Below are 144,179 nucleotides of genomic sequence, written 5' to 3'. Positions count from 1 at the left end.
GTCAAGTACATTCGATAAAATATTGGACAGTTGGGAGATATTCTTCAGATGCATTTGTGTATACAACAAAGGGGTAAATCAATGGCAACCAAGTTACATAAGAGAACTTTCAGTTGACTAAAAGTCTAATCTGATTCTATGAACCACCTTTTCTGGATAAACACCTTACCTTTTATAAGGTCTGTCAGACGGCAGGTATGCTAACAAGTCTGGCTGCTTGTTTTCTGGAGCAGTTTGCTACTCTTAAGAATGTTTCCTCTTATCATTTGGTAATGAGTACAGAGCAGTTTTGGACAGCTACTTATTTTCTAGTTTGGGATTTAATTAGCCCTTTCTCAGTCACATATGGTTCCACTTTCAAATTCACAATACTGAAATATCGAATTTCAGTATCTTGAGATGAAAATAACAAAAGTTAAAATCCCTAAACACCAACATTTTCTCAGGGCAAGTAAACACTTGCTCATCATGGGGAGATATGCCCTTTTCCCTACTGTAGTGCAATCCTGGAGTTGGTATATATAGTTAGGGCCTAGGTGGGTTTCTGATGGTACTGTATGTACTTTGTAATTTTGGACAAGCGTTTACTTACCCTGTGAAAATGTTCATGTTCCAGGATTTTAACTTTCGTTATTTTCATCTCGAGATACTGAAATTTGATATTTCAGTATTTTGAGATTTGAAAGTGGAACCTCCCATACACATCTGCCATTTGCCATATGAAGCTTACTTTTGTCTCTATTATCTATAAATCATGCCTGTAAAGAGTCCACTGCAACTTGCACTTTGGATAAATGTGACAGCTAATCTCCTAAATAAATTGCCATGTCATTAAGGTATATTACTGAGTACCTGACATGAGTTTCACAGTTTTATCCTTAAGTCTTTGAAAAGTGGATGGAGCTTCATGAAGTCCAAAGGTTCAGACAATATATTTAATAAAGAATTAATTGCTGAAGAATGCTGTCTTCTCTTTAGCTACCAGGTATTCTGTCAGTGACCTTGGTTAAATTTAAGGTGGTCAAGCAGCTAGCTTTACCTAGTGTCTCTACGAGCTCATCAATTCTGGGCATTGAATAAGTGCAAAATATGGATATGGTCTTCAGATTTTGCTATTCTGGGGACCCTAGCAGTGTATACAGTTTTAAGTTTACCTTCTTCCTGACAAAAATACACTATGATGCTGTACTAAAATGTGCTTTGCCAGATAGCTCAGAATTCTTTATTTCAAAGTTAAAACATTTTACTTCTTAGCCTTAATCTATGTTTTGTCTATTTGAACTGAAGAGATACTATTTCCTGATCTCATGCTACTGGCATCTATGTCAGTTCAGAGGCAGATTGCAGAAACTCCAGTTTCCTTCCTTGACTTTAAGACATTATGCAATATATCTGCTTTGGTTTACCTTTTCCAGTTTATCTTATTTTGTACTTAATTTTATTGATTTTGTGTACTACTTTAAATGGTCCACATCATCTTGCTTGGATCTTATTTTCAACAGAAGTAACTAATATTACCAGTTTGTCCTGTTTCAAACTGTGAAGTCTGTCATTTTTATTATAAACTCTTTTGCCTGTCCTTTGTGAATTAAGTTCTTTAACTATTGGCATAGCAATTCAACCTGTCTTCTAAGTCTGTAAAGTGTGGTATCTCATTTCTAAATGTTTTTCCTCCTCCCAAGTTTCAACCTGGGAGATGAGCTGCAGAACGCCAGATAATCTAGCGCTAAGTCTGACTTAAGTTCATAGGTTAAGTACTAGGCCATCAATGTATAGGGCATTAGAAGTATAGCCCATAATCAATATTCAGAAGTTCCCTCCAGACTAGGGCAGTACAAGATAGAATGGCGGAGAATTTGAAGATACCCATTCAATTATCTAGATTTACCTTGAAGGTAGCAAGGGTGTTATTTTGCCTAACATGTAATAGAAGTTTGTTCTATAGGCTGGAGATACATTTGGATATGAAGCTGTCATGCCATTGTGCCTTATTTGTTGATGAAGATTTAGTTCTTTAAAACTGGCATTTCCAGGAATGATTTATGCTGTGAAGAAGGCCAGGGAAGTTCAGATCTTTCATGGCTTAAAAAACTAGACACATATTCCAAAAGAAGAGTCTGTAAGAAAAAGAGCATAGAGAGAGGGCTGCCAGTCTGTCCTGATAATAATGAATTTTGAGGTTACTGATCTTTTTACTTAAGAACATCTGAGGTCTTTCAAGTTGAGTGATATGTTTAGAGAAAAACATGCACAAAGCGACGTTATATTCAGCAGCAGGTTGGATGAGATACAAGTAAAGGCGAATTGGGACTTATTTGGATCTAGAAGTGATTGGAAATTAGATGAGCCATATAAAAAGGCTTTCCTAACTACTGCAATGACATGATGGTTAAAAGATAAGGAGTTATTAACAAGTGTACCTAGATCTCTTACAGCAGTATATGACTGAAGGGGTATGTCATCTATATGATATGAAAAAATGTTTTGTCTGCCAAAATTAACTATACTACATTTTTTGCATTCAGTTTGAAGTCATTCTCCGTGAACCAAATGTTAACATAGTCTAACCCCTGATGGAGCATTGCAAGTCAGTGAAAGAGTGAATGACAACTATCAATTTGCAGTCATCTGTGAACTTAGATAACCATAGGCTAGGAATGTTGGCCTGAAAAACAGAAAAATAGATGTCAAATAGGAGATTGACCAACACTGAGCAGCCCAGTAGTATGCCACTGGTAACTTCTTTGCTTTTGGAAGTGGCACCTGTGACTTTTACCACATGGGTTCTGTTAGATAGCCAGTTAGCTGTCCACCACATAACATGAGAATGTAATACTCAGATTTAGAAGTTTGCCAATAATACATGCATGGGGAGTAGTGAAAAGGGCCTTGGCCAGGTCAAGTTATGCTGTATGTACAGTGTAATCACTATCCACAGCTTTGGCAATTTTTACAAATAAATTAATGAGGTTGCTTTGTCAAAGCTGGACCGATCAGTGTCCAGGGTTAACAGATATTCAATGTCCACTTTAATGCAGTCTGAGTTAAGGCATTTCATAACATTACATATAATGCTACTGAGACTAATGGGACTTTAGTTACCATGGTCTGTTGATAGGCTACTCTTCTGCAATGGCATTAGAATGGTTGCTTTCTAGGCTTCAGGAGTGTATCCAGTAGACAGGCTTAGACTGAAGAAATTAAGTAGGCTATATTTGTCATTGATAATCAGGCAACCTGGTATTTTATCTGAGCCTATGGATTACATGTTCTTAACTTAGAAGCGATCTCTGCTTGACATACTAAGCCATGTCTGACCCAGCTCTGTTAGAAATGTTACATCTAAAGAAATCCCAATTCCTCCACACCACATGCTCCAGAGACCTCAACCTCATTACCACAATCAACAGAACATGCTGGAGGGAAAGGTTTATAACCCAGAGACTGCCCATGCTATGGAATAGACTTCCCATACATGTCAAACAGAGCACCTTACTGTCCTTCTTCAAGAGAAATCTTGATGAGTGCATGGGAAATAGAAAATTCACCCCAGGGATCACTCCAGTGGCTCTACTTGACAGAGGAACTGGAAACTAAGGTCGGGAGAAATGATCCTAGGATAATCCTATGGGCTAGGCTTGTAAAGGCTCCAGGGCCATTAGCCTTGTACACACCTATGAACCTATGAACTTTTGGGCAGGCTGACAGGACTTGTTCGATAGTAATTAAAGAAGATGACATTAACTGCTTAAGTTGTTGAATAGTGATAATTGTGGGTGGGGTATAATTTGCATTACATTTTTCAGTTATGATATCAGCTATTTCCTTTGGGTCAGAGTGGGCGGTATTCTTGTGGACCATCTCTGAATATTGTAGCATGTTAGTTCTTAATTAAAGAAAGATTTGCAGTTATTTTTGGCTTTAGTGGTCTTTGTAAGTTTATATTCAGCTTTGAGCATCTTAGTGACTCTCTTAAGCTCTTTATTAGTTTGCTTAAGTGTTTTCTTAAGGTACGAGGATTGAAACCTTTTTACAGTTAATAGGTAATTCCTTTCTTAGGTTATATAATTTATTTATATGGCATTCCATGACAGAGGATTGTTTTTAAATGTCTCATTACATTTGATGTGGATAGGGACTGTTTTATCAACACATTATCTTTAAGTGGGAGTAGAAGTCAGAGGCATAGGCAGCGGCTTTAGCAATGGTATCCTTCGGAGGAAGATTTCAGTGGAATTTATTTAGGTCATCAAGTAAATGAAGAAAGCTTGCCTTTTAGATGTTCTAAAACACTGAGGCATTTGTAGGAGAGGTACCATCAGTTTTAAAGGAAAAGATCACTGATTAATTGTCTGATTTAACAAGGGAAGATGATACATACTTTACTATGACATGTTCTCTGTTTCTGCATCAGATAATACCCCTATCTCACCATCACACAAACCAAATTACTAGGGGTCATTATTGATAATAATATGAAATTTGACAAACACATAGCTCATACAATAACCAAAATCAACAAAAAACTAGGTACTCTTTACAGATGTAAAAACTTCCTAACCAGCAACAGTAAAGTTACCCTAGCTCGTACCCATCTTCTCTCTACCTTACTGTATGCTTCTCCTGTCCTAATTAATCTAAACAAGAGCAATTTAAACAAGCTATCAGTATGCTACAACAAAATAGCAAAATTCGCCACAGACTCTTCCTACCGCATGCACCACTGTCAGGCCCTTAAACAGATTTCCTGGCTTGAACTCCTTAACACCTTAGCTCTAAACCAACTTCTTCTAGCTCACCAAATACTGTACCAACATGACAAAACTCCAGCCTTGCAAGACCTGATCACCGTCTACTCCAATAACCAAGAACTTAGATTCACTAACAAGGCACTAATCACAATCTCCAAAAGCCATTAAAGCTCTGGTGACTCCCTGTATTCTAGCAACATTGCCAAGACTTCGAACTCCATATCACTACAAATCAGGTTACAACCTAACAAAAGCATCTTCAAAAAACAGCTTATTTCCCACCTAAACAACTCCTGGACATGCAACAGCCTAACACCTGGCTGACATATTGTAACTCCTTTCCCCTACCCACTATCCAACCTCCTCTTTAAAACTCCCACAGATGCACCATATATTATCACATGTTACTTGGAACTGCCTAGCACCTGGCTGACATATTCTAACTCCTTTCCCCTACCCACTATCCAACCTCCTCTTTAAAACTCCCACAGATGCACTATATATTATCACACATTACTTGTAACTGCCTAGCACCTGGCTGACATATTCTAACTCCTTTCTCCTACCTACTATCCAACCTCCTCTTTAAAACTCCCACAGATGCACTATATATTATCACACATTAATTGTAACTGCCTAGCACCTGGCTGACATATTCTAACTCCTTTCCCCTACCCACTACCCAACCTCCTCTTTAAAACTCCCACAGATGCACTATATATTACCAAATGCTACTTGTAACTGTCTAGCACCTGGCTGACATATTCTAACTCCTTTCCCCTACCCACTATCCAACCTCCTCTTTAAAACTCCCACAGATGCACTATATATTATCACATGTTACTTGTAACTGCCTAGCACCTGGCTGACACATTCTAACTCCTTTCCCCTACCCACTACCCAACCTCCTCTTTAAAACTCCCATAGATGCACTATATATTATCACATGTTACTTGTAACTGCCTAGCACCTGGCTAACATATTCTAACTCCTTTCCCCTACCCACTATCCACCCTCCTCTTTAAAACTCCCATAGATGCACTATATATTATTACATGTTACTTGTAACTGCTTAGCACCTGGCTGACATATTCTAACTCCTTTCCCCTACCCACTATCTAACCTCCTCTTTAAAACTCCCACAGATGCACTATATATTATCACATGTTACTTACCATCTCACTGCCGCCTACTCCCCCATGCTACCTATGCCACATCTATACCCACTAACTCTCCCCTAGACCAAGTTGAAAAGCTTTTCCTTAAAATGTCATGCACCTCATATGAACTTGTCTATTTTCTCCTCCTTTTTTAGTTTTTCCTTTCTTGTCTCATCTTCAGTACATTTTCAAGATTATCTATACTAAACATACTGTATGAACAACCATCATATGTTACTACCTGCTATACTTTTAATTGCATGTCTAAACCACTATGCTTATGTTTATATAAATATATTATGCAATCACATGTTATTATCTGCTATATTTTTATAACTGAATGTGTAAACCAAAATGCTCCTGTAAATATTTTATGTATAGTATGTTAGCAATTGCTCTGGAGCTTTTCTCCTTGGGCCTCCACTGAAAATGGACAGGTCTGTCCTGGCAGACCTCCCCAGTAAACAAATATAAAATAATAAATGTAAAATAAATAAATATGGAGCTGTGCAAGAAGTGTCCAATTTGTGATGGCAAGATCAAGGGTATTGGGGCCCCACATAGGCTCATTAGCAAATTGTACCAAGGAGGTAGCATTTTTTTATGTCAAGAAGCACTGGGTATACTGGCCACTGGCTGTGTAGGTCATCCAATTTTTTGATGGATAGTTGCAGTCCTCCAGTAGAAAGGTGTTAGGTTTAAATTGCATTTCAGGTAAGGTGTTAAGGAGCTTCACCTGGGTTGAATTTACAGGTTGCCATCCAATCTTCTGGGTTTGTTTTAAAAAAGTTAAAGAGAGTTAGAGAGGTATTTTGTTTGATATAGAGATGGAGTTTATTCCACAGGTAGGGATTTTCTTCAGAGGTATATATCCTATCAGCAGCTTATGCTAATATTTTAATGTAGCTTTAGCTGTCTCAAGCAGCTGTTGGCGATGTTACCTGCTTAATGAATATATAAAAGCCTGAATAGAACAGAGTAATTTTCAACCTTTTAAGCTAAGCAGAGTTTACCACAAAAAGGTCTATAAGGGAGAAAGTTGAATGCTGGGCTTTAGGTGCTCTGCATAACTTGTTAGTTTCATACCTGAGATTTTCTTGGTGAGTAAGCATTGTACCTTTTAGCTAGCAGTATGCCTGCATAGATAAATTCCAAAGGAGCCATTATTTTGATTATATGCTGATAAGGGAGGAGTAAAAGAGACAATAACTTCCTTGGACCTAAAGGAATGGACCTAAAGGATAACACCTTTAGTAATTAACTGAAATAGGTAGAAGCGTTTTCAAATGGCAGTTGATACATGACAGCCAAATGAGATTTTGTTGTCCATGAATGTATTTGTCTCTAATGACAGCATCAGTTTTGAGGAAGATATAATTTATCAGGTAGATGCAGGGGTATTACTGATTCTGAAAGGAAAAAATACTGAATTTCTCAGCACTGAGAATAAGACTCTAGTTTTGGCAGTATAGATTTGTGTGAGTTGGCCCCTTTTGTAGGATGTGAAGGCCATCTGGTGAGCTGATAACAGCTTTGCATTTTCAGTCATCAGCAAACTTAGCCAGAAACCCTTGGGATTGGCTTGGACATTAGCAAAGTACATGCAAAGGAGAGTGACCTGAAAACAGAACTCTGTGGGATGCCATTAAAGACCTGCAATTTTTAAAGAGTGTGTGTTACCAGCCCTTTTCCTGTGGGTCCTGCCTTTGAGTCAGTTTGTTATCCAGTGGGTCTGTTTCTCTGTTAAATAAAATCAATAATTCAATACACAGGAGGTTCAGGATCAAAAAGTTTACTAGTGTACACCAGGAGGCAAAAAACGTACAAGTACAGAATTTTGTCTAACATGAAACAGGAAGCACACAATTTTATATTGGTTTAACATTTAAGCTGTGCCCACCTTACTGACGTGGTATATCACAGGGCATCTACATCACTTTAGCTTACAGTCCTCTATTCATAAAAACTGCTGATGCTGTATATTTAAAAAAAGTTTTCCTCTGGTAACAATATGGCCTTACGATCCACCTGGTCAGACATAATGTCTTTCTGTAAAGTTACTTCTTCAAGGCTTCATATCAGTTCAAATACAATGGTGGATTCAATCTTCTAATACACATCTTTGTTCACTGTAACACTTTCCCACCAGCTGCATGCTATCTTAGTAACACATATACATGGCCAAATCATCCCAGCAGGAAAGAGCAGAAGATTTCATTATTTCACACATTTAATTTCCTGACCCAGCAGATAATCACTTATGAAAAGCATAAACATTAAAACTTGCTAAGCTCGCATCTGCCAGGGCCAAAGGTCAGCTTGTTTCAAGCCACACTGCAGTTTCAAAACTACTTACATTTACACATGGATTAATCCTTTCTGTTATATGATTAATAGAATAAAATGCATTATATACTACTTTGCTTTTAAACTAGCATTTCTCATATATTCAAATACACATTTTTCCAACATTTTCCCCCCTATTAATACTTTTTATTCTATTTTGAAGTATGCATAGTGTCATTTCATCTCCTAACCTTTTCCACTTAGGATTTTCAGCTAGGTGAGTCATTCAATCTATACTTCAGAAAAAATGTCATCTGAGATCAATTTTTCAATCTCAATATCTTGATACAAAGTTTCAGTTACAGATACATCAATAAAATCTTTGATCAGTCTTTTCATGTAAGGAATTCCACAGCAAATACATGCTCCTATTAGGAGTATACCCACACAAATGGCAATCAGAATATTCATTAGGATGGAACCCCACCCCCAAATAGATTCTGGAAAAAGTCTGTCAGTGGGTTTGGGCATGGTTCAGCCATGGGTGATACTTGCTGAATTACCTCTAGGTGATTATTATTTTCATGCCTGTTGTCTGGTATGTACGCACAGCATTCTTCTTTGATAAGTGAGCACGTACCACCTCTCGCCGCTAGGGTGAAGTCAAGAGCCATTCGATTTTGTAGCACAACAGTTCTCATTGCATTCAGTTCATCAGTTACCAGTTCTAGGGCAGAAAAAGTTGCATTACTCATTACTTCGAGAAGTTTCGACAACTTCCTCAGCTCCCAGATCGATTTGACTGCTCCATAGGCTGGGAATATTCCTGCCCAAGATATAACACTGTCACTCAAGTCCATATGAGTCAATTTACTTTTGTCTTTTATGGCATTATGGTCTTTCCAGCCAGCTTCGATCCTTCTAACTGGATTTACAGGTTTTTCAACTGGACCTTCAGGTTTTTGGGCTGTTTCTCTCACATTTCGTATCTTACCCAAAGGTAATTCTGCAGTATGTCTTATTGCCGGAACCAAATAGCCCAAAAAACAACTGCCGGACCAATTCTCAGGTAACCATTTATATGTTTTTTTCCCACAAGTAAAATAACAGTTTTCTACTTTAGTACTAATACGCATTAGCCCTGCATGAAACATTTTCTGATCTGTAACTGACAATTGTTTAAACAAAACAGGATTCTTGCGAATGTCATTCATGGTTGTTTTCAATGAGTTCAAATATGAGTCATAATTAGTATTGCAAAAAGTATTGCCATTACTATTCTTAATATAACACCGATAAGATATGGTTATATTACAATTGCTCCAGCCCACCTGGAGAGTATCAGTTTTTGTAAAAACATACAATTCCTTTTTGTGTGACAGGTAAAAATAAAGCTATTTGTCCTGTGATCTCACAGTTCCTGTATCGAAGAGTAAATTCCCCCCAAGTCTCATTTATCCCCAAAGGGATAGTGGACATTATCAGTCCTCCATATGCTGTTGGTATAGCTGTACAAACCCAGCAATTTGAAATGTTCATAGTCTCTGCATATACACGCTTCATGGCTAGGTATGTGTTAAAATTTGGATGCCAGTCTATAGACGTTTTGTCACACCTTCCCACTTTCACTTGTGTGCTTGTGTGTAGGATAAACCACAACAAGAGGAAAATTGTCACAATTACAGTCAATAAGTGTATACTCAACAAAATGATTATGCAACATCTCTGGGGTTGATCTCAATTTCTATCCGCTTTGTTTTTGGCCATCTTGGTCTGGTTGTGTATCAGTCACAAAGTTTTTATCAAGTTGAAAGTTCTTTACCAGTTTGCAGTGTGTCAAATGAACCCAGGATGTCCTCTCAGCCACTCTGACTGCAGTAGGCGTTACCAACAGAACCTGGTATGGTCCCTCCCACTTTGGACTCGCCCAATTCTTCCTTTTAGTCACTTTCAGCCACACCCACATTCTGGGCTCCAAAACTGCTTCCACCGGTCTGGTCTGTTCCTTATCTGAAAAAGAGTTAAACTGCAAAACAGATTTATTTGTTAACAGTTTCCTCATATAACTAGCTAATGAACTGTCAGCCTCTTGCTCTGCAGGCATGAGAGCTTTCCACTGAGGCACATAATATGCTCTCCCAAAAATTATTTCAAAGGGAGTCAAACCCTTCACATTTGGAACTGTTCTCATACTCAGCAATGCCAAAGGCAAACAGTGTATCCAATTCTTTTGGGTCTCCTCAACTAACTTCCTCAGTTTATTCTTAAGGGTACCATTGTACCTTTCCACCAGTCCTGCTGACTGTGGGTGGTAGGCACAATGGTTCTTTAAGGAGATACCAAAAAATCTCCCAAGTTGCTGGATTGTCTGGTTCACAAAATGAGTGCCGTTGTCACTATAAATCCTTTCCGGAATGCCAAATCTAGGGATTACTAATTTTATCAGGGCTTTTGCCACTGTTGCTGCATCCATATTTTTGGTTGGAAAAGCTTCTACCCATTTGGAAAACATATCTACGATAACTAAACAAAACTTTTTCCATTCACACTTATTCAATTCTATGAAATCCATACAAATAGTATGGAACGGATATGGTGGTGTAGGAAAACTTCCTTGCTTGGTTTTAAATGCCCCTTGTGCATGGTGCTTGTTACAAGTATGACAAGCTGCACAAAATTTTTTTGTGTAGTTTGTGTATCCATATGTTTGGAATATTCGGTTTACTAACTGTACCATCCCCCCTGTTGAGACATGGCACTGCCCATGGCTCAACAAAGCTGCATATCTAAATAAATTAGACGGCAATATCGGTTTTCTCTTTGGAAATGTACAGTCCATTTTCAAGAATTGCACCTCGTTTTACCCATTTTTGCTTTTCTGCTTTTGTAGTAAGCGTCTGCATTGTTTTTAACATGTCTAAATCTAAAATCTCAGAGGGTTGTAATTCCTCATTCAAAAGTAAAGTTTCTGAGTCTGAGGCTGCTTGCTTTGCAGTTGCATCAGCTCGTGCATTGCCTTTTGAAATCTTATCCTGTTGTTTTGTATGAGCTACACATTTACAAATAGCTACTTTGGTAGGTAATTGAATAGATTCTAATAATTCCCAAATAAATTGTGCATGATTAATAGGTTTTCCACTAGATGTTATCATTCCTCTATTTTTCCATTGTTGTGCAAATACATGTACTGTAGAAAAAGCATACTGACTATCAGTATATATGTTTACACACTTGTTTTTTGCTAAAGTACATGCCCGTGTCAAAGCTATCAATTCTGCTGCTTGTGCAGATAAGTTATGTGGTAAGGATTGAGCTTCTAAAATTTCAGTGTCTGTAACTACTGCATACCCCACCAGATTCTTTCCTGTAGGACCCCTTCTGCATGAGCCGTCCACGTAATATGTCACCTCGGCATTATCCAAGGGCATATCTGTGAGATCTTGTCTAGGTAAAGCTAACTTTTCAATTTCCTGTAGGCGGCTGTGTGGTGTGCCATTCGCAGGAGTTGGAAGTAATGTTGATGGATTTAATGTCGTACATCATTCAATTGTCATATGAGGTTGGCTCAGCAGTATAGTCATACATGAAAGGTGTCTAGCAGGAGAAAGGTATGCCACTTTTTCTTGCAGTAAAATTATTGCAACTGCATGAGGCACTCTCAATGTGAGAGGGTGGAATAACACCACTGAGGCTGAAGCCTGTACTGCCATTGCAGCTGCAACTACTGCTTGTACACAGTGAGGCAAAGATCGCACCACTGGGTCTAACTGCGATGAATAATAGGCTATGGGGTGTTGCTTAATCCCATGTTGTTGCATCAATACTGATGTTATATATCCCTGCTTGCAATCTACGGTCTGAAATAACCGTTTGTGATCATTCGGAAGTCCTAAAACTAATGAAGAAGCTATCAACTGCTTCAACCTGCAGAAAGCCGTTTCTGCTTCAGGTGTCCATTGTAAAATATCTTGTGCTGCCATCGGTGTCTTATATATCAAGTCAGTCAGTGGAGCAGATTCCAAAGCATAATTTGGTATCCAGCTCCGACAGAAATTAGTTGTACCCAAGAAAGACATCATTTCCTTCTTGGTTGCTGGTTTGGGTGCTTGCAAGATTGCTGTTTTTCTTTCTTCATCTAATAATCTACCTTCATTGGATATTACATATCCTAAGTATCTAACTTGTTTTTTCCAAAGTTGTAACTTATTTTTGTTTACTTTGTGTCCTTGTGTTGCTAAAAATTTAAATAATTCTACAGTATCCTCCCTGCATTGTTGCTGGCTGGAGGCTGCTAGCAAGATGTCATCCACATAAAGTAGAATTTGACTACCTCCTGGTGGGGTAAACCCTGCCAGGTTGCTAGCCATTTCTTGTGCAAATATTGTTGGGCTCTCACAATATCCCTGTGATAATCGAGTATATGTATACCTTTTACCCTGAAATGTAAATGCAAACCAATATTGACTATCAGGATGTATAGGTATTGAAAAGAAAACATTGCTGATATCTACCACAGAGAAATACTTCTGTTGTGGTTTTAAATCGTTTAACAATGTATGTGGGTCTGGCACCGTAGGTGCTCTAGGTATTACTGCATTATTTACAGCTGGTAAATCTTGAACCATCCGCCATTCCCCGTTTGCTTTCTTAACAGGAAATAGGGGTGTATTACATGGTGAATCAGGAGATTCTACCAGTACTCCTTCTTTGAGTAGTGCTGCTATTATAGGCTTGATTCCTATTTCTGCATCCTTTCTCAAAGGGTATTGTCTTTTCTGTGGTCTAAATGCAGACTTCGGGGTAATTGTAACTGGCCCTGTTGTTCGAAAAAGTCCTACATCTGACTTGCCTGTTGACCAAAGGGTTGTCGGAATTTCACATAAGACCTTTTCTTCTTCTTCTAATAAAAATGCTAATCAGCTGTCCTCGCTAGATTGCAAGTGTACAGATGGATGTGTCTGTGTCAACCAATTCAGTTTTTGTTTTTTTATCCCTTGTTCTGATAGTTCTAAATCAGTCTGTTTCTCCCATCTTGTCACCTTTTCTCCTAAGTCTGCCCATTTTAAATTTTTGTTCTTTGTCAAGCTGACATGTGGTAATCGATTTGATCTATATAATGCAAGGAATTCTTGAGGTAATGAACAGCTAACTACACTGTTCCCCTCAGTATCCCAATACAAAGTACGCAATACTAGTCTAGTTGCACGATTTCTGAACAATTCTTGCTCATATTCTCTATCAGGTCCTGGTGTAGTACAGTAGTATAGAGTACAGTGTAACAAATGCTGTCGATCAGTGTCGAGGGAGGGGGCTTTACTGATGGCTACATTCATCAGTTCCTCAGTTACTGCCCCTGGACCAGTCATGACTAGGTCCTGGCTGTACCAGTAAAAAGTTTCACCCTCCGATCGCACTACAAAGGTATCCATTTGTCTCTGCGCCTCCATACCTTGTACAGTTGGAACTACTGCTATGCCAAATATCTGCATAAGGTCCCTGCCCAATAGGTTCACTGGACACTTTGCAGAAACAACAATTTTACTTCTCTGGGTCATACCTGAAACAGGGTCAGTTATTGCTATATCATGGGAAAGTGGTTCCCTGCATAGCTGTCTGTTTGCTGCTTTTACTAGTATATAATCAGGTGATTCAGAATGTTCTGGTAACTTGGAGGGATGTATCAAGGTCCGTGACGCTCCTGAGTCACACAGGAATTTGACTTCCCTTCCCTCCACCAGAAGTGTAACTTCCGGTTTCGTATCTGCTAAGTAGAGCTCTAAGCTCAATAATGCTAAGTCCAAAATTTCACTTTCTTCATCCTCCATATCTACTTGCACTTCCTCTATTCCTTCTATCACATTTACATTTGTTTTTTGTTTATTAACTTCTCCTGATGATTTCTGACTTTCGCATGATGTATCTTCACTATCATATAGTCAGTCCTCATCTCCCTTATCTTCTGAAATTGCCTTTTTGTTCTGCTTACAATCCCTTGCTAGATGTCCCTTTTTCCTGCACTTGAAGCATTCACCTCTCTTTTTCCTCTTTTCAAAATCTTCTGATCATTTGTCAGACTGTTTGTTTCCCTGGGCATTCTTCTTGCCCTTTTTACCTGACTGTAACACAAATACTTCAGCTCCGTCTTCAGCAGTGAAGACTTGCGCCTTCTTTTTCTTTTTACTATTAAAATGTCTTTCAGCATGTCTAGCGTATTCAAGTAAGGCTTGTAGCCTCCCTGTTCGATGGTCTATCATATGCTTCATAATGAAACTACTAATAGGTGCAATGCAACCTTTCAAAAATGCATTTTTCAATTGTTGTTCATACGGGGAATCATTTGTTTGGTTCTCAGGAACCGACATACCGCTATGATTATTAAAACATTCTAATAATCTAGCATAGCACCCATCTATTGTCTCATTTTCTTGTTGTATGCATTGATTAATGCAAGTCCAGTCTGCTCTATGTTTCCATTTCTCAGAGATTCGGTCTGTAAGACCTTTCACTCTGTTGTCTAATTCTGCGTCACTATGTGGGAGTGGTTTAAGCTCTGCATTACGAGGATTCCAGGTGCCACAAATCATGTGCCAATCTGGACCTATAATTTGTCTTACTACTTTTTCTACTTCTTCCCCATTCAAGTGGTAACTCAACCTCATGCCTTGTATATCTTCCAAAAACTTCGTAAAATTAACTTTCGGATGGGCGATTCCCTCAGTAGCTTTCCGAATATCCTCCGGTGTCCAAGGTCTATATACTAAGAGTGTTGGATTCTGCCCTTCCTGCCCTGCCTGAAGATTTGGGACCTCTATAAGTGGGCATATTTCTTCCTCACTCTCATCCTGTAGGTTTCTCTCTATTCGATATGATTCTGCGTCCCTATGTATTTTACGTGTTCGGGACCTAGTTTCAATAGGATCTCTAACAAATGGTTGTGGTCTTGCTGAAACTTCAGGATAACGCGGAGGCGGACCAGCCTGTCCACTCGCTTCATATCCTGAAAAGGGTAAGGGAGGGGGCAAGGGAGGAGGAGCTGTTGCTATTACCAAGTTATTATCTTCTTTGTCTAAAAACAATGTTTTTGAATTTTTAAGCTTCTGTTCTCTACGATTTGCTTCCTCAATCCACCTGTGTGCCTGAGGAATGCCTAATTGGCGTTGCTTTTTTGCCTGACCTCCCGCATCAGATTTAAGTTGCTTAAGGAGTTTAACTAGTGAGGTTTTATCTAGTTTACCATCAAATTCATATTTGTTAACCCATTTCGTATAATACCTAATGTTATCGGAACACTGTAATTGCATGTATTTTGCGTCTTCGGTTAGGGGCGGATCTTGCGATGTTTTAGTTCACTGATTTCCCATGGCAAAGAAAATGTTACGTAACCCTTTTTATCATGTGATATCAAGTTTTCAGTTCCTTTTCACAGTTTATCTAGAATAACTGCCTACCTTATTCTGTTACCCTGATCTATGACCAAATATACAGTACTTCCTCTTGTCCCTGATCTGCAAAACAAATCTTGACAACAGTATACTGTAACCTAGTCCCTGATCTAAAACAGAAAAAAGGCAAATCTTCCTACCTTAGCCTCCAGTATTGAGTCGTCCAGTATCCGCTCTTCGGCCACAGATCAGAAAGTGGCCAGCCTCTTTAAACGACAATTCAGTCGGTGGTCTTTTCACCCAAGAAGAACCATTTCGGTAACTTCTCCTGCGCAGTATTCGACCACTGGTAGACTCTGATCTGCAGCTGTCCGAGGGAATTCCGGCTAAGAAGGACCAAACTGTTAAATAAAATCAAGAATTCAATACACAGGAGGTTCAGGATCAAAAAGTTTACTAGTGTACACCAGGAGGCAAAAAACGTACAAGTACAGAATTTTGTCTAACATGAAACAGGAAGCACACAATTTTATATAGGTTTAACATTTAAGCTGTGCCCACCTTACTGACGTGGTATGTCACAGGGCATCTACATCACTTTAGCTTACAGTCCTCTATTCATAAAAACTGCTGATGCTGTATATTTTTAAAAAGTTTTCCTCTGGTAACAATACGGTCTTGCTATCCACCTGGTCAGACATAATGTCTTTCTGTAAAGTTACTTCTTCAAGGTTTCATATCAGTTCGAATACAATGGTGGATTCAATCTTCTAATACACATCTTTGTTCACTGTAACACTTTCCCACCAGCTGCATGCTATCTTAGTAACACATATACAAGGCCAAATCATCCCAGCAGGAAAGAGCAGAAGATTTCATTATTTCACACATTTAATTTCCTGACCCAGCAGATAATCACTTGTGAAAAGCATAAACATTAAAACTTGCTAAGCTAGCATCTGCCAGGGTCGAAGGTCAGCTTGCTTCAAGCCACACTGCAGTTTCAAAACTACTTACATTTACACATGGATTAATCCTTTCTGTTATATGATTAACAGAATAAAATGCATTATATACTACTTTGCTTTTAAGCTAGCATTTCTCATTTATTCAAATACACATTTTTCTAACATTTTCAATAATGCTGGAGTTTGGGATAGTATTAACAGACATGGCTAAATTCAGACAGGTAGTGTGCACCAAATTGCCATCATCCAGTGCTTAAGTGACTTTCTCAAAAAAAGACATCAACTGGATTTGGAGATTTGGTAGGTATGATGTACCTTCTAAAACTAAGTTGGTAGGTAAAGAGCACATAAGCTGCCAATATCATTGTTTATGAGCTCTGCAATATGTTCCATTGTTTTACACATGATGGCAGTAAGGATAATCATCTACAGCTCCCTGAGTTCGTGCTTGGGCCACCCCTGTTGAGGATTGCCAAAATAGCTCTCCTCCTGGCCTCGGGGAACATACTCAGTGGAGGTAAAAGTAAACAAGGATATTATCAAATTCAGCTTTGACCTAAATTGAATAAGTTGGTTTCAAACTTAACTACAAAACAGACCATTCCAAAGTGCACCTGGGAACCTACCCTTTGAATAAAGACACCATTGACATAGGAGTTCCACAAGGATCAGTCTTTGGTGCATTATTTTCTGTATTCATCAATGATATATCCATGGACCTGCCAGATCTCAACTGTTTTCTTTTTGTGGATGATATCCTAGCCTAGTGATAGCTTTTTCTACTGTAGAGATTTTAAAACAAGGTCTAATGGAAGCAGGGCTACCTTCCTAGCTGTCTCTTAAGTGTAATTGTACTTGAATAATTTAAGAGCACCTGGAACCTTCAACAGAAACTACAATCTAGATTTAAAGATTTATTTTATTGAATGAATAAAAATATGCCCCTTATCAATTCTCTGAAGTCTTTTATCATGATATTTGCCACCCTGCACAACCTCCCTAAATTCCCAAATCTAATTATTACTGATACATGCAGCAGCTCACTACTACTAGTAACAGAACAGAATGACCTTGGGATCACCTTGGACACTACTTTTTCACTGGCCACACATACTGATCATTTATTAGCAAAACATTCCACCAAATAAAACTATGCTATAGAATTTCACAGGTCTACTTTAGGACCTCAAATGTTTAATAGCTCAAATGCATATATACATCGAAATATTAAATAATCGAAGTCCAAAAATATATACACAAAAAAAAAAATTTAAACTAGTGTAGGCAGGGAGGCAAGCCCCCCTGCACCCCTCACACCCCCCGCTACTTAAATATGCCAACTCTGAGATTGCACTACATTGAAGTAAACATAAATCACCTACAGAGATTTCCATTTCCATTTTCGATGTTTTGCGCTTTTGTTGTACTCGTGTCGAGAATATCGTAGTCGATATTCTTGGACTTCGAGCACATAAAGTAGATGCGAATTTCACACCTTCTCACCCCTATAGCTCAAAATGCTTTGCTAAAAATGTGCTTACCTCTAAAATTAATTACAGGCTCCCTCTTATAACCTTACATTCCATCTCAAACACATATAAAATACAAGCTACTCTAAACAAGATCTGCAGATTCGTTCTTCTTGCAGAACCCCAAACTCACCACTTCCAATTTATGTTGTGGTATAAAGGACTATCTCTAAATGACAGAGCCACATTTCTTCTCATCTATCAAATCTACAAGCTGTTAAAAAATGGGTACACTGTCCCACCCTAAATACAATTACATTTAAGAGACAGCTAGGAAGGAAGCCCTGCTTCCATTAGACCTTGTTTTAAAATCTCTACAGTAGAAAAAGCTATCACTAGGCTAGGTTAGGATCATTTGTTTGGAATCAGCTACCTGTGATGAGACACTTCAGTTACTTAAAAATCAAACTAAAAGAACAACTGTTTAAGGACATCAATGTTCTTACTTACTGCTCATGCTATTGCTACAGCTTTCTTGTAAATATACATTTCAAACAAATGACCACATTAAATACTGTAAATAATATCATTTGCATTTAAAACTGTAAATAACACACAAATGTACTGTCTCTACTTTGCTACTGTACTATGCAAAACTCTATACACTCTTTAGTATATGTATAATTTTCTGTTTGTGTCTAGCACTATGGTGCCTAGGCTGTGGCTGAAAAGGGTGTGTTGACCAGTTACCCAGTTACCAAAGTGAAATAAAATAAAAAGAAAATGTCATCAGGACCCTCTTCCCACCGAAACTAATGCTACTATAGCTTGTAAGTACAATGAGCACTTTATAGCTATTAACTTTCACATCTGTCATTAGAATGTAGACATCCCCCACACCTCAAATTATTATACTAATCAGGCAAATATCATCATGTAAATCAGTCCCATTTACACAAAAAGGAAATACTTGCACAAACTAAAACCCAGTATATTAGCAGCAAATAATGCTCCTGCAGAATATCCTAAATTAGAAACAGATGGAATAAGCTACCAAGTCTCCATACTGGCTAATAGATCCTTACAAGTATAGCATGTTAAGACACTATTCAAAAGGTCACATTATACCAATACGTAAAAGAGGTACCTGCAAGAACTTTCAAATAATTTACCTATTGCCATACTCTCTCCTTTCTCTAAAGTATTAGAAAGTTGTATCCATCATTAAATCCTAAAATTTTTGTTAGAGAACCACTTCCTCTTCCCCACAATGTAACCTCTGTTTCTATCATAGCACTCAAACTGCCTTACTAGATTTCTCAGACACAGTCAACCAAAAAAACAAAAAATCATGGATAATTTTGATTTCAATTTATTTCAGCACCTCTCAAAGGTGTTTCATACTGTATCTTACCCTTTTCTTTTCAACAAGCGCTCACATCTAGGACTAAGCAGCATTACCATTGAATGGTTCTGTAAGTCATCCCAACAACAGTACGCAATCACTCAGATGGCAGGATTCTACTCTTCTCATCTGCCAGTACAAACATAAGTGCCACAGGGGTCAACACTAGGACCCCTCTTATTTAATGGAATCATAAATTATAAATATAAGGCAGCTAAACATACAACAGTCCTACATAGTGCTAATGACTCAACTGTCTCCCAACAAGAAACAGATCACCCAAAACTCCTTCAGCTTTATTGAGACCAGGCTAGAATGATTACATCTACTCCTGAATCCCCAAAAAACAAAAGTAATCATATTTACATACAACAACCTCCTACAGGCTAGCACTGCACTAAATATAGTCTCATCTGACAAAAGCAGAACAGAACCAATCACCCATGCTGAATTTCTGGCTGACATCTCAGATTACAGACTTAAATCTGACCACCACATCACTGTTCTTTTCCAAAAAGTTAACTGGAAATTAGAATTGCTATTCACAACCAGACCATATATCGTCCATCACAGCAGGAAACTTAATGTAACACCCTTCTTAATTCCAAGCATCTACAATTTTCATAAATCTTCAAACTGCACTAATGAACAACCTTGAACAGTGCTTAATAAAATAAGTAAATTTATATCCAGCCTCCAAAACCAAAGCCATCACTTCCTTCCCCTGCAAAACCTGAAATGACTATAAATACCTTACATTAGATATCATATATTCAACTTTTAATGGTAAATAAAATAGTGCACAATCCCACAAACACTCCAATCCTAAGTACTATAATAAAATGGTACAATTTAGAAAGGAACCTATAGTCAAGGGATCAACACTTAATAGGATCCCTAAAATCCAACAACTCAAATGGAGCTCCTTATGCTTAGCAAGCATAGCTAAACTGTGGAACAACATTCCCTTTACCACCAGACAAATTACCTCCTTGCTTTTAAAACCAAATTAAATCTACATCTAAATCACACTAGAATTTGCAACTGTTCAGAATTTCCAAGATAAAAATAATGAGATACTCAAGATTTCCTATTTTCGTTTACTAAAACATGTCTTTCCAACTGGCTTTTTATGTCTTGCTAAAGGTCATTTATCACACTCCTTCCATGAGAAATATATGTATTATTGTTCTGCTATCAGCTCACATATTATTGCAAATATAGATACATATTATATTACTTTAGCTCCCATATGTTTGATGCTCTCTACTACATACTATAGTAATGGTGCTACGTTTATACTATTTCCTGCTCCAGTGATGTTCTGCAACTAAATCTCTCAAATATCTATAATTTCACAGAATCTATGGATTTCTGCCTCATATCCTTGGTCATTTGCTCAAAAAATGTAGTTTCCTGTCAAATCATTGATGACTGCAGTCATTAAATAACGGCAGGCATTTGAGTTTCTTCAGAAAATTCCTTTGTTTTGTGAGATCTGTTCCTTCTTCAAATTGGTGTGATCATGGAGTTGGTTATGTGCATGTTCAGGGGGATGTGGGGGCTTATCCTCCCTGCAAAAAAAAACTTGAAGTTGATTTTTTTCACCTTCAGTGTTTTAGGTAATAATTTTTTGCATTTCAGTTTGGCAGCGCTCTGAAAGTCAGCATTTCATAGAACTGCACCAACATCACTCCTTAGAACTCAAAGCATTTATATCTATCTGCATGATAGTTCCTATTTATTCCATTTTAATAATTTTCACTATTTTGTACGATCCTTTCTATAGAGTTTGTCTAAACTTTGTTATATTGTACATCTACTATTTCTTGGAGCTTTCCTTCCTAGGGCTGCACTGGAAATGGGCAATGTAATCCAGTCTAGCTAGCAAATAAATAAATAAAGTGTCTGGTGATTGAGAAACAATTGGATGTACTTCCTTCTCTAAAGTGGTCAGTTCTTTAAGTACTGAAAAATGTTGTGACTTTGTCAGATATTACAGTGTATGTAACTCTCCATAACAATTCTGGTGCTGTGTTTTAACTTAAAATGGAGTGAACCACACAACAGGCACATGCAAGATTGTCTATTTGCCAGTTTAAGAGTCATAACAAAACACAAATGGAAGAAAGGAAAGAGAAACAGACATACAGATAAACTGATATTAAGAACAAAAGGAGTTACTGGCCAGAGTCTGGCATAGTTTAGCAATAAGTGAGCCAGAGGAAGATGGGTATATGCATTTGTGCAAATATATATAAAGGGCTAGACTGATCAGCAATGTGAATAAATGTGTTGCCCTTGATAATTACACTGTGGGACGGGTATCATAAGCACTTGCACATAATTTAAGATTTATGCACAATAAGACAACATTTGGCATCCACTGCCAGATGTAATTTAAGTGTGACAGAGAAAAACAATTGATATTTCAGATTTACAGATTTGCATGTAATTTAACACTCAAAAAAGACAAATTGAAAGCTGGCATTTATAATGTTGCTGTAGCCACTAAGCAAAATATTTAATTTGTGCAAATATAAATTCCAGATGTGATTTTGTCATTTTTTTCAATAACAAGAAAAATGTGTCTGCTTATGATTTGCCTTTGAGAGCACTACAAACACAATACCTTGCAAGATAAACAAAATCCATTATTTGCAGTTATCCACAATGTATCTAAGTATGGTCAGTAAACAGAGCATACTAAATGGTGTTTTTTGTTTTTAATTCTTATTTCATTGACTTGTTCATAGGGTAAAGTCACTAGGCATAAACACTTCTTAATAAGGGTGAGCTGGGAGTCCTGTCTGATTACAAGTCTTGTTCTGAGTCACAGTAGACAGAAGGAGATAGAAGGAATGAAACATAAGACAGACGGTCTGAATTCCTCTACCCAAAACTTTCAGTATAATAAATAATTCAATCTTATATTTTTACCATTTAAAACTACTAGGCACGAGTGTTATTTTTTTTCAGGGGAGACTTAGAAGCATTCTGTGATTAAGTGACTTACTCAAGAGTAAAACAGCAAGCAAATGAATACAGCAAGAACAATACTAAAAACTACAGGATGAAAACTATAAGAGGCCTTAATTCTGTGTACCAAACTACTCTTTTTTTGTAAGGCTGTACTACATACCATCTATGATTCCTTGATGCTTTAATATTGCATGCGGTCAAAGGGCCTATATTAAACTTCCAGTGAATGAGGATGAAATTTTACTGCATTTGATAATCATAATGTAATTATTAACACTTTAAAAGTCAGATCTGACTGCATATCTGCAAGTTGGCACAGATCTGAATCGGTCACAAATATGGTGGTGTTTATATTATTTAATGAATTACACCCATGTTTCATTGCAAATATCTGTGATGATAAAAGAAAGAAACGCTGAAATAATAGTAGAGATTATGTTTGATATTTAGATTTACTTCAGGATTCTACTGTGTTTTTTGGTGTACTGCAAATAAATTAAAGATACATATAACAGCTGAATTTGATCGGCATTATATTTTAATAATAATGTATACCAATCTCTTCTTCACTGTTAAAGTTAATATGTAATAGCTTTTACAATAATGTAGACAGTGAAAAGACAAATGAAGACATTAAAAATGTAATGCACTGACACACGCGCGCACACACACACACACACACACACACACACACACACACACACACACACACACACACACACACACGTATATACATCAGGGCAAACCTAAGGTGAAATGGAGTCTTACATCCAGGACTCAGTGGTGCCCCACATCTGTCAACTATCCCCCCCCAGTTCCTTCGCATTTTTTGTGAATTCTGGTCTTCACACCTTATCCATTCTCATTTCTTCTTATTTTGCCTTTCTCATCATCTTTTTCCTCAGTCATTTCATGACCCCCTGCACTTTAATAACCGTGGACAAATTAAATTAAGCCAGAAACTAAAACCCCAAAAGTCACGGGGTTCTACATTCTCTCATTTCTATTTAAAGTTTTCTTTCCCGTATTTTTGATTTGATGATGACCAGAATGAAAACATGGCTAAGGAAAGGTAATCTTTTCTCACACTTTGTTTTACTCTTCAGCTTTTTCCTTGAGCATTCCAGGACCCTTTAAGTAACCACTGCACTTTAATAATTGTGAAAAAATGATTATATCAAGCCTAGGGTCTGTGGGCTAATAGACCTCTAGAGGCCATGGGGTTCTAGATAGTCTGAGGTGATTTTCAGATTTCTTTTCTAGCCTTTTGGTCAAATGATGGCCAAAATGATAGAAATGTAAAAGAAAAGCAATTGTTTTCCATTAAGGAAGAAATAACTTATGTCCAAGGCTTAATATTCAAAGCTGATAACACTGTAGTTCCAATAAGTTGAGAGAACAAATACTAGTGAGGCTACATAAATCAATAACTCATATCTGGGAAGGGTGTCTGCCTCACCTTATCTGGGCCCCATGGTGTTAGATTAGGAAGAAAGTGAACAAGCAAATGACGACAGTCATTGATCAAGTTGCTGCTGCTGTTCATATACACAGCATGGCTCTTCATCCCTTCCTCCACAGGACAGTCAGCTTCTGTGAACCTCTCTACACCTCTGATGTCAGACTTGGATAAAGTGAAAGAACAAACAGAACACAGTAACGTATTGTGACGTGTTGCTGTCATACAAATATGCATAGCATGCCTCCTTACCTCACTCACAAAAGACCGCTACCTGTACACGTTGAGCATTTGAATCTGAGAAAAGTGAAAAAATAACTTTCATAATAATAATAATAATAATAATAATAATAATAATAATAATATATTCCAGCTTGTCACCATTAGACATTACACTGCCCCTAGACAAGCAAGCAATAGTGCTGGATACATTATGTACCTATGTCTGGGATTTGATTGTGAGGAATTTAAGGAAATAATAAACACATTTTCCCCAGCCTTTCAAAGGTTATAGTATCTTTGTAACTCCTCTGAGGTTTGAGTATAAGGGAAAATTAAAGAAATAATGACCACACTGAGACCAAGCACCACACTAGCTATAATAGCCTTCTGTACATACTTCTGAAATTTGATTGCAAGGAAACTTAAAGAAATAATAATCCCACTGTCCCCAGACCCAGCGCAAGCTATCCCAGCCTTCTGTGTACACCTCTGAGGTTACATTGTGAGAAAAACTCAAGAAATAATGACTTCATTATCTCTAGCCTCCAGTTCAAGCAATAGTACTGACAGCACAGCTCTGAGCAGGGTCGGGTTTATACTACGTGGTATCAAGTCCAGAAGCCCTTAATAAGCCCATGTCAAAATCTATTTATATAGCCAGGGATGTAAGGGCTGACAGACTCCCTCTAGAAGTTCTGTGGGTGTAGATTTATGTTATGCATTTTATACATTATTTTTTAAAATATAATGACCTGTTAGGCATTATTTTTTTTAATCCTACACAGTAGAGTTTTGTATATACATGTCAGTATTGTGTGTGCCACAGATAAAAATTTATTTATTTTTTCGCACACACACACACACACACACACACACACACACACACACACACACACACACATGCACACACACACACACACACACACACACACACACACACACACATGCACACATGCACACACACACGCACACACACACACACACACACACACACACACACACACACACACACATACACACACATACACACACATGCACACACATACACAGAGATAATGACGCTGGCCAATATATTTCTTTGAACAAGAACAAAACAGCTATGAAGAATAAACTGAATGGGCACTTTATTAAAATAATAGTAGTAACTGCTTTTGTCAACACTTATCATCAGACTAATCAAATAAAATACAAAACCAGTTAAATGCAAATTTAAAACTTCATCACTTAAAACAACCAGTAGAATTAATGCTTCATATTTTTATAAATTTAAAATACATTTATAATATACAACTCCTTTTAAACATATTAAAACATATGTATTTAGCAAAATATGCCTCTTCGATTTTTTAATTTCTGTTTCCTCATTGCCCCCTCTAATACCTAAATCAACATGGTCTAACACAAAAAAATAAAACTTCTTACATTTTTACATCACTGGTTAAACCTTTGCAAAGCATTATTAGTATCAGCCATTTTTATTGCACACTTGTGTTCATATATTCTGTTTTCAATAACATCATATTTTTTCCTACCTAAAAGCATGCACAGAAACTGTGTAAAGTAAACAATATATTTTGAATGGCAAGCAAAAACCTGGACTCAAAGTTGTCTTATGTGAACTTAAATAGAAAGAAAGAGCATCCATAATAAATCTACAGTAACTACAGTTATAGCATTTAGGTGTGCATTTCTTATTAAACACTATCTCCTTTCTATATTCTTTACTAAATAAATCTCTCAAATTTTGACACCTCTTATTAACAAATACAAGCTCTTTTCCAAACATTTTTATAATCTCTAGCTAGCCATAAAACATTTCCAGAATTCCTGGTCTTGTTTCATATGTTTCTTTGCAACAACACATGTATGAACACATTTCAGATATAAAAGTTCATCAAGATAACCACAGCCCTGTAACATGTGTAAGGAAAAATATATAATAAAAACTGTAACAACTGACCCATAACCTGTATATCAGATAACTGTAAATGATGCAAAGTGCAACCACAAGCCTGTAACATATTTAAGATGTGTCATGGTTATGTCCCTGTCACACCTGTCAGGACAACCATCACCATCATTCTCAACTATAACCATATCTAGATAATGATCTACTCAAAACTATCTGTCCTTCTATAACCACACTCTACCACCTTAATTTCTACCATCACTAGCAAATGAATAGTAATATTACCATACCTTTTTCTAAATAATATCTTTAATCTGCTAAACCGAGTTTAAGTAGAGTTTACCACTGGATATCTATATCTATATCTATATCTATATCTATATGTATATCTATATCTATATATCTATATATCTATATATCTTTATATCCTAAACTGATATTAACTTGTGCTTATAATTTCATATGTATTATGTTTTTCTCCCTCTCTCATTGATAAAACTCCATGTCTTGTTTGTTGTTTGATGCTATTACCAGTCAATTCATTGCATCACAGAGCTTTTCTCCCTGTACTCCTCTGACTATCCCAGTTAACACATGTAAATTAAATCAGGAATGAAATAAATAAGTGTATTAAAAACACAGGCACTTAAATATATCTAGGATATGTATATATAATAAAAACTGTAACCACATGCCTGTAACACTCTAAGATAAGCACTTATATAATAACAAACCCTGTAATCTCAGGCCTGTAACATATCTAAAATAATTCTTGTAACCACCTGTTTAATATATTATGTGACTCTGCATATATAGCAGTATATACGCATGCCAAACATAGTTTTTTTAATTTCAAATTAGCAGGTCTTTAATGACTTTTTATATATTTGAGGCCTGATGAACTGTAATCAAACTGTTAAAAACTCAAACCAGTAATGCTCAAAACATCGAACTTCAAAGCATGAAACAAAAGTACTGTCCCACAAAATGTTTTTGCAGAGTGGATGCGCTCTGCACCCCATCAGAGAGGGGGCTTCACTTCACATTCGTAATCTCTATCTGTACTAACTCTAAACTCCCACATTTTCAGACTGAAGAGAAATAAATATGTCATAGCCTCCTAACATTGCAGCCAGTATAAAGGAATAAAAACAGCACCTGTGACAAATCAGAGCTGAGGAAACCTGTTTGCTTAAACAGGAAAGAGTGAATCTTTCCTGTTTAAGCAAACAGGTTTCCTCAGCTCTGATTTGTCACAGGTGAGTCTCAACAAAATATGAGGCAATGGATCAATAGATTGTCCAGGCCTACAAATTGTGTACATTGATGGCTATATCCAAAGCCATTGCTGTGTGTGTAATTGCAGGTCTGCAGTTCTTGACAGACAAGTAATCCTAGCAGGTAAGCTCTGGTGTGGATAGAGCACAGGATGTGTCAGGAAAATTGAAGCAAAGCTAACAGTTTTGGGAGCCCAGAAATATTATCAGGCATAGAAGCCCCAAGCAGAATTAATAAGTCAGTGGAACCATCTACACATTTAACGAAACCAAAGTAAGCACATCAGGATTATAGGGTTTAAAGGAGTCAGGAGTTCAACATATAATTAATAAAGTAAATGGGGTCCTAGCAGGGTTAACTCACACTGGGGACTTAAAAATGTTTACAATGTCAGGAGACTCACAGCATATATAGAAATCATGAAGTTCCATTTCTTAAATGAATGACTTAGCTTAAACTGTATACTTTTAGTTAATTATTCTGTAACGTTAGTGATGATAGCATGCATTTAGAACAGATCCATGCAGTTAGTGCATCCTACATTGTTACCTACTGTCTTAAGTGCACCTTTTTATTGTTTAATAAACTTTTAGCAAAATAAACATATAACAAATATTGCAAATAACCTGCTCTGACCAGTAACCAAAGGGATCATTGGCTCACTAATGCTATAAGACAATCATTTTTTTTAATTCTAGAAATAATGGAGAGAAACTCTTACATACTGCATTTAAAAACCACTTTAAACATTTACTGGAAAAAAACAGTTGTGTTTTTTTTGTTTTAAAAATATATTTAACATTGCTTTAGTCTACTGAAAAAAAAATCCCTTAGATTTCAACCAGAAACATTTTTATTATTTTATAAAACAGATTCAGAGTAGTATAAGGATTGTGCAGATTCACACACACACACACACACACACACACACACACACACACACACACACACACACACATATGAATCAGCAAGAATTGCTTCATCTATTAGTGTGGGAAAAAGTCAAGCATGTCAACACAAAAGGTGTAGGAGGATAGTGATTCAGACTCCCAGACACTCTGGCAGTTAAACCGAAGCATTTACAATTATAATACATGATTTGTTTGGTCAGGTGGGGACATAAGGATTCCATTATTTTAAAAAAATGCATGCTGAATAGAGGAAATGAGTAATGAGTTACAAATAACTGCTTTTTACGTCTCCCCCGTCTCGCAAGTGATAGGTATTCTCAGACAGACAGAACATTCCTGAGACTTCTCGGCAGTTACAGTGTTACATTCCCACTTTCTCTTTAAGAATTCTGCTATAGTTTATTAAAATTTTGTGGGAAATATATCAATGTGAAAATATGTTTATTTTTTCACTGTTTTGTATTGTCGGATGCTAAGCACAGATATTTAATTTGGGTGGAAAAAACTACAAAAGCTTTTTTATCAGTTGTTGACTAGTGAAAGGACAGTAACAAGTTTGAATTACACTCTAGTCTTCTAGATATGATTGTGGATGCTACAAAGGAACAACTTGTGTTTCTGCCTTGAATTTAATAGCATACAAGACAATGGTATTATAAACCGAGAGCCCAATACAGAGACTTAAAACATAACAATGAATGCCGTATAACAGAATGTCAGAAATATTTTAATGTAAAACAGTTTGTTTAAAATAATAAAGCATGCAGTCCAATGCACAGAAAATTCTGAATACTGCAAAGATCAAATAGGGTGGCATGTTGCAAACAGAATACAAGGCAAGTCAGAACTTCAAAAAGGTAGATATTTCTAAGATGAAGCATGAAGATGCTAAAAGATTAATATAGAAGAAAGAAAAGGGAAGCTAGCAAGACATATTGTACATGTTTTTTTTTTGGGAGCAACTGGACCTCAGAAAGTGCTAGATTCCACTAACTGATACCCACCTCAATTCATGTTATGATTATTGTGAAATTTGCATTCCTTTTAAGTCATATTTACTGTCATTTCATAGGTGCAGAATGTACCTTTGTTTCTGCCTGCTATATTTGGACTGATAAGCCAATTAGGGGTATTGTAGCATGCTTCACTGCAGAAGCAAAAGAATCACTGAATGCTCAACACAATTACCTTTTAGCAATATGTAACACAGGATAAGCTAAATCAGTGTCCATGGACCAAGTCTCACTGTATAATGACCTCTCACCTTTAGTTGTTTAAATGTAGTTTTGTAAAATTTGTGGTGGTTGGCAGGAAATGTGCAGTTCTTAACTTATCAATATTTTTCATTTTCCACAGCTTTACATTTTTATATGCAATTCCTTTTTATTCCATTTTGGTGTTCAGGTTTGTTTCAAGAAAACCAAAATGCTAAGTATATAAACTAAGAGCTAATTAATATTGGGGGTGCACAGGTTGTATGAAATAGAAGAGCTGTTGCTTCCTATATGTGTTAGACTACAAAATTGCTCCAAATGGATATGGTTTATTTATGTTTTTCCTTCACTGTTCTTATTTAACGGGTCTATATTACGAGATTGAAAACCCGTTTCAGCACACACCACAACACTGACATGTATAGCGCGAACTACGACAATGGCAAACGTTCAAAACCGCGAAACACGAAATGTCGAAGTGTCATGGTTGGCCCATCTGCGGTATAGCTCCGTAAGGTAAGTGTGCAATAGTTGCTGACCTTAGGGTTAGAGTGTGGGTAAGTGCATAGATAGGTAATGTATGTAAGGTTTGTGTAAGGTTAGAAGTAGGGTTTTGTTAAGTGTATGTGTGTGGATTATTTGTTTTGTTTGGGTATATGACTGTAAGGTAAGTGTGCGATAGTTACGGACCTTAGGGTTAGGGTGCAGGTTAAGGTAAGTGCATAGATAGTAATGTATGTAAGGTTTAGTGTAGGGTTAGAAGTAGGGTTTGGTTAGTGTATGTATGTGTTTTATTTATTATGTTTGGGTATGTAGTATGTAGCGCGCGGTGGAGTTGGCCGACTACGACGATTCGAGATTTGAATTTTCACGGTTTAGGGGGTTCAGCATATTTGCGGTTTGGGCTATATGTGTCGGTGTTGTGGTGTTCACTGAAACGGGTTTTCGATTTCGCAATATAGACCCGATTTAACAGGTAGGCCAAATATGTGGTTTCTGCTTAAATTAGATGAGAACTACATTAATGCAAAGAAGCAAATGAAACTATGAAGACATCCATTTTACAACAAGAAATATTTTTATATGTTTTCCCCCTTAAATCTCACTAGCTGTATTCATGCTCACTCACCATAATAACCGAGCATTCAAAGAACAGCAGTACACCTGAGGGGCATGGAAATCAAAATGAACAGCTGATAAGCTGTTGTCTATATTACTTGTGTCAGTGGTTCAATAAATAACATATACAGACTTAATTACTAGCTTGTAGGTTCTATTCTCACACCAGGTGCATGAATTCCTTGTTTTTCAACTGACACTGTAGTACAGAATGGTCGGGACACTGTACCCCGAGGTACCTTGTTTTAGATGTATTATTAAACTGAGTTGCTGGTAGTGCATATAAATGTAAAAGAACCAGGGTACTAATTGCAAAGTGTAGAAGTGTTCTTTAGGACATCTTCTACAAATGCTTCTGGAATGCACAATCAATATTAGAAATAAAGAGCAGTCAGTTGCAACACTTTTGCCCTCCCTCTCCTTCCATCCAGATTATTCCATTTATTTGACATATTTCTTTCTTTGTATAGTCCCACAGTTTCATATATGGCATAGGGAACATTACAAGTGCTTGAGTCACAACCACTCAGTGATGAGTTCCTAAACGCCAGTGACTCGAGTCTCTCATAGCTATTGTAACAACTGCTAATGCTTGCACTCAAATATGAGTTCAGCCAAGCCACTAACAAACACAACAGCTTGTGTCCTAGGCAAGGACGTTCTCATGGGCTAGGTATGTTGGAAAGTGGTTGTGGACTTTTGCTTTATGAAGTAGATTTTAGACTTAGGGAGTGATTGGGACTTTAGGTTGGAAGTGAAGGGGATTTTAGGTTTAGAGAGTAATCAAAAGTATAGGATTGGAGGGAAGTGGATTTTAGGTTTAGGGAGCAATCGGGACTTTAGGTTTGGAGAGAAGTGGATTTTTGGTTTAAGGAGCAATCAGGACTTTAGGTTTGGAGGGAAGAGGATTTATTTTACGGACCAATCGGGACTTTAGGTTGGGATGGAAGGGGATTTTAGGTTTAGGGAGCAATCAGAACCTTAGGTTTGAGGATGGGAGGGGGATTTTATGTTTAGGGAGCAATCGTGACTTTAAGTTTGGAGATGGGAAGAGGATTTAGGCTTAGTGAGCAATCGGGACTTTAGGTTTGGAATGGGAAGTGGATTTTAGGTTTAGGGAGCAATTGGAGCTTTAGGATTAGGGATAGAAAGAGGATATTAGGTTTAGGGAGTAATCGGGACTTTAGGTTTGGGGATGCATAGAGGATTTTAGGTTTAGGGAACAATCCGGTCTTTAGGTTTGGAGAGAAGGGGATTTTAAGTTTAGGGAGCAATCAGGACTTTAGGTATGGAGGGAAGGGGATTCATTTTAGGGAGATATTGGGACTTTAGGTTTGGAGATCGGAAGGGGATTTTAGGTTTAAGGAGCAATTGGAATGTTAAGATTTGAGGAAGGGAATTTTAGGTTTAGGGAGCAATCACGACTTTAGGTTTGGAGGGAAGGGAATTTATTTTAGGGAGCAGTCGGGACTTTAGGTTTGGAGGGAAGTGGATTTTAGATTTAGGTAGCAATCAGGACTTTAGGTTTGGGGATGAGAAGATGTTAGGTTTAGGGAGGGGGAGGGGATTTTAGGTTTAGACACTTTAGGATTAGGGACTGGATGTGAGATTTTAGGGTTAGGATCAGAATCATGGTTGGGCTAGATAGTCTAGTGAAGTTGGGCATTGGGAGAAATGCTTAGTTAATGGAAATTGGGTTAGTGGGAATTGGAGCACTTACCAAAACAAGCAAGTGGCAGTGAAGAAGTGCGTCTTCAGCATATGGCACAAGACCTCTTGTAACAGACCTTACAGCAGTGTATCACATATTTTAATTCATAGTTTTCATATTATATAAATCATAATTTCATCATCTCCTCCTTCTCAGATTTTCATTCCTTTTGTAAACTCATAACAGATTATTTGCTCATTTATTTTATTCATTTATAAGCATAGTTTAACATCTAATGCCTTCCATTTTTGTGCTATTAAAATCCAAAAAAGTTCAACCATTTCTTTCTATACTCACAGGGCTTGTAATTGCAAAAACATTTACCAATACTTATTTATTTAATTTCAGTTCAGACACACACACACACACACACACACACACACACACACACACACACACACACACACACACACACACACCAAAAAGGACATTCTGATTATCTGATTACTGCTTCTACGTAATATTCTCTTTATAGATCTTTAATCTTTCCTCTAGTGAACCCCATCCTGCTTATGAACAGCACATTTACATTATCCCATACCCACCCAATTTTCTTTATAGCATCCCATTCATATATCATCCTCCTATACACTAGTCACTTACTTAACTCTGTCATTTCCCTTAAAGAACACTCATTCCACAGTGGTACAGAGTTTAGCACTGTCACCTCACAGCAAGAGGTTCTCCAGTTCGATTCTCAACTGTGGTGCCTTCTGTGCAGAGGCTGCACGTCCTCCCTGCATTCATGTGGGTTTCCTCTGGGTGCTCTGATTTCTTCCCACATTCCAAAGACACTTGTCTGGAGCATTTCTCCCTAGGCCTCCACTGAAAATGGCCTCTATCCCAGTCGGACTTTCCCAGTAAACACATTTAAATAAATAAACTGTATATCACATATTGCAAATATCCTTATATTTGTTTCTCACTAATTCCTCTAAACTACACTCTAAATAAAAAACCAAATTCACACGTAGCCACAAATAAAACAACTGGCAGAGAAACCAAAAAAATAATAAAATGAGCAAAGCTTCAAGAATAGCGTAACCACTGAATTTATCAGAATAGGAAAAATACTTAAAAATCCACATTTAAATACATATTAGCAAATTAAACACAATAACTGATTGGTTGAACAATTAAACAATTAAAAACCTTGTTAATGAAAAGTATTGAACAACTATTTTGTTTTTATGTAAAAAGCAGAAATGGATGTTTTATCCTTATCAATGTTAAACAAATCATTATTTAAAAAACATTTGATGTTAACTGAATCATTCAACCCAGGACTTTTATCAGCATGAAGTTTAATCTGCCAGATGGCTTCTCTCTGTTCAACTAACTTTTTAAAATCACCCCCTCTCAAGTCAGAATGAACTACCTCTAAAAAAAATTCAGACATTGAATGGAATGTCTAAAGAGAGCACTGTTATCTTATAAACATGTTCCGTATGTAGGCTCCTGGTAGTCATCCCTATATAAAATGCAGGACATGAACTACATAGACTTAAATAAACAACACCTTGTGTCTTACATGTTACGTATTCAGGAACAGAAAAAGAAAGGTCCATACTTTCTAACATAATCATAGGTCCTTTAGCTATAAATCTACATGTACTGCAATTATTGCAGGGAAACATACCCTTAACTATAGAAGAATAGGGTCCTACTTTAGAGGAGGGTTGTTCGAGTGCCTTTTTGATGTTGAAAGAATTTCTATATACAAAAAAAGGTTTGTTACCTACCACCTCATGTAAATCATGGTTACTGTGAATAATTCTCCAGTTTCTATTTAAAATATCACAAATCTGTTTGTTATTGATATTCATATCAAGAGAACACACCAAATTGTAATTGTTTCTAGTCCCTGAGTGCACAATGTTTGGACATACATTATTGTCTTCCATTAAGATAGCTCTATAGTGGGATTGTCTTTTCTCCATAACTTCACTTATAGTGGAATTTAATAAATCAGGATCATAGCCCCTAGAAAGAAACAAACCTTTTATAAAGTCAAATTCTATGACTAGATCTTGAGCTCTCGTAGTCATCCTACAAGCTCGAATAAACTGCCCTTTTGGGATGTTACATTTGACATGTGTAGGGTGGGCACTGGAAAAATGAACATAGCTGTTAGTGAAGGTTTCTTTCCTGTGTATCTTACTCTGGAACTTCCTCAAATGAACATCCCACCATAAATTCACATCCAAGAAGTTAATAGATGTGCCAAAACTGTTAAGGGTAAATTGTAAGAACCCTCCAGTGTTGTTTAACTTCTGTAAAATTGATTTCAATAATGAAAAGGAGATTAGAACAAAACACCAAAGTCCTTGGTGACTGTGCTTAAAACACTATCCTCCCACCATGACATCACCAAATTTGCATAAGGATGACCCCATAGCCACACCCCTTTTCTGTCTATAGAACGTATTTCCAAATAGAAAAAAGTTATTTTCTAATAATATTTCAATAAATCTACAAATAGTAGAGATCTGACCATTCTTTATGCACTCATTTTTTCCAAGAATGTGGCGAATAGCTTCCACTCCTTCATCGTGAGGAATACATGTGAAAAGTGAAATTACATCAAGTGTAAAAATGATGTGTTGATTTTGATCAAAATTCTCAAACATAGAACTCATCTTGATTTTCCTTAGAAAATGCCAAGAATCTTTTAAAAATGAGTCAGTAACAACTACCAAGGGGGATAAAATGGCATCAATAACCTTCGCTATCCCTTCAGTCACTGAGTTAGGAGCAGAAACAATGGGTCGAAAAGGTGGGTCTACTGGATTTTTATGAGTTTTAGGGATTCCAAATAGAACACCTATTCTAGGTTTGTCAATCAAGCAATAATCATAAACTTCTAAGGAAATTTCACCTGACATTAATGCATCGTATAGGAAAGAATGAATGAACCTTTCCCTTTTCTTAATTTCAAATAATTTAATGATTTCATACTCATCTTTATTTTCTAACAATTTCAACATCTTAACATTATATACCTCCTGAGACATAATCACAATGTTCCCACCTTTATCACTTCGCATAAAGCGGGTATTATGACTCATCTGTTTTAAATTATTAAAAGCCCTTCTTTCTTCTTTACTTAAATTGTGTTTCTGTCTCATGTTGTTACTAAAAAGAGAATGTATTTCTTGTAAACAGATATCTTCAAAAACTTTTAAAGTGTGTACTAGTGGGGGGTTAAAGTTGGAAGATTTAGTTAACTTTTTTTCTTTACATGGGACACCCTGTAAAATATAAGCTAGATTTAATCTTCGTGTATACTTTTTAATATCAATTGTAGTTTTACAAAGATCAGCTTTCTTGGTAGGTATAAAATTAAGCCCCAATTTGAGAATTTTCAACTCATTAGGTTCCAATACATAGTCAGTCAAATTAATGATGTCAAAATTACTCAGTTCAGCACTGTTGTAATTCATATCTCTTCCCCCGAAGAGTTTGAATTCAAAAATGTCCTGCTTCTTGTAAACACAGTTTTCTTGATGGCTGCTGGTTTTTTGGCTAAAAAAACTTTGTTACCTAAATTAGTTGCATTTACATCATTTACTACATTATCAACAGCAACATCATTGTCAGTCTCAGAGTCCAAGTCCACATTGTCAATTAACACACTTGGAACTTTTTCCAGTAATTGCTTGTTGCCACCAAAAGAGGTCACATTGTCAGATGGAATAGTGGCCCTTAGTTGATTAACTGTAGCCTCACTTGTCAAAAGCATAGTACTAGTCCGTTTTCCTACTGGAGCCTGTTTAGAAAAAACGGGTCTTCCAGACACATGAAAAGAGCCAACATTTTTTTCTTTGTTATGATTGGTGTTAATACCCGTTGGTTCCCTAATATTGGGCATAAACATAGAGTAAGCTAGATTGTTTTTATAAGCTGAAATGTCTCGCTCAAGTTTAACTATTTTCCTGTTGGTTACTTCACTTGAATGCCTCTCAACCGAATCAAAGAGAGGTATAAAAAAATCCACATTCTCAACGGCCGATAACTCGTGCTATTTCAGCTCTTAGTTCAGTTATTTTTAAAGTGTTATTTTTCATCAACAGCTTTAAGAAAGACATGCCACATTCATTAAAAAAAGAAACCAAATCCGATAAACACCCCATTTGGGCATTTAAAAAACCGGAGACCTTTAGGCATTATTTTTAATTCTAGACATCTTTCAAAATACTGGTTTTCAATAATCAATGAACGGTATCGTTTAACCAACCTTGTCAAGCTGTCCCGTTTTTTCAAAGTATCCCCTTCACAATTAAAGTCATGATATACATACTTCGCGAATGGGTTACCAGATACATCCAAAAGGTTTTTCACGTCTCGGCAATTCTGTTTAGAACCAAGTTGCTGCTTGAAACAAAAGTCAGACTGCTGTTTCCTTTAAAGGCTCCACCTCCACGACTGTATCTAGTTCCTTAAAGGAACCTAACGGACTAGAAGTTGTGTTAGCCTCCCCTTTCGATTCTTCTGCTTTTGACAACAGAACCTTGAGCGATTTCTGAATATCCACCAAAGTGGAAAGAAACAGTGAATTAATGTCTTTTTAGTGTAAAGAGTAAGTGCTGAGATTTAACAAGGCATCATATGGTAGAAAAAAGTCACTAAATAAAAACCAAATTCACACGTAGCCACAAATAAAACAACTGGCAGAGAAACCAAAAAATAAAATGAGTAAAACTTCAAGAATACCTGGGACTTCATCAGAATAGGAAAAATACTTAAAAATCCACATTTAAATACATATTAGCAAATTAAACACAATAACTGATTGGTTGAACAATTAAACAATTAAAAACCTTGTTAATGAAAAGTATTGAACAACTATTTTGAAAAGTTAAAAACACTAGTAAAGTTTTTATGTAAAAAAAGCAGAAATGGATGTTTTATCCTTATCAATGTTAAACAAATCATTATTTAAAAAACATTTGATGTTGACTGAATCATTCAACCCAGGACTTTTATCAGCATGAAGTTTAATCTGCCAGATGGCTTCTGACTTGAGAGGGGGTGATTTTAAAAAGTTAGTTGAACAGAGAGAAGCCATCTGGCAGATTAAACTTCATGCTGATAAAAGTCCTGGGTTGAATGATTCAGTTAACATCAAATGTTTTTTAAATAATGATTTGTTTAACATTGATAAGGATAAAACATCCATTTCTGCTTTTTTTACATAAAAACTTTACTAGTGTTTTTAACTTTTCAAAATAGTTGTTCAATACTTTTCATTAACAAGGTTTTTAATTGTTTAATTGTTCAACCAATCAGTTATTGTGTTTAATTTGCTAATATGTATTTAAATGTGGATTTTTAAGTATTTTTCCTATTCTGATGAAGTCCCAGGACGAAAGCGGATATTAAAATTCAGTGGTTACGCTATTCTTGAAACTACACTCTGTATTCCAAACAGTTAAGCAAAAGGTTTAACCAATCAGAAAACACAATACTAGGTATATGCCGCATAACTGGGGTAGGATGAAGGAAGCAACTCTCTTGCAAGGTGTTACGGATATCAGTTGGAAGATGCTGCTTGATCATTAATGCAGTGCTGGCATTCATTTCAGAATGCAGATATAGAAATGAATTTTGATACTGCTTTTCTGCAGTACTGAATTTATAGCAACTTTTTTCTCCTCAGCTGCATTGAGGTACAGTGCACAGAAATGGGACTAGTCTGAGTTCAAGAACCATCAGGCAGATCATGGATCTCTTTTTTGACACCTTATAGTTGAGGGGCACCAGATCAGGGAATAGCACAAGGCGCTAGATGAACCAGCTACAGCTCTGGTATGGCAGCTTAGATGGTATGGAGGGATAAAGCCCTGACTATGGCCTTGGTGACTAATAAAGCTGGTGAAGGAAATAAGTGTGTCTCTGTGGGGTAAATGACAAGGTATACCTGACCATTTACTGCATATGTTTCTTGGAGGTGTGGCTGAGATGCAAAGCTGAGGTCTGGGGCAGAGTTAGGCTTATCAAGACACTGGTGGGTAGCCTACAAACTGTGTGTGTGTGTGTGTGTGTGTGTGTGTGTGTGTGTGTGTGTGTGTGTGTGTGTGTGTGTGTGTGTGTGTGCACTCACAGGAGAAAACCATTGTGGGTCTCCAATGTGCCATAAATCAAAGATCCCCATCTCTAGGGGTAGGTTAGATTGGTACAAACACAATCATAACCAGAATACTGGAAAGGACACAAAGCACCTGCATGGCTGTCTAAATGTTGGTTCTTTCAGACTATTGATACCAGATTAAATCCCACTGTAAGAAAACAAATAAGTTGCATCTGATTAGGAGGCTAAAAGGCAGTCAGCAGGCATAGGAACAAACTGCAATTATAAAAGAAGCTGCTGGGTATTACCTCCATCCCCTTTTCAGCTTGTACACAATCCACATTTAACTGGTTTAGAAATGAATCTTGCACTACTCTAAAACATGCCTCCATTATGCTTTTGTCAAATACTTCCACTTTTCCTCACTTGTTTCAGTACTAAGTTTGCTCCCACTTTTCCCATTACCAATACTCTTTCCATCACTGACTGTAAATCTGTCTCTTTCTCCTCCCCCAAATCCTTTTCTTCATTTTATAAATGTTAACTTTATGCTTTACCAGAAAAATAATATTATTGGCATATGTCAGGATAAATGGTAGCTCCACATCTCCAGACACACTCCACTTTTCTCCTGTCTAAATGCACTTTTATCTTGTTCATACATGTGCTGCATGTCAACAAGGATAGTCTTTCTTAATGCTTGTTATAATATGCACTTTTCATCAACCCATCCAGTGACAGAAGGTCTTACTGCTGATCCCTTATTCACTTCACTTCACTCCTTAAACCCATATATATATTTCTGACATCTTCCTCATCCATTCACCTTAAATATTCCCTTGTACTCTGTTGAAATCCATGGCTTACACTAAATCCACTCTAACTGGATAATCTTCCTTTTTGTCTAATGTCTTCTGTTACTTCCTTTACCCCCTGCATCATGTTCCTAGTGCCTGTCTGTTTTCCTATTTGTCCATCTTTTTCCACCACCTCCATACCTTATTTTCCAACCTTCTCTGAGGATTTACTGCCATCAGTTTATAATCTGTCACTATTATTATTGTCTTAAAAAATCATACACAGTTTATATAACCTTCCCCTTCCTTTTCTTCTGTCAAATGGTAACTCATTAAAAATCTGTTGGTCTTTTCTGTTTTCTAGTCAATGTTTTGTAGAATTTATGTTGAAGCCATTGGTATCTGTCTTAGAATTCAATGCATTTCAGTGATATATCACAATGTCCATACTCTATTAGTCCACCTAATGAGGAAGAAGCATATTGTGCGTCCCAGTCATACCTTGACTACTGTCTTGCACTATTGTTTCTTTTGATAGATCTGAAAATGAGGTGTGTGCGGCTCACCATGGAGGGGTTAAAGCCATTCTCAGATGCACGCCCATGTCACACTACTTATTCACCAACTACAGCTGCAATAGATTGGTAATAGTGAGTATAAGGTTGGTCAAAATATTTGTCAGAAAGACACCCTCCTAAAGAAACTAGTAGATTCACTTGAATGGCATCAGACACTAGGCCACCAGATAGTCCAACACAATCTAGCAGGACCTACATGGGACCATTAGTTTATGATGCTTCTGTGGAATTATCCTTCTGGGCTACTCTAATGACACCCTCTGGCCAGCACCTGTCACTCTTTCATAACTTATGTGACTCCATTGCTAATGTGCCCCAACCCATACCATTTCAGTTTTTCAACCCTCCCTATCACAGTTTGTTCTTCCTTTGTATTCATGTATCCTACATGCTACCTTGTCTTTGTGTGTTCAAAGCCACCCTATCTGTCTATACCATTTAATTTGTGTTCGTTTGCCTCCACACCATCCTACATCCTCTTTCCATGTACATCTTCCTTTGTGTACTATACCTGCCCTCCCTTCTTTCTTCATATAAATAAACAGGGTGCTATCCCCCAAAATTGTACCCATATTACCACTGTCATTTCCTCTTTTGTGTGTTCCATTTTATATTCTTCTATACATAGCCTTTACTCCTTGCTACTTCTTGAAATTATAATAGTGGCTACATGATTTTCGCCCCTTCATGGATAATATCCCTGTTCCTATTCCTATTCTGCACCTCATAGGAGTGCCAAACTTTGTATTGTTTGTGACAAAAGATGCCACGAACTGGAATGAACTGTCATTTGTATCGCACACGTACTAGCTTTGTACCATCATGACAGTTCAGGACCTGCTGATTGCACAGGCATAGTCTGCATGTTTTCCTCACTCTGCCATGTACTGTGAGAGCTGCACAATTTACTGTTTGCAATACTTTAGTATTCCTGGTTATCACATAGGAGCTCAGTAGGACTAAATGCTTTGAAGCAATAGAGTCTCTCTATCCATGAGTAATGAATGTTTCTCATGCCATGCAATGGCACATTTACTGCTCAGGCTTTGAATGGCTGTGCAGCACATCTTTATGAATACCGGCCAAAAGCTTTTTAAGACAATAAATTCTGTGTAGTGTGCTTAATGCATGCCTCTGATTTCTGTTTTTACTGTGGATGGTATACTTCTGAATGCATAGTGGAAGCTTTCACATATCTTCCCCATGAAGATGTTGTCATAAGCAAAGCAACTAGGTACATATATTGTGTCCATGCTGTTGCAATTTTAACCTGAATTTTTGAATTTTGGGGAAAATGCGAATACAAGCTCTTAATAATAAACATACAATGGAGACATTCACACAAGGATCTGTTACATCCATCTGAGCTACTACCTGTTCAGGAAGTTGGAGCCTTAGAATAACACCTCATATGAAGGACGACAACTCAGGATGGGCCACCAACACTGATAGTGCTCCAGAGTCATTTAATGTGGCCTTAATAATGACCACATAATTAGCCTTTTTCAAAAAAACTTAAACAATAATGTATACATGCATACATACACTACAGCTATTTGGGAATTTCTTATTTCATCTTTGCTTCATCTTAACAGACCTACTTGTGCATTTCACAGTAGTTTAACAGTATGTAGAGGCTTGGTGAGCAACTCAGCTATTGACTGAGTGTTTGCAACGTAACTGTACCTGACTGTATTCTGCTACACTTTTGCCTTTTCTATTTATCATTGACAAAAGTTCATGTAAGCATCTTTTAGAGAAATTTGCAGTGATGGCTGTCAGCTGTGTTTGACTTTTCAAGTGAATCCAGAAAAATTATATACACCATTTATTGCCAGTTTCATGTACTGGTTCTCACTGTAGAAAGTAAAATAAATAAATATAAGCCATACTTTTTTAAATAAACACATAGTAAAATTACAGAATTGGAGCTTGTTCTGAAGCGATTCACTGTGTTTCTGTCTACAATGTTGTCCTTTATGTTGCTGGATTAACAGAGTGACTCTGGTTCAGTCAGGCTTTCATTATTAATGCTTTGCAATGTCATGCCTGGTAACACTACATATTGTTTACTATTTCACATTATATCCATGTTAATTCAGCTGTGTATTAGAATGATAGCAATGCTTCAACAAAGTTTTGACTACACTATACTCTACATGCTTACTTTGTTTGTTTGTTTGTGTCTTTCGGCTTTTCCCAGTTAGGGGTCGCCACAGCGGAACTCCGGTCCGCTAATGATTGGCAGTAGATTTTTACGTACTGGCTTGCCGGGCCTAACGCACAACCTTCAACTAAGCCTGCCATATTTGTTAGTTTTAGTATTTGTTGCATCATTTAATTATTACTAATTTGGCAACACTAGAGCTCAGTGGTAAAGGTCTATATCACAGCTCCAGAATCGAGGGTTCAATCCTGACTTCCAGCTACTATCAGTACACAGTGAGCATTTCCTTACTGTTTGTAACTCACTTTACTTTGGATTCCATCCAGCTCCAAAATAACATCTGATTGACTGACTACATTAAAGTTTTAATTTAGATGTTTTAAATTCACCCTTTTACTTGTAGCCCAAGTCATAGCTAATGAGGGTCTGAAAAGGTCCAGTTCACTTACCAAGTTAACAAGTGACTAAATAAAAATCAAATTCAATTAATAAAACAAGATAAACATAGATACCGTAGGCATTAAGAAATAGGTTTATAAATATATTTTCTATGTTATTATTTACTATCAAGATTTAATAGCATCAGAAATACTGTGAATGCAATTAAATATAAAAGAAAAAGAACAGTAAGGATAAACATATATAAATGTAGGAGAACTACTTTCATCTAAATATTCTGAACATGTGCAGTAAAACATGAGTTAGAAAAGATCTTTGTAAATGTCTTAGGACTCACTGTGATTTTCTTTACATAGTGCATAATATATGCCCTTAAGCCAGACGCAAATCAATAAATCATTTGAGGGTCTTGGCTGACGTCAATAACTGTGAGAACTAGGCTTGAGAAGATAATGATCAGTAACAACAGATCCCCTGAAGCAATTTACTGCCTTCAGTGCCTCTTTGTCTTTTCCCCCTTTCTCATTTCCTTACTTACTAATATTTTTCTCATGTATTTGACATACTTGATGTTAGTCCTTCTCAATTAATGCAATATCTTTTTGTTTTTTCCAAAATATCATTTGATGTCTACAAGCTGAGTTCTTGCATGATGAGCTATACATCTCTCTAAACATAGACTTGTGGTTGTACAAAAACACACTCCTACACAGACATAAAAATAACATCACTTTTTATCTTGATTTTACTGTAGGACTGTCCCATATCTAAAAGCGGATTTGATTTTACTGTATTTGGCATAATGCTCCTGGAAACTTTGCCCACAGCTTAAACTGCTTAAAAAGGAAGAGAGTGATATGTACTCAAAATACTGATAGATTTTGGTGACGAATGTTGCAAACATTTTTTTAGAGATGCAAGATTGTATAATCTTGTGCACGCTATAGTTTTTTTTACAAATACAGTCCCATTAACCATTTCATCAGCTAGGCATATTTCAGATGCTACTATATCCTTGTAGCAAAAAATAAATGAGCATTGGCTGTTTCAACAGTTAGAACATCATTAAGCAAATAATCATTATGTTAATGAACTAATTAATGCATTTGATGCAGAACATTTAGGCTATGTTAATGAGCTGTTTTCTGGGGTCGGGGGTCCTGGGGTCTAAGGTCTGATTCCCTCAGCCTCCTTTGCTTAACAGTGTGACTTAGAAAGTCACTTAACCAGACAGCAGTCCAGGGCTGGGTTTGAAAAAAAATGGCCCATGGAGATCAAGTTCTACTCTGGTAAACAAATATAAATATATCCACATCCTATAGTTGCCAACCGAAATAGAGGCTCAGAAAACATGAATATGCAATTTTCAAATGTCTCCATAGCCAGCTTGGTAGATATGGGCATCCTGAGACAAGGTTGCACTTATCTCATGTTCACAGACAACCATTTAAAACTTAAAGAAACAAACACAGTATGTAAGAGATGTACATACACAATTTCACTGAAGGCATAAATCTCACATACAAACAAGGATGTCAAGAATACAGTCACACTACATCCACCAAACACACAGATCAACTTATGCTGAAGCACTTAAAAGCAATCTTCCCAAACTTCAAATGTCTCCTAAGCCTATCAACAACACCTATCCTCTGCAATCTCTAAATCAATCACCAAAAGTAACATCAAACACCACACATACGCCTACACTCAGTACAGCCCCAAGAGCAAAGCCTATAAGGCCAGCAAACACATTAGTTATAGGACACTTCATTTTACAACACACAGATTCCCAGCTCATCAGACTGAACAAGGAAAAGATAATGGTTAGTTGTTTAATGGGGAGCCATGATCTACTTAGTTACACATGCTTTCAAATCACTACAGTGCAGGTACCAGTATGATTCCATCATAGTCCATGTTGGCGTTAATGACCTGAAACATGTCCATGGACTAAATGAAGATCAACATAATGATCTCTCTGAATATGTGTTTCAGGCAGGCATGTGGCTTGCATTGAGCAGCATTCTACCTTCACCAAGGATAATGCCATAGTATGAGCAAAAGATGATTGAATTCAATAATTGGCATAGTTCTTGGTGTCTTTCCAGGGGATTCAATATTTGTCAGCATGGGAGGACATGGTTAACAAACTGCAAAGGATGGTCTGTACCTGTCTCACCTATTCCTCCAAATATTGGCTAAAACTTTATCCACCCTGTTACAGCCTTTTTTAGGTAATGTCAAATTGACACACCTACTGACATAGCAAATGCAACCCAAAAAGACCTAAAAATGTTACTGCTCAATGTTAGAACCTAAATCGGAAGCTCGGCACCATACAAGCTGTCCTCACTCTGGAGAATATAGACACCTGTGCCGTTACCAAGGCATTGTTTAAATCAGCAGAAAGTACTCTGGCAAGGCTTCAGTGCTTTTCACACATTTAGAACATCAGCTGCACAGACAGGGACAGAAGGAGGAGCGGTCTCAATCTGTACTAGCGACAAGTATAACTTTAAATTGGTTAAACAGAATAATATCATGGAATTTATCCACCTGCAAATCACCACAGACAAAAAGCTATAGTCACCCTCTATGTCCCTAGAATTCCATAGCTTGTACCTAGACCTACTGGAGACACTCACCATTAAACCAAATATCCTATTCATGTGAGACTTTAACTACCCCTCTATAAACTGGGAAATATACACTACCTCAAACTCACAAGCACAATGATTTCTGGACTTCATTAACACAAGTACTCTTGACAAGACAGTGCACACACCTAATAGAGGTTCAAATATACTGAACCTAGTACTCATCAATATGAAAAAGTGCTGCTCCTCCCACTCCCAGTGCCACATCCTCACTAGTGATGTTGGACCACAAAGATGCCCATTTCAAAATAAAAATCAACTCTGTAACCACTGCAAATCATGTAACAGTTAGGAACTCTTCCAAAGCAGACTACATCTTATTAAGCAATAGTTTGTCAAAATTCAAAGTCCCTCTCAACCTCAAGTTCACCTATGCAAAATTGCTCACAGAGACTTGTACAAACATGTAAATAGCTGTATAGAGATTGCTGTACCTACTAGAAGTAAGCCCAAAACAAACCACACTGGCAAAATCGTAAACTTAATAGGGTGTTTAACAAAAGGAAAAAAACTCATGGTTAAAATCAGTAAGAGCAGCTCTCATAATGAGAGAAGATCTCTAAGTAGACTAAACAGGAAACTAACAGGACTAAGTCCAACAAGGCCAATTACAAAACCAAGATAGTCTCACAGGCTAAAGGCAACCACAAGGTCTAGAGTTATGTCCAAAATCTCAAAGACAGCACACATATCAGTGTCCAAACTGCTGGTCAGTGGTGTCACCTTCACTGAGGAGAGTAACATAACAAATTTGCTGGCTGACAAATTCATCTCAAACTTCAACCCTGACTCCCCCATGGCTCCCTCAATGAAATATTTACTAGCATACCCCTCCCCCTAACTATTAACAGGGAATAGTTCTTGGCGAAACTTACTAAGTCCAAAAGCACAGGCTCAATTGGCCTTGACAATATTCTGGATTTCCTCCAATATAGCTTAAAGCATCATCTATCAGAACCACTTGCATCACTTTTCAACTGCAGCCTCAAAACAGACTTAGTACCATGAGTATGGAGGACTGCAACATTTATCTCACTTCACAAGGATGGGCCATCAACCAACCCTGGGAACTACAGACCTATTAGTCTGCAAAGCCGTGGAACAAATTATCATGGAAATGATCCACAGACATAAGCAACCTTCAGACACTTGACCCAACCAGTTTGCCTTTGTCAAGGCAAGGTCATGCCTACTAAACCTGATAAATGTCTTTGAGAAGGTCACCAATGTAATATATAAGGGGAAAATGGTGCCTACCTGGACCTGGCTAAAGTATTAGATGCAATACTCTGCTCAGGTAGTTGACAAGCTCACCATACCGGACAATAGCAAAAAACCCTAAATAACTCACTGGACTGCCAGCTGGTTTACAGACAGGACCCAGGAAGGCAGGATTGGTTAGACAACCTCCACTAAGATACTGGTCACCAGTGGGGTACCTCAGGGCTGCATGCTGGGACAGCTCCTATTTGGCATTTAATTCTCTGGGATAAAGGCTAACTTCAAGGGCCTTTGACTGACCAAGTTCACAGATGACAACAAATTGAGAGCTATCATATATTCTCTCATGATGCAAACATGTTACAAGAGGGTCTAAAACAGACAAATGACTGGTGTCAAAGTCATAGATTCAAATAAAATGCCAAGGAATACATTATAGTGCCTTTTGGGAAAACTGCCACCCAGAATAATTACTCCATTGAAAGACACCCTTAAGAGCTGACCCATTAGTCAGGGATCTGTGAACATTTTGTACATGGTGATATGGCCTTTGACCAACATGTGGCCAAGGTAATAAAAAAATCACTATATGTCACCCAACTTATAAGTGAGGGCATGGCATCCTGATTCAAGGAAGCCATAGTCCCACTTTATTTTGCCTGAATCGTATCCATCTTTGTGTATAATGCCCTCTTCAGCATGAGCCTGACCAGACATATGCAGCAATTGGAACACCCAAAGAACATCCAAAAAGGTTCCTTACCAGGAAAATCCACATTATAAACACATTGTCCTATACAGTTCACCATAAAGCTCTATGCTCAGTCTCTTACAAGTTACTGAGAGGTGATCTATGCCTGGCATACAAGGCAACCTTGGATCAATCCCTGATGGGGCTTTTGGAGATCCACAAAATTAACAGCATCAGAACAAGTAGATCCAATTATTTGAATTTTTCTTGTCTCATAAATAACACATGTTGGTGACACAGATATGTGTCTCAGAGGATCCTCATGCTCTGGAACAGGCTACCCATACATGTGGAACAGAGTCCATCCCTGTCCTTGTTTAGGTGTAACCTTGACCAATGGATATGAAATTGGAAATCCATCCCAGATCTTTCCCCATGTCTCTGAGAGACAGAGACAGACAATAATGCCCAAACTAATATACCCACTACCATGTAACTTCTAAAAATGTCCTAACTAATGTACCTCCTCTTAATAAATGCACATGATACATAGAAACACAATTGGGTTGGATTGCACGGCTAAGCTTATAAAGGCCCTGGTGGTCATTAGCCTTGAATATACCTATGAACCATAAAGTAACATAAATAAATAAAACACTTGAAAAACAGACTTGAAACAAGCATATAGAAAATTAACTTTGCAAGGGTATTATATTCCCTTTTATATTTTATCCACATTATCACTGATTATTTTTCTCTACCAACTGAAGTATTTAAGGAAGATTTAACATGAAATAAAATTACACTGAATTAGGAATGCTAAAGTGAATATGGGAGTACCTGCTATATGCTGTGTCACTTCTGAGACATATGCTACACTTTGGTGCAAAGTATGTTCAATCACTAAAATGCTGTTTGAATGCAAAATAATATAGATCACAATAATTAAGCATTTGTTACAGCAGGGAATAAGGCAGGAAGTAAACTGATGTAAACATTGGAACATTCTATATAACCACTACAGAAATAAAAAAAAAAACATTGTGAACGTGTAATTTCAACACTAAAATGTAAGAATGCAGACAGCAAACACTGTAGAAATGAATGAATGAAAATTAATTACCGGTGGCAGTACTCATGCTAGAGACCTGGAAATTCTCACAGATGTAGTGGTGCCTAAGCATAAAATGTTATGAATAGAATGAGAGTATGTCTATAAGGCCCTGATAATTCTCATGGCTTATTTTCCCAATTCTACCCTTTGTCGAAAACAACAATCTCCATGTTGCTTTTCTCTCTCAGTTTTTCAGTCTGTCACTGCTATTCTATTCCATTTCACCCCCACCCACTGGCTTGCATTCACCCCATTGTCCTGCATTACTGCAAAGCTTTGTATTTTTGCTCTGACAACATTTCTGTTTAACTTAAATTAATAAACACAGTGATCAAGGCAGTTTCCAGTGTTGCACTCTGTACATCACCACAGGTTACAGTCAAACCTATTTCTGTTATATTCAGTACTACAGCACAGTTTCATATGCTACACACTCTGACGTCAAACTGCTAAAAGGAAAAAAACTTCTCCGAAACCACTGAGAAGCCAGTAAGAACCACTGTCCAACGAGTAAATATGAACCACTTATTTTATTTTAAAACTGAAGTGCGAATTATCACGTACACTTTTCGTCGGAGCTCCTGCCCCAACTTCATCAGACAAACACTAACCAACCATTACAAACTCATATATATATGCAATAAACCAATTATACAAAGTGATTAACCTATTAATTCTAAAGCTTTAAAGTGACAACGTACTTATATAAAAATTGTACATTAAAAATTGTTTGAAACCACTTTACAAGTTCTAGTACATCAAATGCTAACATTGTATATTTAAATTGCAATTTCAAATCCTAATAAATTACAAATCCTAATAAATTTCGAATAATTATCAAATAATTACTCCTTACAGACTAAATTAGTGACAGCCTAACAACCAGGTTAAAAAAGAGTACCATTTAATTTCCTTTATAAATAATGTGGAATTCATAGTCCTAATTTAAACAAAAATATATAAATATATAAAATCCTATAGTGTAAAAATATATCAAATATATATGATATTATTAAAATATATATAATGTTATATACAATCTAAAAAATTTATATAAATTCAATTAATCTTAAAATTTAATTTAATGTTTATTTTATTTTAAAATATATATAGTTGTATTATATAAATATATATTCCAATTTTACATCATATATAAATGAAAACATGTATATATTTATTAAATATTATCTTTAAATAATAAATATTGGATGTTATCTCTCTAGGTTTTTTAACCGTAAAATACATTTAAGGGAACACATTTCATTAATACCAGGTGTTCTACACGCATTTGTCTTGAGCTGCCATATGAGCTCTTTTCTTTCCAATTTTAATGTTTCATGTCCCCCTCTTCCATCAGATATCAACTGATCTATCACCCTAAACTTAAAACTATGCCCTGGAAAATCAAAAGCGTGTTTAGCCAAAGCGCTTTCTAGTTTCTTCCCATTTATACTGTAAATGTGTTCTTTTATCCTATCACATAGCTTTCTGTCGGTCTTTCCGATGTAAAATGCTAAACATTGAGTACATTTAGCTACATAAACCACCTGTCTACTATAACAATTATATTTTAACTCTGATCTATATGACTTACCATTTATAGTAAAAGTATTCCCTTCATCTATGTATTTACAACATCCACACATAGAACACTTATGCATGCCTGCATGAGGAGTAAAAGGGTTTCTTTTCTTCTGCAAAATTTCTTTAAGGTTGTATCCTTGTCTAAAAATTATATTTGGCTTATCTGGAAGAATTCCCCTAAGAAAACTATCATATCTTAGATAGTCCCAGTTCTTCTTCACTATATTCGAAATATAATAAGAATCCAAACTATATGTACAAATAAACTTAAAATCATGGATGATATCCGGCCTACCCCTTGTGTCCACTGCTTCAGGGTGAGTTCCTTGAATATTGCTTAAAATTGGAACATAATCACCTCTTACTTTCTTTTTTCTAACCTCTGTTAATATTTCCAAGAGGAAATCCAAAGGATAAACTCTTTGTGTAAAAAATCCTAGTATAGTGTCACATTCTTCATCAAATTCCTTTTCTATAGTGGTTATCCTCGCCGCCCTCACCAGTTGCCCTTTTACCACAGATTTCTTTTGGTATTTAGGGTGACTACTGGTGTAGTGAAGGTACATATTAGAGTACGTCTCCTTCCTATAAATTTTAGATACATATGCCTTCATTGCGTAATCTTTCCTTAAGGAGACATCCAAATATTCTATTCTATTTTTATCGAGATGCCAAGTAAAACTCAGGAAATTTGTTGACCTATTAAACCATGCTAAACAATCACCTAGTTGATCATCAGTTCCTTGGAATAAGATAAAAATATCATCCAAGAATCTTGTGTAAAATAACAGGTTCTCTTTAAACTCATTATTACTTAGGGCGAAAGACCTCTCCCAGAACGCCATTACCAAATTTGCAATAGATGCCCCACAGGGAGAACCCATGGCCACCCCAATCTTTTGGTGGTAAATATCATTGTTAAATTTCAAGTAATTATATGAAAGGACCATGTCGATCAATTCCTCCACCAATTTAATTTCATCAACTGGTGCTTTTAACAAATGTAACATGTTAGACACCCATTCAATTCCTACATTATGTGGGATACTAGAATACAAGTCTTTCACATCCACTGTTACAAAGTAAGATTCTGGAAAAAATGATAACGCATTCATTGATTTCAAAAAGGACCATGAGTCCTTAGATATTTGGTTTTCCATTAGAACATATTTCTGCAATATATTATCTAATAACTTTGCACAAGTGTATGTGATACTATTTCTCCCATCGACTAAAGGTCTCAACGGTGGGTCACTCAAATTTTTGTGAATTTTTGGTATCCCAAAAAAACATGGTGTCCTAGGAGCTAGTTGTTGCAAGTATATGTATACATTCTTATCAATTCTAGCTTCAATGTAAAGCTCTTCAATGAATGCTTTTACCTTCATGTGTGCTCCATTCATTTCGCTTACTGAAGCCTTAACATAAGTTTCACTTTCGAGTATAGTGTACATTCTAGAATTATAATCGTCAATAGACATTATAACCAGGCCACCACCCTTATCTGGTTTCATAATCCGTATGGGCGCCCGGCTCAAAAAATCTAGCAGGTCCCTTTCTTCTTTGCTTATATTATACTTGTGATTTACTCTACAAGGGTTTGACTTTGCTAAGTTCCTTAGATCTAATTCTGTAGCATTTTCAAATAATGTTAAAAGAGGGTGCAAAGGAGGGTTGTACACACTAGATACATACAAGTCTGGACTTTTGTATACACTTTTACCTATAAGTGCCATTAAGTTCAACTTCCTAGAAAACAATTTCACATCTATTAGTGTATTTGCTAAATCAAACGGGCGCGATGGAACAAAGGTATACCCCCTCGATAACAAGTCTACAATCTCCGAACAGATATCAATGTCAGAATAATTAAATATTTTGAAATCTCGGCTAGCATTGTACAGGGTTTTACAAGCTAGAGGTTCCATCAAATCAGTATCAGTCATTGTCACCATTTCTTTCTCTTTTTCCTCTGTACTCTATTGTTCCGTTTCACTTGTTGGAATGACCCCTTGTGAAAATTTTGGTGATGCTGGTTTTGATTTTGCTCAACACTTGCCCCCCTTGAATTGTTTGTGAAGGTGTTGTTCTTATTGTTACTATTGGCCTGAATAAGCCTCTCACTACGCCTCAAACCGTTTTCATAATTTTGGTCACATACACCATGGTTGTTGTTATTACTAACACTATGGGCTTCTTGGGCTTGTTGGTTCCCAGTAACCACCATATCAGTTCTATTAGCATGAAATTCTCCAGAAGCAGAAACAATTCCTTGTGTTTTAGGGGGCTTAGGATAGGCATTACCCTCTTTATATTCTCTAACATCACGAGCTATTTTCTTTAATTTTGTGCTATTAATTTTCCCAATATGCTCATCGATACTAGTAAAGCATCTATCGTAATCAAAGCGATATCTTAGAAAATTAATGTCATTTTTGATAGTCATGTCAAGTTCCTCAATTTCTAAGAGCAACATGTCCACCAACAATTGGTAGTGGACGCAAAACAACTCAAGCAACTCTAAACCATGTCTATCGAACAATTTTTATCAGTGCATCATGAAACGGAGATCCTTCTTTTAACCCTGTGGGGAACTGCCACTGCCTTAAGCCCTTTGGTACTATGTGGTAAAAGGGCAACTGGTGAGGGCAGCGAGGATGACTACTATAGAAAAGTAATTTGATGAAGAATGTGACACTATACTAGGATTTTTTACACAAAGAGGTTATCCTTTGGATTTCCTCTGGGAAATATTAACAGAGGTTAGAAAAAAGAAAGTAAGAGGTGATTATGTTCCAATTTTAAGCAATATTCAAGGAGCTCACCCTGAAGCAGTGGACACAAGGGGTAGGCCGGATATCACCCATGATTTTAAGTTTATTTGTACATATAGTTTGGATTCTTATTATATTTCGAATATAGTGAAGAAGAACTGGGACTATCTAAGATATGATAGTTTTCTTAGGGGAATTCTTCCAGATAAGCCAAATATAATTTTTAGACGAGGATACAACCTTAAAGAAATTTTGCAGAAGAAAAGAAACCCTTTTACTCCTCGTGCAGGCATGCATAAGTGTTCTATGTGTGGATGTTGTAAATACATAGATGAAGGGAATACTTTTACTATAAATGGTAAGTCATATAGATCAGAGTTAAAATATAATTGTTATAGTAGACAGGTGGTTTATGTAGCTAAATGTACTCAACATTTAGCATTTTACATCGGAAAGACCGACAGAAAGTTATGTGATATGATAAAAGAACACATTTACAGTATAAATGGGAAGAAACTAGAAAACGCTTTGGCTAAACATGCTTTTGATTTTCCAGGGCATAGTTTTAAGTTTAGGGTGATAGATCAGTTGATATCTGATGGAAGAGGGGGACATGAAACATTAAAATTGGAAAGAAAAGAGCTCATATGGCAGCTCAAGACAAATGCGTGTAGAACACCTGGTATTAATGAAATGTGTTCCCTTAAATGTATTTTACGGTTAAAAAACCTAGAGAGATAACATCCAATATTTATTATTTAAAGATAATATTTAATAAATATATACATGTTTTCATTTATATATGATGTAAAATTGGAATATATATTTATATAATACAACTATATATATTTTAAAATAAAATAAACATTAAATTAAATTTTAAGATTAATTGAATTTATATAAATTTTTTAGATTGTATATAACATTATATATATTTTTAATAATAGCATGTATATTTGATATATTTTTACACTATAGGATTTTATATATTTATATATTTTTGTTTAAATTAGGGCTATGAATTCCACGTTATTTATAAAGGAAATTAAATGGTACTCTTTTTTAACCTGGTTGTTAGGCTGTCACTAATTTAGTCTGTAAGGAGTAATTATTTGATAATTATTCGAAATTTATTAGGATTTGTAATTTATTAGGATTTGAAATTGCAATTTAAATATACAATGTTAGCATTTGATGTACTAGAACTTGTAAAGTGGTTTCAAACAATTTTTAATGTACAATTTTTATATAAGTACGTTGTCACTTTAAAGCTTTAGAATTAATAGGTTAATCACTTTGTATAATTGGTTTATTGCATATATATATGAGTTTGTAATGGTTGGTTAGTGTTTGTCTGATGAATTTGGGGCAGACACTCTCTGATGTCATCACTGCATTTCACTAGGATATCTCAGAACTTCAGGTTATATAGCTATACCATCAGCTTTCCATGAACTGTGGAGGTTCACTATTTTGTTGTACAGTGACAAAGCTGCCACTGATAGCATCCATTTTTCTATTTTTGTCATGCCCTACAACTGAGAATGACATATTTCATGTCACTTTAGAGCAAGAGCCATACAAGAAAGTATATAACTTTTGAGTACATGACAAGCTTAGCATGAAAGTTAAACAGAACAATCAAGGTAAGGGGAAATCTGTGCAAGGTGTACACAAGGTAACAGATCCAGAAAGGCTACATTTTTATCATTGCATGCCATACACAGGGAGTTAGAGTTAGGAGTAGGCCAAAATGAGCCCCCCACAATAGGAAGAATGGTGTTATACCATTATGCCTTTATTTCTTCTATTCCTTACAACAGAGAGTAAAGAAAGGCACCAGGATGTCATGGATGTTGGCTTGTGAGGAGGCACCAAAATTAGTTCTAGTGTTGTCATTTGCATTTTAATCCTTTTAATGCATCAGCCACCTTCCTTTTTGCTTATTCGCCAGTTATGTCTCTCAATATTTATCACATGCTGGGGAATGGAAGCTAGCATTTCCTGCAAACCTTTAGTCCTCTGCAGCACTTCTTAGTAGTATAGTAATAATATAACTAGTCAACTGATGACAAATGAGATGCTTAAGCTTTGTACCAATGGACTCCTGCCACACCAAGCAATGCTTCCACTCTGTCCATAAATACAAAAATACTCTTTATCAATTTCTGTTGTTAGAGATTATGTGCTATGATATCATTTTTATAAATCTTATTATGCTCTGATACCATGGGGGGTGCAATTTAAAATATGATGTCTGTATTTTTTTCTCTTTCTTCAGATGTTTTCCAGAGATTTAGCACTTTTTCCCATTTCAAAAACGTTTTCTGTTGTTTCTTCCTCCATAAAAATAAACACTCTTTTAACTTTCTTTTTATATTGCATATTCCCTTTTCCTCTCCTTTTACATTTTTCATTTATCTCATTATACTGTGTATCCTCATAGTTCATAGTTCATAGATTCATAGCTTGGTACTAGGCTATCGGCCCTAGGGCCTATACAAGTCTAGCCATAACATTCCCTGGCTATTTCTTCTCACACTATTTACTTCCCTGGACCCCTGTCTAGCAGGGCAACTGACATGATCCCCGGGGTGAATTTCCTTTCTCCCATTCAATCATCAAGGTGCCTTTTGAAGTGGAATATTTACTTCCCTGGACCCCTGTCTAGCAGGGCGACTGACGTGATCCCCGGGGTAAATTTCCTATCTCCCATCCAGTCATCAATGTTCCTTTTGAAGAGGGCCAAGGAGGCACTCTGCTTGACATGTATGGGCAGTCTATTCCAGAGTCTGGGGAGTCTCTGGGTCAGGAACCTATCCCTCCAGCATGTTTTGTTTATTGTGATGACAAGGTTTAGATCCCTGCAGTGTGTGGCTCTGAGGGATTGGGATTTCTTTAAGTGTAGCGTGTCCAACAGATCTGGGTTTGACATGGCCTTGTATGTTAAGCAGAGATAGCCTCTGAGTAGACGATATGCGACAGAGTATAGCTGGAGTTTTTTAAGGTGGTCAGCATAGGGCATCTGCTTTAGGCCTGTGATTCTTTTAGTGAGGTATTTCTGTGGCCTTTCCAGTTGTTGCAGATGTCTTGAGAGGTACATACCAAATGGGGCACTGTATTCTATAATGGGTCTAATAAGGGATGAGTACAGTGGGACAATGACCTCCTTTTTTCTGGATGAAAAGCCCTTAGTGATGAGGTGTGCCACATAGAAGGATTTCCTGACTGTTGTGGTGATGTGGTTATTGAAGGTGAGACCACTGTCCACCTGTGTCCCTAAGTCGCTTATCACACTTTCGGTGTTTAGTGTACTGCCACCTATGTGGTAATTCACGGGTACATGTTTTTTCCCAAAGGGGATAACTATACATTTCTTGGCATTGAGCTTGAGCCCATGGCTCTGGCACCAAGCATCTGTTTCTGTAAGGTCCTTTTGTAGAGTATCCACATCATTTGGGGATTCAATAATGGCTCCCAGTTTGCAGTCATCTGCAAACTTTGTTAGCCAGAGTCCCTTAGTGTTGGCCTGTACTTCAGAGAAGTAGATGCCAAACAAAAGTGGTCCCAGGAATGAACCCTGAGGTACTCCACTTGCCACTTGTCTGGAGCTGGATTTGGAGTCAGCTACTTTTACAGTGTGGGTTCTGTCAATAAGTTAGTTGGCAACCCATCAAGTGACATAGGGATTAATGCCCAGCTTAGTAAGTTTATCTATGATTCCAGAGTGGGGGATGGTGTCAAAGGCCTTGGTGAGGTCCAGATAGGCTGTGTGGACTGCCTTACCCTCATCCACGGCTCTAGAGACTGATTTGAAGAAGTCAATCAGGTTCAGGAGACAAGATCGGCCCTTCACGAACCCAAACAGGGTGGGGCCCAGTGTTTGAAGGTTGCCAATATCTTTGTTTATAAGTTTCATGATAATACGTTCCATGGCCTTGCAGATCAGGCTCATCAGACTGATGGGGCGGTAGTTCCCAGGATCCAAGGTGGATCCCCCCTTGTGGAGTGGGATAACTGTAACTTTGCGTCACTCAGTGGGCATGAAGCCTGAGGTGAGGGTATGATTAAACATGACACTTAGGTGTGGTGCCAGTTCATTTTGTAGTTCATGTTGTACACAGCCTGGGATGTCATCTGATCCCATGGATGCTGTATTCTTAACTTTGGAGTGTGTGTTTTTTACCTGTGTGGCCATTATTACTGGAATTTGGCAATCTTCTGGTATTGAGATGGGCCGTTTAGGGGGCGAGAGGGGGGTGAAGTTGGCACTGAATTGATTTGCCAGGATATTGGCAATATCGTTGGGATCAGTATATTTAATGCCATTCTGGTGTAGCTCAGAGGAGATCTGAGCATTGCCATTTAGATTCTTGACATAGTTATAGAATGCCTTGTGGTTGTCTTTGGAATCTTTGGCAATTTTATTTTCATAGCTAGCTTTGGAGGATTTTACAAGGGATCTCAGCTTCTTACTGAGGCTGGTAAGGGAATTTTTTTGCATCGTGGGATTTTCCTTTTTTCTGCAACAGTTTCTTCTTTTTGTTGTAAAGTTTGTTTATGGCAGAGGACCTTTGTTTTTTTGGAGGAGACCATCTTGGTTCTATTTGGGATGGCACGATTCATGCATGAGTGGATGTGCTCATACAGTGCCTTAGTGTAGGACTCAGCAGTCGAACTTTCAGTTCCCGTCTGCATGGGTGTCATGAAGTTTGTCACTTCTGACTTGAGTAGCATGAAGTTGTCTTTGGAGAAGTTTTTTATGGAGGTTTCCTTACTGGGGAGTGGGGGTGGGATGTGGATGTTAAAGGTGGTTAACTTATGGTCTTACCTGACCAATGAGGGGGCGACCATAGTTGTGGTGCATTGATTTCCCATGTTGCTAATTACGAGGTCTAGGATATTGGAGCCCCTGGTGGGACTATGGATTAGTTGATCCAGGGCGTTGGAATTTATGAATTCCAAGAACCGTTGGGCAAAGGTGTTGGTACATGAGTAGTTTTCCCAGTTAATGGCAGGGTAGTTGAAATCACCCAGTATTAGGGTGTTTGGTTCTATCTTAATATTTTTCAGTATGTTTAGAAAGGTATAGTGAGAATTGTGGGGCATGGTGGGGGATCTGTAGCAAGCTACAATTTGGATTGCAGCCTTACCTAGTGTTAGTTGCACTTGGAGAATTTCCGATGAATTGTTTTGGGCCTTTACTCCTTTGCTATTTTACACAAATATGCAGATGTCTCCTCCCTTCTCCCTTGTACATAATATCTCTGCCTAATTTCTTTTATATATTTCTTTTTCCATGTCATAATACTGTCTTGTATTATTCTCTAATTTCGCTAATATATTTTTAACAATTTCCCATACTTTGCTATCTCTTCCTTTCTTTTATCATTCTGGCACTGAAAAAATACTTTTTGTTTTTCTTTTCAAGTTCATTCTACAACTCAGACCAGTTTTATAGGCCCGTTTTATATGATCCTTCAATAATTGTAGTACTTCTCACTCACCAATTTCAACCCATAATTTCTAATTTATTCTTTTTATTCCCTTTCCTATTTTAATATACTCTATTTCTTCCTTCATCTCCATCCATATTTCTCAATGCTAGGAAAAAACTGTCACATTTCTATCACCATCTGCTACCCCAAGCATTCTGATAATAAAAATATAATCAATTTAAGGTCCACATTCCACCTTCTATAAGTCTATTGATTTTTTATTTACCACAGCTAATTTAGCACATTTTTCACTTCCTGTATTTTAACCAACTTTCCATTTCTTTTCACATCTTCCCCTTAAATCACAATTAAAGTCACCCGCAAGTACACTGTTCATGTTAACCACCACATAGTCTAATATTTGATTAAATAGATTCTCATTGGGCAGGATTCACGAAGGCTTGCATGGAGTCTAATAGTAGTGTAAGACTCCATGCAGCCTTCGCGATCCAGGAACCGCCCAAAGTCCATGTAAGAGACCAGCTAAAACGTCCCTTACATGGAGTGGGCATGGATAAGATAATCACCTCACTTGCAGCCAAATAGCATGCAAATGAGGTAGATTAGCGATCCAGGAAGCCCAAAGCAGCCCGTGTAAGAGCCGTTTTAGCTGCAGAAATGTACTCAGTTGACAACTTGAGTACGTTTCTGCAAAAACCACAATGGAGCCATGTCAGCTCCAAATAAAGGGTGCATATGTGTCAGGCAGCATGCCAATGGCCAAATATGTGGCCATTGGCAAGGTACCCTGATGCAAATAGGAGAAATAAATATTTTTTTTTTTTGGCGATCGCCGGTGTTTAAACGGAGCGCAGCCCCGTGCAAACGGGCTGCGCTATATAAAAACATAAAAATGAAGGTTATAAACCCACAAATGTGGGTTTTATGCAATACATGGATTTTCAATGCAGGGACCAGCAGACCAAAAACAACATGGCCACCTTGTAGTGGTCGCTCAGGGGGGAAGCTGAATCTAAGACATGTAACTAAGCATTAGTAGACAATCTGATGCAAATGAGTGTTAGGATACTGAATTCCACTGTCACATAGCAAATGAGCACATTCTGAGTAGTGTAAGAGTTACATAAGGGGGAGGAACAGAGTAGGAGATAGGTGACATCACAGGGAGGAATGGCAGAAAGAAATGCAGTTCATTGGAGGTCAGAGTTACATGACAGATGTCAGACACATATCATGGAAAGAGGAGTGCCACAACATAAGCATGAGAAAGTCAAGAAATAGAAGGTGTACACTGTTGCCTACACCAAAGTTTATTTCTGTGCGCACAATGAAGCACGAGTAAGACAGTGTGCTCACCATGAAGCGCGAGTAAGACAGTGTGCGCGTGTGCAAGACAGACTGAGCATGTGGGAGCGTGTTGCTAGATGTTTAACACTGTTTGCATGGGTGTGCGCGCGTGTAGGGCAGACTTAGCATGTAGAAGCCTGTTGGCAGACCTGTAACACTGTTTGAGCTGGTGTGCGCACATTTTAACCCAAATAAGCAGATTCTGAACCGTGTAAGCATGTGTGCACGAGTGTAAGCCACTGTGAGCGTGTTTCTGCTGGTATGCACTTTGCTCCCCCCTGAGGAAACAGAAAGGAAAAAGGAAACAACAGAATTAGTAGGAATCTAGCAGGGAATACTGCTGGAGCTAGTAGGTGAAAACAATTAGAAGCAGGCAATTATACAGGCAGAATAGTAGCTCAGCCCAACACTTAAAACTCTGCAAACAGCAGTGCAAGATGTTTCTCTCAAGAGACACTACAAGACAGGAGTAAGCTATTAGAAGTGAAAACTGAAAAAGCTGAACTCAGAGCAGAAATGTTAGGGGCTGCCATAGCTGTCATAATGAGACATAGGCGACTTGCTGAGGGTGGTGACAATGCAGATGGTGCCAGACAACCCACAGTGAGGAGACGGAGAAGAGTGTACAGGCCCAGGGTCACCTACCATGGGTTACATGAGCTGGAGATAGTAGAGCGCTATAGAGTGGACAGAGAGCTCCTGCAGCAAATAGTGGAGCTGTGCAGGCCATGCCTCACACACAGAACCAACAGAGGGGAACCCATCCCAGTAGAAACCAAGGTATGTGTTGGCCTAAGAATACTAGCAACTGGTATCTTCCAGAGACCAACTGGTGATATGATGGGGATATCACAGGCATCAGCCTCCAGGGTACTGCACCAGTTCCTGGATGCCATGTCAGCACATGTCGGTGATCATGTATATTTCACCAATGCCCGTGAGGTATTGGCCAGCAATATGCGTCTCTTCCAGCAAATAGCGGAATACCCTGAGGTAGTGGGTGCAATGGACTGCACGCACATACACATCAAAGCACCAGCCGGTGAGCGGGGTAGGGCCTACATTAACCACAAGGGCTTCCCCTCCATCAACTTCCAGGTCGTGTGTGATGCCCAGGGCATAATAATGAATGTGTGTGCTGGCTGCCCTGGGAGCTACCATGATTCCCACATCTGGCATTTGACGCAGCTGTACCAGACATTTGCCAATGGGGACATCCCACATGGACACCTAGTAGGGGATGCAGGTTATGCACTGGAGCTGTGGCTGATGACACCCATCAGAAACGCACACACACCTGAACAGGAACGCCACAATGAGGCACACGCACAAACACGTAATGTAATAGAGTGTGTGTTTGGGCTGCTGAAGTCACGGTTCCGGTGTCTGGACACATTTGGTGGAGCCTTGCAGTACACACCAACTACATGTGCCCAAATTGTCATGGTATGTGCTATGCTACATAATATGATCTTGCGAAAACAGCTGCAGCAGGACCAGCATAGGGCTGGGCCAAACAGCCCCCCACCATTGCCAAGGCCATCACAGGCAGAGCGTGACTCGGAGGAGGAACAACCTGAGCCTGCCCCAGTAGACCGAAGGAGGCGTGCCCAGTATGCCCTGGCCTTGGCAAAGAGGCAACGCATAGCAGATACACTGGCTCAGTAGGAACCCTGGGTATGATACCCCCTCTGACTCACTCAAATAATAACAGGGATGCCTAAAATGACATGACCTGCTCACAAACATGTACAGGGAGTGTAATATGTGCATCCGACAGAGGCAGCCCTGCAGCACCACCTGAGGCATGAATGCCATGTGTTAAGTAATGTAACACCATGTACTATATGCACACCTGAGGACCGTGACTAACATCCTACCCTCACCAAGCATCATGCCACAATATGACAATGAGATGATCAAGTGCAATAATTGGCTGAAGTATTGCAGTTAGTCAAAGGGGATCCAATGTGTGCCAGCCTGGGATGACATGCTGAGCATGACATGATGCTCCACCTGCTAGGACTGGCGTGCACCTATCAGTGCAGGCCGTATGGATACTGGCAAAGGCTGTTGTTACCCACAGCGTGCCCTGAATAGGTAAGGCTCAAAACACAAACCTACCTCCATAGGTATCAGAAGGGATAAGAACTTAGATGTAATGCTACCCAATGCCAGAAGTCTAAACAGCAAGATGCATGCAGTCTAAACTCACCCAGTATGGAGAATGTTGATATCTGTGCTGTAACAGAAAACTGGGTCAAGGCTCAAAACAGCACCCTAACACTACCAGGTTACACCTCATACTGTGCTGTACAGCCTCAAAACATGGAACAAGCTACAAAAGGAGGGTGACTAGCAATAATTGTCAAGAATAACCACACCCCCACGTTGGTACCACAACAAGAAGCAGCATGGACTAGCCATGGTCAAGTAACAGTGGCTACAACTGCCCCCCAGTTTATAGCCTGCTACAGACTACCATCCCAACACCAGGAACTGCACCTGGCCTATGTTGGAATACATGAATATATCAAGTCCTCCAAACCACATTATATTGGGTGACTGAAAATACCCAGACATAGACTGGGAGCATTATACTAGCTCCAACACTGTAGGACAAAAGTTCATAGAATCCATAAACCAAAATGCCCAGGAACAACGTACCACTCCCACAAGAGGGGTAAGCATACTGGATGTGATAATCAGCAACATGGGTACTGGATGGCAAGATGAGAAGTGTATTGCTCACTGGTAAGACCAGACCATAGAGTAATCACACTGGATATACACAACCTGACCACAGTCCCTGGCCAGAAAACCACAGTGAAAAACATGTGTAAAGCAAAATTTGCACTCCTCCAAACTAATGTGGAATCCATTAAAGGTCCTGTGCAGGTGCAAAATATGGGCCACACCTCAGAACCTGTTATACAGGCATTCCATGAACACTGCCAGGAATGCTTGGATTATGCAATCCTAAATTAAAACAAGACACAATGCCATACACGCAGGCATCTGGCATGGTGGACACCAGCCATAACCAAACCATGCAAGAGAATGAGGAAGCTACTACATGATAGAGCAAACATAAAAAGAAGTAATCACTGATCAGTAGTATGGCAATAAAATATGTCCACACATACAATCCACTAAGGCCAGCCTCAACAAGTTGAATCTGTGAATCTTGAGGCAATGTTACACCTGCCCCAAGTACACAGACAACCCCCAACACCCCCCAAGAAATACAAATATATGTGAGAGATGCAACCATCTATCCAAACTGGAGGCTGAGCTCCCTCAACTCAGTACTCCCAAAACTAGTCAGGAGGAGAAGGTAACCACACACACCACAAACCCAGTCCCACATAGACCTATCACAACTGCAAACCAAAGACATAAACACAGAAAACATTCCCGGAGGCCCAAATTACAAGCACACCACACCAACAGAGGCCTCCAAAGCAGACACCCAATCAAACAACCTCCAAACATAGCACATGCAACACATAGTACACAAAGCTTGTGTGCCAAACATTCACATGCCAGAAGGAGAAACAACATGCCTGATACAGTTGTAATAGGTGACTCCATAGAGAGACACACTGCTGTCCTGCACACCAGACTGAACAAGGGAAAGGGTTCAGTAAGCTGCCTGTAGGCTGCTACAATATGCCACATAACACAAGTATGCAGGTCACCCCAAAGCAAGTAGAAATATGATGCAGTCATAGTCCATGCTGGTGTGAATGACCTGAGATGTACCTCCCTGGACTACATGAAAAGAGACATAGATGAGCTCTCCAATTATGTAGTCCAGGCCGGTATGACATTGACTGTTTGCAGCATCCACCCTCACCAAGAATGATACCACAGTACAAACATGGAATGATCTGTTATAACAAGTGGCACAATTACTGGTGTCATTCCAAGGGGATCCAATGTCTGTCTGCTTGGGATGTCATGCTTGACAAGCCACGCAGCTGTTCCAGGGATGGCTTGCACCTGTTACCCCTGGGCGTCTGGATATTGGATAAGGCTTTTGCCACCTCCATAGAGCCTTTCGTAGGCAAGGCTGAAAAGACTAACCCACCACCCTACAAAACATAAGTGGAAAGAAACATAAGGGTAATGCTGACCAATGCCAGATGTGTAAACCTCAATATGCATGCTCCCGAGGCCATCCCCAGTATGGAGAACATTGATGTCTGTGCAGTGACAGAAACCTGCTGCAAGCCTCCTGACAGCATACCAGCACTACCAGGTTATACCACATATCATGCGTTATGGCCCCAAAACCTGGAACAAAACATAAAAGGAGGGTGAGTATCCATATTCAGCACAGACACCCATACGTCCAGGTAACTGACAATGCACAAGGCATCAGAGTCCACCCATGTGCAACTAACCATAGGCAAGACTGCTGTACATGCTACAGACCACACTCTCACACACAGGAACCCCACCCAGCCATCCTGAAGACACTGGACAGTATGAATGTCCCACCAAATACCAAACAAGGTACTCACAAATTACCACATAGGTGGTAAACCATTATGTATGGAAGGAGTAATCAGGGACCTAGGGACGCAAGTGGACAGCAACCTGTTATGTGACACTCACATTGCCAATGTGGCTAGGAAGACTGTCTATATTGGACACCGTATCATGAAAGGATTCACAGCTACGTCAACAGAGGTCATTGTGCCCCTATACTGTTCTCTTATCACACCCATAATCTAGTACATTGCCTCAATTGGGATGTACCTTACCTGACACTTGCAGCAGTTAGAAAGACCTCAACGGTACCTCACCAAGAGGATAAAGGGTCGCAAATATATGTCATATGCTGCCTGGCTGTAGACACCCCAGCTGAATGCAGTCACATACTGCCTACACAGAGGCATTGTATGTCTGTTGTACAAGGCCATGTCCAACACAGGAGTAATGGACATGCTCCACCCCAGAAAACTCAAAGCCATCAGAGCTGTGAGAGTGAGAGATGTCAACCTCAACACATAATGAAATAGGATGTGCTGGAGGGACAGATACATAACCCAGAGGCTCCCCACACCCTGGAACAGAATCCCTCTCCATGTTAGGCAGAGCCCCTCACTGACACTCTTCAACAGGAATCTTGCCAAGTGGATGGATGATCATAGAGTTACACTGGGGGTCTTCACTGTGTCACGTCCAGACAGAGGCACAGCAAAGCAAATCATAAATGGCTATAATATTCATATAGCAAGGGGTGGCGAAAGACACACACACTCTGGCTAGGCTTACAAATGCCCTAGGGTGGATAGCCTAGTATGAACCTATGAACCTATGAAGATACAAATTGTACAGGACACTAAGGATAATCCCAAGGCTTCCACAACTGATGGTAGGAACCGTGTTGGGAATTCACAGATATGCTCTGAATCACACAAATATTACAAACAACATACCAAACACACACACATATTGCCAACATACATCCTGACAGGTGCAGTGCAAACCCCCCCCCCCACAATGCAAAATATCTATTCCAGCAGACTGCTAGGCCCCTGACATTGCAGATGCTGAGGTAACAGCCAGCATCTACAAAGCAAAACACACAGCAGCAATGGTATGAGATGGTGTCCTGGGCTGAGTCCAACATGGACTCCAAGAAGAATGGAATGCCAAATCACACTTCTGCTCAATGTCAGCCTTACCACAGGATATGTACCCAAAGAGCAGTGTACAACAACAGTGGTCCTTCTCAACAAAGGTGCTGCCTGAATGGATACTGAAAACTACCACCCCAGAATCCTGAGAAGCTCGGTCTGCACAGCTATGGAAAGAATCAGCATGTACCGCAGACATAAAGATATTGGGGACCTGCTGACACTGGACCCTACCCAGTGTGGCTTTCTTAAGTGCAGATCCTGCCCCTAAACATGTTTGACTCATTTGAAACAGTCATTACGGTCATTGATGAGGGCAATGTGGTCCACACAGCATAGCTGGACCTTGCAAAGGCTTCTATATAATACCCTACGTGTTCATTATAGATATGCTCACCAGCTTAAATATAAACCCCTATGTCAGTAGAGGGGTTGCAAACCAGACCAAGGACAGAACTGACATGGTCAGACATGCTGCAGCCATGTCAGACTACAAACCAGATATAACTGGCATCCCACAAGGCTTGGTCCTGGGACCTCCCTCGTTTGGTATATATATGTCCCATAGGTACAGGCCAACATGGAAGGACTGTGTCTGAACATGTTTGCAGAAAACTACAAACTGCCCACCATATCTGACCCTCCAGCTGACACAAGCATCCCACAAAAGGGCCACATAGAAACAGACAACTGGTGCCATAGCCATGTCAGCAAACTAATTGCAGAAAAGTGTATAGTCAACCCCCGCGGATATACAGTAAGTGCCCACCAATTACCACATAGGTGTGAACCCATTACGTACTTAACATGTAATGAGAGACCTAGGGACACAAGGTGTAGATACCCTGCATTGGACAAATGTGGCTGTAGTGTTTACAGAAACATGCCATATACCCACCTAAACATGAAGGCTGTCAGATCTAGATAAGGGGAGGTCATTGTGGCTCTGCAGTCATCCTTCATCAGCATTACAATTGACTACAATAGCCCCTGTGGGATGTACCTCAGCAGACACCTCCATCAACTGTAAAGTCCCCAACAGTACCTCACCAGGAGTATCAAAGAGCTTGCACAGATGCCATGTGTTGCCTGATTAAACAAACTGCAGCTACACACACTGCCATACTGCCCACCCAGAGGCAAGCTGTGCCTGATGTATAAAGCCATGTCCAAGCTGGAATCAATAAACATGCTGCACCTTGTACAATCTGAATGGCAGTGAGCTATGCACATGACAGACCTGAACCCCAGCACTGACATACATAGGACAAGCTGTATTGCATGATCCATAACACAGAAGCCACCCCCACTCATGAGTAAACTCCCAGTACAGGTTATCCATAGAGTCACTCATTGATTCTCCTCAAGAGGAATCTTGATGAGTGGATGGGAGATGGTAGGTTTACCCTGGGTATCACTGTTATGTCACAGGTAGACAGAGGCACAGTATACTGACCATGATATATGTCATGGCAAACTCCACTTACAATGTGTGTCGAAGGACAAACACACTCTACGACTAGCATTAGAAATGGCCTAGGGCACATCGCTAGTGTTTGCAAATGTACACCTATGCTGTGGAATACACTACCAATGTTGGACAAGCCTGGTTTAAGTAGTTCATATCTGAACATAATGCAACATGGTCAGATGTGCACAACTGGCCCCTAACCAGGCTGTTGTGCTCGCTATGGAAATGTAAAGCAGTGATAGGACTAAAGCCCAGGATACTGTCCACCACAGTCAAAGTACTGAACCAGTACACTATAAGGTACTACAGTGTTAGGTCAGTATGAAAGGATGTTGACAACTGTATGCAAAGTATCCCATGCAAACCCTGCAGGCACAGTATAATCCCTGTTGTGTTCACACACAAAGCAGTCAGACAGTAACTACACAACATGACACACAACACACAACCATAAACGGGAGATATTTGTTGAAGTTCACACTCATCCACAAATGTGGTGGGCTGCAGAGTTCAACATATGGAAAGCTCACACTGGGCATGCTCACACACTTAGGCCAAATCTCAGTTTAGCAGTTGGCCACACATATCTAGTATTTGTACGTGTTATTCCAGGAACTAACCACATTACAGCAATCTGTCCAGTGCACACAGTTAATTGACTACAGAGCCATACGTGATATAGTGGATCCCTCCCATATGCAAACATCTTCTACAGATACACAAGTTGTCCATACAAACAGGGAATGCTATGGCAATAAAGACCTGCAAACAGTCTATCAGCAACAAATAATGTGCATTTGACAATTAAACATATGGGTGTAGAGGTTAACACTAGGCTGTTTGCCCTAGGGAATGACAGCTTAACCAGAGTGTGCTTGGCGTCTGCCTCCCCACAGGATGCACATTCCCCTTTCTAAGCACTGATGATGTCAGCACCCTATAAGTACAGCAGGAGAAGGGAAACCTCCCAGTAATGCGAATAGCGCGCTCCACTAATGCGTCCGTTTCGAGTGTCATAACATAGTTAGGTAGGGGTTTGAGTCCTGTAAATGCTCAGTATGTGTAGAGTGGGTCAGTGTGTGTGCAAGTCTGTATGAAAGAAATGTCCCTTTTGGCAAGTAGGAGAACACACTACAGGATGCACATTCCCCTTTCTAAACACTGATGATGTCAGCACCCTATAAGTACAGCAGGAGAAGGGAAACCTCCCAATAATGCAAATAGCGCACTCTGCTAATGCGTCCGTCTCGAGTGTCATAACATAATTAAGTAGGGGTTTGAATCCTGCAAATGCTCAGTATGTGTGGAAGGGGTCAGTGTGTGAAAGAAATCTCCCTTTTGGCAAGTAGGAGAACACACTACAGGATGCACATTCCCCTTTCTAAACACTGATGATGTCAGCACCCTATAAGTACAGCAGGAGAAGGGAAACCTCCCAATAATGCGAATAGCGCGCTCTGCAAATGCGTCCGTCTTGAGTGTCATAACATAGGTAGGGGTTTGAATCCTGCAAGTGTGTGTGTTTGGATGAGGGGGGTTAGTGTAGGTGCAATTTTGTGTGAGGGAAATGTCCCTTTTGGCAACTAGGAGAACACACTACAGGATGCACATTCCCCTTTCTAAACACTGATGATGTCAGCACCCTATAAGTACAGCAGGAGAAAGAAAACCTCCCAGTAATGCGAATAGCGCGCTCTGCTAATGCATCCGTCTTGAGTGTCATAACATAGTTAGGTAGGGGTTTAAATCCTGCAAATGGCAAGTGTGCGTGTTTGGATGAGGGGGTTTAATGTGTGTGCAATTTTGTGGAGGGAAATGTCCCTTATGGCAACTAGGAGAACACACTACAGGATGCACATTCCCCTTTCTAAACATTGATGATGTCAGCACCCTATAAGTACAGCAGGAGAAGGTATGTGGCATGAACAATGACTGAGTCATATGTGTCTATGCCTCTGACTGACCTGTATGCTTGTGTTATGTGGTGGACCATAGTGCCCCATGGGCATATCACTGTGACCTTCACCTTGTCCAGCCTGGTGAGCGTGACCTCACTGTACCGGACAATAAAGGTACCTAACACAACTGTGGCAGGTGTGTTCTCTAGCCGTACAGGCTGTGACTGTTTGGCACAGAGGATTTGTGTGCTATGTATTATGCGTGGTGTGTTCAGGCATAATGTATGCCTGTGTGCCAGCTGCAGAGGTGTCTGCCGCTCAGGCAGGATGCTATTCTTAGGCTCCACGAATGGCTCAGTGTGTTCACGTGCTTGTATTGCTGTCAGTGTAGGTCTACATCAGACTGGTATTGTAGTCACTGTAGTATTTCATGCCACCTGACAGGTTATGCCAGTACTGGGTTCAGAGTGCTTAGACCCAGTTTGGCTATGTGGTTCCATCTCATACATGTGTTGTACGTCCATGTGTAGGGGAGAGGGTTGACTGTGTACATGTGGCAGCTGTGACACTGCCACGACCCACATATTCCACAACTGTACCATAGAGGTGACTGACAACTGACCTTTGCACATGCTACCATAGTATTGTGATTGCCATGATGATTAACAGCACATAGGGCCAATGGGGAACAAGGTACATAGGTTCATAGGTTCATAGGTTCATATTAGGCTATCTGCCCTAGGGCATTTATGAACCTAGCCAGAATGTGTTTGGCTGTCGCCATCCATTGTAAATATATCCTGCCATGCCCTTTTCCGAGGTTAGTATACTGTGCCTCTGTCTAACAGTGACACAGAAGTGATACCCGGGGTAAACCTACAATGTCCCATCCACTCAGCAAGATTCCTCTTGAAGAGAGTCAATGAGGGACTCTGCCTAACCTGGACTGGGATTTTATTCCAGAGTGAAGTGAGCCTCTGGGTTATGAATCTGTCCCTCCAGCATGTCCTATTTATTCCAGTGCTGAGGTTCAAGTCTCTCAAACGTGTAGCCTGATGTGATTTGGATATTCTCAGGTGCAGCATGCCCATTAATTCTGGGTTTGACATGGCTTTATACATCAGGCACAGATCGCCTCTGAACAGGCGATATGCCACTGAGTAGAGCTGGGGTTTCTTTAACCGGTCAGCATATGGCATCTGTTTGAGCCCTTTGATCCTCTTGGTGAGGTACTTTTGGGGTCTTTCCAGTTGCTGCAGGTGTCTGGTAAGGTACATCCCAACAGGGGGATTGTACTCAATTATGGGCCTGATGAGGGATGAGTAAAGAGGCACAATGTCCTCCACTGATCTAGATGTGAATCCCTTCATGATGGGGTGGGCTATACTAAATGTCTTTCTAACCACTTTGGCCACGTGGTTGTCAAATGAGAGATTGCTATCAACTTGGGTCCCCAGGTCCCTAATTACTTCTTCTATACTTAATGGATAACTACCTATGTGGTACTTTGTGGGCACTTTGTTTTTGCCAAAGGGGATGACTATACACTTTTTTGCATTCAGCTTGAGGCCATGGCTCAGGCACATGTTGTCTGTTTCTATGAGGCCCTTTTGGAGGATGCTTGTGTCGGCTGGAGAGTCGATTATGGTGGCCAGTTTGCAGTCATCTGCATATTTGGTCATCCACAGTCCTTCCGTGTTGGCCTGTACCTCCGATAAATATATACCAAACAAGAGAGGTCCCAGGACTGAGCCTTGTGGGACACCACTTGTAACTGGTTTGGAGTCTGGCATGGCTCCAGCAATTCTAACCATGTGGGTTCTGTCGTTGAGCCAGTGTGCAATCCATCTAGTGACATAGGGGCTTATATTTAAGCTTGTGAGCTTCTCTAGAATGCCCGAGTGGGGTATTGTATCGAAGGCTTTTGCGAGGTCCAGGTAGGCTGTGTGGACCACCTTCCCCTCGTCAATGGCCTTGGTGACTGTTTCAAAGAAATCAACCAGGTTTGAGAGGCAGGATCTGCCCTTAACAAAGCCAAACTGAGTATGATCCAGTGTCTGCAGGTCCCCAATATCTTTATTTATGAGGTCCATGATGATCCTTTCCATAGCTCTGCAGACCGAGCTAGTGTGGCTTATGGGGCGATAGTGTCCAAGATCCATTGAGGCACCACCTTTCTGTAGAGGGACCACTGTTACTGTGCACCACTCTTTGGCCACATATCCTGTAGTAAGGCTGGGATTGAACAATAGTTTTATGTTTGGTTGTAGCTCTTCTTGGAGTTCATGTAGGACACAGCCTGGGACACTGTCTGGTCCCATTGATGCAGTGTGTATTGCTTTGGAGAGGGCGGCTCTTACCTGAGCATCTGAGATGTCAGGGGGGCAGCACTCTGCTGGGATACATATCTGCCCTTTCGGTGTGGAGGGGGGGGGGAGAAGTTTGCGCTGAACCTGTCAGCTAGAATGTTGGCAATGTCTGTGGGTTTGGTGTTTCTATTGACATTTTGGACTACCTCTGAGCATATCTGGAAATTACCACCCAGGTTCCTAACATAACTAAAGAAAGCCTTGTGATTATCCTTAGTGTCCTGTGCAATTTCTCTCGAAGCTGGCCTTAGACAATCTTATGAGTGCCTGTAGTTATTTGCTAATACTGATCAGTGATGCATTCCCTTTTTGGGATTCTGCTGTATCATTTAGTAGCTTCCTCCTTCTATTGTGTAGTCTGTTTATGGCTGGGGTCCACCAGACAGGACGTCTGCCTTTGGAGGATTGGGTCTTGGTCTTATTCGGGATCACATGATCCATGCATTCCTGAAGGTGTCCATAGAATGCGTTTATAGAGGAATGTGCGGTCTGGTCTGTAGTTTCCACAGGCCCGGGGGCTTTGAAGGTTTCACCTCAGTGTTGAAGAGTGTGAATTTGCTTTAGAGAAGTTGTTCACTGTGATGTTCTGGGCAGGGGGTGGGATCGGGATGTGAATATCCAGTGAGATTAGTTTATGGTCTGATCTTACCAGTGAGGGATACACTTCTGGTCTGGAGCATAGAGTCCCCATGTTGGTGATGATCAGGTCCAGTATGTTTCCCCTTTTGTGGGAGTGGTAACAAGTTGTTCCATAGCATTTGACCTCATATATTCTAGGAATCTTTGGCCTAGGGTGTTGGAGCTAGAGTCATGCTCCCAGTCTATGTTTGGGTAGTTGACGTCGCCCAATATAATGGTGTTTGGAGAGACCTTCATATTTTCCACTGTTCTCAGGAAGGCCGAGTGCAGTTCTTGGGTTTGGGAGGGTGGTCTGTAGCAGGCTATAACCTGGAATGCAGTTTCACCCATTGTTAGTTGCACATGGATAGTCTCTGATGCTTGGTGCATTGCCACCAACCTGGAGGTGTGGGTATCTTTGATGAATATCAATACTCCCCCTCCTTTTGTGGTTCATTCCAAGTTTTGGTGCTGAAAAGCATGGTATGAGGTATAACCTGGTAGTGCTGGGGTGCTCTCAGTAGCCCTGAACCAGGCATCTGTTACTGCACAGATATTGATGTTCTCCATGCTAAGGAGAGTTTCGAGTGCATGCATCTTGAGGTTTAGACTTCTGGCGTTGGGTAGCATTACTCTTAGTTTCTTATCCCTTGTGATACCTATGAAGGTGGGTTTGTCATTTGAGCCTTGCCTAACAAAGGCACTATGGGGGTAGCAAGAGCCTTTGCCAATATCCAAAAGCCCAGGGGTGACAGGTGCAAGCCATCCCTAGCGAAGCAGGTGGTTCAAGAGAAGATGAATATGTGAGGGTGTAGTGCCTGTGATTAGTTAGCAGTAGCATATATGACTGCTCACGTGGACAAATGCCAGGTAAGTCATATGCAATGTGTCACAGGCAACATACATGTGAACAGGACAAACAGTGACATTCTGTCAAGTGAGAAATGGACATACATATAGTAAGCTATGCAGATGTCACTAGGAGTCCACAGAAGCTCTGTAACTATGCATTGCAGGTGGGATCAGTATTCCAGGGTAATTGCAAGCAAACATGCATGCAAACAAAGCTACAGTAAGCAGGGCTGTATGCAGTCCATTGTACAACAGACAGGCTGTACCACTTCCAGTAGGTAACACTGCAAATATGCAGGCACTATGCACATATACATGGAAATACACAGGTCAGATGGTTAGGGTCCAGTCTCAGCGCACACAAGTGTACAGACCATGTACTGTCAGGATGTACAATAACTGGATGGAAACCCATGTGCTCATACCTGCAGTAATACACATGTCAAATAGCAGACACTGAGACTTCACTCAGTGGTTCCATACTTAGTAGGATGTATGCTACCTGGCCTGCCACCACAGTATCCCTGAAATGTATGGGGACTCTCCCTCCTGTGACAGTTAGTTTTGTGTGTTGGGGCTGTCTAGCATGGTATGAGATGTGAGCTTGCAGTGCTAGGGTGCTCCTGTGTGTCCTGTACCAGTCGTGTAGTACTGCACACATATCAACATCCTCAAACATCCGCATTGCAGAGTCCAGAGTGGGCAACATGCCACTTGCAGTTTACATGTCCATCATTGCATATTAATACTTTCATTACCTTATCCCCTGTGCTACCTATGTATGTAGCCTTCTGTTGACATTCTTATCACCAGTATGCCAACATGTGCAGAAGATACACTATGGTACTTACCATGGGTGTAGACAACAGTACATGACAATCATACCCTTACTGCATCAGGCTTGCTGTGATATACCCACAATTATTTCAGCACACAGTACTGTTAACAACATGATACTATTACTACACGTCTATGTAGTCACCCTGTGCATCAGCAACATGTTAACCTGTACCTGCACTGATGTTACAGATTGCAGGAGGTGGCAGAGTTTCATCATATGCACAGGGTGAACTTGGTATGCCTGAGTCAGCCATCGATACCACCGATTGACATGTATGTGTATGTGTGTTGGTGAGGAACAGCAGTACAAGGTGGGGCAATGTTGATGCAGTGTGTGCGTGTATGCGGTAGCCCTTGGTGTTGTCAATTCGCATGTGTGTATGGATGCACACAGTTCCACCTCATGGCTGCCATATACTGGTGTTTGTGGACAGCCACAGACTGTACCTGCCAGGTCATACAGATCAGTGTCTCTGGCCACGGACATGGTACCTGTACCTTGCAGGGGTGCTATGGACCATATCCGGTACCAACCCAGACTGGGTACTGTCATCAGTAGCAGGTGTTCATTGACTGGACAGAGATCCCTGTCGGGCCTGGCCAGAGCCACGTGCACGTGGTCTCCTGGGGCGGTCTGATGACAGCACAGACCCAGCATTGCTGGGGCTGCTGCTGGCACTATGGGGGCGGCCGCGGCAGTGTTGTCGTCCGCGACAACTGCCAGCTGCTGCTGTTGCTGGCATACGCCCACGTCGACACCTCAACCATCCACCATCGCCCTGGCTCATGGACATGTAGTTGTGGAACCGGTCTAATATGTCCCCACAACATCTGTCTATGACATCGGTGAAATTACGCATGGCAGCTGCAATGTCACGCATACTGTCAGTCATGGCTGTGCGACATGCTGTCAGCTCCCTCAGACCCTGTCTGGTGTACCATTCCATATGTGACTGTACCTGCATGACAGCCTGAAACATAGCTGAGGTTGTAAGACCTCGTTGGGCACGTCTGACAGGGGCAGTACACCCACGGATGCTCCCACGAGAACCCCTGGACATCTGTCTGTGTGGTACCATCTCAGGGCCATGCCCATGGCTGCTGTGTGGGGAGGCATGTGCCACAGATACCACATTACAATGGTCAATGCCCACTGTATGCTGTCCATCATCTAGGGACATTGGTGACAAAGGGTGTATTGGCAGGATAACTGTGCACATTGATGGGGTTGACAGCTGTGTACTGTCAATCGGCTGACCAATGATGGACCCTGGCATACCTTCCTGTGCCATTACACAGATGCCATCATTATCAGTACCCATGACACCTGATTCAGGTTCCCTGCTACATGACACCAGAGCAGCACCAGAACCTGTGGGAGGGAAACAGGAAACACAGTTTACAATGTCTACACATTACCAGTGATGCACACATCCACACATGCACAGGTCCAGACATGCACACATGCACACATGCGCACATGCACACATGCGCACATGCACAGGTGCACACATGCACACATGCACAGGTGCACACATGCGCACATGCACACGTGCACAAGTGCACACATGCACACATGCACACGTGCACACATGCACAGGTACACACATGCACACATGCACACATGCGCACATGCACACATGCACACATGCACAGGTGCATACATGCACATGTGCACACATGCACACATGCACACATGCACAGGTGCACACATGCGCACATGCACACATGCACACATGCACACATGCGCACATGCACACATGCACACATGCACACATGCACAGGTGCACACATGCACACATGCACACGTACACATGCACACAGTTGCACACAATTGTACACTACTCAGTATGCGTGATATCAACACACAGACACAGACACACCTGCATGCATACAAAGAGCACTACTAAGTGAGCCTAATAGTACTATTACTATCAAGACTATTACAGGTATTGTTAATACACACTCACCAGCATGGATAGACTGCATTGCTGTTACACCGGAGGGACCTGCAGAAGTGAGGAAACTAATGTCAGTGGGCACAACTGTGCCATTGTTACTGAGTATGATACATGTCAGTAGTACAACAGTCGCCTTTCACAGGTCAGCTGCTAATATTGAGGATATCACACTTGCACATTAAATACTATGATGACAGCTACAAACCAAGGACACACCTCACACATGCATTAACTACCAGTGTACACAACAGTCGACTATACATATGGCATATTACCTGCACGTTCATTGTCTTGCTGCTGCATGGCTCCAGCCTCCATCATAATGCATGTCTGCTGCTGTTGTTGTTGCTGGCGGACTGGAGCCACTACACTCATGAGTAGTCCCTCCAGTCTGGTGAGTGGGGGATGTATAGCCACCCCACCACCTGTGGCGACCTGTTGCCTGTGGATATCCGACGCACGCTGATGGACATTTCTGATAAAATCACTGCAGTGATGTCGTACCTGCTCATATGTCCTATTATGCGTGCCTATGTCATTTACCCGACGGACCAGGTCTTGCCACAGTGCAGCCCTCTCCTGCTGATTCTGGATGGTGCAGGAAAGGAGTATTGCATAATCCCGCACCAGGCTCTGGTGTATTTCCTCATCCTCAGCTGCGGAGTAAGGTGGATTTCGCGGGTGAGCCATGTATCTGAAAAAGAAAATAACCTGATATCAGCAATATATGCCAGCAGAATTTGACACACATACTACACATGCTACTCGACTGTTATGATACAACATATCTCACATATATAGCATCTGTCTGTCTATTGGTGGATACACATGTAAATGGCCAGGTATCAGTGCTCAGCCAGCAACTGTGCAACAGTACCTGGCACACTCCATACGACATACTACCAAAGCCCAGCAGTCAGAACACTGATTCAGGTCCAGAGCACCTCCTCACTCTGGGGGTTTGTATCTAGGTACTGTATGGCCTACATCATCAACTACTGTGAGCTGACCACAAAATAATTGCCCTGGATATACATATCCCACCTCCACCAACAGCACAAATGACTATAGTGAATAACATTGCAGATGCAAACTTTACACTTTGTAACAGTGACATGGTATCCTTTCAGCCCACTGGGCCAGTGGAAGACACAACCCACAATGCTGACCCCTACACAAATGCTTTCTACGGACATCTCCGAGAATGCATGGATCATGCAATCCCATATATGACCAAGACACTCTCCACAAAGGGACAGCATCCTGTCTGGTGGACCCCAGCCATAGACAGATTGTATTACAAAAGATGGAAGCTACTGCAAGACAGAGCATAATTCCATAAAGGGAAGGCATGTCTGAGCAGCACTAGTAAGGATCTATTTTCTCTCATTCAAACATCCATGGGCAACTTTGAGAGGGAAATCAAGAGGGACACTACATATAACCAGAAGGCCTTCTTCAGTTATGTTAGCAACCTGGTCAGAATCCCTCCTCTATGCTCATAGTTAGTACACAACAACAAATATTTCACTGAAACCACAAATATTGACAACATTGTGGCAGACAGGTTCAGTGCAGGTGTCATCCCTCCCTCTCCCCCAAAATAAGACATAGTTATCCCAGCTGACTGTAACCTCCCTGTCATTACAGATGTCCAGGTGAGAGCCGCCCTCAGGAAAGCAGAATACACAACATGACTGGGACCTGATGGTATCCCCGGTTGCATGCTACATGAACTCTGACAGGAGCTAAACACACATATAGAAGTGCTATGTAACACTAGCCTGACTACAGGATATGTACCTGTACACTGGCACACAGCAGCAGTGGTTCCACTCCACGAAGGAGGCACCTCAACATACCACTACAATACAACACAATACAATACATTACAATACAATACTATACAATATGCTATTGCCCCTGGGACTACAGCAGCATACTGTTCTGCTACCCTGACCATTGTGACACATGTGGTGTGATGGTACCTGCTGCTGTCACACAGTTACACAGGGTGACTCATATGGCATATTACCTATCTGACTAACATTCAGCAGGGGTATGTGTGACATGTACTCATGGGGAGTCTTGCTTCTTAACACTGTGTGGTTTACTGCAGGGTATGTCTTATCTGTGGGTAGGAACCTTTACCTCCCATGTGCTCTCTATTGCAGTGGCATGGACGACACACAGCAGTCATTTAGGTTGTGGATGGTGTGAGGTGTTACTATGGTTGTTGGACATCTGTCATGGGTGTGACTTATGTATGTAAATCCAGGAGTGGTAACCTCTATGTGGGTAGTATGTGTGTACTCTGTGGTGTTGTCAGTCACTGTGCATTGGTAATGTGTTTGAGTGAATTGTCACAGTGTTGTACATGTCACTGTATCCTTTTCCATATCTGTAGCTGTCATGTGAGGTACATACCATGGCATCTATTATGTGGTGTGGAGGGGTACACTGACCTACATGTCCATAGCTGACACACCATGTCTGCTGACACATACCATGTGCAGGTATTCCAGGAATAGTGTGCCACTGTGAATATCATTTGGGGGACTATTGTACACATTTATGACCCTGTTCACCCCTGACACATGCAGTGGTGGGCAGCCAATCACATATCTGGTGGTTACTAGTGTAGGTGATTTGAAATGGGGTATGGTACTCCAGTTTTGACACTGGTGTTAACTCCATGCCTTTGTCACCAGGCACATGTTGCAATACATCTGTACACATGTGCCTCACTCAGAATATATATACATCTCTCTCTCTCTCTCTCTCTATATATATATATATATATATATATATATATATATATATATATATATATATATATATATATATATATATATATATATATATATATATATATATATATATATATATGTCTGTATACATATACACATATATATATATTGATGTACATATATTGCTATAGATATGGAGAGGGGGGACACACAGAGGGGGTGAGAGTGACAGAGGGGGTGGGACAGGGGATGTTGAGGTCATCATATACAGTCATACCTGTAGATAGTCAGATCAGTCTGTCTATGCATATGTATCTACATATATCTATATCTGTATGTGTGTATTACATATATATGTTTGTACATATTCTATCTATCTACATCTGTCTATGTATTCCTACATCTCTCTCTATGTATGTATACATATATGCATATTATATATATATATATATATATATATATATATATATATATATATATATATATATATACATACATACATATTTTGACATACATACGTATCCATATGATAGACAGGTATATCAACATGTTTGTCTACCATACTGTATACACACACTAACATACTGCTAAACATACATAACTGTGAAACCTACTTTGTACATTGCACTACAACCTACAGTCAACCTACATTGATATGTGCACATAGATGCTCTCACATACAAATGTTTGCACAGCCTTCACTGAAAGTTGCTGTATGTCCCCTGCCCTTTGCACATCTTCATATACATATGGATACAGACCAATGACACATATGGAGGGTTCACAGTATGTAGACCTTTATAGTATTACTTTACATTACCTGTGTTTGTCACAGCTGCTTGTGTTGCCATCTGGTTTTGTGTCCTGCTGCTCCACTTGTCAGTTGTCAGCTTTCAGGTGGCTGTTGCTGAACAGTTTTGTTAGTGTCTGTTTAATTTCGTTTTTCTCTGTCTCTGTCTCTCTCTCTCTCTCTCTCTCTCTCTAACTTCCTCCTCAGGGTGCAATGAAAGTATTGCATGTGTGGACTGGGAGTACAGCATACTTTTGTAGGTATCTGCATATGTCCATGTGATGGCCTCTGCACCAATTGTTAGCCAGCATTTGCTATTTGCATGCAGCCAGTTGTGTACTGATTGCAGTTCTCACTGTGATTTCAGAACAGTGCTATAAAAAGGTATGTGAGATAGGCGTAGCCCTTTTAGATTTTAAGGGCAGGGACCATGCTGGTATGCTGTGGACAATGTTCTGTGAGTGTAAAGGTTGGTATCTCTCTCATATTTCCAGCTCTGTTGTAGATTAACATTCCTCCATTCATTTCTCCAGTTTCCTGTACTAACTGTGGATGTACACTGACACCTACGTCTACTACTACTGTTAATGTGTGTGTGTGTGTGTGTGTGTGTGTGCTTTCCTTGCACTTTTGCTTGCACTTTGTTGCTATGGCTTCGATATTTGCCCTTTACAGTCACTACTTGTATGCCTGCTAGGTGTCCTGACTGTAGTGTGCTGCTGTGGCTTTCCTATTTTCCATGTACATTCACACATTGGAATGCTTGCTATATCTGCTAGGGTGTTACAGCATGCAGTGTGGTCTGGCCATGGTGTGGGCCTTGACATCTATTAGGGTATTTGAGTATGCTGCTGAGCAGGCCCCAGAGACTCTCAGGTGCATCTGTTATCTGCCTCATGGAATGGTACATATCAGTGGGGTACACCCATTAAATTGTCTGGTATGCTGCAGTTGTGACTGTGGGATAGCATGAGCATATGTATTACTACACTTTTTCTGCCATGCAAGTGGTGCATACTTTCAGGACTCCATAGTTACCATTGCATGTGTTGTAACACCTTTCTGCCTACTGTTTGTACATTTCACATGGAGTCTGTGGGACATCCCTGTAACTCATTCACTGTTGCTATGTCGAGGCTATTAACTATTCAAATATGGTGGTGTCAGACTTCTCATGTGTACAAATATTTGCAGGTTGTCCACATTTCTGCCTCATATTTTGGTCAATATCTCATGCACAGCTTTTTCTTGCAAATCACTCTGGGCTCAAGTCAGAATATAGTGACAAACATTCAAGTTTCAGCCTTCATACCCTTCCAAACATCCCACAAAATGCAGAACCTGTTACTCTCTGAACTAAGTTTGTTGTAACATTATTTGTAATGTGTCCCTGGTTTTGACCCTTTGCTCCACATATTTTATTACTTGGTCCGGATGTGTTCCTGTAAGAGGTTGTGGGGTATGGGCAGTGATTATCCTGCTGTGAGTATGTGTGTGGCTTGCAAGGTGCTACAGTGACATTATTATCTACTAGCTACCAACTAGCATGGCTGTTTCTGTTCACACACTACTATTATGGAAATCCACTAGTTTTGACAGTAATTCTAAATGACATGCTTTGTGTACTACACATCCTATATTCCCTTTACATTCATTCCTACTATTACATGATATATTTATTTTAGCACAATGCTCTTATGTAACAGTCATGGCTTAGTGGTAAGTCATGCAGACTGCTGTTTCCAAGGTCCTGGGTTCGGGACTGACAGTGGGATTTTATTTTGCTTTTGAACTGACTACAGGACCTGTCAATCAGAGTGCCTAAGGCACTTTTAAGCAGTTGTAACTGGGTTAGCGCTGGTTTGCGCGGAGCTCACGCATGTGCACTGGCGTTCAGCTCCACGCACACCCGCTTACAACCGCTTAAACGTGCTTACTCTTGCGCACATCCGCGCTATTTTCTTTGAAAGAAATGAAAATGGGGAGACAGGAAAGTGGTGAAAAAGGGGTCACAAAGAGGGTAAGACAGTAGGGAAACAAGCTTGGGTTTTGTAGAAGGGATGTAGGTAAGGCACATAGCAGCCCATTTCTTCATCAGCAATAGCTGTGCATATGTTTGTAATTTGGTGTGACATTTGATACCTTCCACCCCTGAGAGAGGTGTAAGGACAACAATAATACTTGTTGTACAGCCAATTGTAATTGATAGTTTCCATGTCTGGCAGACATATGTGTGGAATGGGCAGCTATGTATGGGGTGTAATTTTTTTGTGGGTACAGAGTGCCCTTTTTTTTTTTTTTTCAGGTGAGAGTGGTATGTCAGGTGAAGGAAGTCAGTATAGCTGGGGAGGTAGGTTGGGTAGGTCAACAGACAAGACAAACAAGACGCATACAGGGGCGGTGTATGACACGTGTGAGGGGGTTACACAATTGACGGGGACGGAGGTTTGGATATCCAGAGCCCATGAGCCCACAGATGGCAACAGTGGAACTGATATCCCCACCCATGGGCAGTTGCCACTGTTCCTTCACTGCCCAGGACGGGGCTGTGCTGGGGGCTGTGTAGGCCGGGCAACAGGCATGCCTGTAAGTTGTGCCACCTGTGCCTCAAGCTGGTGTGGGGGCCCAAGAACAGAGTCCTGGATCTCCCTATGCACCACAGTCCGGATGCTACGGAGGGTGAGTGGTGGTTCTCCTCTGGCCACGCTTGCAGAGGGGGGACAGGCCCCATCCCCTGCAGCGCTTCCACCTGCAGGTGGCACTGGGCCACCGGAGGAGGGTCCAGACTGGGCACTAGTGCCAGGTGCACTCGCCAGCTGAGGTGGGAGAGGTGGGTCTGCTGGAACCCGCCTTCCCTGTCATTCTATGTTTTGCATTATGTCATGACAGTTTGGGTTAGTAACATACAATACCATTCACAATTAGTTGTAACAGCATGCATTAGTATTCCCATTAACCAAACACCCAGATATTCACACCATTGAACAGCGAACATAACACATGCATAATTTGAACAGCAATACACAGTCCAACAACATGCAGGGTTGATTGATGGCAACAGGCCATCAGGTTTGGATGTATGAACAGGGCAGATGCATCAACGGACATGCAAATATTTATGACCCATCAGGACAAATGTCCAGGGGTGTTAATTGTGATTGCACATACCAATTTCACATGGAATGGATTATATGTGGTTATAGGGTGGGGTGAAGAAAACATTATTAACACCTTCGAATACCAATACATATGCTGTACATTTCTAATAGCTACAGATATATACACACTACTGTTCTAACTACAGTTTCCTATATGATAACTACTTCACTTTGGTGATAGGACTGTTACTGCTACATCAATATACATTTTATTGTTATTCATACACGTTCATATCTGGCTTTGTTCAGCTACATCATCCTGCTACATTTGCTTTATATAGCTATAGACAACTGTGGATGTTTGATATTTCAGACAATCATACTATCTGCATATTGCAGACTGAGAGCAACATATCCAGATTTTGGGATACACATTCCAGCTGCAACAACACTTTGGACACATTTCACAGTTTGGTTCTACTTGTCACATTCATTTCATTCTGTACTGACTGCAGTATACTTTATTCAGGGGTTATTACTACTTTATTTGTGGATTCATAGCTCTTTCTCACACCCTCTCACTTGTTTTCATTTTACTATTCAGGATGGTACTTACTTCTAGGCTTTATTGACATGTTTTAACTGTAGTTATTACAATCCTTTCCAGCAGTCTCACTTCTGTAATGTTTCAGTATTTCAACAGGGATATATTTCACACATGTGATTTGCTCATCTTCTGCAGCTGTACTTTTCAGCCTGCCGCAGGTTGTGCACTATTATATTACAGGTGGGGCATCTTTATTTCAGACTTTATTTCAGACATTTTCATTTTTCTGTTTGGATTACAGACTGCAACACACTTTTGTAATCAAGCAATACTTGCAAACACTTTTACACTGTTACTTGCACATTTTATTACTTAGTGACTACACTGCACTCTTTTGCTAACTGTCATACTTTGATATTTCTTTACAGTTACTGGGAGTGGATTACTGACCTGCCTGGTGGCGCAACCGCACCAGCCTATCGCCATAGGCTCTGCGGTTCGCAGAACGGACACCTACAGCTGTAATATAAATGAAGTAATATTGGAATACACATCTCCATAATATCAGCTAATTTCATTTCTTACATACATAATTAAATGTAACTTACTCAGTAGTGGGGCGTTGGGCATTTGCCGGGCCTCCTGTATCCAAAGGTTCAATTAGTCCTGCTTGCGTCTCTTCAGGTCCGCATGGTGGTGACGGACCTGCTCACCAGTCCTTGGAATCCCTGTGGCACTGGTGAGATCATGAGCCAACCGGTCCCATGCCTCAGCCCTATATGCTCCCCACAGGACCTGGCCCTGCATGAGTTGGGCCTCATGATTGTGGACTAGGAGCCAGACCATGTATCTGGACTCCTCAATGCCCCACCTCTGTGCTCGAAAGCAACTACCCTCACTTACACCTGACATTCTGGCTGCAAGTCAGTTCTACAATCGTTTATGCTGTGTATTCCCGCCTATGGGGCTTATATATGCCGTTTTTCCCGCACTTATCTGTGATTAGCCATTTTGGAATTGTATCCACTTCACAAAACCTGCTTTGTCATGCTCTACTTTCTATTCATTCCTATATATTTGCTATTACTGCATTGCTGAGTACAGCTATCGTAGCTTAGTGGTTCAGTACCTTGACTATGGTGCATGGTATCCTGGGTTCGAACCTGGCCACTGCTTTTTATATTTTATGACTGTCTAGACAGGCTATGGGGTGTGTCTGTGTAAAGGCAGTTTTGTTACAGCTTGCTCAACGTTGCCCGTCGCTTAGCTTGGCACGGTGCACAGCTCTGCGCAAACGGGGTGCGCTGGCTTATGCCTCATTTGGCTGTCAGCACGCATATTAATCTCAGCTCAGCTAGGGTCACACAGTTTCAGTGTGTGAAACCACTGCTCAGCTACGGGCACTCATTTTGCACCTGTTAAACCACTGCTCAGCTACGGGCAGATGCACTCACTTTGTTAAACTGTAGCTCAGCTATAGGCACATCTGGCATTTTTTATTATTTTTTTACCTCACATTTCTTCAAAATAAATGGACTATTTCATTACATTTTACATAAAATGTGATTTTATATGTGTACATGTTTGTCAGGGACTTGTTTCGTGCTTATTTTGCTAAAAATAAAAATTGGTGTTGTGGGGACTCGAACCATGAATGCCTGCTCTTCAGCTGACGTCTCTACTGCTACGCTATTGCTTCCTGGCTTACTTTGCATATTTAGTTCTTATATGCTTTCTCACTGACTGCTAACTGTGGCTGCGCAACGGGCACGCCCGCGCAAACGAACGCACTCATGGGCAAACATCTTTACGATTTAAAAAATATATATAACATGTTCATTTATATATTTTCTGTTCATAGTCTGTGGGGGCATGTGTTGTATTGTGTTTATTCACATTTCCATGGACTCTGTCGTGGGTGTTTACTTTGGGCACTTTTACTCTTCTGGGGGCATGTCCGCTTGCAGGGCTCGGCCTACGGACACGCCCCCTACTGTCTTACATGGACCATGTTAGCCTTAGGTCTAATTCAGCATGCTCTCATGAATATGCAGAGCATGCTGACATCACTCCATTTAACTGCAGCCTCCGTGTAAGAGTTATAACTCTTACACGGAGGCTTTGTGAATCCTGCCCAATTTGTCTTTGCTAGTTATATATGCATATAGGGCTATAATTCGATAAATATGTTCTCTCCACCTCTCATCCAGAAATAATCTTTCCATCCCTACCAAAATTACATCTAGTATTTTCTCTGTTTATTTATACAACACAGCCACTCCAGAAAAATTTTCACTTTCTAAGTTCCATATTGTATTTCCACCCAAAAAATGTTCTGTTCTGTTTGTAGTTTTTCTTCACTTGTCAGGAATCATTTATCCTCTAACAGAGTAACATCCACATCAAATTTAGCACACCATTGCAGTATCCCTATCCTTTTTATAGAGTTAATAATACTATTCACATTTACTGAAAGTATTCTATAATTATTAAAAACAAAAAGGCAGTTGCTGATAACCAAGCAGTCAAGTTTAAATATAGCAATAACTCAACAAGCTAAAATATAATTAGTCTCCTGAAATTAGCCTCCAGAAAATACACGATCCACTGTTTGTAAGCTGCTAAGCACTTTTGTTCCATTTATTCAAACTTCATCAGAGCTAATACAAATAGTTTAAAACCAGTATTTATATAAAAAATCACACAATTAAACAATTAACTAATTAGTCATGTGGCTTCATTATTTAATTGCCACACTATTTTAAAGAAACCAATATATTCAAAAACAATATTTTGTACTTATAATAAATTATATGCGTACAGACTTTAATAAACATTTGTTTATAAATTTATTCAAGCCAGGGCTCCTATTTGCCTGCAGCATTATTTGCCAATCTACTTCCTTGACTTCTAACTTGTTATTTAAATCTCATCCTTACAAACTGGTCTAAAACAAAAAAAAAACTTATGAAACCCTTGGCAATTAATAGCATGTTTACCTAATGTATTTGTTAAATCTCTGTGTTTACTGCCAAAACATGCTTAAATTCTGTTTGATAACTTTCTAGTGGTCTTTTCTATGTAAAAGCTGTTTGAGGACTCACAGGTAACAAGACAGACCGCCATATTTGAATTATAGTGAAACCTCCCTCTTCCCTAGATCTGTTTTTGTGAATATTTCAAGATATTATTAGACCCCTCATTTACATATCTGTAATGCTTCAAGTTTTGACACTTAGCCATACATATTTGTTTGCGTTAAATTGAGCTGATGATCTTTCAAATAAACTCTTAAAATTACAACTTTTGTTGTAAGTAAATGTGGGCTCAAAACCTATGACAGAAGTTAAGTCCTTATTGCCTAATATGATTTTCCAGTTATTACTTACAAATTGTTTAATGTTAAGGGTATCTAAAGAAATGAGAAGTGGAAAAGCCTTGAAATTAGCCTGATCTTTTTGTTTGATGTATTGTTTATTGATCCCTGTTGTAATAATGGGAGAAAACTTAGTATCTATAAAACTAACAGCTTCAGAAACTATTTTTCTAACTCTAACTTTTTAAGAATGGCCACTTCACTTTTAAAAGTGACATCATTACTAGTAAGATGACTCAAAAGCACAAACTGCCCCCTTATAGCATTTCTCTTCATAAAGTATGGATGTTGGCTGTTAGAACATAAATAATTGTTGACAAAAATGGTTTTCAGTAAATAGTACTACTAAATGTCTATTTAATAAAATCTATTTCAGTCTCCATATCCAAAAAAGCCACTGTTTTACTCTGCTTTCCTTTAGTAAGTTTGTACTGTTGTTTAAATCAGTGAAAAGAACTTCCAGTTCTGTTGAGCTACCTTTCCATATAAAGAATAAATTGTCAATATAACATTTATAAAAAGTTATTTTATTGAATAAGTTGTGTATAATTAAGACTGTTTCCTCCCACCACCTCATTATAATATTTGCAAAACAGAGGGCCATCATTCATGCTGACTTCCATACCAAACCTCTAGGAGTTACAATTGATGACCAACTGAACTTTAACCATCACACCCAATAATCCAGCAAAAAGACCAATCAAAAACTTGGTTTACTGTAGAGACACAAAAAATTCGTATCCACTTCCTCAAGGACCTCACTTGCTTAAGCCTATCTCCTACCCTGCCTACTCTAGTCTTCACCTATTTTTACACCAAGCAAACCTTTTAACCAAGCTTGAACAAACTTACAACCAGATAGCCAGATTTGCCTGTAGTCTCCCTTAGAAATCCTATCACTGCCTCACCCTTAAACAACTACAGTGGCTTGAATTCCCTCAGCTACTCCAACTTTCAAAGTGACACACTGCAGATTCTCTACTTTACAAAACTGCAGACTGTCCCTCCCTGTCCACCCACAATGCCAAACCTATCTGATCTGTCTGCAGTGCTGCCAATTGCTACTTAATGCCTACAGGCCTAAGAAAACTGTTGGCAGATTACTTTATGCTCCATATTGCAAACTTGGAACAAACTCCCAACTAACATACGATCTATCCAATATTGACTCTTTTTCAAAAAAGAATTGAAAAACTATGTTGCTAACTCTCCGTACTGCACCTGTCACCAGCCTACTTAACGTTTTCTCCCAAATTGACAGACTATAACATTTCCCTCCGTACTCGTATGCAACTTTATAATCACTAGTCGTCTGAAACCTTAGCAACACCACTGAGCATTTCTTTACTTAAACTCTTCCTTTGCATCTCCTAAGTAGTTTTAGTTCCCCCCCTTTCTCTTTTCATAACTATTTTCTTGCCACTGTCCTTACTGTCCTCCACACTCCTTCGCTCCCCTCCATTTTAACCCTTCTATGTAATACTTTTTCTTCCTCTCTATCTACATAGTATAGAAATTAATGTTATTTTTAGGTCCTTAATGTTAATCTCTTTCATTCCTTATACCCCATTTGTAAATCCTATTTTTTGTTTCCAAGTTCTGCCTCTATTAGTTCATAATTGTACTTTTTGCTGAATGTTATACTCTATTAATTTCCAAAAAGGCATAAATGTTTTGTTCCTATGTATGTTTGTATGCATTTTACTTGTAATGTAATTTTGTCATTATTATCATCTGTTTTGGAGCTTTTCTCTTTGGGTCTGTACTGAAAATGGCCCCCCAGCCCAGTGGACTAACCAAGTTAACAAATGACAAATAAATAAATAAATAAATAAATAATAAAATAAAATTAATGGTTTGTGATTTTAAAGGGCTTTAGGAAACTATTTAAAGAACTCAATCCTGTCTGAATGAATATGACCCAAGTGGTAATAAGGTTGCAGAGCTGTAGTAATTATATGAATAACAGACAAATAATTTTTTGAGAGAAGGAGAGATTCACATATGTAAAGTGGGGAAGTAGAATTTAATAGAACAGCTTCTCAAATGGTATACGGTTTTAATAGATGAAAGGAGGTGAGGTAAATCATAGCGTTATTAAGTAACACACAGGACCTAGGAAGTTAACTGGGGAATCCACCTCTACAAATATGCCAGTCATATGTGGAGTCCCTAAGGGATCAGTCCTGAGACCACTCCTTTTAGTAATTTACTTCTCTGAAATCGAGGCCACTGTCAATGATTGCAAATTAGGAGCAGTGATAAAATGCCCCACCAACACAAATGTTCTCAGAGTGTCAGAGTCATGGACTTGAACTAAATGCCAAGAAATGCATAATAGCATCTTTAAGGAAGCTATCCACCCATGGTAACTATCCATCACATGTTTACAGTAGTCATGAAATAATTCTGTTATGCAACTTAGAGCAAAGTTATGACATCTAGGTCCAAAGAGTTCATTTTCCATTGTGTTCTACATTCATCAGACCTAAAATGGAGTACAATGCCCCCATTTGGTATGTACCTAACCAGGCACATCCAACAGTTGGAATGTCCACAGAGGTTCCTCACCAAAAGGATACAGGGTATAAGTAACATGTCCTGTGCAGACTGCCTCAAGGCCCTATCCCTGTAATCTGTCTCCTACAGGCTGCTGAGGGGAGATCTATGCCTGGCATACAAGTCATTGTCAGATCCCACCCTGATGGACCTCCTACATATCCACAAAACAAACAGCATTGAAATTACACATTCTAAAGACTTAAACTTTGCCTGTGATATAAACATGACCTGCTGGAGCGACAGGTATATATCCCAGAGACTACCCCTTCTCTGGAACAGGGCCCCCATCCCTGTGAAGCAGAGTTCCTCCCTGACTGAAAGAAGTGTAATTTGGACAATTGGATGGGGAACAGGAAATTCATCCCTAGTTTGGCACCTATGTCTCTAATGGACACAGGTAGCCTCTACATGTTTCATCTCTCAAGCCCTTGCTTACACTTATCAAGGGTACAAGAACTGTCAGAGATTTGGGAAACATGGCTAGGCTTAAAAAGGTCCTTTAGGTCATTAGCCTAGTAAACACCTATGAACCTATGAACACTTGAATTATTGTGTAAAGGGTGGAAGATGGTGGCTATCTGTTCTAGGTCTAAGATTTTCATTAAATTTTGAAAGCAGTCAATGTGGGTTCAGGTCCTAGGCAGCATGACATTTTTCTGTGGTACATTTGACTGGGGACACATGGCTGAAGTGACATTCAGCTGCAGAGAAATATGGCTGTTTGCAAATTCCCTGTGGGCAAAGAGAAGAATGTGTTGCCATGCCCGCAACTTCAATAAACAAATTCACAGGGGGAAAACAATGTCAATGGTCACCAAGGGAACATGAGACACCAGGCAGTATGGCAGGCATCAGCAGCAGGCTGACCAGTGGGGGCATGTCACTGACACTGGCAGTAAGAATGCAATGCACAATGGGTAGTGCCTTTATAATTGGTGTGTGTGTGTGTGTGTGTGTGTGTGTGTGTGTGTGTGTGTGTGTGTGTGTGTGTGTGTGTGTGTGTGTGTGTGTGTATGTGTGTGGACCACAACCCCCTTCACAGTGTGTGGGGAACATTACCTAAAATGCATACTGCAGCATAAATGTGAGTACAGTAGCCTGCAGGATTTCCTCCATGCTGTAGCACACATCTACATGTTGCAGTTACATAAGTATGCACTGTACACTGAACATGACATTCATTGCTTCTGCTGCCGCCATGCATTTGGTTATTAAAGCTGTAAGCATGGCAGTGTGTGCTTCTCTTTGCCCACAGGGAATTTGCAAACAGTCATATTTCTCTGCAGCTGAATGTCACTTCAGCCATATGTCCGCAGCCAAATGTGCCACATGGAAATGTCTCGCTGCCTAGGTGCCTGAACCCGGTCAATGTGCTGTATTAAAATTGTATCCATTTTATAATTTCTTCATACTGTTTGCCTTTGAAACAGTTTGGTAAGGGTTTTACAGCTGTAATACTTAATACATTTAGAACATATACGTAACCAAGTTGGGCCCAAGAAGAGAGATATTAATATGTATAGTTCATAAAATGCTTAAAGGGATAGAATGCATGGGAGATGCAAGAAACAAAGAGATGTGTGGGAAAATGTTCATTTTCAAAATGGCATAGATGCAAGGAAAAAAGAGAAGTCTGAGAAAAATGTTCATTTTGACCATAACAATCTTGGATAGGAAATAGGAGTAGAATGATTGCCATCTTTTTATGTCAGAAATTATATTTTTCCAGGTTTTAAAGGAAGTTGAGATAGGGATCAGATGAAAAGTTTATTCTCAAATATTTCATTGTCTGTTTTAGACCAATGCCTTCTGGTTTGATATGTCAATACTGCAATTTATTTTTGAAAGGAGAGTGAATAAAGAAGAATTTTGGAGGTTTACATTGTAATTTGTGAAACTGGAGAAATTTTTTAATAATGTTATAGATTCTTGGTATTTCAATATTGGGGCATGAGAGTTATATAGTTACATCATTAACAAAAGCATAAAAGAGAATAGCAAAGTTATATGGATAGGAAGTTAGTAAACGTTTTGAATGAATTATAGAGAGAAAGAGGACTTCAATATACAGATTAAACAGAAATGGGGAAAACAGATAACCTTGTCAAACACAAAGGGTTGTGGATGGATGAATGGCTTAGATAGATTCATATTAATTACAATATTGGTAGGAGTGTCAAAAAATATTGTGATACATTTTATGACGTTTGAAGGTATGCCAAATCTGAGAAGAACAGTGAAAAGAAATTGGATGTTTATTTTATCAAAAGCTTTGTATGTGCCAATAGTTACAACATATTTATTGGTAGCATAGTTAGTGTTGAGTAACTGAAGTGTTTTAAAAGTTGCAGTCTGTTCAGAAGTTTGTCAGTGTTCTAGAAAGCCTAATTGGAAGGTGGAAATTATGTTTTAATCTGTTTGTGTACATCATTGTATGGATCTTTATATCCAAATTGATCAGTGCAATTGGTCTGTAATTTGTGGCTTGTAATTTGTTAGATAAACATTTATGAACTAAAATAGTTTTGGCTTTTTTCGCTCGTTCATCTCTAATACATATAACAAGAAGGCTTGCAGTTTTGTTCAGGTGCTTTAATACACACAAACACATCAGGATGGATAGCAGCATTTTTAAATATGAACGAACTAGCTAACAGACAGCTTATAAACATGCGTGTTTACATCTCAACAGCTAACTACAAAATGGCAGTCAGGTTCGCAGATGCTCAGTATTTATACACTTGTGCAAGCCCTTGGATAGCTTCCTAAAGGTATATACACACACAGGGTTTATATTACGTGATTGAAAATTCAGATGTTCAAACACGTAATGAACGACCCCAGTTGAGCAAAATGGCAGAATGTTGAACACGTAAACAGAAATCACCGTAAGGGGAGATTTCTGTTTACTGCAATGGAGTGCAGTCTCAGAGTTGGTATATTTAAGTAGCGGGAGGTGTGGGGGCACATCCCCCCATGTGGGGGGTGCAGGGGGGCTTGCCCCCCTCCATAAAGCAATCTAATAGTTTGTTTGGGTTTTTGTTATTTTTTTTTCCTGCCGTTCGACATTTTGCCGGTTCGCTCTATTGGGGTCAATCATTATGTGTTCGAACATCTGAATTTTTGATCACGTAATATAGATCCACACACACATTGGTCTACATCCTCCATCTTAAAAATATTGCCTTTTATACAAAACAATGTTAGAAATAGACTTGTATTACTATATACATTGGAAACAAAACACAATGTTCATGTCCAAGTTGCTTCATATCTGCTACAAGGTTTAGAGATTTGACCATATCTCGTAACATAACAGTTGGGACCAAATTTAGCAACAGGGACAGTCTGTTGTGCACAACCCATATCAGGAACTTATGGATACAGCATAGGAACAGGAATGTACTCTGGAAATTCCTCTGGAATTGGAACACCGGACAGCTCACTCTGAGAAAAAGAGTCTTTCTCACAGGCTATCTGCTGTGGTATAGGCTCGGACACCAGTCTGAAATGTTTCCAATTCTGCCTAAAAATTGCTCCTTCTGATTCTATAATGTACGATCTTGGCTCAGGACCAGTATTCTTCACGACACCAATCCGATCATAACCTCTAGACATTTGCATCTTTACCACTTCTCCCTCTTGTAATGGATTGAGTGGTTCACTAGGCTTAACTCATTACATCCAAGTGATACCTCCAGGTACATCTACAGTTAACTCCTATTGACTCCTCTAGGTATCAAATCTTGCTTGTTCATATTCGCATCAATAATTCCAAAACCATGCTATGTACAAGGTTACAAGATATCATCTTAAGGCTTACACAACAGCAAACTCAACTGCATTAATATTTGACCTCTATCTAGTGCAGCAAAATATATATTAATTGGTGTTTTTATGATATTAAATTTATATAGATATAACTTTCGCATTTTTTCTAAATATCTCCACAATCAAGTAACACAGGCAGAACCCCTTAGCCTCATATGAAAGCTCACAGCTAGATGAATAAAATGCTGCTGACAGTATGTGTGCAACTTGAGTGGTTGCTGAGATATTGTAAGTTGTTTACGAAATATTATTTGTGCTGAAGAGTTTGTCATTCATACTCCTTTCATAATCCCTGTGGTTCCAGAGATAGGAACATTTGTTTGAAACAGGAGGACATCATTTTATTCTGTCAAAAGGCTGAGGCTCCGCCCATTGGAAGTCACAGTGCAAACTTCCTGAGCTCCACTGGAGTGAAAGAGTTAATGTAGTAAGAATTCTGGGATAGGATCTTCTTCAACAGATTGGCTTTTACTGATCTGTTGTTCTTGACACATGGAACTAAAATGTGGATGGACGCAGTGGTGCAGCGGCAGCATTGTTGCCTCACAGCAAGAGGTTCTCCGGTTCATTTCTCTGCTAGGGTGCCTTCTGTGTGGACTCTGCATGTCCTCCTTGCATTCATGTGGGTTTTCTCCGGGTACATTTGTTTCCTCCCACGTCACAAAGACATACATCTGGAGCATTTCTCCCCGGGCCTCCCCTGAAAATTGGCTTTGTTACAAGTTGGACTTTCCTGGCAAACAAATGTTAAATAAAAATAAAATATTTGACTACTGATTGGTATTGTGGTTCTGGTTTGTCTCAACAGAACTCTCTGACCAGGTGAACCAAGATGTTTATCACAAGGAACATTTCTGAGGTTCAAGAGATTCAGGAAAACATCACTATTATCTCATTTTGACATCTCAAGTAACTGTTTTGCAGTTTGAACTACACGTTCTGCCAAACTATTTGACTGTGGGTACTCTGGACTACTTGTAACCTGAGTAAAGTCCCATTCTTCAGCAAATCGTTTGAACTGTTGGCTTGTAGACTGCATGCTATTGTCTGAAATCATCTTGTGTGGACTACCATGCACAGCAAAATGATGCTTCATCTTAGTAATAACTGTACCGGATGCTAGGTTATGAAGTAAGTCAATCTCAAGCCAATTGGAGTAAGAGTCTACTAACACCAAATAATGTTGACCATTCTGTTCGAAGATATCAGTGGCTACTGTCGACCAAGGTAGTTCTGGAATCTGGTTTAGCTGAAGCGGTTCCTGCTATTGATGTGGCTTTTTACTATTATACACTGAACAAGATAAAAGTGCTCTCTCAATGTCTTGTGACATAGAAGGCCAAAATACTAGCCTTCTCGCCCTTCTTTTTGTAGATTTGCTTCCTGGTCAACCATGATGCAAGATAGTAATGTATTCTGATTTCAAGGACTTTGGAACAATTACTTTTGGATCTTTCATAATGATACATTTGTAAGACAAAATCTCATCTCTGTATAGAAAATAAGGTCGCACTTCTTGAGGTAAACTAGATTGTTTTGATGGTCATCCTTGATTAATAAAGTGGTTGAGCCTCTGTAAAACTGGATCTGTAGCTGTGTGATCTATTAGCTTATCAAGACATGCGGAAGAAAAATTTCTCAATCCCATGACTTCAAAATCAAGGTTTTCATTCTCATGCTGTTCTGTGGTGTTTCTGGGCAATCTGGATAAAGTATCAGTAAGATAAAAAAGTTTGCCTTTCTTGAAGACAAGATTGAAATTGTACTTTTGCAATCTCAGCATCATACATTCTCAGAAATCTGTACCTGCCAAACAGAGTACTAAAAGTGGTGAGCAATGATGATTTTTTTTTGTCAAGCTGTATTTGCCAAAATGAACTCTTTGCATCTAAAACAGACAAAATAGTGGTATTTGGCACCAGGGCTCCGACTTCTTCGACTTTGCACATTGGATGATTAGGTCTTTTTAGTGCTTTGTTCAAATCTTGTGGGTCAATGCATATTCCGATGTCGTCTGAGCTTTTCTTATGAGCTACCATCATGAAAGATACCCATTCAGCTGGAGATTCTACTGGACAAATCACACCTTGTTGTGGCATTTTATCTAACTTGGTTTTGACTCTGTCCTACATGGCTATTGTAACTTTACATGCTGGCCTGATAACTGGACTGACATCTGGGTCTAACTTTATGGAGTACACAACTGGAAGTTTGCCTAGTTTGTCTTGGAAAAGATCAGCAGAGGTAGAAACAAAATGTGCTGGGCAAAATCAGAGTAGTGGTCTTTTAAGCTAACCTGGTGAACTTCCTTATTAAATGAAAGCCGTCCCATTTTCAAACTGTCTCTCAGCCCTAATAATGACTGGACTTGCCTCTTGACCACATAAAATAATAAGTTGTATCTTCTTCCAGCAGAGTAACATGAAAGCACTACTGAGCCTTCGATCTGAATTTCTTCACCTCCATAAGCAACATGTGTTACACACCCTGCCAAATCAAGCCTTTCACCTTTACACACTCTAGCAAATGTTTCTGCAGACATAACATTGCACTTAGAACCTGTGTCAACTTTGAGCTCTATGGGTTTGCCATTTATCCAAACAGTACAGAATACTTCATTCTTTGCCCTTAAATCTAGTGCCTTGACCATTTCATGAAGCACTGGCACAATATCAACATAAAGAGTAGAACTTCCACAGTCTAACTGATCAAATTGTTTCTTAAAATGTTCCCTTTTAATTAATTTTAATTTCTGACTAATATAAAAATAGAGCTGTAGATCAATGTGTGTATATACCTTTAAGAAGTTATTTATATATTAGTCAGAAATTCCATGTGCACTTATAAAATTGAATATCTGAAGCAAAATATTTAACATTTGGTCCTTAAAAGTTTTGTAAAATTCAGACAAAAAGTAATCAGGCCCAGGTTTGCCCCCTTTTAGTCTAGTTATAGCAGTGCTAATTTCCTGTAATTTGATAGAGTTGATAGGGCTGTCTGTTGACTAGAATTTAACTGTGGAAATGTAATAAGGTCAACATAATTTTTGAGTTATGTTTGATTGGGTCTACTTTGTTTCGTTGAATCTCATTTCACTGAATTTCATTTCACCCCGACCACATTGCTGAAAACACAAATTACTGAAAACTCATTTCACTGAACTGAACTTAGTAAGTATGGCACTGTGTAGCCACACCCAAGACAACCTCCCATGTTGTTGTTGTCTTTCAGCTTTTCCCAGTTAGGGGTTGCCACAGCGGACCTCCAGTCCACTAATGATTGGCAGTAGATTCTGATGAATGCCAAGGTGCCAGCTTGACGTTCAACCATGCCTATTTACGCATGTCTTTCGAATGCCCACCCAACCGCGGGGAGGACATGCAGACTCCACACAGAAGGCACTCCCCATGCTCCAGCCGAGAATCGAACGGGAGAACCTCTCACTGTGAGACAACAATGCTACCGCTGCACCACCATGTCCGTACTGATAAAAGAGAAGTGAGAATGCATCATGCCTTGATTGATGATGCAGTTACAGTTAAGACTGATGTTGTCAGCCTTTCAGTTGCTCCCCACTCAAGAGCAAGATTGCCTGATGTTGTTTACATGTTTGAAAGGTAAATTTTACGTTGACCACCATGCTATCCCTGTGGACTGCACAGCCACCTATGAGAGGATTAGCATGGTGCTTCACTTGTGCTGGCACAGGTGAGCACCTCACTAAAGGGCAGGGCACTACCTGGGTAATATTTTCTCTTGGTTTGTGAGGGGCAGTAGGAAGCTACAGAATGAGCTCAGTGTCTTACTGGACTGTCTACAAAGCTAGGGATGCCTTTAGCAGCACAGAAGCAGGAGGGGTTAGCTAAAGTATTATTCTTGGTTTGTCTGTAGTGGATGTAAACACAATATTTTTTCAGTTTCCTAAACATAATTTGATAAAGCTCATGACCTAAAACAGTATGCATATGTTTCTGAGGGTTTAGGCATGGCACATATTTTAAATGGTTTATGGTGCACTGATCATGTTGTTGGTCAGTTAAGATGAGAAGGACATTACCCTTCGGGAACTGATGCCAATTTGCGCCACTACAGTAGTATTGTAGGAGGAAGTATGCAATAGGAAGTTGTGATTCTCTCCTATAATGAAGCGGTGGTACAGGTGCTGTTGCGGAAATCAGCTGGGTCACATGCTGCTCAGGCATTGTCTCAGGATAGTTTTATACCAGGTAGGATGACTGCATTAGATGATAATCTGTTTTCAGTTCCACAGAATGGGCTTTGGCACCTGAAGCAAGGGGCTATCCATCAGCTGTCCAAAGGAGGTCTGTAACATTAACAGTTTGTGACTGAATGATTAGTGCACCAGTCTCAGGCTGTGGTGTCAAAGAGGGCATATAGTGCAGATATACTGTGTCTTTCAACTTATGTGGAAGGTTTGCCTTTACAGGATAGGATTTTGTCAGTGAGGCTAGTGGCTGGGTATGTTGTGCACAGATGAAAGCTAAGTGAGACTATGAGAAAAATACAGGTCCATGTGGCATTTGGCAGCTTTGATTGCTGTGGCTAGGTTATCTGGATTTCCAGATGTTGAAAAGCACTGTTTGATTCTGAGCATTTTAAATGGTAGGAAAAAAATTAGAGTTTGTCAGTGACTAGAAAACCTCTTTTGGGTAAGCATGACTTCTCTGCCAGTTATGATTTGTGTGTTTTGTGGGCTACTATATATGCTTTTCTTTGTGAGGCAACATTTTATGTTAGTGAATTGTTAAGGAGTCTCAAGTGGTCAGAGTTACATATAACAGAGGAAGCTATTTTGATCTGGATAAGTAAATCCAGAACTCACCAATTAGGTAAGGCTGAACAGGTGTTGTTAAGAAGGAATTTGATGGTATTATTCTGTCCAGTGGCTTGAGTGATAACTGGAGGAGTGTTTTCTTAGTTAACAGTGTAATATTTTTTGTTTCAATTTCAGAATGGGAAACAGACTAATGCTAGGCATTTTAACATTATATTGAGGTGGTCATTGAGGTGTCAAGGTATTTCTGGGGAAAAAAGTATTCTGCTCATTCTTTTTGCATAGGTAGAATCACTGATTTAGCTTGGGGGGGTAAGTTGAGCGGGGTATAAAAAGGATGGGTAGGTGGCCATAAGACACTTTTCTTTCATATATTAGCTGGCTAGAGTAATGGGGCTTAATCAGGTTTGTTGGTAGTTTGTTCAGTTATTGTCATTTTCTTTAGCAGGGCGCAAGGAAGTGTTGATCTGTGCGTGCTCTTTTGTATTTTGGGCAATGAAGAGAGTAGAAGTTAGGTCAAGAGAAGCATACATGGGCCTTGGCCTGATTGGTGGGATGAGGTTTGGCTAGAGTGCAAAGGTATGCACTGAAGTAAACGTATCCCAGTAGTGGAAGAAAAACAGGCAGCTGTTGGTAACCCATGTATTGGTACCCAACAACCTTACAAACACACTACACAGGCAGCATCTAAGATGCACAGTGTCTCAGATCAAAAGCCTATAAGGCAACCCCTCACACAATCAAACATCCTAGTCTTAGGTGACTCCATAGTGAGACACACTGAAGCACCACTCACCAGGAAGAGCAAGGAGGTAATCACAGTCAGTTGCTTGTCACATGACAGGAAACATCTCACATGCACTCAAGTTCTTTCACCAAAAGTACTCATAAAACACAGTCATGGTATGCCTGAGAGTAAATGACTTGAGATGTACTTCCCTGGACTACAAGAAGAGAGGCATGATGGAGCACTCAGAATATGTTTCAGAGGCAGGACTGAACCTAGCCTTGATCAGCATTTTGCCATCACAGAAAATGATACCACAATATGAACAAAAGAGTATTAATTTTCATAACTCACTTAGCTTCCAGTTTATTCTAAGAGGTCTAATATATTTTACCCTGTTGGATATGGCTGACAGCTGTAGATACTTGGCCAGGGATGGCCTGCAACTATCTCCCCAAGGCTTTCATATGTTAGCAAAATCCTTGACCACCTCCATAGTGCCTTTTGTTAGGCAAAGTCAGTCTTCAAAACTATTCAGTGTAGCAAAACTGAACCCAGATAACCTAAAGGTTTTGTTAGTCAATGCTGGAGCCTTAACCAAAAAAAAAAAAAAAGACCACTCCCTACAAGCATGCCTTATCCTAGAATGCATTAATGTTTGGATTATTATGTACACCTGGTTCAAGTCAACTGAGAACACCATGTCAATCGAGGGCTTCAGTACTTACCACGTATTCAATCCCAGTGCTTTAGATGAAAACACTAAAGGTGATAGTGTCTCCATATCTGTTAAATCGTGTCACCCCCAGACTCATTAAACAATATAATGAGCTGGAACTCTTTCACATCCAACTTACTTTTAATAAAACCCCTTATCATTTCATAGCTAACTATAGGAAGTTCTCTATCTACCCCTTGGTCCCATCCCTCCTACCTGACTAGTATGGAGCCCCAAAGCTAAACACCATTGTCTTAGGGGACTTAGCAACTTTTCCATTAATTGGGAGGTTTATACATCCCCTAACATGTATGCCCTGTGATTTCTGGGCTACATAAATATAAGCTCTTTGGAACAGCTGTCCATACCTCTACAAGGGTTGTCAAAACCCTGGACTTGGTCCTTACTGATATTGGCCTATTGTGCTCCTTAACAACTGCAACCACTTCCCTGGTCAAATCTGGCCCTAAATCAGTCACATTCACCATAAGACTGAAGATGGAAGCATCTTATAATACCTTGGTAATCAGCAAATATGCTACGAATGATTGATTACCTCACTAAATTCTATGTCTCCTCCAAACCCGATAACCCTATGTATGCAAAATCCTGTTCTGCTGAATAGCTGCTAAGAAACCACCACATTTATTCTCTGCAGTGAACACTATGTCAAATTTAAAAATAAATCACTGAGGTGGATCCCAAATATAAATAGGCTGTGGAACAAAAGAAAAAACTCATGCCATGAAGAAATAAAAGCCACTCCTAATACAGCAAAAACACTCTTGACAAACTTAACAGGGTACTGGTGTCCCGGATTAAAGCAACCAAAGCAGGATAAGAGGAAAAATAGCCACCAAGGCAAAAGGCAACCACAAGGCCTTCTTTAACATTGCTCTAGAAACCTCAGAAGCATTCCTCTGCAGTGCATAGTGAGAATAACAAATAATATCATCTAACCAGACCCAAAGGATGTAGCCAGTCTTCTAAAGGATAAATTTAGCTTAGATTTCTGAAATCATATACTCTCATTTACACCTATTACACCTACTAAATATCTCAAAAACAAGTCCTAAAGATGCTATCCAAAACCAAGAACTTTGCTTCTGTGGGGATGCATAATATTCCACAATGCCTACTGGTCAGCCTGAAACAGGACCTGTCACATCTCCCACTGAGACTATGCAATATCAACCTCAAACAGGTTATGTGCCAGACAAATTTAAGACAGCAACAGCCATCTACTTGCACAAAGGTGGGGCATCAACTGACCCAGGTAGTTACAGACCTTTAAGCCTTATCAGTAAGGCTATGGAAAGGATCATTACAGAATTAAAAAAAACAATGACATAGGTAACCAATAAAGCCATGACCCAAGCCAGTTTGGTTTTGTCAAGGGCAGATCTTACTTTTTTACCCTTGTTGACGTCTTTGCGAAGGTGACCAAGATAATGGATGAGGGAAAGTCGGTACACACCACATATCTGGACCTCACCAAGACCTTGGGCATCATCTCACACTTCAGTATCATTGATAAACTCTCCCAGCTAAATGCTCTATGTTAATCAACATGTAACTCATTGGATAGTAAACTGGCGCACAAATAAAAACATGAAATTAGGATGGGTGGTTCCACCTCTACCAAAAGACTTGTCATGAGCAATGTCAACCAAGCCTATGTCTCCTCCTCTTTGGCCTTTATTTCTTTGAGGTCAAAGCTAATGTTGATGGCTTATGGCTGACCAAATTTGCTAATGATTGTAAACTATGCACCATTTTAACATTCTCCAAAGGACACCAAGATCCTATTGGAAGGCCTTTCCTAAACAAATAGCTGGTGTCAAAACCATGGACTAAAAACTAAATGCCAAAAAATGTATAATAGTATATTTTGGCAACCACAACCTCCCATGTAATTATCACATCGATGACATACCCCCTCAAAATGGATCCAGTAGTTATGGATCTGTAAACCTATGTAGACAATAAATTATCCTTTGATCACAATGTAGCTAATGTTGTAAGCAAGTCCTTTGTCATTGCACATCTTTTTAGCAAGGATATAGTGTCTAAGTCCAGGAATGTGATCATTCCACTGTATGCAGCACTTATTAAACCAATCACTGAGTATAATGCCCCTTTAGGCATGTACCCATCAAAACACTTGGTACAACTCAAATGCTGACAATGTTTTCTCATCGAGAAAATCAGTATCTTAAATCATAAAAACAGCAGTGATAATTTCAAAGCTTTGTCCATCTTCTTGGTATCATACACGCTACCGAGGGTGAGCTTTGCCTTGTGTACAGTGCCTCCAGAGATCCTATCCTCACAGACTTAGCTCACATCTACAAATCAAACTGTAGCATAAATACCCACTTAAGACACCTTAATCTCCTTTGCAACACATAAACAAATTTTAGAGATGTGTGTGTGTGTGTGTGTGTGTGTGTGTGTGTGTGTGTGTGTGTGTGTGTGTGTGTGTGTGTGTATATATATATATATATATATATATATATATATATATATATATATATATATATATATAGATATATAGAGTTTCTTTGGCATTATCTTTCTAGTCACACAAAAGAAAGTACTTCCCTTACTCTATTCAAATGCAGTTTGGACAAGTGGATGGGAAACCACAAATCTGTTCTAGGTTTTGCAGCCTTATCCCTTATAGAAAGTGGTAACATGTAAATGTTTTCATGGGCCTGGGTACTCATATTTAAATACAAAAGCAAAAAAAAACTTTATGGGAATAGATTGTTAGGCTTCCAAAGATTTTCAAGGGTCAGTAGCCTAGCAAGTATCTATGAACCTACCTACCTACTTAAATTTATTTAGGGCATAGTTATTAATGTTTGGCTCTTAAGCATAGCTTTTTGCTTAAATAGTTAGTATCCTGATATTACTGCAAGAGATATTTCTGGGGATAATGATAGTTAAATTGTCAGTTATTATTGGGCTGGTGTGGAAAGGGGCAGTGAGTCTGACTGCTAGGAAATATATAAATCACAGAGTTGCTATAGCTGCTTCATACTTGGGTTTGCTGTTGCTTGACTATTGGGTCTTTGCAGACAGAGACCCTAGATGATTTAGGTTTGATGGAGTGGACTTAAGTGAAACAGGCCTTGATTTGTTTAATGTTCAGCTTGTGCTGCTATTGAAGGATTTAGTGGTTTATTTTAAGAATTTGAAGGTTTCTCACTAGTGGTGATATGTTGGCTGGCTTGGGAAGGTGCAGCCAGGAAAAAAAAGTAGGGAAGAAGGAGGCCATATTAACCACAGATTCTGGGCTAGATTTCCTTCTTTAAGGAGATACCCCCTTCCTTTCCTTGCCAATTTGTTTAACCCTTAACAGTGAGCAGTGGAGCATGCTGCTCCTGGTAGGTATTACATTGTAAGTGATTAGACTGAGCAGTCTACACTGCTGTTATGGACAGTAATGTTTTTTTTTTTTTGGTGTGAGGTCTGAATAGACTGTCCAGTATGGATTTCTTATATGGTTTTATGCAGTTAACTACAGTTACAGTTTACTAGATTATGAGTGCTGCTATAGTCCATAATTTATGTGATTTTCTTGTTAATAATCATATTAATGTTGGTAATGGTTTAAACAGATTTTGCTGCATATCATCTGATGCAATTATTGTGTGTGATGGGCAGGCATCCACAGATAAATGCTGTTTGCCAGGCAGAAATTTTGTCCATGGGCACATGTCTGGAGGCATCCACAGATAAATGCTGTTTGCCAGGCAGAAATTTTGTCCATGGGCACATGTCTGGAGGGTGGTGAATATGCAGATATGAGTGCATGCAAATGGTGAGGGGTTTAGAGGCATTAGGTACAGAAAGTGAGTTAACAGAGGAGGATAGATGTCAGATTAAGCAAGAAGTGGGGTAAGCAGTAAGGGGGGGGTTGTATATAGTTACTATTCAGTGGAGTTTCAGCTTCTTTATTGAGGACTATTTGAGCTAGCCCTCCCACCCTTCATTTCTACTTTTGGTGAATGCTAAAGTTTTTTGGGGGGGAGGTCTATAGAGGTTCTATTTTGGGCAGACATTTTGGACTAGATCCCCCACTTTCCTGTCTTAGGCTGAGTTTATTGTTTAACCCTTGGGAGTGACCAGTAGATGGTGCTGTTCCTGCAAGGTGTAGTATTGTTAGTGGAAAGACTGAGCCGTTTTCAATACTTCTGTGGATAGTATAGTTTGCTCTGGTATGAGTGGTCTGTGCATTGCAAAGCATGGCTTTCTTATATGGTTTTGTGAAGTTAATTGTCTTAATAAATATTACTGTTTGGTATTATATAAGTTGCTGTAATCCTTAGTTTATGTGATTTTCTTGAAAATAATCAAATTCGTGTTGGTTCAGGTTTAATTAAAGTTGGGTGCATGTCATTTGGAGTTTTGTTATGTGTAGTGGACAGGAGCCCATGTATAAATGTTATTGACTAGGCAGACATTTTTGTCCATTGGCAGATGTCCATTGAGCTGTTGATAAACCAAAATGAGCGCAGCTAAGTGGTGAGGGATGCAGAGGGATTAGGAGAGGAAATGAGTTAAGGGAGAGGGATAGAAGTAAGGGTAAACAAGAAGTGTGGTAGATAGTAAAGGGGGGCATGGCATTTAGTTGCTGGTCATTGTGGTCAGGGCTTCTTCAGTTTGGGTAATGTGGTGCAAGTCCTCCCACCCTCCATTTCTGCTTTTGGTGAATAATGAAGTTGTTTTGGGTGGTCTGTTCTAGTTTTACTTAGGGCAGATATTCTGGACTAGATCCCCTTCTTTAAGGAGGGAATCCTCACTTTCCTTTCCTATGCTGAGTTCATTGATTAAACCTTGGAAGTGAGTGGTGGAGTACAGTGCTCCTGAAAGGTGTAGTATTGTGGGTGGTTAGAGTGAGCAATCCCAAGCACTTCTATGGACATTTTTGTTTGTTCCATTGTGAGTGGTTGTCCAGCATGGCTTTGTTATATGGTTTTATGATGTTAGTTATTTTGATAAAAAAATACAGTTTGCTATGATAAATGATAGCGTAATTTGTAATTAATGCGATTTAATTGGAAAGAGTATTATTAATGCTTGTTCTGGTTTAAATAAAGTTAGTTGCGGTGGTGGTGCTGCGGTAGCTTTGTCGCCTTACAGTAAGACATTGTCCTGTTCGATTCTCAGCTAGAGCGTCTTCTGTGTGGAGACATGCGTGAATGGGCGTACCTTCGTTGAAGGCTGTGCATCAGGGGTGGAAACCCGGCACGTAAAAATCTGCTGCCAATAATTAGCAGACCAGAGTTCCACTGTGGCGACCCCTAACTGGGAAAAGCCAAAAGACACAACAACAACTTGTCATTAGATGGGTTTATTGTGTGTGATGGGTAGTAGTCAATGGACAGACAACAATCCCTGTTTGTCATTATCCCCTGTCTCCTCTTTATAAAGGAAAGAAACAGAATTTATTACTTGTTAGTCATCCTCTTTTCTCCATTGTTTGGTTTTCTGGACCTTTTTTAGATTGCAAAGACTATAAGTATATTATTATCCCTGAGATCTGCCATCCAGCTTATCAGAAGAGACTATATGCATTATGAATCTTTAATATTTCAATAGTTTTACACCCTACTTGTCTTGCTTCCTTGATCTCTGGATTACCACTGGAGAATGTGAACACTTGATCCTCATTTTGACTGCTTGTTGCTTAACCTACTGACTTGTTATCAGATGGTGCAGGGCAGGCAAAAGACAATAATTTCTTCCGGATTTCTACTGATGTTTCTAAAAAACTGCTTGTGGATCTGAATTGCTGCTTGCTTCAGTTGCATTTTGCCTTGTTTGTGCATTTCAATCTACATTTCAAAATGTGATTGCCTTTCTCCAGTGTAAGGCTTAGCTATAAAGCAGGTTTAGACTGAAGTAAGGTAATTAAAAAGTAACAATCAAAAAATAAACTCCAATATTTCAAGAATAACAACAAAAAGCAGGATCCAAGACTCGTTTATTGGATAGTCTCTCTAGCGCCTCGGCTTTCGCCTTCTAGGAGAATACTATCTGATTTATTCAAACACATATTTATACCATTCAATTAAACTTATTCAATTAAACAATTAATCAATTAATTATAAAAAAAACTTTCCAGTTGCATTCTAAATGAATGCCTCTAGGTGTCATAGTATCAAATTTAAGTATAAAAACTGTTTCTTTATACAGCAATTTCCTTTTAACTATTTCATCTCTTTTATTCATGACTATATGTTCCAAAATAGTAGCAGATCACTATTATGGTGATCTCTAAAATGTATTGCAAGCGGGCTTTCTATTTTTTTATTTTTAATATCTCTTAAATGCTCCTGCAACCTTGTTTTAAAAGCACGTTTACTTTCCCCTTTATAAAACAGTCCACATGGACATCTCAATGCATATACAACTACTTCCGTGTTACATGAAAAATACCCTAAAGGATAAAAACTCTTCCCATTAATACAGTCAAATGTTCTACATACATACTGACAAGATATACTGGACTAAGGATATGTATTGGTTTACAGCAGATGTTAAAAGCTTATATACTAGCATAAAATATAGAAATGGATTAAAAGCATTAGAAAAACTGTTGGGGGATAGCTCTCTGTCATTTTATATTGTGGAATTAGTAGAATTCTGCCTTAAGAATAACTATTTCTACTTTGATGGCCAGTTATTTCATCAGTTAAAAGGCACTGCAATGGGGGCAGCTTTTGCCACCATGTATGCGAATATAATAATTAATTTTTTTGAGATGGAATTTTTATATAGGATGGAATTTTTTAGGACAAATGTAGTGAAATATTATCGCTACATTGATGATTTGATTTTTATTTGTAAAGGAGGAAAGCAGGAAATACATAGTTTTATGGAAGGCCTACAAGAAAATGAGTTTGATTTAAAATTTGATGGCTTTCAGGTGGGAAATAAAGTTAATTTTTTGGATGTCACCTTAGAGGGAAGTGATAATGGTAAAATTGTTACTAAAGTGTTTCGTAAATTTGAAAATGATTTACATCTACTGGATGGATGTAGTGGTCATCCACCGCATCTTATGAAATCTTTGCCATATGGTGAATTTATAAGAATCAAGAGATTATATAACAACATGGATGAAGTGGACATAGAATTAGAAAAAATATCACAGTTATATGTTAGAAGGGGCTATGATGCACAGGAAGTATTATTGTCTTTAAATAAGGTTAAAAAAAGTAATGTAGGGAAGGTTAAAAAGAAATTTCATAATGATTCTTATGGAAATCAAAAAGTGAAAGATTTAGAAAAAATATATATGGTAATGATTTATGATTTGTTATCAGAAAAAAATAGTCAGGTAATTAAGTTCTATTGGAATTCATTATTTAAGTATAAGGATTTAATGGAAATTTTTCCAAAAAATATTACTTTTTCTTATAAAAGAGGGAGAAACCTTAAAGACATGTTAGTCCGTGCTGGATTTTTCACCCCTAAAATAAATTTGGATATAAATATGAGGCTAATGAGAACTTATCCATGTGGCAAATGTATATCTTGTCAGTATGTATGTAGAACATTTGACTGTATTAATGGGAAGAGTTTTTATCCTTTAGGGTATTTTTCATGTAACACGGAAGTAGTTGTATATGCATTGAGATGTCCATGTGGACTGTTTTATATAGGGGAAAGTAAACGTGCTTTTAAAACAAGGTTGCAGGAGCATTTAAGAGATATTAAAAATAAAAAAATAGAAAGCCCGCTTGCAATACATTTTAGAGATCACCATAATAGTGATCCAAAGGGTATATCTGCTACTATTTTGGAACATATAGTCATGAATAAAAGAGATGAAATAGTTAAAAGGAAATTGCTGTATAAAGAAACAGTTTTTATACTTAAATTTGATACTATGACACCTAGAGGCATTAATTTAGAATGCAACTGGAAAGTTTTTTTTATAATTAATTGATTAATTGTTTAATTGAATAAGTTTAATTGAATGGTATAAATATGTGTTTGAATGAATCAGATAGTATTCTCCTAGAAGGCGAAAGCCGAGGCGCTAGAGAGACTATCCAATAAACGAGTGTTGGATCCTGCGTTTTGTTGTTTTTCTTGAAGTAAGGTAATTACTTACAATCAGGATGGGCTTACACCAGAATAAGTTACATGCATCAAGAGCAAATCTTCTGGACTTGGATCCTTAGTTTTGAGAATGTAGGTCTGAATTTGTATTCTGACTAGGGACTTGCATCAAGCCAGGGACTGCTTTGTATTAGATGCCTTAGGATTTTGTTACTACTGTTTTAAACTGAGGATTAACTGTGGAATTTGGGTTGTTGCTACTGTGCTTATTGATGACGGGCAGACAAAATTTCAAACTCTTCAAGTTCTTTCAAACTCTTCAAGCTCTATCAAAACTTTACTTTACCGGGTGTCCTGGAGGAGTATCATGCTCGCCAGTCTGCCCTTAAGTGGAAAAATTCCTGCAGCAACCCTCATGAAAACACTCATGTCGAGTAGAATAAGGAATTGAGTACCTCTTCCCTTGCCTGGCTTGAAAGGTTTCAACACTATACTTAAAAGGAAATTTCAGTTGATTCTGCCTTTAAGGGGAAAAATTCCTGAAGCAACTCTCATGAAAACACTCCTATCAAGCAGAACAAAAAGAGTGCCTCTTCTGTTGATTTGATTGCAAAGTTCCAACACCATTTATAAAAAGAAAATTTAAGTTGATGTAGGTTACTAGCCTTTGGTCTTTGTATTTTCCATAGTGGCCGATAGAGATGTCTATTAAAGTAATTACACTCTTCTTTTGTTCCTCTGGTGACCCTCTTCAGTAAACACTTTCTCCCCTCCTGTTTCTTTTCATCCCCAATAGTCACTACTGATAAACAGCAAATCTGAACACTACTTTTAACAAAGACAATAACCTTAGTAAATGGTATTAATCCTCACAATTGAAAAAGAGGCGTCTAGTCAAGCCCATTGCCAGCCCACTTAACCTAACCTCATGTTGGCAATCCTGTTTCTCCCACTGATGTAGCTTTTTTCTTTCTGTATTTTTACCCACATTCTCATCCTTTCTGACCTATTTCAGGTGTGCAATCTAACTATATATTCTTTTGCTACAAAGTTGAAAAGCTGTGTTCTGCCAAATATCCTTCCTACCTTGGTGGACCAGTGTGACTGATAGTTTTTTGACCCACATTCCCTCTAGAGGTTCAGCTCTACCTGCTCCATTTGCCCTTGCTTCACTTTGGCTCACTCTGCTCCACTACCCTACCCCCCATTCCTACCCACTTCCAAATTCATTACATTTATAACTAACCAAGACTCTCCCACCATCCTCATACTACCTCCTTCTCCTCCCTCCACCTCCAGCCTATCACTAACTGCCCACACCCAGACCTGCTTTACATATACTATTCTGCCTGTCACCAGCTCCCTACTTCTACTCCAACTTTACACATCATATCAACTGCTCCTCTACCTAAACAACCAATCCACTTGTCACTTTTCAGTCTTCCCCTCACTGCTCCTGCATTCCCTCCTCTCAAAATATATTTCTATTCCTCTCCTTTCTACCTACATATATGTCTTTCCAACTTTATTCTACCTTCTTCACTAACTCTGACTCTTAGTAACATTTATTCATTTTCTCTAGCACTACTGCCCTATTCTGTCTTACCCCATCACTCATTCTCTTTAATGCTACTTCCTCCTCTTAAATTATTTCACCCCTCATCACTCAGAACTCTCCAAATGCTACCTCAACTATTACCCTCTCTCAAATTCTCTCATCCTTCATCATTCAGAACTATCAACACACTACCCCAACTAAACCTACTTCAATTTTCTCTCACCCCCATCACTAAGAACTCTCAACACACTACCTCATCAAAACCTACTTCAGCTCTTCACTTTCACCCATATTCATCCATTACTTTCATCATCCTTGCCACTTTTCCTCATTACATCCTTTTCGCCCCCACTATGTATCAAACTATCCTCACTGCTCCACCTCTTCTTTTTCTTCTATCCTTTCTCACCTCATATCACATCCCTTTAAATCCCTCCCTTATTTCCCCTAGCTCCACTTGCCACATTCTGTACTCCCAAACCTTCGACTTTTTTATCATATCATCATCAATACTTACTACTGTCAACCCAGTCTTTCCTAAAATCTAAATTTACCCCACCCCCTATTCACCCCAAAGTCAAAACTAAATACCACTACTTCAAATTTCCTTCAATATTCCACTTCTTTAAATCTACAATACTTTCAGGAGACAGCTACTCTAACTCAGGCCCCATCCACAACAACACTTCTACCTGCCACTCTACTCAACCTACCTCCCACCAGCCCCCCCCCCCCCGCACCTAAACTTTCTCTCTCTTAGCATCCAGAGTCTGTTAAACAAAATTAGTACATTCCATGCATTAATTGACAAATATGGTCCTGATATCATAGCTCTCATGGAAACCTGGCTCAAACCTTACATCCTAGATAAAGAATTTCTTTTCCTTGGATGCATCATCTTTTGACTTGACAGACCTAAAAAGAAAGCAGAGGTGTCACCCTAATTTACTCCCAACACCTCAACCTCTAATCTGTAGAGAACACACCCCCTCAGTTTCATTCAGTTGAACTCATAACTGTGAACTGTAAATTAACTGATTTTAAACCACTAACTCTAGCTTCTATATGCATTCCCTTGGCGACAATATCCCAGTACTAAAAGACATACTCTCCTGGCTCATACACAATGTAACTAACAAAACTATCATGTTAGGAGATATCAATATCAAATGGTTATCACTTACATCTAACTCCCCTAGCTCTAGCATCAACCTTCATAACTTCTCACAGCTTGTCACCTCCCCCGCTCACTTCAATAAACCCAATAATACCTTCTCCATTATAGACTGGATACTCATATCTAACCCAGTCCCATTCCATCACCCTACAACTCTACCTGATTCAATTAGTGACCACCCTCCAATCCTCCTCCAAAGATTCACTCCACACCTACCAAGCCCACACAAATTAAAATGCTGCCATAGCCTATCAAATTTCTGCCCTGACACTCTAAATAGCACACTCACTGCTATAAACTGGGCCTCGTATCATATTTACCACTTAATGATGCAGTGCAAAAATTTAGCAACATTTTCTTAACCATACTAAACTCTCTTACTCATTTCAGGAAAAAAAAGAGTTAAATTCTTACTCTTGCTCTGACTATCCCAATATACTCATGCTCGTATGCAAAAAAAAGGCTCTGCCTGGAAACTCTGGAGTAAGACAAAATCACCCTCTATCTTCATACCTACAAAGAACTATGTAACCTCACCAAAAAATAAATTGCTCTTGACAAGAGAAAATTTTATCTCAACCCCCAAACACCCTGTATAATAACCCCCCAAAGTTCTGTAACTCTATAAATCAAATCCTGCACCCTGATAACCCTCCACCACCTAATCCTTGTCCAAATAACACCCCCACCGAAACCAATACCATATTCAACTCCCATTTCATTGACTTTATCAGTAAACTCATACAATTTCCCAGCCCTACAAACCCTATATATTCCTCCACTCCATCTAAGCAGACACCAAACTCCCACTTTCATTTAGTCCCCTCCTCTCCTACAAATAACATTGACTCTTTTCTTTGCAACTGGTCTCTGCTAGCTATATAAAACACCCCCTGAGTTCTGAAGCTCAAGCCTTGGTCTCCTTCTGTGGACAACCTTCCTCCTTTCTTCCTCAAACTACCAGCTAACTCCTTAACCTACTCCATCTCTGTTCTTATAAACCAATCTAGTAGTGAATTCACCATTCCCTTGATCTGCAAACAATTCTATAACATACCTCTCCATAAGGATCGCAACTCCACAGAACTATCTAACTTCCGACCTATACCAATGCTGCCCCCCTCTCCAAAATATTCAAAAAAATGTGTACATAGGCAACTCATGGGCTACTTACTCAATGAAAACCTAATTACAAGCACACAACACAGATTCTGACCCTACCACAGCAGTACTACTGCACTTATCTCCTTCACAAACTCAATCTCCCTTGCCAGAGACAATAACAAACTTACTTTGTGTCTATTTTTTTGCTTTATCCAAGGCATTCAATACCGTGTCTCATCCTATATTACTCTCCAAACTCTTTGACCTCAACTTATCCAGTACCACTATTTCCTGGTTCTTAAGCTATCTCACTAATAGACAGCAATCAATCAAATGGCTTTCCTCAATGTCTCCCTTTCTCGCTATCAAAAGAGGTGTTCCTCAACAAATTTCTCACAAAAGACACTAGACTTACTCTTACCCATGCCTTCTTTCTTTCTAGCCTTCTCTACAGCTCTCAAATATTAACTAACCTACAAGCCTCTCTCTTTTCAAAACTGGAATCCACCTATAACAAAGTTGCAAGATTTGCTGCTAACTAACCATACCTCAAAGACACACCACTAACAAACAGAAAAAAGGCCAGCACCAAGGAAGGTCCAAAAGTAGTTTAATAAAACTGAAACTAGACCGGTTTCAGCAGCAAGGCTTTCATCAGTAGTATAGTCAGCAAAAAGCACTTAGTCATCATCTTATATAATGTTCTTTAAGGCATCTATATGACATCACTTCCTGATAAGTCAAAAATGCAAACAAGGCAAAAGTAATTGAAAAATACAATCAAGTCAAAAGTAATGGAAAATACATAGTTCAGTAAACAAAAAAGTTTGCCTGAGTTGCATGCATATCTCCAGATTATAATGAAAAAATCCAAAGAGACACAGTATACTGGTATATCAATGATAATAAACAAACTTAATAAAAACATACAATAAAGGGTAAATGCCCAAAAATAAACCCGAAACAAAAGTCAGGTTATAAGAATTCTGGTGTTGAATACCAGCCACAGTATCCTAAAATGAGCTGAAATGCAAAACCTAAGCAATGCAACCTGATAAGAAATAAGTACATATCGTAATGCAAGTGTTGGTTAATTACAAATTATAATTTATCATTTAATCCAGGAGGAAAAGCCCCCAAGTTTAATGATCCACCTTTTTCTTTGGTATTTAGGATATCATGCCAACCTGTTTTAAAAGATCGATTCCCTATGATATGATCAATGATGGTGAATGTAAATTTGGCAGTGGGATGTTTGATAACATGTCTATATAGTGCATTAGTTAATCTTCTGTTTCTAATGTCACCAAGGTGTTCAGAGATCCTGACACGAAACTGTCTAGACGTTTGGCCAATATAAAATGCATGACATGTACATGTGGCAAGATAAATAATCCAGTCTGAACTGCAGTTACCAAAAAACTGTATGTCGTATATTTGTCCAGTGTTCCTACTAGTGAAAGAAGTAGTTTTGAAAATATAGTTACAAAAACTGCAATGTCCACATGGATAAATTCATGGATAAATTCACCATCATTGATCATATCATAGGGAATCGATCTTTTAAAACAGGTTGGCATGATATCCTAAATACCAAAGAAAAAAGGTGGATCATTAAACTTGGGGGGCTTTTCCCTCCTGGATTAAATGATAAATTATAATTTGTAATTAACCAACACTTGCATTACGTATATGTACTTATTTCTTATCAGGTTGCATTGCTTAGGTTTTTGCATTTCAGCTCATTTTAGGATACTGTGGCTGGTATTCAACACCAGAATTCTTATAACCTGACTTTTGTTTCGGGTTTATTTTTGGGCATTTACCCTTTATTGTATGTTTTTTATTAAGTTTGTTTATTATCATTGATATACCAGTATACTGTGTCTCTTTGGATTTTTTCATTATAATCTGGAGATATGCATGCAACTCAGGCAAACTTTTTTGTTTACTGAACTATGTATTTTCCATTACTTTTGACTTGATTGTATTTTTCAATTACTTTTGCCTTGTTTGCATTTTTGACTTATCAGGAAGTGATGTCATATAGATGCCTTAAAGAACATTATATAAGATGATGACTAAGTGCTTTTTGCTGACTATACTACTGATGAAAGCTTTGCTGCTGAAACCAGTCTAGTTTCAGTTTTATTAAACTACTTTTGAACCTTCCTTGGTGCTGGCCTTTTTTCTGATTTTGGGTCTAACAAGTGCTCTTGCCGTGCACCAGCCTAACTTGCTAGCTCCTATACACTACATTGATTTTCGTTTGTGCTGGCTGTTGGCGTTTGGGAGTTCTACCATTCAGGTAGTCATCTTTTTTGTGGATTGCTTAGGATTTTTCATCCTGGACATCGTTATTTTCGGATGCATGGCATCTACATCGCTTTTAAAGGATTGACTTTTGGTCATCCTTTTTTGGTTTTGTTGGATTATCATGTTTATCTAAGTTAACAAGTGAGTATATTGGATGCATTAACGCTGTTGAGTTTATCGTTTGCGTTTACATGTGGTTGCAAGTGTTTTTCCACCATCTTTCGGATTGGGATTTGTTTTTCAAGGTCGTTGTGGTTTCCATACTGTTTTTGGACATATCAGGACTTCGAGGATCGATTTGGCCTTTTGGGACATTGTTTGGAACAACTTTTTAAAGGTCCTAATACATTTCAAACTTCATCTTTCCAGGTACTGTTCTTGACATCTATTTTTGGATTAATTTTCATTGGTAATTGTTTTACCATAATGAAGAATTTTTCTGTGACAATCATTTAACTGTCTGGATGGTGTTGTTAAGTCGTTTTTTCTTGAATACTGGACTTTAGAGAACTGTTGTAGCACAATATAACAGTGCCATTTTTTCAGGACTTTTCATGTATGTGTTCTTAGTTTATAACACGTGTATATTTCATATTATTTTGCCTAGTCGTTTCTTTTTATACTGGATTTCTGAGTACTGTTGTAGCACAATACAACATTGCTATTTTTCAAGGACATTTCATGTATGGGTGCTCAGTTTGTAATATGTGCATAATTTTATTTTATTTCATTTGATTATGATGAACTAGCCATTGTTATATACACTAGGTTGATACAATATTATTGCTTATATCTGTTCATTCCTATGTTCCTACTGATTCATGTTTTGTTTCACATTTGAGTCAATATTGGTCACATATTCTGAGGGCTTTTGTTTTGTTTGCCCAGTGTTGCACTCAGGTCTTCTTTTAGAATAATTGCTGGGTATACAGTGCTGACAATAATCATCTGTACATTTATACCTTTGATAACAATTTCATCTGAGGACTGTATTGAACAATTATTGATTTCTTAATATTGTTATCTGATTTAAATAAGGTGCATAAGTGTGTCTGGCTTAAATTCATTACATATTGGTATACTCCATATGGATTTAGCCACCTCTGAACAACTGTAGGTTGTGCATTACTCAGAACATTGCATTTTAGACATTACAGGCCTTTGACTTTTGGTCTGTATAGCATTTTGCCTAGGTGCTAGGGTTAATTATTCCCCTATATATAGGGTTACATTTGCCATTTATTCTGGCTTCAACTTCTTTGTGACTCTGATTGTGATTTTCTATTTTGGACTTATTCGTGATTTGCCAATTCAACCCTTAAGAATAAAAGAATCTTTTCAGGGTTCATTTTATTTTTATTTTTATATCTTCTTCCTCCGGTTCATTGCAACTTATTGTCATGGATCTCAGTAAATTGTTATCTGGTTTATGCTCCGACAAGGATGACTTAAAAATTTTTGGCATAGGAACTGAACATACAGAAAAGGTGGATTTGGTAATCATGGATCCAGTTGACGGTTGAAAACTTATTCTTTCAATTAGGTAAACAAATTAAGATGCTTAGAACAAACATTTGGCACAGTAAATTGTTTAAAGCTTACCAAATACAGAATATATCCCCTAGAGGATTGAGATGTAAAATCCAACCACTAGTGGGCACACCGGATGAAACTCTGTTGAAAGATTGGCAACAAGCACAACAGGAGGCTGCCATGATTAGAGTTAATATTTTGGCCTCTTTCTATGAGAGAACAATACAGAGTAATATTATTGAAGTAGAAAAAACATGTAACAACCTGAAACGGTTTGAACATGAGGCTAGTTTTCAGGGTTGTCTTGGCAAATTATCTAAAGAAATCTCTATTTTGGAAAATAACCTTAAGAAAAAGAAATTGCATAAATTTGCCCGGGATAAGGAAGATTATGATAGGGGCAAACAATTTGATTCACAAAGGGGGGTGAGGTTTGCTCATGGTACCAAGAATGCTTCATTTATAAAAAGACCAAGGTCTATTTTAAAAAAGACTGGGCCTAGCTTTATTACCTCTGGTGAGGATTCTTCGACTACTGATACTGAGACACCTAATATTGGTGATTCTCCAAATGCTAAAAGGGGTTGAAGGACTGAGGTCCCTTTAGGGGGAAAAAACACAGGGCAGGAAGGAAACACAGAGGTCAAAAACTTAGAAGAGCTCTTCATGTCGATAGTGAAGTAAATCATTCATGTACTAATGTTTTAAATATTTCAAGTCATATTCTGACTGATGATCAATATTCCCTTCTTAATAAAGGCCTTGGTTTCATACCTGGTTTTCACTGATGAAAGTATTTTGGTTTCTGATACAATGGATTTTTGTAGGAAAATTAACTTGAAATTATTTTTCAACAACAAGATCAAACTGACAATGCTCAAAGATCATCTGATTTCAGATTTCACAAATCTACATTTAACCCTCCCATGGATAAACATGTTGCTGTTTTCCAGCAGGCGGTTATAAAGGATATACACTTCAATTTGGGTTCTGTTGACACTATAAAGCATAACATGTCTAGGAAGGAACAAATAGCACTCACACAACTCAGAAATAATACGGATATTGTTATTATTTCTGCCGACAATGCGGTGGTGGTGATGGATACTGAGTATTATGTGAATGAAGGTCTTAGACAACTTTCCAACCATCATCATTACATGAAGATGGAGATTGATCCTACTCCAGGTTTTGCCTTGGAAATTAATGAATTTTTGGAAAAGGCTGTAGAATCTGGAATTATCTCTGATAAAACCAAAACTCATTTGACGGTTAAGGATCCTACGAAACAACAACTTTATCTACTTCCTAAGATTCATAAGTCCATTGATCAGCCACCAGGCAGACCGATTGTATCTGGCATTGGGTCACTCACTGAACCCTTGTCTGTTTTTCTAACTGAAAAATTGAAACCACTGTTAACATGTGTTAGAGCAAGAATCAAGGACACGACTGAATTTTTGCAGATAGTCTCGAGTCTCAATTGGACCCTGAATGGATTATGTGTACCCTTGATGTATCCTCGCTTTATACCTGCATCCCTCATTGGGGTATTAATGCCTTGGAATACTGGCTAAATAAAACCAATTTATACCCCCAGGGATGAACACCTTATTGTTGTGTATGGCGGAACACATTCTAACTAAAAATGTTTTTTATTTCCAACAAAACTGCTATTGGCAACTACAGGGTACGGCTATGGGTGCATCCTTTGCACCCATTTATGCTGATCTTTTAATGGGCTACATGTAAGATATGATTTTATATGACCCTTTGCACAACATATATCTACCTGAGATTGATATATGGAGAAGATACCTGGACGACTGTTGGCTTATATGGAAAGGAGGTGAGGAATACCTCCAGGAATTTATTCAACATTTGAATGGGAACATCTGGGGTATCAATTCACTGTGGAATATAATAGGAGTGCAATCAGTTATTTGGATGTCAATTTAATTCGACAGGAGGATAACACTCTTAGAACGTCCGCACACAGAAAATTCTCACAATATAATACCCTTCTACATGCTGATAGTTTTCATCGAAACATATTATTCGAACATACGAAATCACAGTTTGTGCGGATGAAAAGGATTTGTTCCTCAGTGGATGATCTTCAGAGTCATCAAATGGATCTAACCAAGAGATTTTTGTCCAGAGGTTATTCCACTCGTACTATTGAGTCAGCAGTCCAATTTAGTAATGCTAAATCCAGGGATTCTCTTCTCCAATACAATACTAAAACTCATAATGAGGAATCAGATGTATGTAGATTTGTCACCACTTATGGCAGGAATAGTGCCAATTTAGTAAATATTATTAATACTCATTGGAATATATTGAATTCTCATCCATTGTTGGAAGATTATCTCAGAGAACGATGTTATTTTTCCTATAGGAAAGGCAAAACTTTAGGGAATTTATTTTCACACTATAAAAACCAGGGTCATGGATCACACTCCAACTCAAAGAACACTTACTGGAGATAAACTTTCAGGCATTTATCCATGTGGACATTGCAGTTTTTGTAACTATATTTTCAAAACTACTTCTTTCACTAGTAGGAACACTGGACAAATATACGGCATACAGTTTTGGTAACTGCAGTTCAGACTGGATTATTTATCTTGCCACATGTACATGTCATGCATTTTATATTGGCCAAACGTCTAGACAGTTTCGTGTCAGGATCTCTGAACACCTTGGTGACATTAGAAACAGAAGATTAACTAATGCACTATATAGACATGTTATCAAACATCCCACTGCCAAATTTACATTCACCATCATTGATCATATCATAGGAATCGATCTTTTAAAACAGGTTGGCATGATATCCTAAATACCAAAGAAAAAGGTGGATCATTAAACTTGGGGGCTTTTCCTCCGGGATTAAATGATAAATTATAATTTGTAATTAACCAACACTTGCATTACGATATGTACTTATTTCTTATCAGGTTGCATTGCTTAGGTTTTTGCATTTCAGCTCATTTTAGGATACTGTGGCTGGTATTCAACACCAGAATTCTTATAACCTGACTTTTGTTTCGGGTTTATTTTTGGGCATTTACCCTTTATTGTATGTTTTTTATTAAGTTTGTTTATTATCATTGATATACCAGTATACTGTGTCTCTTTGGATTTTTTCATTATAATCTGGAGATATGCATGCAACTCAGGCAAACTTTTTTGTTTACTGAACTATGTATTTTCCATTACTTTTGACTTGATTGTATTTTTCAATTACTTTTGCCTTGTTTGCATTTTTGACTTATCAGGAAGTGATGTCATATAGATGCCTTAAAGAACATTATATAAGATGATGACTAAGTGCTTTTTGCTGACTATACTACTGATGAAAGCCTTGCTGCTGAAACCGGTCTAGTTTCAGTTTTATTAAACTACTTTTGAACCTTCCTTGGTGCTGGCCTTTTTTCTGATTTTGGGTCTAACAAGTGCTCTTGCCGTGCACCAGCCTAACTTGCTAGCTCCTATACACTACACACCACTAACAATCCCTCAATGTCTTACAATGGCTAGAATTCCCTCACCAACTTCTCTACTCTCAACACCTTCTGATTCATTCAATCTTAAGCAGACCCTCTGCTTATCCTTCTATACCCCCAGATACCTCATGCTATACCCCTTCCAGAACTCTCAGAAATTCTGACCAACAGCTGCTGGAAATTTGCAAACCCAAAAAATCAATAGGCCAAAATCTCTATAGCTATAAACCCACCTTAGCCTGGAACAGACTACCCTTGCACATCAGGAACATCGACCATTCACAAGAGTTCAAAAAAGCATTAAAACAGCATCTGCTTCAGACCTGGACCTGTCACTGTAGTAAGTCTAATGCAAACCACCCTCCTTAATACCATCTCTCTTACCTGACCTATCTACCCTCCGCCGTTGCTTTACTAGCATCTATCTACCTTCTTTATTACTCTCAAAAATATGATGACTATTCCTGTAGCCACAAATTCTTACTACAGTTTCTCTAAACTTCTAAACCTAGACACAGCACTATGCTGTCTCATCCTGCCTGCCCTGTCATAACATAACTACTTCATACTTCTTTCTCATATTTTTTGTACATAATAATTTACTTGACTGTGAGCTACTAAACCTTTTTTGTACTCCTCTTCCTTATTCTTGTGAGCTTTTCACATTTAATCTCATTGTATTTTTTCATTTTGCCTGTGAGTTATTATTCCCTTTTCTGTAAATTTTAACTGTATGAAATACTCACCTTAACACACTTTGTATATATTTTTGCTTCTATGAACTATTTGAATTGTAAATTTACATTTTTTATTTGTGGAGGTTCTGAATTGTAACTATATAATCTTGTTTCTTCTATGGAGCTTTTCTCCCCAGGCCTCCACTGAAAAAGGGCATTAGCTGAGTCGGACTTTCCCGCTCAACAAATGTCAAATAAATAAATAATAAAATAATAATGAATGATGGCCAAAGAGAGATCCCAGATCACTTTTAATACATCCTACTGGTAATTTTAATTACTTTCATAACTGTCTTATGAGTTATATATTTCAATTATTTGTGTGTTTTGAAAGCATATATTAAGATTTGTGTTAATTGTAGCTGTTCTATTTGAAAAAAAATCTATATATGTATACATGAAAGCTGACAACAGCAAACTTCAAAAGACTGATTTGGGAATATTGAAAACCTGGAAGGTCAAAAACCAGAAAAAAAACAAGCAAAAAAAAAAAAAACACAACATCTGTGTTTTTGCAAGTGGGCAAGACCCCCTGGACACCACATGTGGGGTACTGCACTGCCCCATACCACCTACTAATTATATATACAAATTCTGAGAAAGCATTACAGTGAGGAATGGAGCAAAACCCCAATCACTACTGTACCATGATCCCACACAATGAAGGTCTTTCTTGCTCAACCTTCTAGGTTTTCAGTGTTTCCAGTTCAGTCTTTTAACGTTTATTTTTATGAACTTTCATCCCTCTGATAAGGAATCTTAAATATATATATAGGTTCATAGTTGTTCACTAGGCTAAAAACCCCAAGGGCCCTTTTAAGCCTAGCTATGCATCCCAAATCTCTGACAAGTTCTGATGATACGCTTGATAAGTGTAAGCATGGGCCTGGGTGATGAACCATTTACAAGTTACCTCTCTCCATTAGAGTCATAGATGCCAAATCAGGGATGAATTTCCTGTTTCCCATCCAATTGTCCAAGTTGCACTTAAATTGGGTTAGGGATGAACTCTGCTTCACATGGATGGGGAGCCTGTTCCATAGATGGGGTAGTCTCTGGGATGCATACCTGTCTCTCCAGCATGTCCTATTTATATCACAGGCAAGGTTTAAGTCTTTATAATGGGGAATTCTGGTGCTGTTTTTTTTTTTTTTGTGGATATACAGGAGGTCCATTAGAGTGGGTTCTGACAATGCCCTGTATGCCAGGCATAGATCTCCCCTCAAAAGCCTGTAGGACACAGAATACAGGGATAGAGCCTTGAAGCTGTCTGCATAGGACATATTACTTATGCCCTGTATTCTTTTAGTGAGGAACTTCTGTGGAATTTTCAATTGTTGGATATGCCTGGTTAGGTACATACCAAAGGAGGCATTGTACTCAGTGATAGGTCTGATGAATGCCAAATACAGTGGAACAATGACTTCCTTGGTCTTAAATGCCATACATTTGTTTATAAGTTATGCAACATAGATTGATTTCCTCACCACTGTAGACATGTGATGATCAAAGGCTAGATTGCTATCTGTGTCCCTAAGTCCCTGACTACTGGCTCAAGTCTAAGGGGTGTGCTGTCAATATGATAGTTACTAGGTATGGATGACTTCCCAAAGGATACTATTATGCATTTCTTGGCATTTAATTTTAGTCCATGGCTCTGACATGAGTTGTTTGTCTGTGTCAGCCCCTCCAAGAGAACATTTGTGTCAGTGTGAGATTCAATGACAGCTCCTAATTTGCAATCATCTGCAAATTTAGTCAGCTAGATACCACTGACATTTGCCTTGACGTCTGAGAAGTAAATGCCAATGAGGAGTGGTCCAAGGACTGATCCCTGAGGGACAGCACTTGTGACTGGCATCTTTGTAGAAGTGGACTCCACCAATTCATACTTCCTGGGTCTTGTCTGTGAGCCAGTTGGCTATCCACTGGGTGACGTACAGGTTTGTACCTAACCTCTTGAGTTTGTCAACAATGCCTGAGTGGGGTATTGTGTCAAATGCCTTGGCCAGGTCAAGGTAGGCAGTGTGAATAATTTTGCCCTCATCCATTGCTCTGGTGACTGTCTCAAACAGGTCCACCAGGTTGAGTAGGCATGATCTGCCCTGGACGAAACCAAACTGGGTCGGGTCCAGTGTCTGGAGGTTTACTATATCTATGTTGATCATCTCCATGATAATTCTTTCCATGGCTTCACATGTAAGACTAGTGAAACTTATGTGTCTGTATTTTCTAGGATCTGTAGATGGCCCACCTTTGTCCAGAGGGATGACTATTGCCTTTCTCCATTCATTAGGCACAATGCCTGTTTGGAGGCTACAGTTAAATAATAATTCCAGAGTCCCTGATAGGTCATGTCTCATGCTATTTAGACAGCATCCTGGGATATTGTCTGAGCTCACTGATGCAGTGTTCTTGGTCTTAGAGAGACCATTAAGGACCTGTTCCTAGTGATAGTAGGGGGAGTTATATTTGATGATATTTCCTGAGGGAAGGTTGAGGAGGAGAGAGGAGTAAAGTTGGAGGTGCTATATCTTCTGGCTCAGTATAGGTGGCTCCATTTACAATGAGTTCTGCACATAATTGTGCATTGCCTTTGAGGTTGCAGACATAGCTAAAGGATGCTTTGTAGTTGTCCTTGGCCTGGGAGGCTATACTTACTTCAAACTTGGATTAAGTAGACTTTATTTTTTTCTCTGAGTTGTTTGTTTAGTTTGATGAAAGTGCTTTTATCCTGCTGGTTGCTGCATCTCCTAATTTTTGCCATGATTTCCTTCCTCCTGTTATGCAGGCTACTGATTTTGTGATTCCACCAGGGTGGCTTGTTTTTGAGTTAGTTCTGTACTTCTTTCTGGTGGGTACAGCTGCCTGTATGCAGCTATTAACATGATTGTACATGGTGTCTGTGAACAGTTCTCCATAGGTATAAGTGTTCTCAGAGTTTATGGGGGCTTGATATTTTTCCAGGTTCTCACTTAATAGCAGGAGGTTAGCCTTAGAATAGTTCCTGAATATTCCAGGTTTAGCTGGGTATTCATATGCTGTTTAAATGTTGCCATTTAACAGAGATTGCTTTTATCTAAATGCTTCTGCTTTTTGTGTCATCAGGTATCTGGCTGTAGCAATTTCAGTGATCACTGCTGCTTTTGTCTTCTTTTCATAGACTCTTATACCTGGTTTTCTCGCATTTATTTTTTTAAATGTTGGTAATGGGTGATCCCATGTGATATAAACTTCATTGTTCTCTATAATGCTATGTGGTTCTTGTTTCCAGTGCTTCTCAGCTACCTAAGTATTGCAATGTTTGCACAATGCTATATTATTATGTCTTTTAGTATACAGATCCTCTGCCATTAGTGTATTACACCCAGCTACAAGATGTGTGACTGTTTCCAGTTCTGTTTTACAGAACATGCATTTATCCGTTTCTCCCACATGTTCAATTAACTTTGTAAATCAATGCGTACATAGTCTTCGGTCCTGAGCTGTCAGTATTAACCTTTTATCTTTTGGTTTAAATTCACCACTCCTTAACCATTCCTGCATCATATCCTGATCGACATGAGGTTGTTGCAAGAGTTTTCTGTATTTGCAACTTTATTTATGCCTTTTCCATATTTCTTGCCTGGTCTTCTGATTCTTCTCCTTATATTCTTTCTTTTGTTTTTTGGCACATTCAGTTGCTGTCTGATTTTTGCCTACTTCTGGTCTGTTTTCCATTCCCACTTGATACTGAAATGCTTCTGCTAAATTAAGCAGGAAAGTAATTGTAGATTTGTTCTCTTCATATTTATCTATGTTTGGACCTGATGAGGTCAGGTGATATGTATGCAGTCCTACAACAGGAGATCTATATATGTAATAAATTTCAAGGAGGCTTTCTTCAGTAGGAGAAATATATAAGCTTGGTATACAATGACTGTTTATATATATTTATATATCATTTGATAAACATGAAGCATTTTTTTTGTTTAACTGTCTAAGTAATCCAGTACCTTTTGGGGCCAGTCAGTCACCCCAAAACTGTAAATTAGAGCAGGAGGAGCAAATTGGTTTATAGTTGGGCTTTGTTCCTAGCTATCAGGGCTGTTTTCAGTGTTAATTTTAGTCTTCTAAAATACTTTTTACTGAGGTCTGCTCATATTTGTTCATGATTTATTGCCAATCCTTCAAAAATTTTCAAATATTTATCCACTCCCTCCTGCTCAAGTTAATTTATATTACATTCCTTCCTGTCTCAGACTGATGTTTTCTTGGTGCTGCAGCTTTCCTGCTTTAAATCTTTCCTTTCAACATTTATCAAGACCAAATGATGCTCATATCATTGAGAATGTTTTGACAACTTGCAGTTGTGCTTTCAGCTCTTCATGTGATGAACTGATGAACTATACTGTTTTAAATCATACTCTGTTGTTTTCTGGGAGCCAAAATGTAACCATGACCTAATCTGTTAAATAAATAGCTTAATGTGTCCCCTGTCCCCACTAAAGCCCATTCCTAATACTTGTCCTACACCTCACATCTCCATAGATCAAGTGCTAAAGGCCCTATCCAAGGCAAAAATGCAGCTTCCATGGGACCTAATAGTATCCCACGTTGTATTCTTCTGCACCATCTCCAGCAAGAATTGGCTTCATCATTGAGTACCCTATTCAACCACAGCCTAAATACAGGCTTCATTCTAGCAGAGTGGAGAACTGCCATTGTGGATCTCATAAACAAATACATAGGCAATCACCAAGCACTAAACCCCACACAGTTTGGATTTGTCCTGTGGAAGATATTGCCTGTTAAACCTGGTTGACTTCTTCGAGACTGTCACCAAGGTCCGGATGAGGGAAGTCAGTGCATATAGCTTACTTTGACTTGGCCATGACCTTTGACACAATCCCACACTTGGGCATCATCAAAATGATAACACAACTTGGTGTAAATCCTTATCTCATTAGGTGGGTTGCCAAATGGCTCACTGACAGGACCCTCAAAGTCAAACTAGGCACCTCCATCTCTTATAGCAGACCTGTCACTAATAGAGTTCCCTAGGGATCTGTCCTGGGACCCCTACTGTTTGGCATCTACTTTTCAGAAGTCCAGGCAAAGACAAAAGCCCTGTGGCTGACCAAGTTTGCAGATGACTGTAAGTTGGGTGTTGTCACTGACTCCCCAAATGATGTTAACATATGGCAAGAGGGTCTCACAGCAACTAATTACTGGTGCCAAAGTCATGGCCTCAAGCTAAATGCAAAAAATATATCATCATACCATTCAGCAAAAACACGGCCCCTATACTGATTACCACATCAATGTCAGCCCCCTAAGCACACAACCTGTGGTGAGAGACCTGGCCACTCAGGTTGATAACAACCTCTTATTTGACTATCATTTAGTGGCAGTGGTCAGAAAAGCCTTTTACTTGGTTCATCTTATTAGTAAAGGGATTGCATCCAGAAAAACTTCATCAGTTTTAATGCACTAGACCAGCTTGCCTTATCCCCCACAAGAGGAGATAGCATTCTAGACTTGGTTCTCACCAACATGGGCGACCGTTGCACAACCACCATAGTAAGTTCTTCCCTGGTGAGATCAGACCATTGGTCTGTCTCATTTGAAGTGTCTATCCCGTCCAACTCCCCCCACCCCCAGCCATAACCAGGCTAAAAAACTTTTCAAAAACTGACTACAACCTTCTAAGGGAGGGTATCAGTAGCTTCAAATTTCTGCCCCCCCCCCCTCAGAGGATGCAGAAAAATATGCTGAATAGTATGCTAGTGCAGTATACAAGCACCTGTACAACTGCATGGACTCAGCCATACCCAACAGAACTAAAACCTGCTCCTCAAGGAAACACAAACCTATGTGGTGGACATCTTCTATCAACAGGCTTTACAACAAAAGAAAGAAACTGTTGTCCAAGGGTAAAAAGTCACAAGTTCCCAATTGGAAAAATTCCCTCCTTAGCCTCAACAAGCAAATTAGATCACCAGTGAAAACCTTCAAAGCTAATTATGAATCGAAACTAGCCTCCAAAACAAAGGCTATCCACAAAGCCTTTTTCAGTTACATCAGAAACCTCCACGGCAAAGCCCAGGTTTATTCTGAATTAGTTCTTAATGATACCACTTACACTGATCCTGTCAACTTAGCCAACCTGCTAGCAGATAGGTTCAGCACAAACTTCACCCCCCTGCCCCACATCCCCAATACTTGCCTCACACCTCACATCTTCATAGATCAAGTGTTAAAGGCCCTATCCAAGGCAAAGAACACAGCTTCCATGCGACCTGATAGTATCCCAGACTGTATTCTGAAACATCTCCAGCAAGAACTAATCTCGCCATTGAGCACCCTCTTCCACCATAGCCTAAGTACAGGCTTCATTCCAGAAAAGTGGAAAACTGCCATTGTCATCCCTTTGCACAAAGGTGGTGCCAGTACTGGCCCTAGAAACTGTCACCCCATTTGCTTGACAAGTCTAATCTGTAATGCCATGGAACGTATTATTATGGACCTCATAAACAAGGACATAGACAATCACCAAGCACTTGACTCCCACCCAGTTCGGATTTGTCAAGGGAAGATCTTGCCTGTTGAACCTGGTTGACTTCTTTGAGACTGTCACCAAGGCCCTGGATAAGGGAAGTCAGTGCGTATAGCTTACCTTGACTTGGCCAAAGCCTTTGGCACAATCCCCCACTCAGGCATTATCGAAAAACTAACATAACTTGGTGTAAATCCCTATCTCATTAGGTGGGTGGCCAACTGGCTCGCTGACAGGACACACAAGGTCAAAATAGGTGCTACCTCCGATAGCAGACCAGTCACTAGTGGTGTCCTCCAGTTATCTGTCCTGATACCCCTGTTGTCTGGCATCTACTTTTCAGAGGTCCAGGCAAAGACAAAAGGCCTGTAGCTGACCAAATTTGTGAATGACTATAAGTTGGATGCTGTCATCGATTCCCCAAATGATGTTAACATACTTTAAGAGGGTCTCACAGCAACAAATGGCTGGTGCCAAAATCATGGCCTTAAGTTAAATGCAAAAAAAGTATCATCATACCATTCAGCAAAAACACGGCCCCTTTACTGATTACCACATCAACGGCAACCCCCTAAGCACACAACCTGTGGTGAGACACCTGGACACTTAGGTTGATAACAACCTCACATTTGAATATCATTTAGCAGCAGTGGTCAGAAAAGCCTTTTACTTGGTTCATCTCATAAGTAAAGGGATTGCATCCAGAAAAAAGGAGGTTATTACCTCTCTGTACTTCTCCCTCATTAGGCCAATAACTGAGTACAATGCTCCATTTGGTATGTACCTCTCCAAACATCTGCACCAACTGGAAAGGCTACAGAAAAACCTCACAAAGAGAATCCATGGCCTCCAAATCCTGTCCTATACGGAAAAGCTCAAATCACTATCACTGTATTCGGTATCATACAGATTGCTCAGGGGTGATCTGTGTCTTGCCTATAAGACAATCTTGGACCCTGCCCTACTAGAGATGCTCCATATCCATAAGTCTAACTCTTCATGCATTACCTGCTCAAAAGGCCTGAATCTTATATGCGACATCAACAAAACCCTGTTGGAAAGAAAAGTTTGTCTACCAGAAGCTGCCCCGTCTCTGGAATTGACTTCCCATACATGCCAAACAGAACACCTCGCTGACCCTCTTCAAGCACAACCTTGATACATTGGTGGGAAACCACAAATTTGTCCAAGGGAGTCCACCTGTATCCCTCATTGACAGGGGTGACAAGTGCTGACTGAGGTTTCTTTTTGGGGATAAACTCTTGGCTAGGCTTGTAAGAGCCCCAGGACCATTAGCCTAGTAACCTCCTATGATCCTATGAATGTGTTAAAGGCAAGACAAAAGAGCAGTGGTGACTCAGAGTCACTTTGAATTTTTATCCCTGGGATAATAATTTTTCCTTTATCAAGGCTTAGCTGCAAAGTGGTTTGCTACTGTTTCGTGGTATGTAATGCAATTGATCAATGTGTGGTTTACCTTATACATTTGTTATACATTTGTAAGCACTCTTTTATCCATGAATGTGGGATGCTGTCAAATACTTTTTGTAATCTATCCATGCCATACTTAGATTCTTCCTCTTTTTAAAATTTTATGTTATTATTTATTTATTTACTTATTGACATTTGATTACCGGAAAAGTCTGACTGAGTAGAAGCCCATTTTCAGAGGATGGAGAAAAGCTCCAAATTGTTACAAAACATTTTAAGAACAATAATTTTATAATCTTCAAAAATAAAACAAAAACATCTGCAGTTTAAATAATTATAACAAATTAAACATAATGTAAAACAATTGTTAAAAACTGCTATAAGTTATATGACAATTATAAAATCTTTAGATAAATTTTAGACAATTTATAGAGAAATTAAAGTAAGTTAGTCTAATACAAACAGGAATTTCAATATGAAGTATGGAAAAACAAGCTTATGGTATATTTAGAGAGAAAGTCAGGGAAGAGATTTGATAGAAGCAAGGAAGTAAGTAAAGAAGAAGAGTAAGGACTTATAAGGAATGAAAAGGTACTTGTTCACATTTAGGGATATAGTTTGTCCTGGGTTTGAGCAAGAACAGAACCAGATTTTAGATAGGATATCTTTCAGAGTGGTGATAACTTTATTTAAAGGTTATGACTTTATTTAACAATAGATGATCCTTTGTTTCATGACTTTCTTCTGTTATCTTTTTGTTGTTTTGCCACAACTGAGTTTTCTTCCAAATGACTATAAACTCTGTTGGCATCAATTTTAGCATATTGTTTATTCATCATCGGAAGGAAGATTATTAGTCTATAGTTTTTAGGATATCTTGTAGGTCCATTCTTAAGGAGGAGTATTGCTTTTCCTGTTGTTAACCAGGTTGGTGTCTGTATGGGATGCGCATATAATTAGATCTTACTCAAGCTGAATCTTCATGTAAATATGTTAATATATTTAGCCAGAATTTAAGTACTTCATCTGGGCCTGCGGTTTACCATTTAGGAGTTTTTCTCAATTTGGTTTCAAATTATTTGGCTGTTACCTCATCCCATTTCATATCCTGTACATTTGAACTTTTTACTGTTTCTTTTACTTCTTCTATCCATTCAGCGTCTTTGTTATGTTCCACAAGGTCTTCATAGATATTTTACCAAACATTTGTCTATTTCTTCTTTTTTTGGTGGTGTTTCTATTCCTTTTGCTTTGTTTCCCAATTCTCTATAAAATTGTTTTGGGTCCTCAATGAATTGTTTATTTTGCACACTTATCTTTATCTGCATATAATTTTTTTGGTCTGTTCTGATATCATTAGTTTATTATTTGCAATGATGTACTATAGATCCTGTCTGTCCTGATACTGCACTTTGCTTTTATCGTGTCTGTTTTTCTAAGTATTTTTGTTGACTTGTTCTTTCTGCTATACATTTTTTTATCAGTAGCACTTCTTGTCTTAATTGCTTTACACTTTTCTCTGTTTACGATGTCATTTGATTTCTTCCTTTCCTTTCCCTTACTGCTCTGTGTTTTTTTGGTAAGACTTTATCTGTTATTAATTTAGCTGCACAGTGATACATCCTACTTACTTCTGTCATATCACATGAATTTCTTTTAACAATTTTTCTTACTGTGTTAATTTGCTTTATTACACTTCTAAAATTTTGGATGCATTGTCTTTCTATAATCTATTTCTTTCATTTATCTTAATATATCTATCCATCTCTATTAAATCAAGCAACTTTTCCCTTAGATCATTTTTTTCTAAGCTGAGGGCACATTCTTTGTTCTCTTTCTCCTGCGGGCATTGCACAGAAAGTTGCAAAACATCTTCCCGTGAAACATATTCTCTTCAGCTGCATCCTGAGTCATCTGTTGCTCTTTCATATAGGAACTCACTGGCCCAGCACTGCATCAGACTTCACACTGTTTCCTGCTGCTTTCCTTACTGTGAAACTCCAACTGAACTTTTATATTGGTTTCCTACTGAAGGTTCCAGAGTATCTTCATGTACCAAGTGATCCGATGCTTCCCATTCCACCTGTTTCTCCTTAATTTGAGGACTTATTGTTCAAATATGCTGTGACATTACCACCGTTGGATGTTCTACACTAAATCTTTCACTTCACAGGTAATCTATAACTTCAGTTTGTATTTTCTAACTTCTCTATTACTAATCCTCTGTTCAAATTTTCCTGTTTGTTTTCTTATGTTTTGTATTATGAAATTTTCTATATCCAGTTGCTTATGCCTATATTTCTCTTCAGTTATCTTTGGTGCTGCTGTTTTGTATTGATTAGTTTGGCTTAATCATTGGCATATATATTGTACCACATTAAATCTCTTTTTCATCCCATGTCCATATTTCTTCTTCGGATGTCTCTTGCTCCACCTGTTTCTGTTTACTTTGGAGACTCATTATTCCATCATGCTGTGACATAACCTATGTTAGACTTTCTACATTAAATTCTTCAATTTGCAGGTATTCCATAACTTCAGCATCTATTTGTTTAACTTCTACATTACTAATCTTCTGTTCAGGATTCCCTTTTGTGATCTTATTTTTTTGTAATGCAAAATGTTCCGTATACGGATGCCTTTGCTGGTTTTTTTCTTCAAATATCTTTGGAGATGCTTTTCTATTGATTAGTTTTGCTTTTTCCTTTGCATAAATATTGTATCAGATCTCTCTTTCTTTCCCATGTCCATGTTTGTTTTTATTCCTCTCAAAAATCTCTAGGTTTCATTGTTTATATTTTTGCACTTTCTCCATCTCTTGTTTTTCCAAACAGCCCAAAGTTTCTTGGTCTACAAAATATTTTTCACAGACCTGTTGTGTTAATGAACACAAATTTATATTAGACGTTTTTAACGTGTTTTTTTTGTGTGTAGGTAATTTTCTTTCCTGTAATTTCTCTCAATCTTTTTGAACATCTTCTATCTGGAAATTCTGGGCTTCTTGCATAATAGTAACAATACATAATTTATTCCTTATCCTCAAAAGTCTAGTCTATCATCTTTATGGCTTTTTTTCTGGACTGTCAGTTTTTGTTTTTTTGTGGACTAATACTTACTTCTTCAATTGGGGGGGGGGGCATCCTCCTCCTGAGCTTGGCCTAATCCCATTGTAGGAATGTTTCCATGTCTTGAGAATTCTACACTGTCATTTTTTCCCAGTCCTGGCACCAGTGTACCTACCAGGATTGGGCACATTTTTATCTTGGAACCTGCCCCTTGTTCTCTTTTTTATTGTTTTTAACCTACGTCTGTCCATGATATATGCTGTATAAAATACAGTCTACATATCAGTGTCATCTTGGCAAAATTTTGTAAAAGCAGTGTCCACCTCATAAAGATACAAAGACTCGAGGATGAATTCAGTTTCAGCTATACTACTCTCCTTTGTTTACTGATTTTAACAGCTCTCCATTGCCACAGTATGAGAATTCAAATGTGAATAAATATTTAAAGAAATAAAAGTACAGTTATGTTAGTCCTACTTAACCTGTAGCAGTAGATGTTCATAGCCATACTGACATTCGGGGTATAGTACCCCCTTCTGTTTTGGATTTACATAGTTGGTGTTTGGGCTGCCATTGAATGGCCTTTAATGTTTGGTTTATGTGTAGTTTTTGGTTTGTATCAGTAGGTGTTTACATAGCTTCTATTTCCATCTTTTTTTCCTGCTGGACCCTAAAAAATGGAAAGAGTGGTGTATGTGGATCTGTAAGGCAATCCCTGTGCTCCCAGGTGATTGGTCCATCACACCAACAGACAGGCAGCGGGAGGAACTCTGAGCTTTAGTAGTCTGTCAGAGGAAGGGTAGCAAGGCACTGCTACCCATATACCAGTAAGGCAGTGTGTATGTTGAACATCAGATATACTAAGGAACTGAACAGTGACTGGAATGCATTACAGAGTTCTAACAGTCATAGGTTCATAGGTAGGTACTAGGCTATTGGCCCAAGGGCCTACGTAAGCCTAGCCAGCAAGGTTCCATAGCTTATGCCACCCAAGAAAGTTATTTTCCTGTGCCACTGTCCAGCAGAGACACAGAAGTGATCCCCGGGGTGTATTTCCTATTTTCCATCCACTCATCAAGAATTTTCTTGAAGAGTGCTAATGAAGAACTTTGCTTGACATATATGGGTAGCTTGTTCCAGAGTATAGGAAGTCTCTGGGACAGGAATCTATCCCTCCAGTGTGTCCTGTTTATTGTGGTGACAAGGTTTAGGTCCCTAGAGCATGTAGCTTGGAGGGATTGGGATTTCTTTAGATGTAGCATGTCCAACAGCTCTGGGTTTGACATAGCTTTATATGTTAGGCAGAGATCGCCTCTGAGTAGGTGATATGTGATGGAGTAAAGCTGGAGTTTTTTGAGGCGGTCAGTGTAGGGCATTTGTTTGAGGCCAGTAATCCTCTTTGTGAGGTACTTCTGTGGCCTTTCCAGCTGCTGCAGATGTCTTGTAAGCTACATTCCAAAAGGGGCGTTGTACTCTATAATGAGTCTAATGAGCGATGAGTAGAGGGGAACAATGATCTCTTTTTTCCCTGATGAGAACCCTTTTATGATGAGGTGTGCCACGTAGAAGGACATCCTGACTACTGTGGTGATGTGATTATCAAAGGAGAGACTACTGTCCACCTGGGTCCCAAGGTCTGTTATCACGCATTCGATGTTAAGTAGATTGCTGCCTATGTGGTAGTTCTTGGGTACAGAGTTTTTACCAAAGGGGATGACACTGCACTTTTTGGCATTGAGCTTGAGGCCATGGCTCTGACACCAGGCATCTGTCACAGTGAGGCCCTTCTGTAGGATGCCCACATCCTTCGGGGACTCAACTATGGCTCCTAGTTTGCAGTCATCTGCAAACTTCATTAGTCAAAGGTCTTCTGTGTTAGCCTGTACTTCAGAGAAGTAGATATCAAACAGGAGAGGTCCCAGGACTGAACCCTGTGGTACTCCACTTGTCACTAGTTTGAAGTCAGAGTTAGAGTCTTCAACTTTTATAGTGTGGGTTCTGTCAGTGAGCCAATTAGCAACCCATCTTGTGTCGTAGAACTTTATACCTAGTTTAGTGAGTTTAGCTATAATTCGAGAATGGGAGATGGTGTCGAAAACCTTGGCAAGGTCAAGATAGGCTGTGTGAACCACCTTACTTTCATCCATCAGGTTCAGGAGGCATGATCTGCCTTTCACAAACCCGAACTGGGTGGAATCCAGAGTTTTTAGGTTGATAATGTCTTTGTTTATGAGTTCCATGATGATACGTTCCATGGCCTTGCAGACCAGGCTCGTCAGGCTAATAGGTCGATAGTTCCCGGGATAAGTGGTAGCTCCCCCTTTCTGGAGTGGGATAACTGTTGCTGTGCACCATTCAGTTGGCACAAAGCCTGATACGAGGCTATTATTGAACATGGTGCTTAAGTAGGGAGTCAGTTCATTCTGAAGTCCGTGTAAAATGCAGCCTGGGATGTTGTCTGGTCCCATGGATGCTGTGTTTTTGGCTTTTGAGAGTGCAGCTTTTACTTATGTAGTTGTGATTACATGGACTCTGCATTCTTCTTGTATAAATATGGGCCCTTTAGGGGGTGAGAGGGGGGTAAAGTTAGCACTGAACCTATCTGCCAGGATGTTGGCAATATCAGTTGGTTCTATAATTATTGTGCCATTGTGCTGCAACTCAGAGCAGATCTGGGTGTTGCCATCTGGATTCTTGACATAGCTATAGAATGCTTTGTGGTTGTCCTTGGATTTAGTGGCGATTTTGTTTTCATAGCTAGCTTTGGAGGATCTTATAAGGGATCTCAGCTTCTTACTGAGGCTGACCAGGGAGCTCCTCCACTCATGGATTTTACTCTCTTTTGCAACAGTTTCTTCCTTCTGTTGTACAGTTTGTTTATGGCAGGGGACCACCAGATTGGCTTCCTTTTTTAGGAGGGTAGCATCTTGGTTCTGTTTGGGATAGCACGATCCATGCACTCGGGTAAGTGCTTATAGAGTGCATTTGTGTAGGATTCAGCAGTTGTAACTGTATTGTCCATCTGCATGGGTGTCGTGAAGTTCACCACTTCTGTCTTAAGAAGCATGAAGTTGGATTTGGAGAAATGTTTTACTGTGGTTTCCTTAATGGAGGGTAGGGGCAGGATGTGGATATCAAGGCTGATAAGCTTATGGTTGGATCGGACCAATGAGGAGTTGACTTCAGGTGTGGAACACTGGTCACTCATGCTGGTAATGACTAGGTCTAGGATATTGTGGATAAGTTGATCTACGGCATTGGAGTTTATGAATTCCAGAAAGCGTTGAGCTAAGGAGTTGGTACACAAATAGTTTTCCCAGTTAATGGTGGGCTAGTTGAAGTCACCTATTATTAGGGTGTTTGGTTGAACCCTAATATTTTCCAGTACACCAAGAAAAGAGGAGTGAGAATCCTGGAACATGAAGGGGGGATCTGTAGCAAGCTACAATTTGGATTGCAGTTTTGCCCAGAGTTAGTTACACTTGGATAACCTCGGATGCATTATGCTGAGCAACTAGCCTGGAGGTGTGGATATCCTTAATGAATATGGACACACCTCCACCTTTGGTGTTTTTGGTTCAGTTTACATGGCCAAAAAGTGTGGTATGAGTTATAGCCTGGTAGTGCAGGGGTGCTCTCTGGAGCCTTGAACCAGGTCTCAGTCACTGCACAGATATTGATGTTCTCCATTTTAAGGAGTACTTCGAGTGAGTGCATTTTGAGATTTAGACTTCTAGCATTGAGTAGCATTACCCACAGTTTTTGCTTGCCTGTTCCTGTTATGGTGGTGAATTTGTTATTTGAACCCTGCCTAAAAAAGGCACTATATGGGCATCAAGAGCCTTAGCCAGTATCTGGAATCCCAGGGGTGACAGGTGAAGGCCTTCTGTGGCAAAGCATCATAGTCTGTCGACCATGTCATCCCAAGCAGACAGATACTGGATCCCCTTAGAATGACACCAGAAGCTTAGCCAATTGTTGAAGTCAATCATTTTGTCCTTGTACTGCGCTATCATTCTGGGCGATGGCAGAATGCTACTCAGGGCTAGGGTCATACCTGCCTGGGCTACAAGATCAGAGAGCTATTCCATGTCTCTTTTCATGTAGTCCAGGGAGGTACGTCTCAGGTCATTCACACCAACATGGACAATGACAGTCATATTTGTACTTGCTGTGGAGTGACCTGAGTGCATGGGTTATGTGGTGGATCCTGGCACCCGGCAGGCAGCTGACAATAACCTTCTCCTTGTTTAGCCTGGTGAGTGGGACATCATATCAAAAATGTTAAGAAAAAAAGATGAGATACAGGTAAACAACAATAATCTTATGTCTTTTCTATCTAGCTGAAGAGGAAATTATGTATGCTCATGCTCAATAGCATTGTAAAGTAAAACGATTGTTTGAAGATGCTGGTAAGTTTGAATAACATAATAATGGTAGTATTTTGTCTTTAAGTGATTTTAAATTATTTTATTATACATATAACTGCAAGAATTTATAAAGGATGGTAAATGAAGGCCTAAAGTGCTTTCAGTACTGTACTGCAATCAAACTGTAAAGCTATGTCAATATATGCATGCAGTATTCTGTCTTTAACTTATTTCATTACTACATATTGCACAAATATTTCCAAGGAATGGCAATATAATGACTAAACTGCCGTCAATAAAACATTGCAACCAAACCCATATCAGGTATAAAAATACAATGTGTTATCATTTATTATGTTACTATCAGTACAATGCAAATGTAAACCCCACCAAGACTTGACAGCAATACACTCAGTTCCCACATATGCATAAACACGTCCCATGCCATTGTTCACAAGTATGCATAAGCACTTCACATATCATTATTCACAAGTATGCATACGCATTCCCATATCATTGTTCCCATGTATGCATAAGCACTTCCCATAAATTTTGTTTTAGTTCAGTAAAGAATTAATAAAAAGAAAACTTATTAATAATAATAAATTGAAGAATGTGTAACATTAAGTGTGAATTTATGTGTGTATTTCTTCTTTCTCCCTCTCCCTTTTTCTTTATTTTTCATATTTTAATTTTGCATTCTTTTGTTCTTTATTTTATTTCTCTCTATATTCCTGTTCTTTTTTTTGCCGTTTCAAATTACTCAGGAGTAGCCTAACCATGTGCCTTCCCGGTTACAGAATGCTCACCCCCTGCTTGTTCAGGAACATCTTCACTGGGCTGACAGAACTGGATCAGTGGCACAGGTCTTGTAGGCACCCTGGTACATTACATGGCAGTCTGTCAAGACTCCTTAAACATGGACTTCAGGGTCATGGACAGATGTTTTCAGCAAATCAAGGCCTCTCTGCAGCAGGTGGTAGATTCACTCCCCAAATTTGCACTGACTACCTTGCCACCACAGGCCCCTGCCCCATCAATATTGGGGTCCTCCACTGCAACACCATCTAGCAGTGGAAATGTGAGGCTTTGTGGAAAGGGGATTGTTGTTGTGCTCCATTCCTCTTCACCCCCTTACTTCCCTGATCATCTCTCCTACACCCTCTTAACTACTTCCCCACCCACACTACCCTTGATATAAAAACATTTGAAAAAATAGCAGGAATCCCGCAACAAAGACATAGTACCCCACCAGTCCCACCCCATCCAGCACAATCTTATTGATATTTTCCTTCTGTGTTTCCCTCTTTGTTGTGCCTCACCTTTTTCAATGTTTCCTATCTCCCCTTTCCACTCTTTAAAACAAAAACTGAGTGTCCACATAAGGGTACCCTAATATGAAATGCAGTAAAAATATATCTTTTTTCAATATTATTTATAAAAGCTGTGGAGCACACCACTTGCCTGAAGCATTTCAAGTGTGACTGCACAGACGTGTTTATCCAGAATATCTGACTATGTACAAGGACATACAAAGCCTATGACTTTCATGTAGTCCATTGCATATACCTAGAGCTTATCTTCAGGATTTTCACACTTTTGCCATAAGTAGATGTGTTTATCAAAATGCCTTCACATTTCCTTAATCAATGCAAATAACTTGTGCTAAGTTGATCTGCATATAGCCATAATGGCTCACTTTGCAGATATCCGCTACACAAAGTGAATCTCAAGGCTCCGAATTCTGTCCATATTCTTTACTTAGAACACAAAGTGATGCTGCAGAAGTAAACTATTACTTCAAAAAAGTCAATCAGTGGGAAACAATATTTGGTTTATCCCTCAGGGCTAATAAATGCAAAATACTGACTTCTGTCCACCACAAGACAGAGTCACAAATAATACTGGACAATGAGGTTATAGCAAGGATAATACAAATGAAAGATGTTGAAGTTATTATTGGCAATAGTCTAGGCTGAAAGGGAACATTCTGTTTCAGCTGACTTCTGAGTTACTCTATAATGTTTTCCTATTGTTTCTTTTTTCTTTTTCTTTATACCTAGCTTACCACAATAAGTAGTTGAGATAATATTAGTGAGTATTCAGACATGGTTTTAGCAAATGTGTGTGAAGGGCATGTGCAAAAATAGTAAAAATGTAAGTGCTTTAGGTACCCAGACAGACACACATTCATACATAGGCACACAGACAACATGCACACACACACACACACACACACACACACACACACACACACACACACACACACACACACACACACACTCACATTGGTCATAGACTAACAGTCCTGTATTTCAAAATAAAGTACTTCTTGTTAGACACCTGCAGAAGTCCTAGCCAAATAAAGTACTTTATTTAACAGAGACACAGTCAGATATCTCTGGAAAGCAGGGTCCTATTGTAGGATGGGAATGTGTGAAGTGGTTGGGGGATGGTGCCCAAGTCAGACAGTCAGACCAAATGCCAAAAGTAGGTATGGTCATAAAGGGGACATATACTTAGATCAACTGAGTCTGGCCTGTATCAATACACTCCTTAACAATACTTGTAAGTCTGGTAGTCTGCTTCTATAAAGAAAGTTCAGACATAATACCCACTTTTTTTCCCATGGGCCCTAAACAGATACACCTGCACAGATTAGGAGCAGTATCTGTTAATAACCCCAGAGAAAATTTACGTAGTGTTTTATCTGACTTCCATGACTTAAGAAATAAAGTCTTAGAAAACAGTAAGACCTGCTTATTGTATTTTTGCCTCTATCTGAACTAGTGTTTAATTCAAAATGTACAGTTCTAGGCAGCCTGGTCTTTGTTTTGCTAGACTCAGGTAGGTTCATAGGTTCATAGGTAGGTGCTAGGCTATCTATCCGAGGGCATTTATAAGCCTAGCCAGAGTGTGTCGGCTCTCGCCACCCCATTGATTAATTAACTGATCCTCTGTCAAGCAGAGCCAATGAAGTGATCCCAGGGGTGTATTTTCTGTTACCCATCCACTCGTCAAGGTTTCTCTTGAAGAGTGTTCATAGGTTCATAGGTTCATAGGTTTATACTAGGTTATCTGCCCTAAGGCATTTATAAGCCTAGCCCAAAGTTATGTGGCTTACGCCACCCCTTATGTTAGAAATAATGTGCCCATTAGTTTGTTGTGCCTCTGTCCAGCAGTGACACAGAGATGATTCCTGGGGTAAACCTACAATCTCCCATCCACCGGTCAAGATTTCTCTTGAACAGAGCCAGCGAGGTGCTCTGCCTCACATGGACTGGGATTTTATTCCACAGCATGTGGAGTCTCTGGGTGATAAATCTATCCCTCCAGCACGTCCTATTTATATCCGTGCTAAGGTTTAAGTCACTTGCTCTAGTGGTTCTGGTGGATTTGGATTTTTTGAGGTGGAGCATGTCCATTAATTCCGGGTTGGTCATGGCCTTGTATGTCAGGCACAGGTCACCTCTGAGCAGATGGTATGCAACTGAATAGAGTTGGAGTTTCTTCAGTATGGCAGTATATGACAGGTTTTGGAGTCCCTTTATCCTTTTGGTGAGGAACTTTTGGGGTCTCTTCAATTGCTGCAGGTGTCGGGTGAGATACATCCCAAATGGGGCATTGTACTCGATCATTGGTCTGATAAGTGAAGAGTACAGGGGAACAATGACCTCAATTGATCTGGATGTGAATCCCTTCATGATCAGATGGGCAATGTAGAAGGTCTTTCGAACCACTTTAGCAACGTGAGTGTCAAACGAGAGGCCACTGTCAACCTGGGTACCCAGGTCCCTGATAACCTCTTCTGTGCTTAGTGGGTTGCCACCTATATGGTAGCTTGGGGTTACCTTGTTTTTCCCGAAGGGTATGACTATACACTTTTGCGTTTAACTTCAGGCCATGGCTCTGGCACCAGCTATCAGTTTCCGTGAGACCCCTCTGAAGGATGTCTGTGTCCGATGTACTATCCACTATGGCACCCAGTTTGCAGTCATCCGCAAACTTTGTCAGCCATAGTCCTCCTATGTTTGCCTGTACTTCTGAGAAGTAGATGCCAAACAATAGGGGGCCAAGGACTGAGCCCTGTGGGACACCACTTGTAACCGGCTTGGAGTCTGACATGGCTCCAGCAACTCTAACCCTGTGGGATCTGTCCTTTAGCCAGTTTGCAACCCATCTTGTGACATATGGGTTTACATTTAAGCTGGTAAGTTTCTCTATGATACCCGAGTGGGGTATTGTGTCGAAAGCTTTTGCAAGGTCAAGGTAGGCTGTATGGACTGCCTTTCCCTCATCAATGGCCTTGGTAACTGTTTCGAAGAAGTCGACCAAGTTCAAAAGGCAAGATCTGCCCTTGACAAAGCCAAACTGGGTTGGGTCCAAGGTCTGCAAGTCCCCTATGTCCTTGTTTATGAGTTCCATTATGATCCTCTCCATAGCTTTGCAGACCAGGCTTGTTAAGCTTATGGGGCGGTAATTACCAGGGTCCGTAGAGGCACCGCCTTTGTGGAGTGGGACCACAGTTGCTGTACACCACTCCTTGGGCACATATCCTGTGGTAAGGCTAAGATTAAACAGCTGCCTTATGTGCGGGTTTAGTTCTTCATTGAGTTCATGTAGCACACAGCCGGGGACACCATCCGGTCCCATTGATGCTGTGTTTTTAGCTTTAGAGAGAGCAGCTTTCACCTGCGCATTTGAGATGTCTGGGAGGCTACACTCTGTTGGGATAGTTATCTCTCCTTTGGGGGGGAGAGGGGGGTGAAGTTTGCGCTGAACCTGTCTGCCAGTATGTTGGCAATGTCTGTGGGTTCAGTGATTTTTGTATCATTTTGGACTAATTCTGAGCATATCTGGGAGTTTCCACCCAGGTTTCTGACATAGCTGAAAAAGGCCTTATGATTGTCTTTTGAATCTATGGCAATTTTTTTCTCAAAGTTTGCCTTGGATGATTTTATGAGGGATCGTAGTTTCTTGCTAGTACCGATCAAAGATGCCTTCCCTTTTTGGGATTTTGCTCTATCATGTAATAGCTTTCTCCTCTTATTGTAAAGTTTGTTTATGGCTGGGGTCCACCAGACTGGACGTTTGCCCTTGGTGGAAAGAGTCTTGGTTTTATTTGGGATTGCCTGATCCATGCAGTCCTGAAGGTGTTCATAGAAGGCATTTGTAAGGGCTTCCGCAGCTTGGGTTGTGGTTTCCATTGGCTTGAGGGCCTTGAAGGATACCACACCTGTCTTGAGTTGTGTGAAGTTTGCTTTAGAGAAGTTCTTCACTGTGGTCTTTTTTGTTTGTGGTGGGTGCGGGATGTGGATTTCTAGTGAGATTAGTTTATGATCTGATCTCACCAAAGAGGGATATACTTCCGGTGTGGAGCATTTTGTCCCCATGTTTGTGATGATGAGATCTAGTATATTTTCTCCTCTTGTGGGGACGGTGACTAGTTGTTCCATGGCATTTGAATTTATGAACTCCAGGAACCTTTGGGCTAGAAAGTTGGGGATTGAGTAATGTTCCCAGTCTATATTCGGGTAGTTGAAGTCACCCAATATGATGGTGTTTGGTGATACATTTATACCCTCCAGTGCCTTCAGGAAGTCTGTGTGGGTTTCCTGAGTTTGAGAGGGTGGCCTGTAGCATGCTACAAATTGTAGAGCAGTTTTGCCTATGGTTAATTGCACCTGGATGGTTTCCGATGCTTCGTGCGTAGCCACCAACCTGGAGGTGTGGGTATCCTTGATGAATATGGATACACCCCCTCCTTTTGTGGTATGGTCCGGGTTTTGGGGCTGGAACGCATGATATGAGGTAAAACCTGATAGTGCCGGGGTGCTCTCAGGAGCCTTGAACCAGGTTTCAGTCACAGCACAGACATCAATGTTCTCCATACTGAGAAGGGCCTCGAGTGCGTGCATTTTGAGATTTAGACTTCTGGCATTGAGCAGCATTACCCTTAGTTTCTTCCCATTTTTGTTTTCTAGGGTGGTAGGTTTAGAATTTGAGCCTTGCCAAAAAAGGCACTATGGGGTGGCAAGAGCCTTAGCCAATATCCGGAATCCCAGGGTGACAGGTGCAAGCCGTCCCTTGCGAAGCAGCGTGGCTTGTCAAGCATGTCATCCCAAGCAGACAGACACTGGATCCCCTTTGAATGACACCAGAAATTAAGCCAATTGTTAAAGCTGATCATCTTGTCACTATATTGTGGCATCATTCCTGGTGAAGGAAGGATACTGCTCAGGGTCAGGGTCATACCTGCCTGGGCTACATAATCAGAGAGCTCCTCTATGTCTCTTTTCATGTAGTCCAGGGAGGTAAGTCTCAGGTCGTTCACTCCAGCATGGACAATGACTGTGTCATACTTGTACTTGCCGTGGAGTGACCTGAGTGCTTGTGTTATGTGGCGGATTCTAGTGCCCGATAGGCAGCTTACCGTGACCTTCTCCTTGTTCAGCCTGGTGAGTGGGATGTCAGTGTGTCTGACTATGGAGTCACCTATGACAAGTATGTTTGGTGTTGTATTTGGCCTTAAGGGCAGTGACTGCTTTGCACACTGATTTTGTTTTTTATGTGTTGTTTGTGTGGTGTCTTGAGTTTGCAGTTGCTTGGGTGTCTGCTTTGGAGGCCTTTGCTGTTTAGGTAAATTTTTACTCAGAGCCTCCGAGTATGTCTTAGTGTGTTTATGTGTTTGATTCAGTGGTGTGGTTGAGTTATGTGAGACTTGTATTGTGGTGTGTGTAGTTGCCTTCTCCTCCTGCCTGGTCTTGCCAGTCCTGAGTTGAGAGAGCTCAGCCTCCAGTTTGGCTAAATAGCTGCATCTCTCGCAAGTGTTAGTGTTATGTGGGAGGAGGAGAGGGTTGTCCGTGTACATGAGGCAATTGTAACATTGCCTCAGAATTCCCAGATTCACCAACTGGGCAGGAGAGGATGTCAGCATCTGACCCTTGACATGCTAGAAAGAATTATGAGTTGGTATGAGACAGAAAAGTAGAGGGCTTAGCAGGGAAGTGGGCACTCCTGGGGGTTTTGCAAGTGAGGGATTTGTATAATATAGGAGTGCTTGACCTGCAAAGAAAATGCTTATAAGACAAGGGATATGCTTTTAAGACAAGTGCTGAGCTTTTTGAGAAGAAAAAGCAATTAGGAACAAGTGCTGTGCTTTTTAGTGAAGGTGTAAACTGTTTAGGTTCCTAACAGAGCAGTTCTAAGGGAAAAATTGAAGAACAGACTTTATGGAGCCAGAAAAAGTTTAACCTTGTTAAACCGGCGCTGCCCGATGCTGCTCTAGTGGCAACTTTGCGCTAAATCGCGCTAAAGCACGTTAAGGCGTGCTTGATAGCAGGGGCTGAAAAGAAGCAGGAATAGGCCCAAAACGGACAATAAAACTACAGTTTCAAGTCAGTAACCACTCCTACAGGGGGCAAGGAAGCTGCTCAATGTTATTCACTGCCACTGATCAACAGAGAGACTTTCCTTTAGCCCAAGCAAAAATGGGCTAAAGGGGCTCTGCCTGATGTAATTTGGAATTTTGTTCCAAAGCATGGGGAATCTCTGTGACAGGACTCTATCCCTCCAGCATGTTCTATTTATTGTTGTGGCGAGGTTTAGCTCACTAGAGTGTGTGGCTCACAGTCACTTGGATTTCTTTAGGTGGAGCATGTCCATCAGTTCTGAGTTGGACATGGCTTTGTAAGTCAGACAGAGATCACCTCTGAGTAAGCGATATGCCACAGAGTACAGCCGGAGTTTTTTTAGTTGGGCTGCATAGGACATATGTTTGAGACCGGTAATCCTCTTAGTGAGGTACTTTTGTGGTCTTTCCAGCTGTTGGAAGTGTCTTGTGAGGTACATCCCAAATGGGGCATTGTACTCTATTATGGGTCTAATGAGTGATGAGTAGAGGGGCACTATAACCTCTTTATTTCTAGATGTGAACCCTTTAGTAATTAGATGGGTTACATAGAAGGATTTCCTAACTACTTTGGCAATATGATTGTCAAAAGAGAGATTACTCTCTACCTGGGTCCCCAGATCTCTTATTACCTCTTCTGTATTCAGGGGACTGCCACCTATGGTAATTTGTGGGTGTTTTGTTTTTCCCAAATGGGATGACTATGCATTTTTTGGCATTTAGCTTGAGACCATGACTTTGACACCAGATGTCCATCTCAGTAAGGCCCTTTTGGAGGATGTCTGTCTCAGCCAGAGAGTCAATTATGGCTCCCAGTTTGCAGTCATCGGCAAACTTGGTCAGCCATAGTCCTCCTGTGTTTGCCTGTACTTCTGAGAAGTATATGCTGAACAGTAGGGGTCCCAGAACCGAGCCTTGTGGGACACCACTTGTGACTGGTTTAGAGTTCGGACCTGCAGACCGCTATTCTTACCGTGTGAGTTCTGTATGTAAGCCAGCTGGCAACCCATCTCGTGACATAGGGGTTTATGTTCAGGCTGGTAAGTTTTTCTGTAATACCTGAGTGAGGAATGGTGCCAAAAGGTCAAGGTAGGCTGTGTGTACCACCTTTCCCTCATCTACGGCCTTGGTGACTGTTTCGAAGAAGTCAACCAGGTTTAGTAGGCATGATCTGCCCTTAACAAAGCCAAACTGGGTCGTGTCAAGTGTTTGGAGGTTCCCAATGTCTTTGTTAATGAGATCCATGATGATGATGCGCTCCATAGCCTTGCAGACCAGGCTAGTCAGGGTTATGGGGCGATAGTTACCAGGGTCAGTTGTGGCCCCTCCTTTGTGGAGAGGAATAACTGTTGCTGTGTGCCATTCTATGGGCACGTAGCCTGTGGAGAGGCTGAGGTTGAACAGCGTGTTTAGGTGGGGGGTTAGTTCGTGCAAGACGCAGCCTGGGACACCATCTGGTCCCATTGATGCTGTGTTTTTGGCTTTTGAAAGGGCTGTTTTCACCTGTGCATCTGTGATTTTTGGGACACTACACTTTTCCAGTATTGTTGGGGGCCCTTTTGGAGGTGAAAGGGGGGTGAAGTTTGCACTGAATCTATCTGCCAGGATGTTGGCAATATCAGTAGGATCAGTATATTTTGTGCTATTTTGCACGAGTTCAGCGCATATCTGCAAGTTGCCACTTAGATTCTTAACATAGCTAAAGAAGGCTTTGTGGTTATCTTTTGAATCGTTGACTATTTTACTTTTGAAGTTAGCCTTGGATGATTTCATGAGAGACTTCAGTTTCTTACTGATACTGATCAAGGATGTCTTTCCTTCTTGGGATTGCTCTGAACTAGTTTCCTCCTTCTATTGTATAGCATGTTTATTGTAGGGATCCACCAAACTGGTTTCCTTCTCTTACAGGAGTGAGTCTTGGTTTTGCTAGGGATGGCATGATCCATGCATCCTTGTAGGTACTCATAGAGCACATTTGTAAAGGTTTCTGCATCTTGGGCAGCGTTATCATTTAGCATGGTGGCTGTGAAACTTACCACTTCTGTCTTAAGTAATGTAAAGTTTGCTTTAGAAAAGTTTTTTACTGTGGTTTCCTTAGCTGGGAGTGGTGGTGGGGTGTGGACATCCAGAGTGATTAGTTTATGGTCTGATCTAACCAGTGACGGGTTGACCTCCAGTGTGGAACACCTGTCGCCCATGTTGGTGATGACCAGGTCCAATATGTTTTCGCCTCTGGTAGGGGAGTTTACCAGCTGATCCAGGGCATTTGAGTTGATGAATTCCAGGAAGCGCTGGGCCTGGGAATTTGTACTTGAGTAGTTTTCCCAGTGAATGGTAGGGTAATTGAAATCGCCCAATATTAGGGTGTTTGGTACCACCTTCATGTTTTCCAGTGTCTCCAGAAAGGTGGAGTGGTGGTCCTGGGTCATGGAGGGTGATCTGTTGCAGGCCACAATTTGCATTGCAGATTTGCCCGATGTTAGTTGCACATGGATGATCTCAGAGGTACCATGCTGCACCACTAACCTGGAGGTAAAGGTATCCTTGATGAATATGGATACACCCCCTCCTTTTGTGTTTCAGTCCATGTTCTGTGGCCGAAACGTGTGGGTATGAGTAGGGGTAGTAAGAGTAGATGTAGGGGTAATACAGATTATAGACAGAATCTTCTTAGGATGTCTATCTCTTAAATGTGCTTTCACTGCAGTCTCCAGTTTATCACATTTTATACATGTTAATCTATGTATTTTGCATAACGTTTCATAAAATACTTTATTCATTGATCCAGACATAACAGTCATATCCAACTCCAACAACAATCCAGTTAACAGCTGTCACCTTCCACGGAGTTTGCTAAGCACATAGAAAATGGAAATAGACTGCCAGGCCTTTTGTTCTGTATCTCACACACACCACATGCACATGTATGGACAACTTAGGTTTGATAATCTGCTTAATACACGACTTTGGGATGTAGGAGGAAACCAGAGAAACTAGAAGGCATCCAGGTGAACACAGGGAGGACTTGCAGACTCCGTACAAAAGGCAACACAGCTCAGAGTCAAACCACAAAACCTCAAGATGTGAAGAGACAGTGTTACTCAGAAGTGTTCCACTTCTAACTATTTAGCTCACTATTAAAGCTTGTGGCTGGTGGCAGTGATGAACCACAGAAGCAGAAAACAGGCACAAATATACTTAAAAAAGTACTCTAACCTCTCCTGGGATTTTGATTTAAACACTGTAGGATGCACCTTCAAAAAGGTGGGTATTGTTTTTGTGCATTTTTGTTTGTTTATAAGGTACTTTGTTTGGTTAAAGGACCCTTTTCGGCCATGATTTTATCCAACAGGCAGCACAATATTAAAAAGTATATATTTAATATAATTATCAGTATACAAGAA

Source organism: Protopterus annectens, chromosome 5.part0 (genome assembly GCF_019279795.1).
Source record: "Protopterus annectens isolate FY-2018-M chromosome 5.part0, PAN1.0, whole genome shotgun sequence".
Lineage (NCBI taxonomy): Eukaryota > Metazoa > Chordata > Ceratodontiformes > Protopteridae > Protopterus > Protopterus annectens.
This window is presented reverse-complemented; position numbering follows the sequence as displayed.